Source organism: Papio anubis, chromosome 4, assembly GCF_008728515.1.
Source record: "Papio anubis isolate 15944 chromosome 4, Panubis1.0, whole genome shotgun sequence".
NCBI lineage: Eukaryota > Metazoa > Chordata > Mammalia > Primates > Cercopithecidae > Papio > Papio anubis.
In genome coordinates this window covers 148,178,568-148,281,889 of record NC_044979.1, presented here as the reverse complement: position 1 = coordinate 148,281,889, position 103,322 = coordinate 148,178,568, and the positions used below count along the sequence as shown (strand labels likewise).

Below are 103,322 nucleotides of genomic sequence, written 5' to 3'. Positions count from 1 at the left end.
GGCAGGGCGGGGTCCACGCCCACGGACTGTAACCCGGACAGGGGCAGGGCGGGGTCCACACCCGCGGAATCTAACCTGGACACGGGCAGGGTGGGGTCCACACCCGCGGAATCTAACCTGGACACGGGCAGGGTGGGGTCCACACCCGCGGAATCTAACCTGGACCCGGGCAGGACAGGGTCCACACCTGCAGACTCTAACCTGGACCTGGGCAGGGCGGGGTCCACACCGCAGAGTCTGTCTAATCTGCAGGGGACAAGGGTGGGGTCTCCCACAGAGCCAGCCTGAGGGGTGGGCGCAGCGTTCTGACCACAGGGCAGGCCGGGCACAGTTCCCAGACCTGGTTTCTGTGCTCACAGCCAAGCGCTGGGTTCCGGGGCTCGTTGCCCTCTGCCTCGTGCTGGCAGGACCCGGGAGGCCTAGGAGTGCTGGGAACTGAGACAAGGTGATCACCAGTTAAAAGTCGTGCTGCCGGCCGGGCGCGGTGGCTCACGCCTATAATCCCAGCACTTTGGGAGGCCGAGACGGGCGGATCACGAGGTCAGGAGATCGAGACCATCCTGGCTCACACTGTGAAACCCCGTCTCTACTAAAAATACAAAAAAAAAAAAATTAGCCGCGCGCGGTGGCGGGCGCCTGTAGTCCCAGCTACACCGGAGGCTGAGGCAGGAGAATGGCGTGAACCCGGGGGGGGGGCGGAGCTTGCAGTGAGTGGAGATTGAGTCGCTGCACTCCAGCCTGGGTGACAGAGCGAGACTCCGTCTCAAAAAAATTAAAAAAAAAAAATAATAATAATAATAAAAGTCGTGCTGCCTTTTATTTTTTATTTTTTATTTTTTTATTTTTATTTTTGTATTTTTTAGTAGAGACGGGGTTTCACTGTGTTAGCCAGGATGGTCTCGATCTCCTGACCTCGTGATCCACCCGTCTCGGCCTCCCAAAGTGCTGGGATTACAGGCGTGAGCCACCCCGCCCGGCCCATGCTGCCTTTTATTAACACCATGTGTCACCCTTCTATACAGTATCAGTAAGAATACACTCCCCTAAAAAAACCTTTTGTTGCTCTAAATCTTAGCTGAACAGTTGCTGCAATTGCTGGTGAGTTTTAATACAGCTTCCGATGAGCACATTTAATTATCCTTTACGAACCTGCTCTAAGTGAAAGTAAATTCAGATAATGTCCAGTGAGGCAGTGGGATCCCATCACACACGGACTCAGCAGCACACACTGCTTCAATATTTAGGAATCGTTGGCGCTTGCTTTGGTACAATCCATGTCTTCAGCCCCTGTGGGACTTCAGATTTCTGTGTTTAAGCATTAAATTCAAAATAAACCTGACCAGGTGCGGTGGCTCAAGCCTGTAATCCCAGCACTTTGGGAGGCCGAGACGGGCGTACCACGAGGTCAGGAGATCGAGACCATCCTGGCTAACACGGTGAAACCCCGTCTCTACTAAAAATACAAAAAACTAGCCCGGCGAGGTGGCGGGCACCTGTAGTCCCAGCTACTCGGGAGGCTGAGGCAGGAGAATGGTGTGAACCCGGGAGGCGGAGCTTGCAGTGAGCCGAGATCCGGCCACTGCACTCCAGCCTGGGCAACAGAGCAAGACTCTGTATCAAAAAAAAAATTTTTTTTTAATAAATAAATAAACCTTATTAACGTGCAGTGATTGTAAATACAAAGAAACAGAACTCGAGGTGCTTCAATTATTATTATTATTATTTTTTCAGAATAGAGTCTCGCTGTCACTCAGGCTGGAGTGCAGTGACGCAATCTCAGCTCACTGCAAGCTCCGCCTCCCGGGTTCAAGCAATTCTCTGCCTCAGCCTCCCGAGTAGCAGGGATTATAGGCACTCACCACCATGCCCGGCTAATTTTTTCATATTTTTAGTGCAGACGGGGTTTCACCATCTTGGCCAGGCTGGTCTTGAACTCCTAACTGTAGAATGAGACCACCACTTCTCCTGCTGTCTTTCCTGGCTTTTCCCCGTCTCCCCTTTTCCCTAGTTTATAAGACAGGAGAAGGGGGAGAAAGCAAAAAGTTGGAAAGAAACAGAAGTAAGATAAATAGCTAGACGACCTTGGTACCACCACCTGGCCCTGGTGGTTAAAATAATAATGATAATATTAACCCCTGACCAAAACTACTAGTGTTATCTGTAAATTCCAGACATTGTATGAGAAAGCACTGTAAAACTTCTTGTTCTGTTAGCTGATGCCTGTAGCCCCCCGTCACGTTTTCCACGCTTGCTTGATTTATCACGACCCTTTTACATGGATCCCTTAAAGTTGTAAGCCTTTAAAAATGCCACGTATTTCTTCTTCAGGGAGCTCGGCTCTTAAGACGCGAGTCTGCTGACGCTCCCTGCCGAATAAAAAACCTCTTCCTTCTTTAATCCAGTGTCTGAGGAGTTTTGTCTGCGGCTCGTCCTGCTACATAACCTCATGATCCACTAGCCTCAGCCTCCCAAAGTGCTGGGATTACAGGTGTGAGCCACCACACCTGGCTCAATTATGTTACTCTTACATGACCATTTATAACATTTTTACTTGCATTTAAGCTTCAGAACAATGAACAGAGAACATGCAAGCCGCAAAATGTGATTGTTTTTGTTTGCTAAGTGTAGATTTTAATCATGAAACATTTTGAGGAATTTGAATAATATCTTTAACAGTGAAGGAATGACTCTTAAAATTGTTGATTCCTTAAAAACTAAAGAGTAGATTAGGAAAATAATAAGATATTATTTCATGATTCTTTCTAAAATAAATTTGAGACTGGGCATCATGGCTCATGTGTGTAATCCAGCACTTTGGGAGGCTGAGGCAGGCCTCAGGATCACTTGAGGTCAGAAGTTCGAGACCAGCCTGGCCAACATGGCAAGATCCCGTCGCTACTAAAAATATAAAAATTAGCTGGGTGGCCGGGCACGGTGGCTCAAGCCTGTAATCCCAGCACTTTGGGAGGCCGAGATGGGCAGATCACGAGGTCAGGAGATCGAGACCATCCTGGCTAACACGGTGAAACCCCGTCTCTACTAAAAAATACAAAAAAAAAAACTAGCTGGGCGTGGTGGTGGGCGCCTGTAGTCCCAGCTACTCCGGAGGCTGAGGCAGGAGACTGGCGTAAACCCGGGAGGCGGGGCTTGTAGCGAGCTGAGATCCGGCCACTGCACTCCAGCCTGGGCGACAGAGCGAGACTCCGTCTCAAAAAAAAAAAAAAAGACTTTTAGGCCTTCAGTATTTGAAGGAGAAAAGTGGGCTGGAGGGAAACAGGGAGGGTGTGGTCACATTGTTGAATCCACAAGTTTCAGGAGAAAAGGAGCAGGTAGGGGAAGAGTCAGTGCTCCAGAAACCCGCTCTTCACAGAAGAGACGGTGAAGCCTGTGGTCCCAGCTACTCGGGAGGCTGAGGCAGGAGACTGGCGTAAACCCGGGAGGCGGAGCTTGTAGCGAGCTGAGATCCGGCCACTGCACTCCAGCCTGGGCGGCAGAGCGAGACTCCGTCTCAAACAAAAAAAAAAAAAGGAGGAAAGTATTTCAGATGATCCACTCTGGATGCCAAGCGTGACAGTGAACGACCTGGACAGACGAGGGCTTCCCATCTGAAGACCGGTGAGAATGCAGCCAGAACAGGGCAGCGTGCTTCCTCCGCCTGCTTGCAGCCCGGGAAACCTTCTAGCCCAGATTCTTTCCCTCCCCAGGCAGGGCTGGGAGCACGGCCCCACGTTCACCACCCGTGGATCCCGCCTCTCCAGGCATGCGCCCACGTAATAGCCACTTTGTGCCCGTCCAGACTGAAAGACTTGCCCTCACTGACAGGTGCGCCAGGCTGGCAGCCTCTGAATGTTTATTTACATTATTTGATGGCCGGGCGCAGTGGCTCACACCTGGAATCCTAGCACTTTGGGAGGCCGAGGTGGGCGGATTGCCTGAGCTCAGGGGTTCGAGACCAGCCTGGGCAACACGATGAAGCTCCGTCTCTACTAAAATACAACAAATTAGCCGGACATGGCGGTGTGCACCTGTAGTCACAGCTACCTGGGAGGCTGAGGCAGGAGAATCGCTTGAACCCGGAAGGTGGAGGTTGCAGTGAGCAGAGATCACGCCACTGCACTCCAGCCTGGGCGACAGAGCGAGACTTGGTCTCAAAAATAAATGAATAAATAAATAAATAAATAAATAAAAGAATGAAACAAAGGGGGCGCATGCGGTGGTTCATGCCTGTAGTCACAGCGCTTTGGGAGGCCGAAGCAGATGGATCTCCTGAGGTCAGGAGTTAGAGACCAGGCCCCATCTCTACTAAAAATACAAAATTAGCCGGGTGTGGTAGTGCATGCCTGTAATCCCAGCTACTCAGGAGGCTGAGGCAGAATTGCCTGAACCCGGGAGGTGGAGGTTGCGGTGAGCCGAGATCACACCATTGCACTCCAGCCTGGGCAACAAGAGCGAAACTCCATCTCAAAAAAAAACAAGAAAAACCCCAAAAATCAAAAAAAATTAGCTGGTCATGGTGGTGTGCACCCATAATCCCAGCTACTTGGGAGGCTGAGGCAGAAGAATTGCTTGAACCCAGGAGGCGGAGGTTTCATCGAGCTGAGATGGTGCCACTGCACTCCAACCTGGGTGACAGAGCAAGACTCCATCTCCAAAAAAAATTAAATAAATAAATAAATAATTTGTTAATAGCTCATTTCATTCCTCCAGGGAAAAGATGTCTTCCAACAAGAAGACAGGCACTAACAGACCAAATCGGGACCTGGAAGAAAGCAGGAGTGGATAGAGCATAGGCCCCGCTGAGGTCCGGCTCCTTGAAGGAGGTGGATGTCCAGCTCCCAGGGGCCTCTGCTCCTGACCATGCCAAGACTGTCATTTACAGCAGGGGTTCCCAACCCCCGGGTCACAGAACATGGCCTGTTAGGAACCAGGCCACACAGCCAGAGGTGAGCGATGGGCCAGCCAGTAAAGCTTCATCTGTATTAACAGCCGCTCCCATCGCTGACGTTACCACCTGACCTCCACCTTGTCAGCAGCAACGGCATTCGATTCTCACAGGAGCCTGAACCCTACTGTGAACTGTGCAGTCAAAGGATTAGGTTTCACCCTCCTTATGAAAATCTAATGCCTGATGATCTGTCACTGTCTCCCATCACCCCCAGATGGGACTGTCTAGTTGCAGGAAAACAAGCTCAGGCTTCCACTGATTCTAAATTTTCAAAGTTGTAGAATTATTTTATTACTGACCAGGTGCAGTGGCTCTCACCTGTAATCCCAGCATTTAGTAGAGATGGGGTTTGGCCATGTTGTTCAGGCTGGTCTCGAACTCCCAACCTCAAGTGATCCTCCCACCTTGGCCTCCCAAAGTGCTGGCGTTACAAGCGTGGGCCACCACAGCTGACCATATATATATATATATATATTTTTTTTTTTTTTTAATTTTTTTTTTTTGAGACAGTCTGGTGCTCTGTTTCCCAGGCTGGAGTGCAGTGGCACGATCTCGGCTCACTGCAAGCTCCGCCTCCCAGGTTCATGCCATTCTCCTGCCTCAGCCTCCCAAGTAGCTGGGACTACAGGTGCCCACCACCACGCCCAGCTAATTTTTTGTATTTTTAGTAGAGACGGTGTTTCACTGTGTTAGCCAGGTTGGTCTCGATCTCCTGACCTCGTGATCCACCCGCCTCAGCCTCCCAAAGTCCTGGGATTACAGGCGTGAGCCGCCACACCCAGCCTGACCATATATTTTAAACTCTTTATTGAAATAACTTTAGAGCTGGGTACAGTGGCTCACGCCTGTAATCCCAGCACTTTGGGAGGCTGAGGCGGGCGGATCATGAGGTCAGGAGATCGAGACCATCCTGGCCAACATGGTGAAATCCCGTCTCTATTAAAATACAAAAAATTAGCCAGGCATGGTGGTATGTGCCTGTAGTCCCAGCTACTTGGCAGGCTGAGGCAGGGGTATCGCTTGAACCCAGGAGGTGGAGATTGCAGTAAGCCGAGATTGCACCACTGCAATCCAGCCTGGTGACATAGCAAGACTGCGTCTCCAAAAAAAAAAAAAAAAAAAAGGAAGAAGAGAAAGAAGAAGGAAGGAAGGAAGGAAGGAAGGAAGAAAGGAAGGAAGGAAAGAAAACTTCAGACTTTTTAACAGAAAAATTGCAAAAATAGTGGAGTTCCCATATACACACTTTGCTCAGGTTCTCCTGGTGTTAACACTTTACACAACTGTGGGACAAATATGAAAAGCAGGCATTGGGTGGGCATGGTGGCATGTGCCTGTAATCCCAGCACTTTGCGGGGCTGAGGCAGGAGGCTCACTTGAGGCCAGGAATTTCTTTTTTTTTTTGAGACGGAGTCTCGCTCTGTCACCCAGGCTGGAGTGCACTGGCGTGATCTCGGCTCACTGCAAGCTCCGCCTCCTGGGTTCACGCCATTCTCCTACCTCAGCCTCCTGAGTAGCTGGGACTGCAGGTGCCCGCCACCTCGCCTGGCTAATTTTTTTTTTTTTTTAGTAGAGACGGGGTTTCACTGTGTTAGCCAGGATGGTCTCGATCTCCTGACCTCGTGATCCGCCCACCTCAGCCTCCCAAAGTGCTGGGATTACAGGCACTAGCCACCGCGCTCGGCAAGGCCAGGAACTTCAAGACCAGTCTGGGTAACACAGCAAGACTCTGTCTCTACAGAAAGTTAAAAAATGAGCTGGGCGTGGTGGTGCACACCTGTAGTGTTAGCTATTCAGGGGGCCAAGGTGGGAGGATCACTTAAGCCCAGAAGTTCGAGAGTTCGAGGCTGCAGTGGGTGGCAGAATGAGACTCTGCCTCAATAATAATAATAATTTACAGTACTTAAACCTCTGTCTCTTGTCCCACAAACTTTGGATGGTATCTCTTTGCCCTGTTCCCCGGAAGATGAGGGTCCCGTCCTTTCCTCTTTCTCTCCCTCCCACCCACCTCCCAACTCATAACAGCTGGACAGTTGCAGTTACATAGCCAAGGTTACTATTTATAGTTAGAACAGATGGAAAATATTCACCTTTTTCATGGTTTACATGTAGATTGATGCCAAAGGCTAAAAATAAATCCACAGTATTTTCTGATTATGGCTATATATATATATTTTGAGACAGAGTCTGGCTCTGTCGTCCAGGCTGGAGTGCAGTGGCGCCATCTCAGCTCACTGCAACATCCGCCTCCTGGGTTCAAGCGATTCACCTGCCTCAGCCTCCTGAGTAGCTGGGATTACAGGCATGAGCCACCACGCCCGGGTAATTTTGGATTTTTGGTAGAGACAGGCTTTCACCATGTTGGCCAGGCTGGTCTCGAACTCCTGACCTCAGGTGATCTGCCCGCCTCGGCCTCCCAAAGTACTGGGATTACAGGCATGAGCTGCTGTGCCCGGCCATTCTCCACTATTTCTGAATCTCCTTGCTTTCTCTGGAAGGGATCATTTCATCTCCTGGTCTCTGGTCCTTCTCTTCTGGGCTGCTGGTTTTCCTGGTGTCTCCCAGTTACGAATGGAGACCTTGCTTCATCTTCCAGGTAGCTCAGCTTCCTCTCTGGCCTCTCTCAGAAACAGAGAGGTTGACGGGAAGCCTCGTGTCCAAGGGGAGGGTTTCCAGGTGTCCAGCCTTGTGGGGTGTGGAAAGGGAAGAGGCACTGGGAACCCTGCCAGATGCCAGACCGAGGAAGGAGTGACTTGGGAAGCCTGGCCCTGCCCTCTCTAAAGCCCTCCCGAGCAGTTGCTCTGCGGATCTGGCTCCTTAACCGGGGAGGCTGGCCAGCCACCAGTTGCCCTGTGGCCTCAGTATAGAGGATCACGGCTTCCAGCCAGGAGCTTTGTTTAATCTCCACGGTGCCAGCCCCACCCCCAGACCTGCCACGCTCAGCCTCAGAGGCCACCTCCACTCAGGCCAGGTGCCTATTCTTGGCTGGTGCTTCCGCCTGGCTCCTTCACCCACCCCACACTCTACTGCTTCCCCATTCCCTGAATTCCCTCCCCCACCCTCCCCACCCACCAGTCAGTGCCTTGGGTGGGGAAGGGAGACGCTGCCTGGGCCCAGCTCTTCTTCTGCTGAGATCTCAACTTCTGTCTGTGGACAGGGGAGACCTCCACGCGTGCTGTTAGGTAGAAAAAGCAGACTACAGGCCGGGCGAAGTGGCTCACACCTATAATCCCAACACTGGGGGAGGCTAAGGTGGGAGGATCGCTTGAGCCTAGGACTTTGAAACCAGCCTGGGCAACATATTGAGACCCTGTCTAAGACCAGCCTGGCCGACGTGGTGAAACCCCATCTCTACTAAAAATACAAAAATTAGCCAGGCGTGGTGGCAAGTGCCTGTAGTCCCAGCTACTCGGGAGGCTGAGGCAGGAGAATCACTTGAGCCTGGGATGTGGAGGTTGCAGTGAACCGAGATCATGCCATTGCACTCCAGCCTGGGTGACAGAACAAGACTCTGTCTCAAAAGAAAGAAAGAAAAAGAAACAGAGAGGAGAGGGGAGGGAAGGGGCAGGGAAGGGAGAGGAGGAAGGGAGAGAGAGAGGAAGGAAGGAAGGAAGGAAGGAAGGAAGGAAGGAATCTACAGCATCCACTTTTATGAAAATACATATATATGTTCATGGGAAAGTGACACAACAAACAGAAATGTTGACAGAAGTCACCTCTGGCTGATAGAATTCAAGTGATCTGTGTTTGTTTTCAACTTTTTAAATACTTCTGTGTGTTTTCTAAAACCCTTTTTGTTTCCTATCAGGAGCCAAAACATAAGCATTGCTGTTATGAATGTGGCAGTTTGCATCGTGGCTGAAGTGTTGGGCTGTGGAATCCTCGGATCTGGATTGTTTGTTTGTGACATCGTTTCCTTCTATCACCCCAGGCTGGAGGGCAGTGGTGCGGTCACGGTTCACTGCAGCCTTAAACTTGTGGGTTCGAGTGACCCTTTCATCTCAGCCTCCCGAATAGCTGAGACGACAGGTGCGTGCCATGATGCCTGGCTAATTTTTTCACTTTTTAGTAGAGATGGGGGTCTCACCATGTCGCCCAGGCTGGTCTCGAACTCCTGGGCTCAAGCGATCCTCCCACCTCGGCCTCCCAAAAATACAAAAAATACAAAAAATTAGCCAGGCATGGTGGTGGGTGCCTGTAATCCCAGCTACTCGGGAGGCCGAGGCAGGAGACTGAGCTTGAAGCTGGGAGGCAGAGGTTGCAGTGAGCCGAGATTGCACCATTGTACTCCAGCTTGGGCGACAAGAGTGAAACTCTATCAAAAAAAAAAAAAAAAAGAAAGAAAGGAAAGAAAAGAAAGAAAAGAAGAGAAGAGAAGAAAAGAAAAGAAAGAAGACAAGAAAGAAAAGGAGGAGGAAGGAGGGAGGTGAGAGAAGAAGAAGAAGAAGAAGATAAAGAAGAGAGGGAAGGGGAGGGAGGCATGGAGAGGGGAGGGAGAGGAGAGGCGAGGCGAGAAGAGAGAAGAGGGGAGGGAGGGAGGAGGGGAGGAGGAGGGAGGGAGGAAGGGAAGGGAAGGGAAGGAAGGGAAGGGAAGGGAAGGGAAGGGAAAAAAGAGAAAAACAGAGTTGGGACACTCAGAGTCAGCGGGGCTCCTGGCCGCCGCACACCTCTGCCCTGCCCAGGGTTTGTTTTCCAGAAGGCGTTGCCTCCACTCAGGACCTTTCTGGAGAACCCAAGTCATAAAAACGTCCCAACCCTTGACCCAGCAGTTCCACTTCCAGCGATTTATTCTAAGGAAACCCCAAGACCAGAGGGCAAAGGTGAGCTCAGGGATGTTTCTCGGAGCATGATTAACGGTGAGCTGGACGGGGCTGAGCGTGTTCGTTCTGGGGAGAGCTGTCTCCAGCCACAGCGAAAGGCAGCAAGGCCAATTTACTCAGACAAATGAAAAAGCCAGCTCACAAAAAGTCCTGCACTCCATTTGTCTAGGGAGGCGGCGGCGCGTTTCAGCGTCTCATCAATCCAGCACTTTGGGAGGCCAAGGCGGCGGATCACGAGGTCAGGAGATCGAGACCATCCTGGTTAACACAGTGAAACCCTGTCTCTACTAAAATACAAAATAAATTAGCTACGGGTGGCGGCACCTGTAGTCCCAGCTACTTGGGAAGCTGAGGCAGGAGAACATGCGGAACCCGGGAGGCAGAGCTGCAGCGAGCTGGAGATCGCACCATTGCACTCCAGCCTGGTCTACAGAGCGAGACTCTGTCCCAAAATTAAAAAAGTGTTATTAGGCCAGATGCAGTGATTCACACCTGTAATCCCAGCATTTTGGGCAGATCACTTGAGGCCAGGAGTTTGAGACCAGCCTGGTCAACATGGAAAAAACCCCAGCTCTACCAAAAATACATTTAAAAAGTAGCCAGGTGTGGTGGTGCATGCCTGTTATCCCAGCTCCTCCGGCGGCTGAGGCACAAGAATTGCTTGAACCCTAAAGGCAAAGGTTGCTGTGAGCCAAGATCATGCCACTGCACTCCAGCCTGGGCGACAGAGTGAGACTCTGTGATAGGGTTTGCCTGTGTCCCCACCCAAATCTCATCTTGAATTGTAGCTCCCATAATCACCATGTGTTGTGGGAGGGACCCAGTGGGAGGGAATCGAATCATGGGAGTGGGATATTCCTATGATGTTCTCGTGGTAGTGAGTAAGTCTCACGAGATCTTTTTCATCCGGCGTCTGATGAGACAGAGTCTCGCTCTGTTGCCCAGGCTGGAGTGCAGTGGCACGATCTCGGCTCACTGCAAGCTCTGCCTCCCAGGTTCAGGCCATTCTCCTGCCTCAGCCTCCCGAGTAGCTGGGACTACAGGCATCTGCTACCACGCCCAGCTAATTTTTGTATTTTTAGTAGAGACGGGGTTTCACCATGTTGGCCAGGATGGTCTCAATCTACTGACCTAGTGATCTGCCCACCTCAGCCTCCCAAAGTGCTGGGATTACAGGCATGAGCCCCCGCACCCGGCTGAGATCTGATGGTTTTATAAAGGGTAGTTCCCTGCCCACACTCCCTTGCTGCCGCCATGGAAGACGCCCCTTTGCACCTCCTTCACCTTCCACCATCATTGTGAGGCCTCCCCAGCCATGTGGAACTCTGAGTCCATTAAACTTCTTTTCATTATAAATTACCCAGTCTTGGGTATGTCTTTATTAGCAGTGTGAGCTCAGACTAATACAATCTGTCTCAAAAAGAGAAAATAAAATTCTATTTCGTTTTAGTTTTTTTCCCTTGACACTGACGGTTGTCGTCGTCGTTGTTTTCAGCAACACATATGTATTGCTCGTCAAATGGAAAAAGAATAAAACGTAAAACCAGTTGCCAGGATGACAGCTGCTTCTCTCTTTAGCAAAGCTCTGCTCCAAATGCCCAGCAGTGTTGCCCTGGGACCCAGCTCTCCTGGGTCCCTTTCCTGGGTCCTGGGCTCTGTCACTCACTCTCCTCCCTCCAGCCTCATCCTGGGCAGGTTCCCGGCAGCACATTCCCAGGCGGGTCAGAGGGGCCTTCCAGGCTCCCCTCCCAGAGATGCTTCTCTCATCAAGACACAGGTGCAGTTTGCCACCCTCTCCCTTCTGGCCCCTGGAGTCACTATTTTCAAATCTGCCATTTTCCCTCTGAACAGGGTACATACAGCCTCAAACAGGTGGATTTTACAACCAAGTGGGAGGATTTTGCCCACAGGAAGACCTCGGAGGCGGCTGCCATCCAGATGGCTCGGGCAGCCCAGCTGACCTGCTGCAGAGGCCTTCCTGGAAGGTCTCGGGCATGGGGGTGTCCACACTGGATCCTGGACAGGAGTGAGCCTCCGTCTCGGAGAGACGCACTGAGTGGGAGCCACACGTGTACCCTGGAGGAAGGCCCTCTGTGTTACTCAGTTCTCGCGTCGCTGTAAGGGAAGACCTGAGGCTGGGTAACGTATAAAGAAAAGAGGTTTGCAATATGGTTTGGCTCCGTGTCCCCACCCAAATCTCATCTCAATTGTAATCCTCATGTGTTGAGGGCGGGACCTGGTGGGAGGTGATTAGATTGTGGAGGTGGTTTCCTCCATGCTATTCTCCTGATAATGACTGAGTTCTCATGAGATGTGATGGGTTTTTTTGTTTGTTTGTTTGTTTGTTTGTTTTTTAGACAGAGTCTGGCTCTGTCGCCCAGGCTGGTGTGCAGTGGCACAATCTCTGCTCACTGCAACCTCTGCCTCCTGGGTTCAAGTGATTCTCCTGCCTCAGCCTCCTGATTAGCTGGGATTATAGGTGCCCTCCACATCTGGCTAATTTTTGTATTTTTAGCAGAGACGGGGTTTCATCATGTTGGCCAGGCTGGTCTGAAACTCCTGACCTCGGGTGATCCACCCGCCTCAGCCTCCCAGAATGCTGGGATTACAGGCATGAACCACCGCAACCAGCCAAGATCTGATGGTTTCAAGCCAGGCATGGCGGCTCAAGTCTGTAATCCCAGCACTCTGGCAGGCCGAGGCGGGTGGTCACCTGAGGTCAGGAGTTTCAGACCAGCTTGGCCAGCACGATGAAACCCCATCTCTGCTACTAAAAATACAAAAATTAGTTGGGCGTGGTGGGGGGCACCTGTAATTCCAGCTGCGCAGGAGGCTGAGGCAGGAGAATCATTTGAACCTGGGAGGCGGAGGTTGCAGTGAGCCGAGATTGTGCCATTTCATTCTAGCCTGGGCAACAAGAGCGAAACTCCATCTCAAAAACAAACAAACAAAAACAAAACAAAACAAAAAGATCTGATGGTTTCATAAGTCAAGCTCCTCCTTCACGCACTTCTCTCTCTCACCTGCCGCCATGTAAGACGTGCCTGCTTCCCATTCCCTCGTGACTGTAAGCTTCCTGAGGCCTCCCCAGCCATGTGGAACTGTGTGAGTAGATTAAACCTCTTTTCTCTGTAAACGACCCAGTCTTGGATAGTATCTGTATAGCAGTGTGAAAACAGGCTAATACAGTTTATGTGGTCCACGGTTCTACAGGCCGTACAGGAAGCAGGGCAGCAGCATCTGCTTCTAGCAAGGCCTCAGGCTGCTTCCACTCATGGCAGAGGTGAAGGGACAGGTGCATCACGTGATGACAACAGGAGCAAGAGAGGTGGTGGGGAGGTCCCAGATCCTTCATGAACTCACTTATCACCAAGGGGATGACGCTGGGCAATTCGTGAGGGATCCGCCCCCATGATCCAACACCTCCCAGCAGGCCTGGGGATCACATTTCAACCTGAGATCTGTAGGGCATAAACATGCAAACCTCATCCACCTCTCTCCTGGGTCCCCCAGGTGTGGCCATGGCAGGGCAGTTCCAGCACTGCCAGATATGATGATTTTTCAAGAGAAGCTGAAAGTCCAGATTTTAAAAATATATTTTTTAAGTCCTTTTTTTTTTTTTTTTTTTTTTTTTTTGAGACGGAGTCTCACTCTGTCGCCCAGGCTGGAGTGCAGTGGCCGGATCTCAGCTCACTGCAAGCTCCGCCTCCCGGGTTTACGCCATTCTCCTTTCTCAGCCTCCCGAGTAGCTGGGACTACAGGCGCCCGCCACCTTGCCCGGCTAGTTTTTTGTATTTTTTAGTAGAGACGGGGTTTCACCGTGTTAGCCAGGATGGTCTCGATCTCCTCACCTCGTGATCCGCCCGTCTCGGCCTCCCAAAGTGCTGGGATTACAGGCTTGAGCCACCGCGCCCGGCCTAAGTCCTTTAATTTTTAAATATTGGCAACTCATTTATTTTTGTTTGTTTGTTTTGTTTTGCTTTTTTTGAGCTGGAGTCTTGCTCTGTCACCCAGGCCAGAGTGCGGTGGAGTGATCTCAGCTCACTGCAGCCTCCACCTCCCTGGTTCATGCCATTCTCCTGCCTCAACCTCCCAAGTAGCTCTGGGACTACAGGTACCACCACCACGCCCAGCTAATTTTCCTTTTTTTTTTTTTTTTTGAGACAGAGGAGTCTCTCACTATTGCCCAGGCTGGAGTGCAGTGGTGCGATCTCGGCTCACTGCAACCTCTGGCTCCCAGGTTCAAGCAATTCTCCAGCCTCAGTCTCTCAAGTAGGTAGTATTACAGGCAGGTACCACCGCCCTGCTAATTTCATTTTTCTTTTTTTGTCCCCAGGCTGGAGTCCAGTGGCAAGATCTCAGCTCACTGCAACCTCTGCCTCCTGGGTTCAAGTGATTCTCTTGCCTCAGTCTCCTGTGTAACTGGGAATACAGCTGCGTGCCACCACACCTGGCTAATTTTTGTATTTTTGGTAGAGACGGGGTTTCACCATGTTGGCCAGGCTGGTCTCCAACGCCTGACTTCAAGTGATTCTCCCACCTTGGCCACCCAAAGTGCTGGGATTACAGGCATGAGCCACCGAGCCAGGGCCCGGGAATTTCAATTGAAAAACCACAGTTATAGGCTGGGTGCAGTGGCTCACGCCTGTAATCCCAGCACTTTGGGAGGCCGAGGTGGGCGGATCACGATGTCGGGAGATTGAGACCATCCTGGCAAACACGGTGAAACCCCGTCTCTACTAAAAATACAAAAAACTTAGCTGGGCGTGGTGGTGGGCGCCTGTAGTCCCAGCTACTCAGGAGGCTGAGGCAGAATGGCGGGAACCCGGGACGCAGAGGTTGCAGTGAGCCGAGATCGTGCCACTGTACTCCAGCCTGGGCGACAGGGCGAGGCTCTGTCTAAAAAAACAAAACAAAACAAAGACACCTGGGAGGCAGAGGCTGCAGCGAGCCGGGATGGCACCACTGCACTCCACCCTCGGTGACAGAGCCAAACCCTGTCAAAAGAAATGGGAAGGGAGGGGAGGGGAGGGGAGGGGAGGGGAGGGGAGGGGAGGGGGAAGGAAGGAAGAAAGAAAAGAAAAGAAAAAGGAAATCACGCCTGTAACCCCAGCACTTTGGGAGGCTGAGGCAGGTAAATCACCTGACGTCAGGAATTCGAGACCAGCCTGACCAACATGGAGAAACCCTGTCTCTGTGAAAAATACAAAAGTAGCTGGGTGTGTGGCGCACGCCTGTAGTCCCAGCTACTCAGGAGGCTGAGGCAGGAGAATCGCTTGAAGCTGGGAGGTAGAGGTTGTGGTGAGCTGAGATCCCACCATTGCACTCCAGCCTGGGCGACAGAGCAAAACCCCACCTCAAAAAAAAAAATTGAGATGTCATGAGATCCCCAAGAAGAGATGGAGCATGGGGCAGTCAGACATCTGCATCTGGAGTTGAGGGGCCCGAGACGTGAATTCAGGCACCGCAGCCATGGGGCTGGCTGGACGTGACGAGTGTGTAGACAGCAATAAGACTGACCAGGGCTTGAGCCTGAACCAGTGTCTAGGAGGTCAGATATAAGGAAGAAACCTGAAGGTCAGAAGGAGACTCAGGATGGTGGAGGAAGAGGGAAGGAGGAGGACAGGAGGGAAGGGACGGGGATGGGAGAATGGAGGGAAGGGATGGTGGATGGAAGGGACAGGGACAGGAGGGAAGGAGGATGGATGGAAGGAAGGAGGATGGTGGAGGAAGGGGGAGGGGAGGGCATGGGGATGGGGGCAGGTCAGATGGACGGCGGAGGACAGGGACAGGAGGGCAGGGGTCAGGACGGCGGAGGATGGTGGACGGAAGGACATGGAGGACTGGAATGGAGGAATGGAGGAAGGGAGGGTGGAATGGAGGACGGGGACGGAGGAATGGAGGGACGGGAGGGAATGGAATGGATCTGTGGAGGGAATGGAAGGGACGGGAGGATGGATCTGTGGACAGGGAATGGACGAATGGATGGAATGGATGGTGGATGGATAATGGGCCGTGAGGAGGACAGTGATGGGGTGCAGGGCTGGGTAGGACGGTGTGAGGACAGTGGGGGGCAGGGGAGTGCAGGGCTGGGTAGGACGGTGTGAGGACAGTGGGGGACAGGGGGGTGCAGGGCTGGGGAGGACGGTGTGAGGACGGTGGGGGACGGGAGGGTGCAGGGCTGGGGAGGACGGTGTGGGGAGGACGGTGGGGGACGGGAGTGAGCAGGGCCAGGGAGGATGATAGGGGACAGGAGGGTGCAGCCTGGCCACAGAGCCATCGCTGGGGAAGGCTGAGAACCCACCTAGGCTTCAGTGAGTCACAGCGACAGCGGCCTTGGTGGGAGTGATTTTGGCAGTGCGGTAAGGATGGGCTCTGGAGAGAACAGGAGGAGGCAGTAGAGGGAGGGAGGACAGACAGCTCTTTCAAGACAAACAAGGACATTTGGGAGGCACTTTGTTTTATTGTTTTGTTTTAGGATGCCTGCTCTTTTACTTAGCTAATCCCTGGGGGCAGGTCATCTCTTGGCAGGTCTGTTAAACAGTAGCAGGATGCATAGCAGCCCCCAGATTTGTTCACCTCAGAATGAAATGTTACTTGGAATAAGGGTCTTTGCAGATATAATGAAGGTAAAGATCTAGAGATGAGACCATCCTGGCTTAGGGTGGGCCCTGGATCCAATACATATCCTTATAAAAGGAGGTGGCTGGGTGCAGTGGCTCACGCCTGTAATCCCAGCACTTTGGGAGGCCGAGGCAGGCGGATCACATGGTCAGGAGATCGAGACCATCCTGGCCAACATGGTGAAACCTGTCTCTACTAAAATACAAAAAATTAGCCGGGCATGGTGGTGTGCACCTGTAATCCCAGCTACTCGGGAAGCTGAGGCAGGGGAATTAATCGAACCTGGGAGGCAGAGGTTGCAGTGAGCCGAGATCACACCACTGCACTCCAGCCTGGTGACACAGCAAGACTCTGTTTCAAAAAAAAAGGAGAAGGCCAGGTGAGGTGGCTCACACCTGTCATCCCAGCACTTTGGGAGGCCAAAGTGGGAGGACGGCTTGAGCCCAGGAGTTTGAGACCAGACTGGGTAACATGGCAAGACCCTCTCTCTACAAAAAGTTAAAAAAATAAAATTAGCTGGGCATTGTGGTGGGTGCCTGTAGTCCCAGCTACTCGAGAGGCTGAGGCAAGAGAATCACTTGAGGCCAGGAGTTTGAGGCTTCCATGAGCCGTGATTGTGCCACTGCATTCCAGCCTGGGTGACAGAGCAAGGCTCTCTCTCAAAAATAAGCAAATACATACATATATACATAAGTAAATAAAACGCTCTTTAGGGCCCAGCATGCATATCTGCAGTCTGTACTGAGTTCAAACCCTCTGTCAATACTGGGAGCGTCTGTGCATGGATTTTGGATTCTGTGTATTGGGAAATCTGGCTGAAATCTGTTGCAGCTCTCTGGCAAGTTCCTTTCACCACTCCCCACAGACTCACGCCCTGAAACCACACCACGGGGCCGCCCTCACTCACCGCAGGGGACAACCACCCACCAAAAACCATTTCCTCTGCGGATGCTTCCGGCCCAAAGGAGGAACCAGAAGCGGGCAGGATGGGGAAGCAGCCGGCAGAGAAGCCAAATTGCTTCCTTAAGAGAAAGGGATTTATGGGAGGTGGAGGTTGCAGTGACCTGAGATCGCGCCATTGCACTCCAGCCTGGGCGACAAGAGTGAAACTCTGTCTCAAAAAAAAAAAAAAAAAAAAAAACACAGAGAGAGAGAGAGAGAGAGAGAGAGTGAAAGGGATTTCCTGAGCCTCCCGGAGGTCGGCTGGGTAATTTTCCTTCGTCCGACCCTCTCCCTGGCCCTTGTGCAGCCACCCTCATCCAGATCCAGATGGCACGAAGCCTCTGGACTCGGGTTTCTGACTCGTCTCCCAGGAGCCGGTTTCTGTTTACCGCTGAAAGGCACAGCCTGCTGCCAAATTTGAGGTGTGAGCTCACCGAGAAAGCAGCACTGCGCTCCCCCGGGAGCTTCCCAAAACGGGCCGTTGCTGCCCTCGGTTCTGCAGCAGAGATGGTGGCCATGAAGACAATGAGCCCGCCTCCGGGGTCACTGCGTCCGGTCTCACTCCAGCCAGGCTGCCGGCCCGGCCCCTGCCTCCGTTTCCCTTGCTTTGAAATATCAATGGCTGCGCCACCTGCTCCATCCTGCTCTGCAGCGCTGGGAAGAGCCTTAGGGACTGAAGTCCAGCCTGCTGCCCAACTTCTGAAATGAGGACGGTTGGCCAGGCCGAAGAAAACAGAGCCAAGCTGTGTTTCGGGAGACACAGAAGCCTCCAGATTCTCCTACCTGCTTGTTCTTGTTCCTCCCTTAACCCACTCTGAGGACCGGGGCCTTACGGGGTGGGGAGCCGTACTGGTCCCAGGGTGGGCAGGGTGGAGGCCAGCCTTTTTGGGGACACGATCCTAGTATTAGAATGTCCATCTTTTCTAGTGACAGACCCAGGCGGTAAACAGATGTGCCTGTTTAAAAAGGAGATCTAATGCAGGGTTTTAGCAGCAATGTAAGGGCCATCAGTAGTCAGGTGTGGTAGCAGGTACTGGGGGACGCTGAGGCACACGATTGCTTCAGACCAAGAGTTCAAGACCGGCCTGGGGAACATAGTGAGACCTGGCCCTACAAAAAAAAATTTTTTGAGACGGAGTTCGCTTGTCACTTCAGGGCTGGAGTGCAGTGGCCGGATCTCAGCTCACTGCAAGCTCCACCTCCTGGGTTTACGCCATTCTCCTGCCTCAGCCTCCCGAGAAGCTGGGACTACAGGCGCTCGCCTTCACCTCACCTCGGGTTAAGTTTTTGTATTTTTTGTAGAGACGGGTTTCACTGTCAGCCAGGATGGTCTCGATCTCCTGACCTCGCGGATCCTGCTTCTGTCTCGGGCCTCCCAAAGTGCTGGGATTACAGGTTTGCCACCGCCGCCCAAAAAAAAAAAAAAAAAATTTTTAAATTAGCCAGACACGTGGTGTGTGCCCAGTCCTGTAGCTACTCAGGTGGCGTGAGTGAGGCTTTGAACATGGATGTCGCAGGCTGGTGAGCTATGATCATACCCACTCCAGCCTGGATGACAGAGCAAGACCCTGTCTCTAAACAACAACAACAAAAAGCAAAAACAAAAGGAAAAACAGGAGTTTGAGACCAGCCTGGCCAACGTGGTGAAACTCCGTTTAGGTTAGGGAAGCGCAGGGTTTCACGCCATCTCAGCATCTGGGAGGTTTGCGCGGTGAGCACGAGTCAGAGATCGCAGACCGCCCTGGCTTAACACGGTGAAATTCCTTGTTCTACTAAAACACGTGGCCATTGCTGGGCGTATGGCACTGCAGTCCCAGTTGAAGCGAGGTAGAGAATGGCGTGAATCCCCAGGAGAAAGCGGAATCTCAGTGAGCTGATCGACATTGGCACTCTCCAGGCCTGGGTGACAGAGCCGAGACTCCATCTCAAAAAAAAATCCCATCTCTACTAAAAATACAAAATTATCCAGATGGGTCCTACTACTCTGGAGGCTAAGGCACAAGAATCACTTGAACGCTGAGCGAGGCTGCAGTGAGCCGAGATTGCGCCATTGCACTCCAGCCTGACAAGAGCAAAACTCCATCTCAAAACTAAAATGAATAAATAAATAAATAAAGGCTTTATTGGTCGGGCGTGGTTCATGCCTGTTATGCCAGCACTTTAGGGTGCTACAGTGAGAGGATCACGGAGGTCAGGAGCGTCTCAAGACCAGCCTGACAAATACAGTGACACCCCATGTCTACAAAACACAAAAAGGCGGGCGCATGTGGTGGCTCACGCCTGTAATCCCAGTGACTTTGGGAGGCCGAGGCCGCTAATCACGATCAGGAGTTCAAGATCGCCTGGCCAACATGGTGAAAACCCCGCTTCTACTAAAACACATGAAATTAGCAGGGCGCGGTGGCATTCCTATAATCCCAGCTACTGGGGAGACTGAGGCAGGAGAATCGGGCTTGAACCCAGGAGGCGGAGGTTGCAATGAGCCCAGATCATGCCACTGCACTCCAGCCCAATCAACGTGAGACTTCGGCCTCAAAAAAAAAAAGCCACGCGCTGACTCAGGGTTCCAGCCACGGAGTCTGAGGTGGGAGGATCACCTGAGCCGGGAGGCGTTGAGGTCAAGCAGCTTAGCTATGACTGTGCCACTGCAGTCCAGCCTTGGTAACGGGAGTGAGACCCTGTCTCAAAAACAAGAGTGGCCGGGCGGCCTGCCTGTAATCCCAGCACTTTGGGAGCCCCAGACAGGTGGATCAGCCCAGGTCAGGAGATCAGCGGGACTATCCTGGCTAACACGGTGAAACCCCGCCTCTACCAAAAAAATACACAAAAAATCCAGCTGGGCGCGGTGTGGTGGGCGCCTGTAGTCCCAACTACTTGGGAGGCTGAGGCAGGAGAATGGCGTGAACCCGGAGGCGGAGCCGTAAGTGAGCTGGAGATCCGGCCACTGCACTCCAGCCTGGGAGGCAGAGCAGACCCCGGCCCTCAAAAAAAAAAAAAAAGAGTAAAAGGTGAACATGATTGTAAATTATACTTCGTTCTAAAAATGCACACAACAAATCAGTATTTGCAAGACGCGGTGCAGTCCCCAGCACGGAGAAGAGAACCTGCGAATTCCACGACAGAAGAGCTGCATTTCCATCAGCCAGGGCCCTGCGGGTGACCACGCCTGCAGACCCCACTCATTCCCCAGAAGGGCGCCCGGGGAGCAGGGGCCAAGGGAGGAGTCCGGCCTGGGAGCGCCTGCGCACGCCTGGAGCTGCGGCGAATTGGGGTGGGGGCGGTGGCCAGCACGGGGAGACGTTCGGGAGGCCAAGGAGGCACTTGCCGAGGTGAGCCCCGTGGGAAGCGGGGGCTGCCTCCCAGAGCCGCAGGGGCCCCTCCCCAAAACCCCTCCCCCAGATCCAAACACCTTTCCGAAGATGCAGACCCCTCCCCAACGTAGACCCCGTATCTGAGACGCGGACCCCTCCGCCGACGCAGACCCCTCCGCCAGTGCGGGCCCCTCCCCCAGGTGCGGACCCCTCCCCCAGTGCGGGCCTCTCCCCCAGGTGCGGGCCCCTCCCCCAGATGCAAACCCCCGACCAGGTGCAGACCCTTCCCCGAAATGCGGAGCCCTCCTCCGGGTGCAGACCCCTCCCTCAGGAGCAGCCTCTCCCCTGCATGCAGGCCCCCTCCTCCAGGTGCAGCCCCCCTACCGGGACGCGGCCCCGCCCCTCCCGTCTCACCCCGTGACGCATCCAGGCCCCTCCCCATCCCTCCCTCTCCTTCTCCCCTTCCCCCGCCTGGAGTCCCCCTCCCTCCTCCGCCCGCGGCCCGTAGCCCCCTCGTCACTGGCCAGAACGCTTCAGGTGGCGCGCTCGGGATTGGTGGAGGCCTGCGTTGCTCCCGCCCTCGGCCCGGGGCGCGGCCCGCGATTGGCTGGGGCGGGCAGAGCGTCTTCTCCGGCCTGGGCGGCGCAGACGAGGCCTGAGGCGGCGGCGCGAGGCAGGTGAGCTCCGGGCGGGCCGGGCCGAGGGGACCCTGGGGTGGGTGCCGGACTGCGGAGAAGCGGGGCGGGGGCCGGGAGGACGCGGGGTCGCGGCCTGGGCGCCCTCTGCGCGGGCTGTGCTAGGGCCTCCTGGGCCTACGGCTGCGGCCCCCGCCCGTCCCGCGCCTCGCAGCTACCCCAGCCCGCGCAGGTGAAGACGCCCAGGGACCCTGGGGGTCGTGGCGCGGGGGTCCTGCTCCTCCCCGGGGTGTCGCCGGCCGGGCCAGGGCGCGGGGTCGGGGGCGGAGCGGGGAGAGGCGCGGGAGGCCGCGGCGGGTAGCCCGGGCTGGGCGTGGAGGAGCGTCCTCCCCGCGTTCTCAGGCCTCGGCCGGGGCTGCCCGCGTGGACCCCGCTGCGGGGTCCCAGCCCCTGGAAGTAGCGGCCGGGCCGTGGGTGGGGTGGTGGGAAGGCGGTTTTATTTAAGAGGTGGGGTCTCGACCTCCTGAGCGCGAGCCATCCTCCCGCCTCCGCCTCCCGAAGCGGTGGGATCACAGGCGTGAGCCACCGCGCCCGGCTGATACTCGTATTTTTTGTAGGGTTGGGGGGGTCCCTCTGTGCTGCCCAGGTCGGACTCTTAGGCTCAAGCGATCCTCTCGCCCCCACCTGCCTGGAGGCGCGCGCGCGGTCTCCGCGCCCTGTTGCGCCTGCAAAGTGCCCGGAACGGTGTCTGGCGCAAAATAAGCAGCGGCGGGGAACACCTTGCCACTGTCACCGTCACGGGGGGGATTTCTCCCGGCCGCCCAGGGCTCCCCGGGGCAGAGGGGCGCTGAGGTCCCACGTCTCTGCTCTCGCTTTGCAGCTTGTGGTTGCTGCGCCTGGCTCTGATTCCAGGTGGGAAGCTGCTCATAATCGTGTCTTCTAAGCTTCGGTAATAGTATTGCCCGTGGAGTGCTTGCGGCTCTAATTGCTAATGCTTTGTATGAAGGCTTTTGTGTGCAATCCGTTTTTACTCCCTACATCTCCACTGTGTAGAAACATCGTGGGTTTTGGTTTGTTCTCATCTGTTGTTGGACACTTGATAGTTTTTTGAACCCTTTAGTTTTCTCAAATTATTTCTCTAACAGTTTCCTCTTGTTTACCTTTTTTTTTTTTTTTTTTTTTCCCCTGAGTGTTTTGGAAATACTGCTGTTTGGGCTGGAAGGCTTGGGCTGGCTATAATTTTCTTATCTTTCTTCCATTTTCTATTCTACTTTCTAGATTTCCTCTTTTTCTTCCAATGTATCTAGCATTTTAGTTTGGCCATCGTATTTTAAATTTCCCAGGGCTTTTTTTTTTCTCCTTTAAAATTTGTGATATGTTCTTCATAAATGCAGTATCTTCTCATTCACCTGCTTTTTTTTCCGATTGTGCTAAAATACATGTAACATAAAACAACATTACTACCTAGTTACATAACTTTTTCATCATCCCAGATGGAAACCCTATACGTGTTAAGCAGCCACTGCCCATTCTTCCGTCTTCCCAGGCCCTGGTAATGGCTAATCTGCTTTCTGTCTCTATGAATTGGCCTGTTCTGGAGACTTCATGTAAATGGAATTATACAGTATGCAGCCCCTTGTGTCTGGCCTCTTTCACTTAAGATAATGTCTTCAGAGTTCATGCATGTTGTAGACTGTATCAGTATTCCATTCCATTTTATGACTGAATAATTGTGCATTGTATAGATATACCACATTATGTTTATGCATTAGTCTGTTGATGCTCGCCTGGGCTGTTTCCACCTGTTGGCTCTTGTGAGTAATGCAGCTATTATGAACATTTGTGTATGAGTTTTTATTTGAGCACCTGTTTTCAATTCTTTGGTTATATACCAAGGAATGGAGTTGCCAGGTCATATGGCAAGTCTGTGTTTAGCTTTTTGAGGAAGTGCCAAACGATTTTTCGCAGTGGCTGCACCATTTTACATTTCCATCAGCAACATATGAGAGTTCACTTTCTGCACATCCTCCCAACACTTAGTTTCCAAAAAGGATGACCATGCTAGTGGGTCTGAAGTGGCTTCTGATTTGGCTGTGATTTGCATGTCCCTGATGACCAGTGAAGTTGAGAATTGTTTCATGTCCATGTTGGCCATTGTATATTTTTGGAGAAATTCTCATTGAGGTCCTTCCCCGCCTACCCACCCAACCCCCCGCCTTTTTTGTTTTTGAGGCGGAGTCTCGCTGTCACCCAGGCTGGAGTGCAGTGGCGCGATCTCGGCTCGCTGCAAGCTCCGCCTCACGGGTTCACGCCATTCTCCCACCTCAGCCTACGGAGTAGCTGGGACTACAGGCACCCGCCACCACACCTGGCTAATTTTTTTGGTATTTTTTTTAGTAGAGACGGGGTTTCACCATGTTAGCCAGGATGGTCTCGATTTCCTGACCCCGTGATCCGCCCGCCTCAGCTTCCCAAAATGCTGGGATTACAGGCATGAGCCACGGCGCCCAGCTTTTTTTTTTTCCCCAGGCTGGAGTGCAGTGGCGCAAACTCAGCTCACTGCAACTTCTGCTTCCCGGATTCAAGCGATTCTCCTGCCTCAGCCTCCCGAGTAGCTGGGATTACAGGTGCCTGCCATCACACCCGGCTAATTTTGTATTTTTAGTAGAGATGGGGTTTCCCCATGTTGGTCAGGTTGGTCTCAAACTCCCAACCTCAGGTGATCCACCTGCGTCGGCCTCCCAAAATGCTGGAATCACAGGCATGAGCCACCCTGCCTGGCCTCTTTCTCCTTTTTTAAATTGGGTTGCCTTTCTTTTTTTTCCTCTATTTTTTTTTTGAGTTGTCAGAATTCTTTATTCTGTATACTAGACCCTTATCAGATACATGATTAGTAAATACTTTCTCCCAGTCTTTGGATTGTTTCTTCACTCTCTTGTTAGTGTCCTTTGATGCACAAATTGATGAACTCTAATTTTTCTGTTTTTTCTTCTGTTGCACATACTTTTGATGTCATACCTAAGAACTCTGAAAAATCAAAGTCAGGAGGATTTGTCCTGTGTTTTAAGGGTTGATCATTGTAGCTCTTGTATTTAGGTTTTTGACCCATTTTGAGTTCGTTCTTGTGTGCGGTGTGTGGTAGGGTCTAACTTCGTTCTTTTGCATGTGGATATTCAATTGTTCAAGCATCATTTGTTGACAGGACTGCTTTTTCCCTATTGAGTGGTCTTGGTGCCCTTGTCAAAATCAATTGACTATAGATGTGTGGGTCTATTTTTGGACCCTGTTCTGCAGGTCTGTATGTTTTTATGCCAATGCCACACTTTTTTTTTTTTTTTTTTTTTTTTGAGATGGAGTCTTGCCCTGTTGCCTAGGCTGGAGTGCAGTGGCGTGATTTCGGCTCACTGTAGCCTCCACCTTCTGAGTTCAAATGTGTCTCCCGCCTCAGCCTCCCGAGTAGCTGGAATTACAGGTGCACGCCACCACGCCCAGCTAATTTTTGTATTTTTAGTAGAGACGGGGTTTCACCGTGTTGGCCAGGCTGGCCTCGAACTCCTGACCTCATGATCCCCCCACCTTGGCCTCCCAATGCCACACTATTTTGTAGTAAGTTTTGAAGCTAGGAAGTTGGGGTCCTCCAACTTTGCTTTTGTTCTGGAAGATTTTTCACTATTTGGGACCCTTTGCAGTTCCATATAAAGATTGATTTTTCCACATTTGCAAAAAAGACCATTGGGGTTTTGATAGAGACAGTATTGAATCTGTACATCACCGTGGGAATACTGCCATCCTAACAGTATTAAGTCTTTCCATCCATGAACATGGAATGTCTTCCCATTTATGTAGGTTGTCTTTAATTCTTTCTACAATGTTTGTGATTTTCAGTGTACAAGTGGTGCACTTCCTTGGTTAAATTTATTCCTAAGTTTTTAACACTTTTTGATGCTATCGTAAAATGAATTGTTTTCCCAGTTTGACTTTCAGATTGTTTATTGCTAGTGTGTACAAATGCAACTGACTTTTGTATTGATCTTGTATCCTGAAACTTTGCTGAGTTTGCTTATTAGTTCTGACAGCAGTTTTTTGGTTGATTCATTAGGATTTTCTAGATATGAGATCATGTCATCTGAGAATAAAGGTAGTTTTACATCTTCCTTTCCAATTAGTATGCCGCCCCCACCCCTGCTTTTCTTTTTTTTTTTTTTTTTTTTTTTTTGAGAGGGAGTCTCGCACTGTCGCCCAGGCTGGAGTGCAGTGGCCGGATCTCAGCTCACTGCAAGCTCCGCCTCCCGGGTTTTGTGGCATTCTCCTGCCTCAGCCTCCCTATAGCTGGGACTACAGGCGCCCGCTACCTCGCCCGGCTATTTTTTTGTATTTTTTAGTAGAGACGGAGTTTCACTGTGTTAGCCAGGATGGTCTCGATCTCCTGACCTCGTGATCCGCCCGTCTCGGCCTCCCAAAGTGCTGGGATTACAGGCTTGAGCCACCGCGCCCGGCCCTGCTTTTCTTAACGAATTGCTCTGGGGAGAACTTCCAGTATGGTGTTGAGGAGCAGTGGTGAAAGTGGCCACCCTTGTCTTGTTGCTCATCTTAGGGGGAAAATTTGAATACGGCATTCACTGAGTTTTTCACAGATGCCCTTTATTGTGTGAGGGGCAAGTTCCCTTCCATTCCTGGCTTGTTGAGTGTTTTTGTTATGGAAAGGTGTTGGAGTTTGTGAGGTGCTTTTTTGTACCAATTGAGATGATCACATGGCTTTGCCTAATTGATTCTTTTTTTTTTTTTTTTTTTTTTTTTTTTTTTTTGAGACGGAGTCTCGCTCTGTCACCCAGGCTGGAGTGCAGTGGCCAGATCTCAGCTCACTGCAAGCGCCGCCTCCCGGGTTTACGCCATTCTCCTGCCTCAGCCTCCTGAGTAGCTGGGACTACAGGCGCCTGCCACCTCGCCCGGCTAAGTTTTTGTATTTTTAGTAGAGACGGGGTTTCACTGGGTTAGCCAGAATGGTCTCGATCTCCTGACCTCATGATCCGCCCGTCTCGGCCTCCCAAAGTGCTGGGATTACAGGCTTGAGCCACCGCGCCCGGCCAACCCTAATTGATTCTTGAACAGATTGTGAGTATTCAGTTTCTCCTGTATTTTGGTTCCATCTTATACCCTCACTTCCAATTGTAACCTAGTGCCACTATTTTTGGAGGCTTTTGGGGGTTCCGTGATCGTGTTCTCTACTGCATGCTTATGACTCAACTTTTTCTGGCCTAAGACAGTTTTTATTCATCTATCTAGCTCCCCAGAATGTATTACTATTTTCTTTTCTCCCTTTCTTTTTGTTCTTAATGAAATATGCCCTTAAAAAATAGCCCTTTCTCAAAGGGCTCCTTAGTAGCTGGAGTAGCTGGAACTACAGGTGCATGCCACCACGCCCAGCTAATGTTTGTATTTTTAGTAGAGACGAGGTTTTACCATGTTGGTCAGGCTGGTCTCGATGTCTTGACCTCATGATCTGCCCACCTCAGCCTCCCAAAGTGCTGGGATTACAGGCATGAGCCACCGCACCCGACCTAGTGACCTGTTTTCAAAGAATGCTGATGTTTAATGGGGTGTGTTGTCAGCTCATCACCGTTGTTTCCTGGTCCTGAATTTATGATGATCGAATGGTCTCTTAAACAGTCTGCTTTATGGTGTCTCCAGATTCTGATAATCCAATTCAAATCTGCTTACAGTAAATGCCAGGTAGTGTTTTTTGTAGGAGAAGCTGTGATGGGATGAAACCATCCTTCAGCGTTCAACCCTTGCCGTTACCGCAGCGTTTCAGGGTGAGGTGAGAGTCCCGGAATTGCCTCTCCTGGAGGCAGTTGGATTGCGTGTCCTAAAGCCCACGGGTGATTCAGGTTAAGCGGTCCTGAACACAGCGGGAAAGGGAGTTCCCACATGTGGGTTTGCCAGGCAGACTGGAAACAGGACTGTCTGGGTGGTAGGCGCGGTGTTGTTGGCCTCACCTTTCCCTTTGTGTATTTGGTGGGGTGGTTGTGCTTGGGTTGCCTGCTGGAGGGTTGCAGTGTTCCGTTGATTGAAAGCCTGCCCTCGTTTTCTTCTTCCCCTTGCTTCCTAAATGTGGAGCTCGTTGCTATTTTGGACTCTGCTCACCCACTCGATTTATAGACAGAGGAGACCAGCCTGGCTCACCCACTCGATTTATAGATACAGGAGACCAGCCTGCTGCGTCCTATTTGAAGCAGTTTGCTTCCACTGGGATGAAATAAACTAGGAAGTGTCAGGTGAAAAATACAGAACATGATGTTGCTTCTTACAATACACTGTTTATATACTTGTATATTGTAATTGTTTCTACTTTATTTTTTTTATTTTTTTTTTTTTGTGAGACGGAGTCTCGCTCTGTCGCCCAGGCTGGAGTGCAGTGGCCGGATCTCAGCTCACTGCAAGCTCCGCCTCCCGGGTTCACGCCATTCTCCGGCCTCAGCCTCCCAAGTAGCTGGGACTACAGGCGCCCGCCACCTCGCCCGGCTAGTTTTTTTTTTTTTTTTTGTATTTCTTAATAGAGACGGGGTTTCACCGTGTTAGCCAGGATGGTCTCGATCTCCTGACCTCGTGATCCGCCCATCTCGGCCTCCCAAAGTGCTGGGATTACAGGCTTGAGCCACCGCGCCCGGCCGTGTTTCTACTTTATTAAGCATCTCGTGTAATTTATAGTTTAAATTGTGTCTGTAATTAAGCATACTTGTTGTGTTGGTACTTGGGTTTTCATTTAGTTGCCTAGGGGCATACAGCGAGTGGCTGTAGGTTGTGAGTTTTAGTTTAGGCGGCAATATCTGTGACAGACACTTTTCGACGTTTGTGCAGAATTAAACTGTAGGCCTCAGACAAGCAGTGTGGATGCCATCACATCTGGGTGCCGGGTTCCCTGGGTCCCAGCGGTGGAGGGGAGACGCCCCTGGGGCATGTGTAGGTTGAACACAGAGCAGCCCTTTGGTCGCTTTGTTCTTAGTTATTCTGTTTATTTTGATTTTTAATATTATTGGAAGATGTGAGCTGTATCTGCAGTATGAAAAACAGATGACTTTATTACGTCTTTACTTGCTACAAACTGAAACGTATTCATCTCGAGCCTAGTACCTGGTGCTGGGAAGGACAGAGCGCTAGAAGGGTGATCTGGACGTGGTGTGGATGTGTATTCCAGCACATGTAAGACCCTGAGACTGCTGTTCCCAATTACCGTTGGGAATGGAGCAGCTGACACACCTGTTCGGGTTAGACGAGGAAGCATATGAAGGCCTGAACGTGCTGGGAGGAAGAATGAGAGGCCCAAGCACAGCACACACGGCCCTGTGGTCACCCGTGAATTCCCACACGCACACGGCCCTGTGGCCGCTCGTGAATTCCCACACAGCCCCGTGGCCGCCCACGAATTCCCACACACGGCCTTGTGGCTACGCACGAATTCCGACACGCACACGGCCTTATGGCCACCCGTGAATTCCCACACAGCCCTGTGGCCGCCTGTGAATTCCCACATGCACACGGCCCTGTGGCCGCTCGCGAATTCTCACACAGCCCTGTGGTCGCCCACGAATTCCCACACACGGCCTTGTGGCCATGCATGAATTCCGACACACACACGGCCTTGTGGCCACCCGTGAACTCCCACACGCACACGGCCCTGTGACCATGCACGAATTCCTGCAAGCACATGGCCCCGTGGCCGCACACGAATTCACACACGCACACGACCCTCTGGCCACGCATGCATTCCCACACGCACACAGCCCTCTGGCCACGCATGTATTCCCGCACGCACACGGCCCTGTGGCCACGCACGAATTCCTGCACACACACGGCCTGTGGCCACATACATATTCTCGCACACACATGGCCCCGTGGCCACGCACGAATTCCCGCACACACACGGCCTGTGGCCACACACATATTCTCGCGCACACATGGCCCCGTGGCCATGCACGAATTCCCGCACGCACCTGGCCCTCTGGCCATGCATGTATTCCCGCACGCACACGGCCCCATGGCCACGCATGAATTCCCACACATGGCCCCGTGGCCACACACGAATTCCTGCACACACACGGCCCGTGGCCACCAGCAAATTCCTGCACACACACGGCCCTCTGGCCACGCACGAATTCCCACATGCAGCCCTGTGACCACGTATGAATTCCTGTACAGGATTTTTCCGGAGCGTAGTCAGGTAAAGAGTAGAGAGTGGTGGAGACGGGAGGATTGTCAGCTTAGTGGCCAAGTGAGCAGGGTGCGTGGTGTGGCGAGCGCTCCCTTCCCTTCCAGGCACTTGCAGCGTTCACTTGTTCTGCAAGCAGGAGTTAGAGCTGAAGGTGAAGGAGGCGCAATTCCTGCCCTCACAGAGTTCAGGGGCCACTTGGAGAGAAGGACTCAGTAAGAAATAATCATTACCATTTGTGTTAGTGCTGATCACCAGTGAGCGCTGGAATTGGCAGGAACTGGGGTAGGATGAGGCCCATGGGGGCTTCCTGCTGGTGGTATCTCTGCTGAATGTTAAGTGTGAGAAGAAGTTAGCTAGGCAGAGTTTGGGGTATAACTAGACCAAGGAGATGTGGAAGGGGGTGAGAAAATAGGAGGGCACCTCCAACAGGAGGACACTCATTGCAAGGAAAGAGTGGAGGAGCGTCACGTAAATGGGTGGGGAGGAGAGGGCTCCCTGCAGCCATGGTGGATCCTAAGGCACGGATGGGAAGTGAGGAGGGAGAAGTAGCAGCACTTGCACCAGGGCTGTGTGTGCAGGCAGCCACGGGAGGAGTCCGTCTGAACAAGATAGGCAGATTTCTCTGTAGATGGATCATTCAGGTGGTTTTCTTAAGGATCAGTTTGAAAGGCAAGACTGGAGCCAGGGAGACAGTCAGGGCGTTTGCAGGGAGCCAGCCAGAGGTGGCATGTCAGGGCGGGAATGGAGAGGGAGGGGGCATGGGGCACGCGCCCAGGAGAGGGAGGAGCAGGCGTGGGGCATGATTTGGACCTGTGAACCTGCCTGACGTGTGGGCTGTCCAGGCGGAAACGCCCAACAGGAAATAAAACGATGCTTGTGTACAAACGGCATTTACAGATGGGTTACATGAATTATTAATGGCTTGCAGTGTAAAAGTCAAAACAGTAAGAGTAGGAGAGTCCACTGCAGACCATTCTTGTGTTCTTGGCTTAGGGAAAGTCTTTCTAAGAAGCAGGATGTGAGTCAGGGAAGGGAAAGACCAGACATGGTGTGGCCAAAGTCACCTGGTTGAAGTTAAGGACGGGAGTATCCCTGGCGTGTGTAGCAGATTCATATCCTTATGTATATGTGGTCCTGTAAAACAGAAAAGGACAGATCTCCTCACGGGATGAGAAATACACCTGGCTGAGAAACATGAGAAGATGTTTCAAGTCCCTGATAATTAAGGAAATGCACATGAAAGCTGTGTGAACCTCCGGGTCCAGACCCAGCACTGGCTTTGTAGGAGGAGGATGCTGAGTGTGGCTTCAGCACGTCATTGCTTGAGGGCCACTGGCTGAGATGAGTTCTTCCAGGAGACTTTTCGTTGGCGGTCCTGATTGTACTGGTTATAAGGAAATTTTGTGCACTCTAGGTTTGAAGCAAATACAATGAAACTATTTAATAGTTCTGTCTTCCTAGACCTTTGCAGTAATATGTATAAACTAAATAATTTGGCCTTGGGCTTTTGCTGAAACACTGTGATGACCACCTTTTTGTAAGAGGAAATGGGGTTTTTATTGAAAAGATCCAGTGCCCTTATCATACGGAGATGTACGCACGTGATAATCGGTCTTCTGGAAGAAGTCATTTTCTTTGACACTCAGAACTGTTTTCTTGATGTACAGGCTAAATGGGCTTGTGTATCTTTTCCTGTTGTTTCATCATTTCCAAAACAAGTGAAGAAACATTGAGTCTTGACTAGGAACTATGTCAATACGGCTTTGCTGCTGGCAGGGTGTGCTGGGAGGCAGCCTGGAGCAGGCGGGTGCGTCCGCTGGCTGGGTGCTCCGGCGGTGCTCCAAGGAGCAGGTTCTGTTTCTAGCCCCTTTGAATGTGTCCACACTACCGCTAAGGCAGTGGGAGACCTTGAATTGGACCCCAGAGGACTGGCTGCCTGTCCTGCCTCACAAATGAAGATGAAATTTGTTTCTTTTTGAAAGTAATATTTATTATGGTAATTATTATTATTATTATTATTATTATTTTTTGAGACGGAGTCTCGCTCTGTTGCCCAGGGTGGAGTACAGTGGCGCGATCTCGTCTTACTGCCAGCTCCGCCTCCTGGGTTCACGCCATTCTCCTGCCTCAGCCTCCCGAGTAGCTGGGACTACAGGCGCCACCACCACGCCCGGCTAGTTTTTTGTGTTTTTAGTAGAGATGGGGTTATTCATTGTGTTAGCCAGGATGGTCTCAATCTGACCTCGTGATCCACAAGTTTTAAGTAATTATTTACAGTGGACTTAAGAAACAAACCGGGCTGGGCATGGTAGCTCACGCCTGTAATCCCAGCACTTTGGGAGGCTGAGGAAAATTGCTTGAGGCCAGGAGTTCAAGACCAGCCTGGACAACTCTCTAAAAAAATAAAAAGATTAACCGGGTGCCATGGCGTGCCCCTGTGGTCCCAGCACTGTGGGAAGCTGAAGCAAGAGGACCACTGAGCCCAGGAGATGGAGGCTGCAATGAGCTGTGATCTCGCCCCTCGCACTCTAGCCTGGGTGACAGAATGAGACCCTGTGTCTTAAAATACATATATAAGAAAGAACGAACAAAGAAACGAACAGCCTGATGTCAGGCTGGCTGCCGTTTGACAACCCTGGCCTGGGATGCTTAAGGATCAGCGAGGGCGAGGATTGAGCCAGTGTGTGTGCCTGTGTGCTCATCATGCCCCCCTCAGTGTCTCTCGGGAAGGTCCCTGAGGGAAGGATCTGGTGAAAGAAACATCGCCGCCCAGCTGGGTGGAGCAGGTGTCCACAGCTAGCAGGCCCTGCTGAGGCTGGGGGCTGCAGCTCCGGGTGTCCCTGTGGACGTGGGGCTTGTGGCAAATGGCACTCTGGGGGGGAGGGGCCTGTGTGTCCCCCCCAGGATCAGTGACAGACTGACAGAGTTTTGCAAGTTTGAGTCGTACGTGTGACTTGTTTCAGGAGGTAGGCTGCCGTTTTAAACCGGGGCTTGCAGGATCCGTGTGGGCAGGTTCCCCACCTGCAATGTTTCTGATGGGAACGCTGTGTCTCACTAGGCTCCCTCTCAGTGTCAGTCCATGTCGTCAGTGAGCAACGCTGGGGCACAGGAAATGCAGCCTACAGCATTGTGCTAATGTCTGTTAACGGTGTCTCTGCAGCAGATCCCGTTGTTTATGTCTCCTAGAAAATATCAACTCAGTGTTGACAGTTGCTGTTCCTAGGCTGAAGGGAAGTGCTGCCCGCAGGCATTAAAGTTTGCCCTTCCAAGTTTTCTTTAGAGCTGATAGCATTTCTTAAGAAAAGATGGTGTGTTGATTTTATTTCAGAACTCTCAGGGTTTGTTTTTTGTTTTTGTTTTTGAGATGGAGTCTTACTCTGTCACCCAGGCTTGAGTGCAGTGGCGGATCTCAGCACAGTCCCCTCTGTGCACACCTGTGCTGAGCCGGCCAGCCTGAGAACCCACACCCAGGGCTTTCTGATGCCCAGCTCCTATCTCAGCGTCCTGCACAAAGCTGGGTACCAGTTAGTCTGTCTCCTTCCACCAGGCCAGGGGACACACACTCGTGTGGCAACTCTCACAAGCAACTTCCGCCTCCCAGGTTCAAGCGATTCTCATGCCTCAGCCTTCCAAGTAGCTGGGACTATGGATACATGCCACCACGCCTGGCTAATTTTTGTAGTTTTGCTAGAGACGGGCCATATTGGCCAGGCTGGTCTCCAATTCCTAACCTCAAGTGATCAGCCTGCCCGCCTTGGCCTCCCAGAGTGCTGGAATTATAGGCGTGAGCCACTATGCCTGGCCAGACCCATTTAGTTTTGTTCCGTTTTCAGCTTTACATGAAGATTTTTTAACCACGTTCTCTGAATTATTACTAGATTAGTGCAGACTTTCTGAATAGTAGACTCTAAATGATAGGGAGAGTAGGACTAAAATCTAAAATCCATTTTTTACCGAAGCATTCAAGAAAGAAAAACTGAGCTGTATATTTTCATGTCTACCATATAATATAATTTATATACTGTAAAAGGTAAATGGTATTAAAAGAGAAACCGGCCGGGCACGGTGGCTCAAGCCTGTAATCCTAGCACTTTGGGAGGCCGAGACGGGCGGATCACGAGGTCAGGAGATCGAGACCATCCTGGCTAACACGGTGAAACCCCGTCTCTACTAAAAAATACAAAAAACTAGCCGGGCGAGGTGGCTGGCGCCTGTAGTCCCAGCTACTCGGGAGGCTGAGGCAGGAGAATGGCGTAAACCCGGGAGGCGGAGCTTGCAGTGAGCTGAGATCCGGCCACTGCACTCCAGTCTGGGCGACAGAGTGAGACTCCGTCTCAAAAAAAAAAAAAAAAAAAAAGAGAAACCTAGTATAACTTAAGAATCTCACCTAGTTTTTTTTTTTTTGAGTTGGAGTCTCACTTTGTCGCCCAGGCTGGAATGCACTGAAATCTTGGCTCACTGCAACCTGCGCCTCCTGGGTTCAAGTGATTCTCGTGCCTCAGCCTCCCGAGTAGCTGGGATTACAAGCATGTACCACCACACCCGGCTGATTTTTGCATTTTTAGTAGAGGAGGGGTTTCACCATGTTGACCCCGCTGGCCTTGAACTCCTGACTTCAGGTGATCTGCCTGCCTCTGCCTCCCAAAGTGCTGGGATTACAGGCCTGAGCCACTGTGCCCGACTGGATGTATATATTTGTAAAGAAACCAAAGCCATAGGTTTGAAACCAAAGTTTGCAATCTAAACAGATTCTCTCTACTTTTCCTCTGTTTGTGAACTTGTAAGCTCTCTTGGCCACCAGCAAGCACAAGATAAAAGGGAGAGACTTCGTCTGGGTGACAGGCACTCCTGGCCGCCATCTCCTAAGGTGTGGGCCTTTCTGGTGTCGATGGCTCTCCACCCATCCATCTTGCAGAAGCCATCTCATAGGAGGACCAGCAGGGATCTTCCCACAGTCCCCTCGGTGCACACTGTGCTGAGCCGGCCAGCCTGAGAACCCACACCCAGGGCTTTCTGACACCCAGCTCCTATCTCAGCGTCCTGCACAAAGCTGGGTACCAGTTAGTCTGTCTCTTTCCACCAGGCCAGGGGACACACACTTGTGCAGAACACATCTCTCACAAGGCCATGCCAGGCGTGACACTCAGGGCAGGGCAGCCAGGGAGACACAGATGCTGGCAGGAGTGTTACGCCTGAAGACAGCACCTCTATGCAGAATGTCAACTTCAGATTCTTTCCAGGTTTTTCTGATGCCATTGAAAACATCCTGCGTCCATTTTTCACTTACTGTGTGGTTACAGATCAGATTATAAACACAAAACACATCTCCCTTGAGTCTCTCAGACAGGCGACCAAGGCAGCCTCCTCTTCGCATAGGAAGGCTCTCGTGTTACATTTCGGTTTTAATTAGCAGGGATGTAATGGAGACTGGGAACAGTATTGTGAAAACGCGGAGTACTCTTTGGCGGTCAGTAGAACTGGTCTCAGAACCATGCTTTTGCCTGCAGGTGTGCCGGCCAGCTCTGCAAGGGCTGGGGGCTCCCGCCTGCTGGCTGAGTCCCAGCTGTGGGGCTCATCGGTGAACCTCTGCCTTTCATTTAGGGCAGGGTGAACAAATCTTTCGTTTCAGGAATTGCACACCCAGAAGAAAAGTAACTGTTCTTTTTTAAAGTTTAAAACATCGGTCCTATCGCTTTACTCCTCAAAATAACCGCAGCTGATGCCTGAGTGCTTGTCACCTGTCAGGCATTGCCTGAGGTGCGCAGTTTCATTTAATCCTTTTTTGACTTCATTTTAGTTTATCCTATAATTTAATACTTGGTGTCGTAAAGGACTAAGGATGAAGTTTAAAATCTTCCTGATCCATGTTGTGGTCTGTTAAGGGGGAAGGAGGAAGGAGGGGGTGAATGAGACTGCAGGGCGGGGAGGGGAGTTGGAGAACTCTGGGAGCCTCTCACCTGGCAGCAGGCCTGTGGCGCATGTGGGAGAGCGCGGAGCACCTGCCTTGGGGACACCGGGGCACATTGTCACAGCCTCTGCTGCCGCTGCCTCGCGAGGTTCTGCTTGGCATGAGCCTGGCCTTCGGCGCTTGTCAGGGTGGGGTTATTTTCTCAGCTGAGAGGTAACGGCCAGGACACTTCCCTCGATCCTGGACAGGTGTCATTAGGCCAGGACTGCATCGGGGGGGTAAGGTGCCCTGTTTCCTCATTTCAACGTGTTAGGAAATAGAGAAAGTGATAGATTCCGCGCGTTTTATACACAGATGCATTTCACCGGGGAGCGTAAACTTAGAATTCACGTGATTATAAAAGTGAAATCAGAGTGATGAAGATAGATTAAGGGTCTGTAATCGCAGACTCTCCACATCTGCACTTCCCTCAGCACCTGCTGAACCTGGAGTGTGACCTCTTTTCCCTACCATGCCCGTCTTCCTTGCTTTCCTTTTCTCTGGCCTGGCTGTCCTAATGGACTTACTGCTACATTAGCCCAACATCTGAGCAGGAGTGGGCATCCATAGCATTACTCAGTTAGCCCCGTGTCCCCCCACCCAGGGCAGGAGCAGGAGCGGGCGTCCTTAGAAACACTGAGTTAGCCCCGTGTCCCCCAGGGTGGGAGCGGGAGTGGGCATTCGCCGAGCCCAGCCTTGGGTTGTTGCTTGGCAGTGCAGGCAGAGCCCATTGTTGCATTGCTGCTGGGTGGGGCTGGGTGCTGCAGAGGCTGCCGGACCAGACCTGTGCACCTCAGGAGCCCAGGCATGGTGTGTAGGGGGAGCGTAGCCTACATTGGATCCAGACCAAGGCCCTGCTCCTGTGCCGGGCTCCTCTGCACGTGGATTGAATCTAGATTTAGGTGTTGGTTAAAGTAGGTAGACAAGTGGGAGAGAGAGAGTTAAACAGATATTAACTATTACGTGGATTAAGTGATCACAGTTAGTTGTATTTGCAAAAAGCTGTTGAAGCATAAGTTCATAGAATGCCAAACAAGTGTGAATTGTACTTGCTGAGCCTGTGTTCTGGGTCGGGTACTGGGCTGGGTGTCCCTGGAAAGAACTGAAGAATTTTGAAACGTGTTTTGAAATGCAGAAGTTTCGTCATGCTTGTCCATACTTATAGGTATAGTACAATTTTTACATGTAAACAGTGGTCTTTATTTCTGTGGTACTTTATTTCAAATAAAGTAGTATGAATTAAAGTACTTTTGGCTTGGTATATGGAGCTCAGTCATTTGTACAAAAGTATGTTTTGTCCAGGATGTTCTTTTAGTTATATCTTCCTCAGATATTTCAACAGCCAACTAGGACTCACGTTGCTACTATGAAGACTTCTTAAAAAGGCAGGGCGTGTGCATGTGAATATTTTTAGCCAGAGGAAGGTGTGAGTCATTCCAAAGAAATCTAGAGGACAGCCTGAGAAACAATACACTCACCGCTTTCTAACCTAAAAAATAACCCGTTTTTTGGTGAGGAAAAAAGGTAAATAGTGCCTTAAACTTTTTTATTACTCACCCTGCAGTTTCTTTTCTGATCCCGAGATGCTTGTGAGAGCTTCAGCCATCTAGGAACGTGTATGCTGCTGCTTGACCACGGAGTAGCAGGTAGTTCTATTTTAGTTAATAAAATAAAAGCTGATTTCAAAAGACTGAGAACATTTTGACACAGAGGATTTAGAAACATCTTGAAGAGCGCTCTGAGTTTCTCTGTGTTTCTTGGAAGGTGCCCCCGTTTTCATGAGTCAGTCACTTCAGGGCTCCCCAGGTCTTTTTCTCAGGCTATATTAGGGGACTAGATAAGCCAGCAGTGTTCCTGGGCTTGTGACTATGGAAACACTTGTCTCCTCTGTTTAGAAAACACTGCCGCTGGCTATGTTGCCTGGGAGTTTTGATGGTGACCTGAGTTGAGTTGCATGTAGGCGGCTCAGGTTGACTAAGACAGGACTGCCCTGGATTTCCCGCTCGTTAAACACTCTGCATTTCTTTCCCGCCCTCTGCAGTATGGTTTGAAGTGGTGAACATGGATTTTTCTCGGCTTCACATGTACAGTCCTCCCCAGTGTGTGCCGGAGAACACGGGCTACACGTATGCGCTCAGGTGAGTGTGCACCTGCACGTGGGGGCCTGGCCTTGCGATGCCCACTCGCTGCCGCGGTGGCGTGGACCTTAGCAGGAACTCGATAGTACTGCTGACTGCATGCTATATTTTGAAGGTGAAAAAAAATGGTAAACTGTATCTTACGGCTTTAGGGTGGTTTTGAAAGCTGCGTTTCCGAATCTGTTTATCCTGGTGACTGGGTGGTTAGTCATCACACATGGCGTGCTGGCTTCAACCCCACCCAGGCGGTGGTGATCCGGAGAAGTCTCTGTGGTGATGGCTGGGGTTTGTGATGTGTATCAGTGGCTTGGTATTTTTGAGTTAACAGAAGTAACCTGGAAAATTATTTCCCATTTGAAAGGAAGCATCATAGAACAGTGTTGAAGCTCAAGGTTTCAAGAACACAACTTTTGTCTAAGGCTGAGTTTTCTGCTTTTATTCATATTCTGATCCACTCAAACCGAGAGACGTTTGAGTCTGAAGAGGTGCTGGCCCTGCCCCTTGTGTTTTCAGTTTACCAGGTAGAAAGGGTGACTGAAACGAAGCTTGCGTTTGATGAAATTACGGGTTAGCGCCAAGGGAAAATATACAACGAAACAGGCCAGGATTTGATCAGCAGGTCGAAAAACTTGTGTACCCAAGCAGATGTTTAAGGCACCAGGAAAATGCTTGTGTAATTTTTTCAGAGGCTTGTCTTTTTTTTTTTTTGGAGACAGAGTCTCACCCTGTCACCCAGGCTGGAGTGCAGTGGTGCAATCTTGGCTCACTGCAACATCCACCTCCTGGATTCAAGCAGTTCTCCTGCCTCAGCCTCTGGAGTAGCTGGGATTACAGACATGTGGCCACCATGCCCGGCTAATTTTTCTGTTGTTAGTAGAAATGGGGTTTCACCATGTTGGCCAGGCTGATCTCAAACTCCTGACCTCAGGTGATCTGCCCGCCTCAGCCTCCCAAAGTGCTGGGATTACAGGCATGAACCACCACGCCCGGTCTCAGTGGCTTATCTTCTAAAGAGTGAAAATGTAATTGAAACTGTAAGAAAATTAGAAAATATTTTAAGAAAAATACTTCTTACCAGCATTAGTCAGATCTCACATTTGATGATTGAGTTTTTAATTCACAATTCTAGGTCACATCACACTTCCATAGCAACACACTCTGTTTTGTAAAAGTCCTGTGTTGGTTAGAACAGAACGGGTAGGCCAGCTCAGGGAGACTGCTCCTTCCTTCAGACCGTGCAGCATGAAACAGTGATTTATGGTCATTTATTGTTGCTTTTCTGACCTATTTTAAATAGAGTTTTAAAAATGTCTGTGTGTGTTTCTCTACCTTGGGAGAGCAACACTTAACTTCATTGAAATTCACAGCCTTCCTTCAGTGAGACCTGTGGGCAGACCTCTGTGGCAGCTGGAGTGGGAAATGCAGGGGGAAGGTGGGCAGGGGCTGGCAGGAGTGGTGTAGGCTGGGCTGGGAATTTAGATTCTTGGTGGGCAGGGGCTGGCCGGATGGTGTAGGCTGGGCTGGGAATTTGGACTCTTGGTGGGCAGGGGCTGGCCGGAGTGGTGTAGGCTGGGCTGGGAATTTGGACTCCCGGGCACTGGGAACCCCTGAAAGGTTTTAAAGGGGGGGATGCTCTCTGAGGTTGCTGCAGGATAGAGGTCGGGTGCTGTCCAGGAGATGGCCAGAGTGCTTTGGGGAGGCCCAGCTCTGGATCAGGACCAGAGGGAAGGACCAGCCGCCTTGCATGAGTCGAGGCCTGTGGCGCACAGCCGGAAACTGGAGGCGGGGGCCTCAGGGCTGGTCTGGACATCAGTGCCTGGGTCCACCTGGTCCTGGGCTGGCCTCCGCAACTCTTGCCACCTCAGCTGACCAGCCTTACACTGGGTCCTTATGCTCTTCTCTTTTTCCTTTCCTTAGGCTCCTCGTAGCCCTGGCCTCTTCTCTGAAAGTTCTCCTTGTCTTTCAGCCCTCCCTGCATAGTCGGAAGGTGGAGCGGCTGTTCCTGATGGCTTTCTGTCTCCGTCACTACCCTCATCTTGATTCTTAGCAATTTCAGTAAACACTGAAAAGATCTTCCAGCATCCTGGCTACTCACTTTCTTTAAATTTTTTTCTCTTTTGGGGGCCAGGCACAGTGGCTCACGCCTGTAATCCCAGCACTTTGGGAGGTCGAGGTGGGTGGATCACTTGAGGTCAAGAGTTTGAGACCAGCCTGACCAACGTGGTGAAACTCCGTGTCTACTAAAAATACAAAAATTAGCTGGGTGTGGTGGCGCATGCCTATAATCCCAGCTACTCGGGAGGCTGAGGCAGGAGAATCGCTTGAACCTGGGAGGTGGGGGTTGCAGCGAGTCGAGATTGCACCACTGCACTTCAGCCTGGGAGATGGTGTGGGACTCCGTCTCAAAAAAATAAATAAAATAATTTTTTTTTCTCTTTTGGAAAATGACAATATGCACGTTGAGAGAACAGTGACAAGCCTATTTGCCGGCGACTGGCTTCGACAGTGATGCATACGGGTTTTCCGCCCCCACCCAGCACTTTGGAGCCTCTGTGACCAGTGCTTCAGCTCACGGGTTTCCAGCCCGCCGTCCTGCTGCACCAGTGGCCTGGCACTCTCCCTGCTGGGACAGGGTGGGCCCGAACACTTCCTCCCACGTTCCCCTGGAACTTCACTGGATTATTTAAAGCCAGTCTCTGAAAGATAATGGTATATTTGGCCGGGCATAGTGGCTGATGCCTGTAATCCCAGCACTTTGGGAGGCTGAGGCGGGCGGATCATGAGGTCAGGAGATGAGACCATCCTGGCTAACATGGTTAAACCCCCTCTCTACTAAAAATACAAAAAATTAGCCGGGCGTGGTGGCGGCGCCTTTAGTCCCAGCTACTAGCGAGGCTGAGGCAGGAGAATGGCGTGAACCTGGGAGGTGGAGCTTGCAGTGAGCCAAGATCGTGCTACTGCTCTCCAGCCCGGGCGACAGAGCGAGACTCCATCTCAAAAAAAAAAAAAAAAAAAAAAAGATAATGATATATTTAAAATAACCCAAATACCACTGTCATCCCAGTCATTTAAAGGGGTTCTTAATGTATTTAGTCAGTGTTCCAATATCCCAGATCCTTGAATTTTCTCTTTCACAATTAACTTTTTTAAAATTAGCCTAAACAGGATCCTCATGTTACATTGGGTGATTTCCCTCTTAAGTCTCAATCTGTAATTCTTGTCAACTGGTAGTTAAGTCTGGAAGTGCGGTCATTTTTTGGTTTATTTCTTTATTGGCGTGACTCTGTGACAGATGGTGTTACGGGATGTAGCTCCCTGTCACCATCTTGAGTCTGTGCTGTCTGGTGTGTCTCCTCTGATAGCGCTGAGGCTGATTGATGATGGCAGCTGAACCCAGCCGCAGTAAAATCCAGCCATTGGCGATGGTGGCCTTGAACTTCAGGGTCAGCAGAGGATGCTTCCCAGAGCCCTCGGACCTGACGTGCTGCTGCCCACGCTCAGATCCAGGGGCGCTGGAGACATGAGGGTCCCACCATCCAGCCGCTCACGGGGGTATTGGTTGTGGAAGCCAGAAGAAGAGAGTTTCCAGAAGGGGGGACTTGCCAGCAGGGGCAGATGCTGCTGTAGGTCAGGAAGATGGGGTGACTCATCCATGGAGGTCGGGGGGCCTGGCGGAAGCTGCTTCAGAGCCTCCACCAGGCAAGGAACGAGCGGAGACTGGCCAGGGCTACAACCAGTCGGCTGCTGGGGGAGGTGCAGAGGCCTGGCTCTAAGTGGAAATTGTTTGTTTTTTACCATGGGGTGAGCCAAGCGTGTGTCTAGATGCTGGTGGTCAGGAGCCAGTAGAGAGAAGCTGAAGATGTAGGAGAACGAGGAAGGGTCTCCTACAGAGAGAGGAGGGCAGGAGAAACTCCATCCAGAGCAAGCAGGCTTGGCTCGGGATTCCTCTTCCATCGCAGCAGGCAGGAAGGGTGCGTCAGGGTAGAACATGAGTGAACGTATGAGTACATTCATAGGAAGAGTTTGATTATGTGGAATTGGCTCATGGAGGCTGGCAAGGCCCAAGATCTTCAGGTTGAGTTGGCAAGTGGAGACTCAGAGCAGCCGATGGTGTAAGTTCCAGGCCAAGTCCAGAGGCCCGAGACCCAGGAGAACCACAGTATGGTTTCAGTTTGAAGGTGGGCAGGCTCAAGACCCTGGAAGAGCTGATGTTCCATTTTGAGTCTGAAGGCAGGAAGCAGCTGGTGTTCTAGCTCCAGGCTGTCCGGCAGGAGGAGCTCCTTCTTACTAAAGCCTTCCTGTTCTGTCCAGGCCTTCAGCTGATTGGAGGGCAGTCTGCTTTCCCAGTGTTTTGATTTTGATTGGAATGTTACTGTCCTCCAGAAACACCCTCACAGATACACTCAGAATAATGTTGGAGCAAATATCTGAGCGCCCAAGGCCCAGTTAAGTTGACACATACAGTTAACCCCTGCAGAGGGAAAGGATGGGCGGGGTCGAGGAGGAGGCAGTTTTCTGATGGCATCTGGCTTTTCTGGGAAGAAAAATGTAGGGCCTTCCCAACAGAGACCGAGAGGTGGAGGGAAGAGATGGTGACGTCAGACATGGGGCTATGGAGGGGGTCTGAGAAGGCCACTGAGGGCTGGGCACACATGGCCCCCAACACATGGATGGCCTGAGGACCTGGGGACCGCAGATCACGACGCACTCGCACCTGCAACATGGGGGAACTTGAGAGAAAGCATTCGGGCCCACCCAGTCCCGGCAGGGAGAGTGCCAGGCCACTGGGGCGGCAGGACAGCAGACTGAGGAACCCTTGTGAGCTGAGGCCCCGCTCATAGAGGCTCTGAAGAGCGGGGGCGGGCAGGGGTCCGCGGCCGGAAGAGCGGGGGCGGGCAGGGGTCCGCGGCCGGAAGTGCTGGGGCGGGCAGGGGTCCGCGGCCGGAAGAGCGAGGGCGGGCAGCAGTCCGCGATTTGAGTTGGTGTCAGGGCACAGCCATCACGCTCCGTGAGCAGCGGTCTGAAGCTCAGAAGTCTCAGACACCTGGACTGTGCACCTTTCGGTCTGGCACACCTGAGCTGAGTTAACCTTGTGTGCCTTTGTTGGGCAGGTGCTGTGGGTCCAGCACCTGCCCAACAAAGTACAAAGTACATCTAAATAACACATTTTTGAAAGAACAGTGCATAACTAATGAGAGAAAGACATTAAAACTTGATGTTCTTACAGGTGAGATCTCCAAGTTATCTTCAGGGTTTTCGTCAGTCCTGTCTCCTTGTTCTGTCACTTAATTCTCTCTAATCCTAGACTGGACACCTCCATTTGAAATTTTGTGTTCCCCCAAACATTGTAGAAAAGGTAATAAAGTGCTGTAATACTGTAGCCTACTGGGCTGCGTTGTGTCCTGGGATGGTGCTGGGCCAGCATCCGTGTCCTCCTGTCTCCCCTGGATGCTGGTGTCCTCCTGCAGGGCCCTGGGCACACCTGTCTGTAGGAACCATGATATGGATGGCGGCTGGGTTGACAGCCTAGGCTGGTGAGCAGAGGTGGCTTGTGACATTCCTGAACTGCACCTGAGCTGTGATGCTGATGGAATCGTGGGTGCTGGGACTGGAAGGGACACTGAGCTCACCTGATGCCATGGATGAGGAAGGCTGGAAGGGACCCTGAGCTTATCTGATGCTGTGGTTGAATGGCTGAGACTCAGGAGCTTTCCTCACTTGGGTGCCTGCTTTCTGGTGGGACTTGAAATTTTAGTCTTTGAACTCAAAGCCGTGGAATTCCCGGTCCCTCCCGCCCTCCTTCCTTTCCCCTCGTCTCTTCCCTCCCTGACTTTTAAGCATGGCTTCCTTACCTTGATGAGGAGTCTGGTGCGGTACAGCTCAGTCTGACTGGCTGTGGTAGCCAGCGTGAAGATCCTCTCATGCTTTTACACGTCTGTGTGTGGATGGGTACGTGGTGGTATTTTGTCGTTTATTCTAACATAGATAGGATGGTGCTAGGGTTTTTTTGTCGACCAGTGTACCTGGAAGTCTTTCTGTGACCGTGTGCAGGTCTCCCTGTGTTCTCATGGCCCTGCAGCATTGTGTAGTTGGAATGTGCCCTGGTTTGCCTGCCCGTTCCCCTGTGGGTGGCGTCCCCGTGCCTGTTCCCCTGCGGGCAGCGTCCCCGTGCCTGTTCCCCTGTGGGTGGCATCCCCGTGCCCGTTCCCCTGCGGGCGGCGTCCCCGTGCCCGTTCCCCTGTGGGTGGCATCCCCGTGCCCGTTCCCCTGCGGGCAGCGTCCCCATGCCCGTTCCTCCGTGGGTGGCGTCCCCATGTCTTGCTGCTGTGACAGCACTGCCGTGAGGGTCCTTCCACACGGCTTCCTCACCAGCGCCCTTTCTACCCAAACCAGCAAGTGTTCCCAGTTTGTGTTGGAAAGCAGGGATCTCATCTCGACTTCAAACCCAGTAATTAGATCAAGAGGCTGAGTGTGGTGGTGGGAGGGTAGAAGTCAAAGAGGTTAACGGATGAATTGAAAGTTGTAATTGTCTTGGTCCATATCTACATGACAAGTTCTGATTGAAATCAGATTTTTTTTTAAACTAGCATCACAATTGTGTAAAATATTCTGCTAGAAACAAACCCTGCTTGAGATGATACTGAAATTCTGTCTAGCTTCATACCCATCATCAGTGTTCAGCATAGCTTAGTGCAGTCTCTCTCTCGTCCCCACCTCAGCCTCTGAATTAAAGAACCTCTTCTTAAATTGTGTGTGGCAACTCGAAGCAGTTCGTATTAACTTACTGTTGGTCATGAACATATAACAAGGTCTTGCTCTGCTACCCAGGCTGGAGTGCAGTGGCACAGTCATAGCTCACTGCAGCCTCAAACTCCCAGGCTCACGCAATCCTCCTGCCTAGGCCTCCCAAAGTGCTGGGATTGCAGGCGTGAACCCCGTGCCTGGCTCATCTTTTTATTTAATTACATTAATTGAATAATTATATGGAAGGTATTGGAAGTGCCTTTCTTTTGGTCACAGGCTCAAAGCAGTTTTAAATTTGTCTCAAGCCTTTAGATAAATTCTAAATTTAGAAGGGGAGCATTGACGACTCGGTCACTTGGCCTCCTCTCCTGCGTGGATTCATTTTATATGCACTGGTGTATTGGATTAAATCTTATGTCTGCGTAGTGTTGACTGGGAAACACACACTGATGTGTTTATAGCGAGGACGTAGGTAGGGGCTCAGGGCTCTAGCATATGCCCTCAAGCAGTTCTTAGGGTGAGTTGTAGACGCTAGGTCCCAGCATCTGGGAATGTGCTGACCTACGTCTGATGTGAAGGGAGAGTGGCTGGGGCAGATGTCAGGAGCCGATGCTGGCTGACCTCTGCCACCATATGTTTGCATTAGAGTGAGGTTGTCACCCAGTAATAGTTGCTCTTGAAAATCCACAATACATTGCACTCTCAGTTTATGATTTGTTCATTTTGTTTCAGAATGGGGGCTATAAGCACTGCTTTATCTCTGATTAGTTTTTTTCCTTCTAGTTCCAGTTATTCTTCAGATGCCCTGGATTTTGAGACCGAGCACAAATTGGACCCCGTATTTGATTCTCCACGGATGTCCCGCCGTAGTTTGCGCCTGGCCACGACAGCATGTACCCTGGGGGATGGTGAGGCTGTGGGTGCTGACGGCGGTGCCGGCAGTGCTGTCTCCCTCAAGAACCGAGCGGCCAAGTGAGCATCGCCCTCTTGCTGTCTGTCTGATCTCTAACACCAGTTAAAACTGAGCTTCCATACTTTTTGGTCTGTAAAGCCACACCCTGTTTCTTGAGCGTAAGGATATGTGTGTGCACGCGTGTACAGACACACAAACCCGCCATATAAAGTGGCAGTATTGCTGTAAATAAAGACTGAAAGGAACTCTGGAATCTACATGGGTTGTTTAGTATTGATGTTCTGCCGTTCGTGTTTCAGGTTCTCTTCGCTGGTGCACTCCACGTGCAGTGCCAGCCCTTAGGTCTGGAAGCTCGTGGTCCTGTGGTGGGAGTTGAGCCACAGCTGTCCTACCACATGTTTAGGGAGGAAGGAATCTTACAGATTACACATGGTGTTGTGGACGATCTCCATGTCCAGTTCATTCTTTTTTTTTTTTTTTCCTTTTTCTTTTTTCTTTTTTTTTTTTGAGATGGAGTCTCTCTCTCGCCCAGGCTAGAGTACAGTGGTGCAGTCTTGGCTCACTGCAAGCTCTGCCTCCCGGGTTCACGCCATTCTCTTGCCTCAGCCTCCCGAGTAGCTGGGACTACAGGCACCCACCACCATGCCTGGCTAATTTTTATTTTTTATTTTTTATTTTTAGTAGAGACGGGGTTTTACTTTGTTAGCCGCCAGGATGGTCTCAATCTCCTGACCTTGTGATCCGCCCACCTTGGCCTCCCAAAGTGCTGGGATTACAGGCATGAGCCACCGTGCCCTGCCCTTTTTTTTTTTTTTTTTTTTTTAGGCGACCGAGTTTCGCTCTTGTTCCCCAGGCTGGAGTGCAATGGTGCTATCTCGGCTCACCACAACCTCCGCCTCCCCGGTTCAAGTGATTCTCCCACCTCAGCCTCCCGAGTAGCTAGGATTACAGGCGTCCGCCACCACGCCCAGCTAATTTTGTATTTTTAGTAGAGACAGGGTTTCTCCATGTTGGTCCGGCTGGTCTTAAACTCCGGACCTCAGGTGATCTGCCTGCCCTGGCCTCCCAAAGTGCTGGGATGACAGGTGTGAGCCACCACGCCCGGCCTGTGACCACCTATTCTTGCTGTACTTAGTACAATTCCATCTTTACCAGCAACTTAGAAATCGCTTTTAGAAAAGGGGAGGATTACATTTATAAATCACAGTTTTTTTATTTTCCGGCCTTTTTTATTTTTAGTTTATTTTAGCTTTTAACCACTTTGGGGTCATGGTGCCCAAAATAACCTGGAAACTATTTTGTGTTTACAATTTTAGAGGGAGTTCTTGGATCCCAGCTTAAAAATTCCTTTTTTATATTAACAATTGATTCATTACAGCGGAAAAGTCGTAAGAAAAGGGCTTGCCTTAAAATGTTGTGTTTATCTCCAGATGAAGAGTTTGTGTTGGTCAAATGTAATCATTTTGTATTTTCTAGAAAAGATCTATAAACTTGCTGTCTTTTTTCTTCTTAGAACAACGAAACAGCGCAGAAGCACAAACAAATCAGCTTTTAGTATCAACCACGTGTCAAGGCAGGTCACGTCCTTTGGTGTCAGCCACAGCGGCACTGACAGCCTGCAGGATGCTGTGACTCGACAGCCTCCTGTACTGGATGAGTCTTGGATTCGTGAACAGACCACAGTGGACCACTTCTGGGGTGAGTCCCTGGGAGATGCAGATCGCCCCACCTACGGTTGGGATGTCTCTCAGATTATGCTGGGGAGAGGGAGGCTATGGCCAGGTTGTTGGTTTGCAGGGATTATGCTGGGGAGAGGGCGGCTGTGGCCACATTGTCAGTTTGCACGGATTATGCTGGGGAGAGGGAGGCTGCGGCCAGGTTGTCGGTTTGCTGCATGACTGGTTGGGAGGAGCATCAGTTAGGTTTCAGGCTTGTCCTCAAATTTGATCAGGACGCTCCTTGGAAGCTGCTTCCATGTGCACCTTGTCAGGTTGTCATTGGGTTATGCTAACGTATAGTGACTAGTTGTAATGGGGAGATTAAGCAGCAGGTAGTAATCTTAAAACTCTGTTTTTATAAATGCATTACTTTTGTAGAATGTTTGAACAAAGTCCAAAAACGTACCAGTGTGTTTCCAAGAAAGCTCTAAGCAATGAAGCAGCCAGGGTTAGAGAGTTGTTAGAGAATGCTGCAGGGTGAGGCACTGGCACTCAGACTTGGCTGACGTGGGGTCTGGGCAGTGGGAGCCACAGCCTGGCTGGGGAGAGCATGGGGTCCCAAGGCTGTGCAAGGAGAGGGAAGCGTGGTAAGGGATGCCCAGCTGCTCATCTTCGTTCAGTTTATGTTCTGGTTGGCCCGTTTGAGACAATTAGAAGATCCAGATTAGTTCCAGAGATCGTGTGTGCTAATTTTGAGAAGACTTGATATTCGTGTTTGTTCTGTTTTGCTCAACTAGTGAGAGTGGTTACCAGGCAATGGAGAGGCATCTGCTGCTGAGGCTTGTGCCTCACTGAGCGGGCTGTGAGAAGATGGGCATTCCCCTCCTTCCCTCATGTTCTGCTTCCCTCCTTAGGCCAGGTGCTGTGTGTGCTGCCGTCTCTCTGTATTTTCTCCAAAGACAAGTTTTCACCTTCAGTCAGAAGATGGTATCTGCATCTATCTGGAGGCATTTTAGGAAATGAACTGTGACCAGTGCCATAATGCTGATTTATTAACCATTGTAACCTTTACATTTTTAAAATGGGTTTTGTTCTTATTTGATAAGTTGAGCTCAAAAGCAAAAATGTGTGTTTTTTTTTGTTTTTTTGTTTTTTTAGGTCTTGACGATGATGGTGATCTTAAAGGTAATTATTTTCGTCCTTTTACTTTCATACACTTTTCAAAATAGAAGTTTTAGTTAAGTATCTGCAGACTGTGATAAACAGGTTCCATCTACCATCTACTGTTTGAAAACTTTAGGTGGAAATAAAGCTGCCATTCAGGGAAATGGGGACTTGGGAGCCGCCGCTGCCACCGCGCACAACGGCTTCTCCTGCAGCAACTGCAGCATGCTCTCCGAGCGCAAGGACGTGCTCACGGCGCACCCCGCGGCCCCCGGGCCCGTGTCGAGAGTTTATTCTAGGGACAGGAATCAAAAACGTAAGTCTCAGTCCTTTAAAACTCAAAAAAAGATGTGTTGTCCAAATTTAGTATTTCCTTTCTATAAGCCTCAGTGTCTGCAGTATTTGTCTTAGAGACTTAAAATTATCCTTTGAAAGTGTAAGAAGTACACCCCAAATCAGCGTCATCCTGCCTGTCCTCTTTCAGCTTACATTTTATGTGGTTAGTAATTGTGTACCTAAAAGTATTTGAAATTCTATAAATTTGGACTTGACGTGAGCAAAAGAAAGTTTCTATGTAAATGAAACTATTAAAACTACAGTCACTTTCAGATGCACACCCTGATATTTATAAAGCAGCATGGATGTTCACGCGTGCTGAAGGAATGGCTTTGGGACGTTGCTCTGGTCGGTTCTGTGAAGTGTTTATGCCAGTGTTCCTGTCAGGAAACCATTGCCCATGGTTGGTGCCCCGTGCTTATGGTGATGGAGGGGCCTTCGGAGAACATCTGGGTCTGGGAAGGACACGTGGCTCTGGTTTGTTCTGTGACAGCAGCAGTCATTGCAGGGAACCCCCTGACATGGACAACCTCTGTCCATGGGCTTCCCTCAGTGGCGACTGGAAAAGAGTGTGGGCGTCCCTGCGGGGGCCCCCTCCCAGGTCTGCAGGAGAGACAGAGCCACAGGCCCCTTTCTGGCTTCCAGACAGGCCTGCGATGCCCTGAGGGGCTGGGAGTCTGTGCCCTTCATTATTACCTGGCCTGGGATCTCTCTCACCTGTGGCAGGAAGAGGCTGGGACCCTCGGCCGGGCCGGGTGCTGCCTCATTCTCAAGCCCTTGGCACCTTGTCCTTTGAAGCCCTCATTCTGCTGTGCTTGGAGGTGCTGGAAGCCTCAGGAGTGCAGGGCCGGGTCTGTCTTATCCACTCCAAGCCCAGCTATGCCCAGGACGTGGGACGTTCGTCCAGTATTATTCAAATGACCGGACATAATGAAGGATGGCAACAGGATGAAGGCTTCCGCTCTAAGAGTTCTAGCATCTTGTTTTTACCAACTTGTCTTCGTGGCCCTCACTTGTGGTTGTGTCTGCTGTGGTGTTATGGACACTGCTAGTGTTAATGCCGCACAGTAAGAAAGTGTGAAAGGGGCCGAGAAAGGTGGCGGGAGCAGGGCGGCACATGGGTTTCCCTCACGGCATTGTGCACGGTGCCCGCTTGGGTTCCTCCATGTGGACCAGCACCACTGAGCACCCACTCTGCGCCAGGCACTGTTCGTGGTGGTCACGGCAGCCCCCTTTTTACCGAAAAGCAAACTGGGGCTCAGCCAGCTCAGGAGGCTCGCAGGCAGGTGGGGGAGCCTGGAGCTGAGCCCAGGTGTCTGACCCAGGTGTTCCCCCTTAACTGCCTGCCTCCATGAGCACTTGGCACCCCACGGCCTGTGCGGTGCTGCACGTGAGCCCTCGCATAGCTTACGCAACACGCACAAGGATTCCCTGTATTCAGGGTTTATTGAGGCTGTGTTTTGAAGCATGCCATTGATAGGCTGAACATAACATTTTTCTTTTTTTTTTTTTTTTTTGAGATGGAGTCTTGCTCTGCCGCCCAGGCTGGAGTGCAGTGGCCAGATCTCAGCTCACTGCAAGCTCCACCTCCCGGGTTTACGCCATTCTCCTGCCTCAGCCTCCTGAGTAGCTGGGACTACAGGCGCCCGCCACTTCGCCCGGCTAGTTTTTTGTATTTTTTAGTAGAGACAGGGTTTCACCAGATTAGCCAGGATGGTCTCGATCTCCTGACCTTGTGATCCGCCCGTCTCGGCCTCCCAAAGTGCTGGGATTACAGGCTTGAGCCACCGTGCCCGGCCAACATTTTTCTTAGAATAAAAGCACATTCCATACACTCTACTATGGCAGAATAAGGAGGTTCACAGATAATTGAGAGAAGCTACCAAACTCTGCTGTTTTCCGAAGGCCTCCCTAGGCGTGTTGTAGTAAATGTGTGTTTATGACTGACAGAATTTTGGCGATCAGGGCCCAAGCTTAGCTGTGCAGTTGAGTGTGTCTTTAGATGGAAAAGGCGTTGGTGTGGTGTGGATTGTGGCTTCCCGAAACTCATGGTACCTGCCCGCAGACGTCGGTCTCATGGCGCTTCCCCACAGATGTTGGTCTTGGGTGTTTTGGGGGAGAAAACAAGCCCCATCCTTCCCGCAGGGGTTCTGGGCTTCACACCTGCCTCGCCCTCTCAGATGAAGGCCAGGACTTGTGCGGCCCACATTAGTGTTCACCCTGTATTACAGTAAAATATGTTTATCAAAGAACATTGGAAAATCAGGCACAAAGAAGAAAATAAAAATCACCTACAAGCTGCCACACCAGAAAAAAAGCACACTTCCAGAAATTTCCTCTCTACGTACTTACAGTCAGATTGCGTGAATTGGTTGCATAATCATATTTACTTAAAATAAATATGGCTTTCCTCAAGTATAAATTTTCTCTCCACATTTTCTTTATTTTTGTTTTCATGTATGTATTGTAATTCTCTTTCTAAAGTCTTCAGTAGTACAGATAAAGTAAGTCCTTTCCCCCCACCCAATCTGTCTCCTCCTGGGGGAACCACAGCTAATGATAATAGTTGAATGGGAATTCTTACGCTTTTTAAAATGCGGTAAAATTCAGATAACATGAAATTAGCCATTAAAATGTACGGGTTAGGAGTAGTCAGCCTCCTGTTGCATGACTGTCCTGGGATTCTCTTATGCACCTGCAGAACCGTGCAGTTTTGGCTTTGTTTTTCCTTAAATGCCATCATGGTGTATGCACAGTTTAGCCTTTCTTTACATTTTATATGTTAATTGATGCTTGTATGGTTTTTTTTTTTTTTTTTTTTTTTGAGACAGAGTCTTGCTCTGTTGCCCAGGCTGGAGTACAGTGATGTGATCTCAGCTCACTGCAGCCTCCACCTCCCGGTTTCAATCAGTTCCCCTGCCTCAGCCTCCCGAGTAACTGGGACTACAGGCACATTCCACCACGCCTGGCTAATTTTTGTATTTTTAGTAGAGTTGGGGTTTCACCATGTTGGCCAGGCTGGTCTTGAACTCCTGACCTCGTGATTCACCCGCCTTGGCCTCCCAAAGTGCTGGGATTACAGGCGTGAGCCACCATGCCCCACCCAACACACATTGTATCTTCTGAAGTGAGAGGTGGCACATGCCTGCAGTCCCAGCTACTTGGGAGGCTGAGGCAGGAGGATCGCTTGAGCCCAGGAGGTCGAGGCTACAGTGAGCTGAGATCGTACCCCAGCACTTCAGCCTGGGCAAGAGTGAGACCTGTCTCAAATCAATAAATTAAAAAATAGGCTGGATACTGTGGCTTATGCCTGTAATCCCAGATCTTTGGGAGGCAAAGGTGGGAGGATCACATGAGGCCTGGAGTTTGGGACCAGCTTGGGCTGTAACATAGCAAGATCCTATCTCTAAAAAAGCAGAAACAAATTAGCTGGGCATGATGGCATGTGCCTGTACTCCCAGCTACTCAGGAGGCTGAGGCAGGAGGATCACTTAGGCCCGGAGTTCAAGGCTGCAATGGGCTATGATCATCCCACTGCTAGGCGACAGAGAAAGACCCTGTCTCTAAAAAAAAAAATTAAGAATAAAAATAATAAATAGCAAAGGAGGTGATTATGGAGGTGATTCTGGTGCTCCGGTGTCCCATCCTTAAGCTGGCGGGTCAGAGGCCATGAAGCAAATGGCTGTTTGGCAGTATCTGAATGTGGTAGTATATGTATAAACAGCATTGGAGTGAAGTGGCTGCGGCTCGGGGACTCTGTAGATGATTGCTAGTGCGGCAGCAGAGCTGGCGGCCTTCCCCAGGGGTTACCCTGCAGCCCCCTCTCCGGGGTCCCCCGGGGGTTACCCCGCAGCCCCTCTCCAGAGTCCCCTGTCCACCACCAGCTGGGCTGTTCCCCAAGTGATTATCTTTGGTGTCCATTCTAAAAGTGCCTGAAATGAGTAATTTGGCTACTTGACTTATCAGGAAGTAGATGTTGGCTTTATGGGAAGAAATAACGCATGTTCATGGTTTTTTAATAGGCGGTGCGTCTTTCTACGTGAATAGGATTTTGTGGCTGGCCAGATACACTGCGTCATCTTTTTCATCATTTTTAGTTCAACTTTTTCAAGTGGTTTTAATGAAGCTCAATTATGAATCAGAAAATTACAAATTGAAAATTTATGAATCAAAAGATTGTGAATCCGAAAGCTTTAAGTCAAAAAGCCATGAATCAAAAGGTATTTAAATATTTTTTCCCTCCTTCTTCCACCAATCGCTTTCGCGGTGGAGAAAGCACTGTGCTTTTCCTCGCCGGGCGCCTCCCTCACTGCCTCCTCCTGCAGTCTTGGTGCTGGCCCTCTCCTGGCTTCCCCCTCTGGATCTTGCATCTCTGGGAGCTTGTGGAACTTTTCCTTTGTTCTGTGTGTAGTTCGGTTCTCTCAGAGCTGATCAGTGTTGAAACATCTTTAAGGTTATTTCTTAAATGAAAAGTTAATGTGCTCAACTTTTGATTTTTATTACCTTTTTAAAGCAAAAACTTTACCTGAGTGGTATTTAGAACCTATTTTTTGAGAATTTTTTTTTTTTTGAGACGGAGTTTCACTCTTGTTGCCCAGGCTGGAATGCAATGGCGCGATCTCAGCTCACTGCAACCTCCGCCTCCTGGGTTCAAGCGATTCTCCTGCCTCAGTCTCCCGAGTAGCTGGGACTACAGGCGCCCGCCACCACTCCCGGCTAATTTTTTGTGTTTTTAGTAGAGATGGGTTTCACCATATTAACCAAGATGGTCTTGAACTCCTGACCTTGTGATCCGCCCACCTCAGCCTCCCACGTGCTGGGATTATAGGCGTGAGCTGCTGCGCCCGGCCCAGAACGATTTTAAGCTGATGTTTGTATTGTTTGGACTGCGCGCGGGATTCAGCCAGGGGGTGGGGGGTCTTTCCCGTCTCTTCTCGTGGCCCGGGCCCTGTCACCGGCGTGGTAGGAGCCATCTGCTGCGTGAGCTCTGTGGAAGTGGCTAGCCTAGCACATTCTCTGATCATGGTGACTTCATCAGGGTGCGAGGAGCACTCGAGCTCGGCGTTGTGAGTTCTCTAAGCCTCTTTTGCGTGTGTTGCAGCTCATGCCAGTTACTGTGGGAGAATGAATGTGAGAGAGGTTCTCAGAGAGGATGGCCACCTCAGTGTAAATGGGGAAGTGCTATGTAAGTATGGCTTCGTTTTCCTGTGAGCGTCGGTCGTGGAGTTGGCCCCACACGCCGTCACGTTGGGCACTAGCAGAGAATGAGCGGCCCGTGTGACATGGTGGTCCTCACTGATGACGACGGGCTGGTGGAGCTGCTGCTTAAGCCCCCATCACAGAAGCTCATAGCCACCAGATTGCATTTGCTTTGATTGTTAACTGTCTTGTGTGTAATTGAGTTTCCTAGTTTTTCAGACTGCCGTTACCATGCACAGCTGAGATGGACAGAGTTTGCTTGTGAATCCGCCACATTCACTGCTTGTCACCCACAGGCGACGACTGTAAGGGCAAGAGGCACCTCGACGCGTACACAGCTGTCCACTTGCAGTCGCCACGGCCGCCCAGGCGGGCCGGGACCCTCCGGCACATCTGGGCGTGTGCAGGTTGTCTCTCGCCCCGTCTCCATCTCATCCTGCCCCGTCACCACGCTATTTGCGCCTTGTGTGGTTTGTGCTTGGAATTCAAGTGCTTTAAAGTCTTGCTGTAAAAACTGACAAGAATAGTATTAACTTTGGTTTAAAACAGGGTGAATCTCTCTCGAAAAGATTCCTTGTGAATTGATTTTTTGGAGATGGAGTCTCAGTCTGTCGCCCAGGCTGGAGTGCAGTGGTGCAGTCTCGGCTCACTGCAGCCTCCGCCTCCTGAGTTCAGACAATTCTGCCACAGCCTCCTGAGTGAAGGATTCTTTTTGTGTTTTTAGTAGAGACAGGATTTCGTTATGTTGGTCAGTCTGGTCTTGAACTCCTGACCTCAGGTGATCGACCTGCCTCGGCCTCCCAAAGTTCTGGGATTACAGGTGTGAACCACCGCACCTGGCCTCCTTGTACATTTATTTAGGATGAGTTAAACATTTGAAAAGGAATGTATTTGCGGTGAGATTGAAAGTTGAGAAAAGGTGAGTCCCTGCTCACCCCGCTGTGTGGGAACTGGAACTGGGGCTCGCCACGGCTGCACCTCTGCCCTGTGCCGCTTTAGTGGTAGCTGTCTGTGCCCCAAAGCTTACATGAGCACATTACTTGTTTCCAGTCTATGCTCAAAACTTTCTTGGCAGAGAGACACCCTTTTTTTGGCATCTTAAAAAAAAAGTTTCAAAAATAATTGTCTCATCTGCTAATTAATAAACGTAAAGCAATTGATTTTTCTGTTAAATTCTCATAAGCCATACTTCTTTGCATGCCAACCATGTTGTAATTACATAGTTGCAGGAATTAACATACAGATGTTAAGTCAGTGTGAGGAGAGAACCACCCACCATGAGATCTGGAACAAAACTTACTTTGGGAGGCCGAGGCGGGTGGATCACTTGAGGCCGGGAGTTCAAGACCAGCCTGGCCAACATAGCAAAACCCTGTCTCTTAAAAAAAAAAAAAAAAAACTGGAACAAAACGGATTTCATGAGCAGTTTCCTGCTTTTTGTAATGTGAGGTTTGATACTAAGTTGATTGTGGTGCATTCCATCATCCGGTAGTGCCGTGTTACCCTTCTGAAACACTTTTTCACTGGAAAATATTAGCCTTTAGAATAATGTGAATTTTGGTCTTTGAGTAATTATTTTCTCACCTAGAGCATATGAACTGCAGGGGTCTATGGAATTTCAATCTGCTTTAAAATATGGTACTATCTTTCCAATATAAACTGTGCTGGCACCAATGGCCAATATTTATAGGGTGGCTTCCAACCGCTGCCCCCGGGGTTTCGTAGGGGATATCTGCATTTTACATCTGAAGTATCTGCAGGCAGAAGTGAGTGAAAACTATTAAATATAGAACTGAGCTTTTCCTATGGTAATGTCAGTGTGGTATTGCCAACACTTACAAGAGTTACTTGGTTTTCGTATTTTTTGAGGAGACTCGACCCACCGACGTGGGCTCTGGTGAAGTGTGTGGTGTGGGCGTCCCCGCGGTGCCGTCAGTGCGGAGGCTGGTCTCTGGCGTCTGTCTGCGGCCTTACACGTCTTCTCTGCGCAGGTTACTTCTTGCTGCAGACTCTGCGCAGGATCGGAGCTGCAGGCCAGGCTGTGTCTAGGACGGCGTGGTCGGCCCTGTGGCTGGCCGTGGTTGCTCCAGGTGGCTATTTTGGGTTTCTGTGTTGCGTTCTCTCCAGAGCTTCTGGCAGCTAAGCACCTGCACTCGATGATTTACCTAACCAAGTAAAAATCTCATGTAGGCTCTCATGCTTTGACCCTTGGCGTAACGTGTCTCGTTCCTCATGATGTAGCAGTGTTAACTGACTCTACTTGCTGCATGAGCGCCCTTGGTTTCTCTGGGGTTGGGTCTGGGGTGAGTCCGGCTGCTTGAGTGCCCGATGCAGGGCACAGAATGCATGGATCTGGGGCTTGCTCTCCTGCATCCTGTCCTGCGTGTTCATCAGCGTGATACGTTACTGCCTCGCCTCCTGCATCCTGTCCTGCGTGTTCATCACGTTACTGCCTCGCCTCTCCTGCATGCTGTCCTATGTATTCATCAGCATGGCACATTACTGCCTCGCGTGGCAACTAGCATCATGGAACTTCTTCACCTCCAGCTTCATCTTCATGTGCTTCTTGCTTGGCCTTCACAGAAACAGTCCATTTAGGAGCTTGGTTTTCCTGAGAACATTTCCTTAGAACGTTTGGTGTTTTCTCTTGTAGGAAAGGCAGCCTCCGGAGTGTTCTGGTGGCTGGGGATTGGATGGTACCAGTTTGTTACTTTGATTTCTTGGCTGAATGTGTTTCTTCTTACCAGGTAAGGAAATGGATATCATGTCAGCTTGGTGCTTTAAAGAACCAATTTTGTGCCATTCACAGGCTCTCATTTGATTTGTTATTTTATAAGGATTTCGCTTATGTTCACATAGTGTTTGTATATTTTACAAAAGTGCCTTTATATTCTTATTTTTCAAACCAACCTGTGAGATAAGAAAGGCAGATATCATTAAGGAAAACAAGTGTGCAGAGGTGAGGCAGCTGGAAGGGCCTGGGCAGGGTGGGGACCCAGGTCCAGGCTCCTCCCCTGCTGCAGTGCCCAGTGGCGCCAGTCACCTCGGGAGACTGGTGACCTGAAGGGGCAGAGACTCAGGGCAGCTCAGGCCGTCCCCACAGCACCAGAGAGTTGGTACCATAGGTCTCGAGGACGCCGTTGTACACTAAGGTTCTCCTGTAGGCGTCACAAGCCTTGTAGATAAAACCGTAACTGCTTTTCTAACACTGGGGGATGGATTTTGCACAAAATTATCTAGAGAGGGAAAGCAGATTGGTGAATGCTGACTTTCATTTTTTCCAAATCAAAGGTTTTCATTTTTACCCCCAGGTGCCTTCGAAACATCTGCAAGCTTTTAGTCTTGCTCGTCCCACTCCTCCTTTTACTCGGTAAGTCAATCCAGGGGCTAAGCAATACACATACATGTAACTTAGTGGAAAAAAAAGAGCGTGTAAGTCCATGTTTTGAGAAACGTGGTGTACCTGTGTGCGTGTGGTGGTTATTCTCTTTTAGCAGGTCTCTCCTTACGGGGCCAGGGCAATTTCTTTTCGTTCCTGCCTGTGTTGAACTGGGCAAGCACTCATAGAACACAGCGGGTGGATGACCCCCAGGATGTATTTAAACCCGCGACTTCTCGCCTGAACCAGCCTCTGCAGGTAAGAGGGTAGAAGGGCCTGTCAGTTGGCACCGCACATGTGAGGTCTTCAGGGACGCGTCCACACTGCTGTAAGCCAGGCACTGCAGTCAGGTGCCCTGTTGTAGGAAATATTTTTAAATGTCAGATAAGCAAGTCTTTTTTTTTTTTTTTTTTTTGAGACGGAGTCTCGCTCTGTCGCCCAGGCTGGAGTGCAGTGGCCGGATCTCAGCTCACTGCAAGCTCCGCCTCCCGGGTTCACGCCATTCTCCGGTCTCAGACTCTCCTAGTACCTCGTGACTACAGGCGCCCGTCTCGGCCTCCCAAAGTGCTGGGATTACAGGCTTGAGCCACCGCGCCCGGCCGATAAGCAAGTCTTTGGAGCTCCTTAAGTGTTCTAAGAGTTCAAATGCACATTTAAAGTACTCTCATGATTCAGTTAGTTTTAATGTAAAAAACATTATAGTATTCATTACTGTGCAAAGTACGGAAAGTATAGAGAAGCAAATGAGAACCACCCATAGTCAGGCACGTAAGGATCGAACCTGATACTCCAGGTTTCTGTGGATTCCTCCATTTGTGTGCTGTGCACCCCAGAGCTGGCGTCTTGCTGTAGGACACTGTTTGGAGGTTTTGACTGACTCTGCTCATGGTGACTTGATTACCTGGTTTCATTCCTCTCTTACCATTTCAGGGTGACAACGAGGCTTTTCCATGGCATTGGATGAGTGGCATGGAGCAGCAGGTGACCTCCCTGTCTGGACAGTGCCACCACCATGGCGAGAATCTCCGAGAGCTGACCACTTTGCTTCAGAAGCTGCAGGCTCGGGTGGACCAGATGGACAATGGCGCTGCCGGGCCATCAACATCGGTCAGAGATGCTGTGGGACAGCCCCTGAAGGAGGTGAGTGCTGCCGGGCTACCGGGCTCCACAGTGACACCAGCGCGCTTCTGGGTGCCGTGTTCTCTCTCTTTGGGCGACAGAGGGGATGGGAGAGGTGTCGTTGTGACAAGGGGTTGCACTTTCTGTTCTTAGTTGTTGAGAGCAGTGTGCCAGGGAAGGAGTGGGTTTCCCATCGTCTGCTGATGACCAGGAGGTGTGGCTTCCATAGCACGCGTGGAAGTGGTGGGCAGGAGATGTGTGATAACCCCAAGCGGGAAGTCTGGCGGTCGTGGAGAACCGTGGCCTTTACTGTCCTGTTCTCCAGATTGCCCTCTTGGTGACAGGTCATGGCGCTCTGTCCCTGCAGACGGGACGGCCACTGAGTGTCCCTGTAGACAGGACAACCACTGAGATGGACACATACTGTCTCACGTGGGCCCCAGACGCACTTCGCCTCGGAGGCAGCCTGAGATGCTCCCGCCCACTGCAGGGATTGCGTGGGGGGGCCCAGGAACCTCTGCTTCAGAGGATGCCCTCTCTTGTAAAGAAAATAGTCGACAGCTTTTCAGAACAGTTTAGTGAAAACTAAATTGTATGTGGCCTGAGCTCATTTTAGTACAGATTGAGCCCATTCTTAAGCTGTCTTCCAGCACGTGCCTGTCTGGGTGTGATCATGGCAGTGATTGGAACGCAGAGCAGGGCTTCCCTCAGAAGCGGTGCACGCAGTGTTAAACGCTCAGCCACCTGGCAGCGGGCAGAGCCTGGTACCTGCTTCCCGGAGCCTCTAGCTCATGTTTGCATCTGCACTGCCTAGTGGAGGACACCACTACTAGCATATGGTTGTTACATTTTTGTCAGTCAACACCACATTGAACTTTAAATGGCAGGTTCTCACTTGCATGGCCCCATTTCAGGTGCCCAGTAGCCACGAGTGACTGGTGCTGCCATGCTGGACAGCACAGCTGCAGCACGGCCCACCGTGGCCCGAGGTGGGCATCAGGCCCTCACGGGGTTTGCTGTGTCAGTGCACTGGGCTCAGGCCTGTGGTCCCAGCTACTCAGTAGGCCGAGGTGGGAGGGTCATCTGAGCCCAGGAGGTGGAGGTTGCAATGAACCACAGAGGGGACCCGTGGTTCAGGCTGGAGTGCAGCCGCAAAATAAATAAATATATAAATAAAGATCTCTGGAGTTAGGGATGAAGATGAGGATGTTGTTATTAAGCGGATTATTCCTTTAGGGTCTGTGCCACATTGCAACCGCAGATTCTCTGATTGTCGACATTCTGTGTAGAAACGCCTTGGCCTAACTTGCCAGGTTTTTGTTGCTTAGCTTTCTCCATCATTTGTTCACCCCTTTTCTTTCCTAAGACTGACTTTATGGCTTTTCACCAAGAACATGAAGTGCGCATCTCACACTTGGAAGATATTCTGGGAAAACTGAGAGAAAAATCTGAGGTATTTATTTTTCACCTTATGCTTTTTTAAAATAAAAAGAAAATCAACTATGGCTCATATTTTAAAGCCCCTGGGTCATTTCATGTTCCTCTTTTTAGGCTATTTGCTGTTGTTTTGTGTAAAGTGGAAAGAAACACTTGTTCTCTGTCTGGTGTGGCAGCGGCTCTGGGACTCTAACATTTAATCGGGCGTGTAACTCACTCATCCCTGTGTCTCGGCACAGAGTAGGGCTGCACATGCCAGGAGGTGGCTCTGCCAATTCCAGGCGGCCTCTGGGTTCCCATCCAGCTTTTTCCGGCTCCAGGGTGCTTCCTCGCTGCCACACACCCCCTTGCAGTGTCTTTAGAGGGGAGATAAAGGACCTGAACCTTTTGACAGACAGCACTAGCTTTGGGTGGGAAGGCTGGGACCATTAGTTGCTGAGAATGCCAGGGAAGGGGCCGGGCCTCTGCGCTGCCCTCAGCCCTTGGGAGTTAGGGTGGGGCTCAGGTTCCGGCTCTTTGTGTCTCTGGTGCTTGACACAGAGCCTGGCGTGTCACATGTGCATGTGTGTATTGAACTACATTGAGAAACGTGGTGAGCCTAAGGGTTGTCTTTAGCACACCCTTTTGGGAATCTTGGGACCCGCTCATGGATTATGGAACCTGTGAGATCAGGCGGGTTTACCTGGGAGGGAGAGGAGGGCTGAGAGGAGCAGGCAGAGGGGAGAATGTACCCGCCTGCGAGGGTCTGCGGGGCGCCGCCTCCTGTGTCCACTCGTGAAGGTCTGCGGGGTGCCGCCTCCTGTGTCCGCTCGCGAGGGTCTGCAGGGTGCCGCCTCCTATGTCCGCCTGCCCTGGGCCAGGCTGTGGAGACCTCCGTGGAGTGAGACTTGGGGCTGACGCCGGCGCTCAGCATGGTGCTGCTGTCAGGTCGCGTGGATGGCACAGGCCAGCATGGCTCAGCTTCATGTGTGCCTCTGCCGTGTCCCTGTCCTTCACGTTTAGAACACACTCTGGAGGTGTGACAGGGAGCTGACTCCCAGCCTGGGTGCTGGTTACGGGAGCTGCATGTTCTGAGCCCGCCAGGCCGTCCCCGTGTGATTTGTGCTCCTTTCTGCACACACTTGATGAAGGTTACTTTCAAATGTACAATGAACACTTCCTGCCTGCCACCCACAGGCGGATCTGGACTTTGAATTAAAGGGGGTGTTTCAGAGAAATCAATGGAGTTTTAAGTATATGGATTTATGAAAAGTTAATATATAACTTAAGTATTTCAGTAGATTATTTCTTGTATTTTTTAGGCCATCCAGAAGGAACTAGAACAGACCAAGCAAAAAACAGTCAGGTAGGAGGATTTGGAAAACACTCACTTTTGTCGTGTGTGTGTGTGTGTGTGTGTGTGTGTGTGTGTTATGTGGAGTGGCAGCAGAGTGATGAACGAGGGGACACGGGGCCGGCCTCCACCGTGGGTCACCTGAAGGCCCTGAGGTTTGTGCTGACAGACACTCCTGCTGGGCTGCGTGAGGACAAACGGGTCCTGAGGGACTTGCCACATCCCCTTCTGTGTGGCATGGACCTCCGTGTCAAAGGTGCTGCCCTTGCCCCTGCTGTAACTTCGTCTCCTGTGTGCTTGCAGGGCCACCCTCAGGGAGTAGGTCGAGGCCCATCTTGCAGCCCATGCCATAGTGGGTGTCATGGTGGGCTCTGCGCCGGGCCTGCGCTGGCACCGTTGGCATCTAGGTGGGTGGGGTTACAGCTCAGCCTCATCCCTGCTGTTGCTCCTGGAGGGCAGCCCCTGGTGGGCAGGACACCTGCTTCCAGAACCACCCGATTTGTGCTGGGCATGTCACGGTGGGCCTCTCTGCGTGGCTGTTGGCCCTGCTGCCCTTGGAATTCATGGCACATCCGGGTCCCTCTGCGCTTCCTGGGGATGCTGGCGTTTTGCTCCTCGAGGACTCCAGGCGGCTTTCTTCCACACAACTACTGATTTACCTGAAGCCTGCTTAAGTGGAGTGCCTCCCTCTCACAGGTGTTCCCAACACAGCAGCTTTGTCTGTCTTCCTTAGTTTTATACACACAGCTCATACCCCCACAGCCCTCCCCGCTTCTAGATTGGGCAGCCTTGGCTTGGTTGTGGTTTCCCAAGGTCCCCGCGTCTGCACTCAGGAGGGTCCGTCCTCCCCTGTGCCCCATGTTCCTCCTCTGTGAGGACAGGTGTGAGAGCTGAAGCAGTTTTCTCTTCTTCCAAAGCTTTTATTTCAATAAAAAGTTGCTTTAATACGGTAATATGTCAGTCCTAAAGTGTTGATCCGGGAATGAGCTTTTTGAGATATGAATTGTTAGTATCTCATTAAGTATGTGTACCTATAAAGGCCTCAAGTGATCCGTCTGCTTCTGCCTCCCAAAGCGCTGGGCTTATAGGCATGAGCAACCGTGCCCAGTCCAGAAGTAAAGTTTTTAGATGCTTAAATCGTTTTCAGAGAGAGCTCTCACTCGCCACTGAGAAACACCGCTAGCAGCATTTTTGTAGGTAGCCTCCTTGTGCAGTGTGGATATTTGTATGTTACAGACATAAATTGATGCAGAAGAAGACCTCTCTGGGATTTTTATTGGAAACTGGCATTCAGTTTCCATGTTAGTGTGGCACAGGTTGACATCTGTACAGTTAGGACACCCAGGAGTGGGATCGGGTCCCCTCAGCCTGTGTGTAGTGCGGGAAGTGTGTAGGCTGGGAGGCTTGTGTGTGACCCATTCTCACTGTTGGATTCCAGTGCGGTTGGTGAGCAGCTCCTGCCCACGGTCGAGCACCTCCAGCTGGAGCTGGATCAGCTAAAGTCAGAGCTGTCCAGCTGGCGACACATGAAGACTGGCTGTGAGACAGTGGATGCTCTACAAGAAAGAGTGAGCTGCTTGCGTGTTTACTTTTTGTTTTATAATAGAGTAAAAGAAAACCTGATGACTTAGGTTTATTAGTTGTTTAAATTTTTTTTTTTTTTTTTTTTTTTTGAGACCGAGTCTTGCTGTGGCGTGCGGGCTAGACTGCAGTGGCACGATCTTGGCTCACTGCAGACCACCTCCACCTCTTGGGTTCAAACTCTTCTCCCACCTTAGCCTCCCGAGTAGCTGGGACTAGTGGCACGTGCCACTATGCCCAGCTAATTTTTGTGTTTTCAGTAGAGACGGGGTTTCACCACGATGGTCAGGCTGGTCTCAAGATTCCTGACTCCAAGTGATCTATTTGCTTCGGCCTCCCAAAGTGCTGGGATTACAGGCCTTAGCCACCCACCACGCCTGGCCTAAGTTGTTTAATTTCAACTTCCTTTAAAAACTTTTTTGACTATATGTGAACTTTTTAAATATTTCAAAATAACTAATTCAGCGCTCTGTAGATTTTCCCGTTCCCGCACCACCGCCTGTCAGCACCCACCGTGCATCTTTCCAGTCTCCTTGGTGTGCGTGCAGCCCAGGGCCAGCGCTGACTTGTGGCTGGGTTGTTGCTGTGTACCTTTCATTAAATAGACCCACCTTGAACCTGCTACTTGCTCTGTTTCATGTTAAAACATATCATAGACATTGCTTCAAGTCCATCATCCTTAGGCAGAGGAGAAAATCTAGACATTTAGAGCTGCTTAAGAATGAAAACACAATCATTTGGCAAAAGTCGTCAAAGTCAGACAGTAGATTGGTAAAGGTATTTGCAATATGTGTGGTAAAATTATCTCTGATGGGCAGAGAGCCCCTAGAATTGGTAGGAAGAGAAGCAGTGGCGACAGAGAAAGCGTGCAATAGGCTGGGCGCGGTGGCTCACACCTGTAATTCCAGCACTCTGGGAGGCCTAGGCAGGCGGATCACCTGAGGTCAGGAGTTCGAGACCAGCCTGGCCAACTTGGTGAAACCCTCTACTAAAAATACAAAATTAGCCGGGTGTGGTGGCGCGGGTCTGTAATCCCAGCTACTCGGGAGGCCGAGGCAGGAGAATCGCTTGAACCTGGGAGGCGGAGGTTGCAGTGAGCCGAGATCACGCCATTGCACTCCAGCCTGGGCGAGAGTGAGACTCTGTCTCAAAAAAAAAAAAGAAAAAAAAGAAAAAGCCAATGTGCCATCAGGGAGCTGAGTCCTGCTGATGGGACTTGCAGACTACAGCAGGCTCTCATCTGTAGTCTACAGGCCCACGAGGACACCGGCTGCTGTCAGCACTGGCCAAGGCGGCGGGCTTTCCCCTGGCCAGGAGGACTGTCACCAACCATGGCCTCGGGGGGAAAATCTTAGGATATTCACCAGTGCACTCTTTGAAACGCACAACCATGCCCTTGGGAGTCATCCTACAGAAATAAAGGCACCAGTACAGAGGCCACACAGGCAGGAGGGTTAGCGCTGCGAAGTTAGTGTGGGGAGAAGTGAGGGTAGAAAGCAGCCACGTGCCACTGTTAGCGGGTGTGGGCTAGAGAAAGGTGTGTCCACACGTGGAGCGTGGGAGGGTGGCTGTGATGAACGGCCGTGCCATAGGCTTTGCCATGTCCTTCACGGTCTATTGTTATAAAGCAAGAAGAAAAAGGTATTTACATATGTGTTTGTGTGCGTAGAAATAACACGGGGCGTATTTAGCATACATGAAGCTATAATTTAGGTTCGTTTATATGACTGTTTTCTTACCAGACCAAGTTTGTTGATGGCAGGGCCTCTCCAGTGCACCTGTGTGCCTAGCTGCAGGGTGCCCGGCGGGTGCTTGCTGGATGGACACGCACCTCCGGATGGTGTGGATATGCCCCATCGCATCTTGCAGCTCCTAGGATGCAGGTCGTCCTCATCCCACGAGCTCGCCTATTTCTGTTCTTTTTAACGTGTTCCTGCATTATTGGAGGGGTTCTTAAATTTAATACGAAGGAAAACACTGTCACAATGACATTCTAGATTTCGAGAGGATATATAATACTTCTGAGATATCTAAGATAATGGACCCAAAGAATGGAAATGATTTAGTTAAAATAGTAAATTTGTGTCTCTCTACTGTTTTACTAGGTGGATGTGCAAGTCAGAGAAACGGTGAAACTCCTGTTTTCCGAAGATCAGCAAGGCGGCTCTCTGGAACAGCTGCTACAGAGGTTCTCGTCGCAGTGTGTGAGCAGAGGCGACTTGCACACGATGCTGCGAGACCTGGAGCTGCAGATCCTGAGGAACGTCACCCACCACATTTCCGTGACCAAGCGGCTCCCAGCCTCGGAAGTCGTGGTGTCTGCTGTGAGCGAGGCGGGGGCGTCTGGAATAACAGAGGCGGTGAGTCGGCGGCAAGAAATGCTTACAGTCCATTCTCTGCTGAGACTGAAGACCTCGCTGTGAGGCGTGGATGTTGATGTGTTGTTTTAAGAGTGGTCTGGCTGGGGTATGCTTAGCTGACATAAGTGAGATGGGATGTGCCTGGGCAATGCCGTGTATGGAGGGGCACCTGTGCGGTGAGCTTCAGCTCTTGCTGTCGATGTCATTACTGAGCTGCCTCTTGGGAGTTCTTTATACTTTGTGAATCTTTTTGTCCGAAAGAGCCCATCTGCCTGTGTGGTGGCCACACCTTCTGAAGTTCCATGAAAATGTTTCCGTGTATTAGTCTGTTCTCATGCTGCTAATAAAGACATACCCAGGACTGGGCAATTTAGAAAGGATGAGTGACAGTTCCACATGGCTGGGAAAGCCTCACAATCATGGGGGAAGGTGAACAAGGAGCAAAGTCATGTCCCTACCACAGCGTGCAGGAATTACGGGAGCATGCAATTCAAGGCCACTGACTTGGTTCCCCCATCTAGATCCCCTGACACACAATGTGGAGAATTGCATGGGAGCTGCAATTCAAGGCCATGACTTGGTTCCTCCCACCCATTCCCTACCACAGCGTGAGAATTAGGGGAGCTGCAATTCAAGGCCATGACTTGGTTCCCCCCACCCAGTCCCCACCACAGTATGGGAATTAGGGGAGCTGCAATTCAAGGCCATGACTCGGTTCCTCCCACCCAGTCCCTACCACAGCGTGGGAATTACGGGAGCTGCAATTCAAGGCCATGACTTGGTTCCCCCATCTAGTCCCCACCACAATGTGGGAATTATGGGAGCTGCAATTCAAGGCCATGACTCGGTTCCTCCCACCCAGTCCCCACCACAGCATGGGAATTAGGGGAGCTGCAATTCAAGGTGAGACTTGGTCAGGGACACAGCCAAACCATGTCACTCAGTAATACCTAAATTCCCAGAATTTCCTGTGTTCCAGGCTTGAAGTCTCATCTTTCCTTTATTCGTGTTTTATGGCGTCTGGGGGATTTTTCTGGTTCAAAGATTGATGGCGGCCATGACTGAACCCTGGGGGAAGAGACCTCATGCCGTCCCATCTCCATCCTATGGCCTTGGCAGTTAGGTACAGGACTGGAGTGTGGAGTTACTTCTCTCATGCCTAGGATCCCCTACATAGGTTCCATTGAGAAAATGCTCTAGTGTAAGTGTCTGGTCCTCATCTATGGCACTAAAACCCAAGTCTCTCCTCTCCTGTTCTGGTGTTCGGTGGTCTGTCCTCGTGTCTGTCCAGCAAGCACGTGCCATCGTGAACAACGCCTTGAAGCTGTATTCCCAAGATAAGACTGGGATGGTGGACTTTGCTCTGGAATCTGGTGGTGAGTAAACAGACGTTCGGATTACTAAGTGAGATGGTCACCTGTTAGCAGGGGTGTGCACTGGAGAGGCTGTTGCTGCCCCATGTCCAGCAGTAAAGACTCCTAACGTTTACACATCTGAGAAAAGGCATGTGATTCTGGGCATGTCCCTGGTGTTCTTTCTTGCTGGCCAGTTGTGTTTGGGGGGCACAGGTTCTCCCCTGGAAGGGCTGGGGGTGCATGCTTGTGGCTAAGTCAAGGTTCACAGCACAGAAAGTTTGGTCGACTTCACTCTCTCCTGTGCTGTGATCGGGGATTGTTCAGTACCTTCAGGAGAGACTCAGCAGTGACCACACAGCTCTCCCCGAGGGTGTCCATTCAGCAGCAAGACAGACCGGGAGCAGGAGCAGGCTAAGCAAATGGAATGATGGGGGCAGTGTTTCAGGACCTCAGAGAAATACAAAGGCCGCTGTGGTCAGGGTCTGGGAAACCCTGCAGGGGCACAAGCCTAGGCCAGACCTCTTGGGGCAGATGCATTTGAAAATCAGAATCGCAGCTGAGGAAAGTCTTGGGGTCCACACAGCCCCTCCATGGGGAGTGGGGCAGCACACCTGGATCAGACACGAGCATTTCCGAAAGAACCATGAGAGGAGAGCTAGACCTGCTTCACGTCTGCTCAGGGAAGGTTTGCACCACACGTGTTATGGAAATCGAAATCTTGGTTTTCTGAAGGTTTGTGGTTTTTTTTTTTTTTTTTTTTTTTTGAGACAGAGTCTTGCTCTGTTGCCCAGGCTGGAGTGCAGTGGCGCGATCTCGGCTCACTCCCAAGCTCTGCCTCCCGGGTTCACGCCATTCTCCTGCCTCAGCCTCCCGAGTAGCTGGGACTACAGGCGCCTGCCACCATGCCCTGCTATTTTTTTGTATTTTTAGTAGAGACAGGGTTTCACCATGTTAGCCAGGATGGTCTCAATCTCCTGAGCTTGTGATCTGCACGCCTCGGCCTCCCAAAGTGCTGGGATTACAGGCATGAGCCACCACGCCCAGCCTTTCTGAAGTTTTTAAATGTAGGATTTGCAAATGTGGGCTGGGAGACTCACATTATCACTCAGAAGATGCTGAGTTCAGTACACGTTAGTGCGTGGAGGGACTGGAGAGTCTGCAGAGCAGGAGGGATTTCTAAAACCCACGATGGTGTAGGGCTGGGTAGGGACTCTGCCGCGTGGTTGTGCAGGAACCTGATCTCATTAATACGGGAGCAGCTGGGTTTGAGTTCAGTCATTTGCCACCCCGTGGGTTCTTCCTGTGGTGGCTGCAGACTGAAGTCATAGTAACAATGGCCAGATTCTTCCAAATGGTAGATGTCAACAAGGCTACTGGCTTGATCAGTGTGTGTGTGTGTTTAAAGTGACCTTTTTAGAATATTAAGTGCTTTTAGTTATATATTTTGAAATTCAGTGATTTAGGAAGAAATTATTTTCCATTAAGAGGCATCAATTGACATGAACCATACAGTTTGAGCCGAGATGTCATTTATTCTTAAAACCCTAGTTAATCCTTACAGGTTTCTGTGTACCTCAGAACACTGGTAATCTTGAGAAGGCTGCACTGAAGGTTCTGATACTGAAGAAAACATTGATTGGCACTTTGTGAGTTAGACGGAGAACAGGATTTTTTTTTTTTTTTTTTTTTTTTTTTTTGAGACGGAGTCTTGCTCTGTCACCCAGGCTGGAGTGCAGTGGCCGGATCTCAGCTCACTGCAAGCTCCGCCTCCCGGGTTCACGCCATTCTCCTGCCTCAGCCTCCCGAGTAGCTGGGACTACAGGCGCCTGCGACCTCGCCCGGCTAAGTTTTTTGTATTTTTAGTAGAGACGAGGTTTCACTGTGTTAGCCAGGATGGTCTCGATCTCCTGACCTCGTGATCCGCCCGTCTCGGCCTCCCAAAGTGCTGGGATTACAGGCTTGAGCCACCGCGCCCGGCCGGAGAACAGGATTTTTAAAAAGATAATTCAGTGGTTTGGAAATTCGGGTCTCAATCAGCTACATTAAAATCCCCTGGTTTTCCTGGTTAAAGCATCAGTTTCTGGCCGGGCACGGTGGCTCACACCTGGAATCCCAGCACTTTGGGAGGCCAAGGCGGCCGTGGATCACGAGATCAGAAGATCGAGACCATCCTGGCCAACACGGTGAAACCCCATCTCTACTAAAAATAAAAAAAACTAGCCGGGCGTGGCGGCGCCTGTAGTCCTAGCTACTCGGGAGGCTGAGGCAGGAGAATGGCATGAACCTGGGAGGCGGAGCTTGCAGTGAGCTGAGATCATGTCACTGCACTCCAGCCTGGGGACAGAGTGAGAAAAAAACAAAAACCATCAGTTTCTGCCTCTCCGGCCCGTGGTTCACCAGCGCCAGGGCCCCTGGAGTGCCGCCCTTCTGAGCTTGCCCTTGCTGCCTGGTGTTGCGTGCTGCCTTCAGTGCCAGCTTGGTTTTTGTTTCTTGGCGGTTTTTTGTCCTGCTATGACAACAACATTCTGCTTGCCCTATTTCCTATTGAGGGCCAAGCTGGACTTGTTTTTTATGCTTCCTCTTATTATTGAGATGTAATTCACACAAAAATTCACCATTTTAAAATGTACAGCTCCGTGGTTATTAGCATATTCACAGTGCAGCCATCACCACTGCCTCACCCCAAAATCTTTCTGACCCCCGCTAGGAAACCCTGTACCTGCCAGCAGTCATCCTCACGGTCCCAGCCTTTTCACTGTGATTGGTAATTACTGTGACGGAAGGTCTGCTCTTCAGGACCTGAAAGCTCACCTGCCAGGTGACACCAGGCTCAGTTGTGTGCTTTATTCTTCATTGAGAAAAACCAAGGAAAGTTCATTCAGAGTAGCTATCTCTCTAGCAGCAGTGGGGGAAGGCCAGTATTGTAAGAATTTCCCAATTTCAGTAAGTAAAAATTCTGTATCCTAAAGCAGTTGTAAACTCTTAACACTCAATTTGAGAAAGGACAATTAAGAAAAGGACTGGTCTAAAAGTAGGAGGTTCTTTCTATATGTAAAAACTTGAGAAGTTTAAAAACACTTTTTTTAACCCTAAAATATTTATTAGCTGGTATTAGATAACATCCTTTGTCATTTTCAAACTTATGTATTTTAATGGGTTCTTAACTAATTACCTATTTTTTAGTTTTTGTGGGTACATAGGTGCATATATTTATGGGGTGTGTAAGATGTTCTGATACAGGCCTGCAATGTGAAGTAAGCACATCATGGAAAACGGGGCACCCATTCCCTCCAGCATTTATCCTTTGAGTTACAAACAATTCAGTTATACTCTAAGTTATTTTAAAATGCACAGTTAGGCCGGTGCAGGGGCTCACTGCACTTCGGGAGGCCGAGGCAGGCGGATCACCTGAGGTCGGGAGTTTGAGACCACCCTGACCAACATGGAGAAACCCCGTCTCTACCAAAAAGATACAAAAAAATTATCTGGGTGTGGTGGGCGCCTGTAATCCCAGCTACTCGGGAGGCTGAGGCAGGAGAATCGCTTGAACCCAGGAGGCAGAGGTTGCAGTGAGCCAAGATCGTACCATTGCACTCTAGCCTGGACAACAAGTGAAACTTCATCTCAAAAAAAAAAAAAAAAGCACAATTAAGTTATTCACTGTAGTCACCCTGTTCTGCTATCATACAGTAGGTCTTATGCATTCATTTTTCTTAGAGACAAAGAGTCTCTGTTGCCCAGGCTGGAGTGCAGTGGTGCAGTCTCGGCTCACCACAACCTCTGCCTCCCAACTTCAAGCGATTCTCCTGCCTCGGCCTCCTGAGTAGCTGGGACTACAGGGGCACAGCACCACGTCTGGCTAATTTTTGTATTTTTAGTAGAGATGGGATTTGTCCCTGTTGGTCAGGCTGGTCTGGAACTCCTGACCTCAGGTGATCTGCCCGCCTTGGCCTCCCAAAGTGCTGGGATTACAGGCGTGAGCCACTGCACTCTGCCTCATTCTCTTTCTTTTTTTTTTCTTTTTTTTTTTTTTTTTTTTTTTTGGACCCATTAACCATTCCCACTTTCCCCAAGCCCCAACTCCCCTTCCCAGTCCCTGGTACCACCCTTCTACTGTCTCTGTCCATGAGTTCAATGGTTTTGGTTTTTAGATCCCACAAATAAGTAAGAACATGGGATGTTTGTCTTTCTATGCCTGGCTTATTTCACTTAACATAAAGACCTCTGGTATCCATCCATGTTGCAAATGACAAGCCTTTTTTTTTTTTTTTTTTTGAGGTGTAGTCTTGCTCTGTCACCCAGGCTGGAGTCAGTGACGTGATTTTGGCTCATTCCCAGTTCAAGCAATTCTCCTGCCTCAGCCTCCCAAGTAACTGGGATTACAGGCGCCCGTCACCACACCTGGCTAATTTGTGTATTTTTAGTAGAGATGGGGTTTCGCCATGTTGGCCAGGCTGGTCTGGAAGTCCTGACCTCAGGTGATCCGTCTGCCTCATCCTCCCAAAGTGCTGGGATTACAGGCGTGAGCCACTGCGCCTGGCCTGCTCTCATTGATTTTTATGGCTGAGTAGTACTCCATTGTGTTTATGCAACCCATTCATCTGTTAGTGGACATTTAGGTTGCTTCCAGATGTTAGTCATGGTAAACAAGTAGTGCTGCACCAAAGATAGAAGTGTGGATCTCCCTACGATAGACGGCCCTCCTTTCTGTTGGGTATGTACCCCGGAGTGGCATTGCTTGGTCATATGGTAGCTCTGTTGTGGGTTTTCTGAGGGACCTCCGAACCGCTCTCCATGGTGGTTGTACTAGTCTCCATTCCCAGCAACAGTGCATGAGGATTCCTTTCTCTGCGTCCTCACCAGCATTTGTTACTGCCTGTCTCTAGGATAGAAGCCATTTTAACGGCGGGGAGAGGAAATCTCATTGCAGCTTTTACTTGCATTTCTCTATCAGTGATGTTGAGCACTTTTCTTGAAAACATTCTGAGTAAATCCTTAAGAGGTGCAATACTATTGCTTCCAAAATGGTGGAACTGGGCCCTGAGACTGATCTGAACTTTGCTTTAAGGTGGCAGCATCCTGAGTACTCGCTGTTCTGAAACGTACGAAACCAAAACGGCCCTGATGAGTCTGTTTGGGATCCCGCTGTGGTACTTCTCGCAGTCCCCACGCGTGGTCATCCAGGTGAGTGGCTGCCGGTGGCCGGAGCTGCTCTTCAGCATGGGCTCTGTTAGTGTTCACAGGTCGTACGTCCCCAGCCTGGCAGAACTTCGTGAGATGAACATGTCTGTGGAACTGGTACCGCAAGCAGCAGCAGTGTTCCCACACCAAGGAGTCCCCGTGTAGCCTCCACGCTACACGTCTGTTGGCTTGGGTTTAGCGTCGCAAAGATGGGACCATGTGGCACATGCTGGTCCCGTCGGCCTTCCTCCCTCCCTCTTTTGGGTGGTCCAGCCATGGTGGTGTGAGTGGCAACTGTTCCTGCTCGGGGCTGTGGGTCTTCCGTCACGAGAGTGTCAGCTGTGCTTTCTCGGGTGTTCAGAGAGAATAGGTGGGGAGGCCCTTGCTGTCTGGCCTCAGTGTAGGCCTTTACCCCCCGTCTCCCAGGCCTTCACCCCCCGTCTCCTGGACGTTCTGCTGTCGTCCTTGTTGTGTACTGCTTTTCTGTGGCTTCGTTTAATACTTTATACTATTGACTGTACAAGTTTAAAGCACTAAAGGATGGAGAATTTAAACAGATAGATCTATTTTGCCTCAGTACTCAAATCCTGCCTAATATTCATGACATGTTTTGAAGAAAAGTCCAGTAATTCCTTGTATGTGGAACAATGCCAAGACAGCTTTCACTTGGAAAACACAAGTCCAGCCTGAAAGGATTCATGACATGCCCGTGACCTGAAGTTGAAGGTCCTGCGGGACTGTCGTCGTCATGATCTCGTCCCCAGGCCACCCTGGTGGAAGTGTCAGGTCAGCGGGACTGTTTGGCTTTCTGTGGCCATCAGCAGCACACAGACTCACCAGCACTTTGCTCCCGAAGGCGCAGCCGGGAGCCCTCCTCACTGCAGGCAGATGCAGCCTCTGCTGCAGTGAAGCCACACAGCCCTGCGCTTGGCATGCAGCTGGTTTTTCCGTGCCAGCTCGCAAGCGCCACCGGCACAGTCTGTGTCACCCGGCAGGGCCGACAGGTTTCCTGCACGGGGTTGCCACGGTGTTCCTGCATGGCGGTTCTTCTGCTCCTGGCCGTAACCTCCTTCTCAGCAGGCTTGGTGATCCTGACCCTCCCAGAGGAGCTCACTGGCCCGCAGCGTCGTCAGCGTGATGCCGGTGGGGATCTGGGGGTGAGAGTGCAGCGTGGCTTCAGTGTCTCAGAGACTGAGGGAGAGGGTGGAGCTCAGCCCTCCCTGGCACAGTTCTCTCTCAGCAGGAACTGCACGTCCCTGGAGGGGCAGACTTCATGTAAACCGCCGTCACTGTGATGGGACTGGACCGCGAAGCTCTCGGCTCCTGGGAAGTAAAGAGAACGTTTACAGAACATAGGGACAGCAGATGGAAGGGACCACAGTGGAGCCTCACCAGAGGGTCGCTCCAGACCTTTGGGCGAGGGCGTGGCCCTGCTCACTGCACGTCGGGGAAGTTGCTGTGGTGCCACACCGAGGAATGTGCCAGCATGCTGGGAAAGCCTGTGCACAGCAGGGTGACTCACCAGGCGTTTGGCTGCAGCACTCCCAAGAGGGGAACCAGGGAACCTCAGTGTCCCTCCAGCACCCTGAGCTGGCAAGGGCTAGGCTCTGCGCTGGCAAAGGGAGAGCAGTTCAAGGCTCAGCTCCATCTTAAAAGCGCAGCAGAAGGGTGGCTTGGGGGCTGAGGGGCAGTAAATGCACAGCTGGCATAGAGGAGAAGCCGGCGGGTATGTGCCCGTTGTTCACCGTCTCGTCTAAACATGAACTAACGTGTGTGTCATTCTCACACACCGAAGGCAGGCTGCCTGCACGGCGGCCTCCTCCATTGCACACAGCAGCATGACTGCCTGGACACAGCGTCTGCAGCTTCTCAGCCAGTCCCTGTGTGTGCCTGGGGACGTCGCGCTGTGAGGCGTGCTCTCGGTCGCATCTGCATCCTGCAGTTCTGTCCCTGCACCTGGAGGTGGAGGTGCGACTGCAGGCCAGAGGCAGTTGTGTGCACAGTGGGCTGACCTCGCCAAGCTGCGCTTCTGGGGCTGCACGCCGCACCGTGGCAGGCGGTGAGAATGTGCATCTCCCCAGGGCGTCAGCGGCAGACTGTTAGACCCTTGATTTGATGTTGGTCGGATAGGGGGCAGTGGTGGTTCCCTGTGATGTTGTCCCTTCTTGCTGTGCAGGGTGGAGGGCATCTTCCCACGACCAAGGACCACTGACGTTCACCTTTTCTTTGAAGTATGTTGTATGTCTCACCCATTTTTCTTTAAGGTTCTGGTCATTTTAACTTTTATACAACATACAGGCTGGAGATAATGGCCCTTTGAGGAGTGAATTACAAATTTTTTCCCAGCTTATCTTCGGATTTTGCTCATGGCAGTTTCTACCATGTAAAAATTATTTTTAGCTCAGTATAATCAGCCTTTCCTCTTACTGCTTCTAAGTGGGTAAGAGCATGCTCACACTCTGAGTCCTCATGTTTTTCCTTTCCTCAGCCTGACATTTACCCCGGTAATTGCTGGGCATTTAAAGGCTCCCAGGGGTACCTGGTGGTGAGGCTCTCCATGATGATCCACCCAGCTGCCTTCACTCTGGAGCACATTCCTAAGACGCTGTCGCCAACAGGCAACATCAGCAGCGCCCCCAAGGACTTCGCTGTCTATGTGAGTGCACGTGGCCGCCTCTCCTCCTCCCACACCTTCCTGGGAGTTCCCACAGATGAAAGCAAGTGACGTGAGCGCACTGGGGACGGCTGCCTCCAGCCGCCCTCTCTCAGCAGATTCAGTGTTGAGGGGAACGTTCTAGTGTTTTTCCAGGGAGGGTAACTTAGAAATGGCATATTACCTGATGTCCACTTTACATACAGTACTACACTGACCAAGGCAGACACGCCTAAGGATTTTGCTCTTCGCCGCCTTTGCCAGGTTGCCTGTGACAGGTGTTCGTGCAACTGGGTGACATGGGAGCAGCTAAATGACAAGAGGACTGCCATGATCCCAGCCCCAGAAAAACCCACCATTAATACTGTGATACTTTCTGGTTTCTTCCGCATGCCTTTTAAAGAATACAGTTGAGTCTGTAATCCCAACACTTTGGGAGGCCAAGATAGGCGGATCACCTGAAGTCAGGAGTTCGAGACCAGCCTAGCCAACATGGTAAAACCCGGTCTCTACTAAAATATACCCAAAAAAAAAAAAAAAAAAGCCAGGCATGGTGGTGCACGCCTGTAATCCCAGATACTTGGGAGGCTGAGGCAGAAGAATCACTTGATCTAGGAGGCGGAGGTTGCTTTGAGCTGAGATCGTACCACTGCACTCCAGCCTGGGCAACAGAGTGAGACCCTGTCTTAAAAAAAAAAAAAAAAAATTACAGTTCAGACAGTAGTGTTTATGAACCTTTAAAATTTTCATAAAACATTTCATAAAAGTATTTCTGCCCTTAAAAAAAAATTGGCCAGGCGTGGTGGCTCACGCCTATAATCCCAGCACTTTGAGAGGCCGAGGCAGGTGGATCACCTAAAGTTGGGAGTTTGAGACCACCTTGGTCATCATGGTGAAACCCATCTCTATTAAAAATACAAAAATTAGCCGGGCATGGTGCGTGCCTGTCATCCCAGCTACTCAGGAGTCCGAGGCATGAAAGTCACTTGAACTTGGGAGGCAGAGGCTGCAGTGAGCCAAGATTGAGCCACTACACTCCAGCCTGGGCAACAGAGCGAGACTGTGTCGCAAAAGGAAAAAAAAAAAAAAGGAAATTGTATTACGAGCGTTTTTCTGTGGCAGTTAGACTTTATGGCCATCCTCAAGTAGCGTCAATCCTCCGTGTTTATCTGGCCGGTTCTCCTCTCACTGAGTATTTCTTTCCCTTTTCTGCTTCCCTGTGTAACTGCCGCTCCTTTACACCTTCACTAATCCCCATGGACAAGACACTCACAAGTGGCGTCACGGTTTCAGAGGCCAGCAGCATGTTTTACGGCCAAGTCAGTGCACTGTGTTACTAGCGTTTTCTTTTTCTTTTTCTTTTTTTTGAGACGGACTTTCGTCTTGTTGCCCAGGCTGAAATGCAGTGGCGTGATAACTCACCACAACCTCTGCCTCCTGGGTTCAAGCGATTCTCCTGCCTCAGCCTCCCGAGTAGCTGGGACTACAGGCCACGCCACCACGCCTGGCTATTTGTATTTTTTTTTTTTTTTTTTGAGACAGAGTCTCACTCTGTTGCCCAGGCTGGAGTGCAGTGGCGCAATCTCAGCTCACTGCAAGCTCCGCCTCCCGGGTTCACGCCATTCTCCTGCCTCAGCCTCCCGAGTAGCTGGGACTACAGGTGCCCACCACCTCGCCCGGCTAATTTTTTTGTATTTTTAGTAGAGACGGGGTTTCACCGTGTTAGCCAGGACGGTCTCGATCTCCTGACCTCATGATCCGCTCGTCTCAGCCTCCCAAAGTGCTGGGATTACAGGCGTGAGCCACCGCGCCCAGCCCTGTATTTTTATTTCACTGGTGATTATCAGAGGCAGTAATTACTCACTCGCTGGAATTTCTTTAGATCTAGGGAGCTGGAACTCCCTAGAAAGTCCTTTCCCATTTCAAAACAGATATGCAAATAGTCCCCTGTATCTTCTGCTAGTTTTCTGACTCTGGTAAAATACAACATAAAGCTTACCATTTTAATAAGTGCACAGTCCAGTGACGTTAAGTCCAGTCACACTGTCGTGCTGCCATCACCACTATTATCTCCAGAGCTGCTCCATCTTCTAGTCTGAATCTCTATCCCCACTGAGCCCTGACTCCCCACACCCCAGCTTGGCCCAGCACCCCCTTCTGCCTGCTCTCCTGCTGGAGTCGGTCTTCTGTGGCCCCTCCTCCCACTAGTGAGGCCTCGTCTCCCCAGGCTCAGAGGGTGCTCCAGAGCTTCCACTGTGCAGAGGGCAGCAGCTGAGCATGGTCTGTGCATCGGGCGGGGTCACTTCTCTGACATACATGAGTGTGTCCTGTTTTGGCCACAGTTTTCCTAATGTGTATAATGGGGGGAATCGTGCTGACCTCAGGACGTGTCATGGGTTATGTGAAGCCCTCAACAAAACACACCCCTTCCTTCCAGGGAAGGCCTCATGACTGTGCCGTGGAGGAGTGACTTTCTCTAACTAAGTGGAGGGAAACGGTCCTGTTTGCTCAGTGTTAGCTGTGGAAGGGAACAGTTCTCTCTGCTCAGTGTTAGTTTTCCATTAGTTCATGATTGTATGGTCTCGATTTCAGGGATTAGAAAATGAGTATCAGGAAGAAGGGCAGCTTCTGGGACAGTTCACGTATGATCAGGACGGGGAGTCGCTCCAGATGTTCCAGGCCCTGGTAAGAACCGGGACTTGCACTGCCCTGGGGTCTCTTGAGTCCCACAGCCTCTCGTGACAGCAGGGCCCAGCCGGCATCAACAGACTGGAAAGCAGCGTGAGGACCAGCCTTTGAAAAACGTTAACCTGCGTTTCCTGGCTCTGCATTAATGAGCCTTTCTGTGGCTAATAGAGTTCTCAGTTTTACCCGTGCTTCATGCCCCGTGATACATTACTTACAAGGATCATATTAAAGAGTTAACTTCCGGCTGGGCATGGTGGTTCACGCCTGTAATCCCAGTACTGTGGGAGGCTGGGGCGAGTAGATCACGAGGTCAGGAGTTCGAGATCAGCCTGACTGACCAACATGGTGAAACCCCATCTCTACTAAAAATACAAAAATTAGCTGGGCGTGGTGGCACGTGCCTGTAATCCCAGCTACTCAGGAGGCTGAGGTAGGAGAATCGTTTGAACCTGGGAGGCAGAGGTTGGCTGAGATCGCGCCATTGCACTCCAGCCTGGGTGACAGGGCAAGACTCTGTCTCAACAACAACAACAAAAGGTTAATTTCCAATTTAGCTGCTTCCTGTCAGACGTCATATTTGGGGAAGTGATTGGGCTTGGGGTTATAAATACGAAATACATGTTTTGTTTTGTTTTTTCCTCCTTGATTTCAGAAAACACCCGACGACAGAGTTTTCCAAATAGTGGAACTTCGGATTTTTTCTAACTGGGGCCATCCTGAGTACACCTGTCTGTATCGGTTCAGAGTTCATGGCGAACCTGTCAAGTGAAGACACTACTCATTATTTTTGTACATTTTTGTATATACTGGGACAGCCTGAAACACTGGAATCCTTCGTGGACGAGGGCATATACACTGATGGGACAGTGCCACTCCTTCAATAAACGTGGCTGCTGGCCAGGGACTAGAGCGTGTGACGGGCGCCCTGGCGCCACCTGTTGGGTGCTCACTGACTGCATGTGCAGAGGGGTCAGCAGCAGGGGAAGCGTGTTGAACACGTGTCTCAGACGCTCCTTGTTTTTAATGGGAAGTTCTTTGTATTTGCATTTCCTTGACAACAGGAGCAAAGCAGAGGAAGCTGAGAGTCTGGCGTGTTCTTGACGCTTTGGTCTTGAGCCTTGCACTGGCTCTTCTAAAGGACTTTTGGAGGGCAGATAATTTCATCTGTTAAATCCAACACACATTTCTTTCAGGGAAAAACAATGTCACCAAATTTTCAGAGTTCTAAACTCCTTTCCTTCAAGCTGGGATTTTCCTTTATTCAGCACCAGTACGTACTAAGTCTCCACATGGGGAAATGACTAAAATGGGTTTTTCTGCTTTGTTTGCTCTACTTCTGAGAAAGGTTTCCAGTCTGGACTCGCTGTACTAATATCCGTGGTGGAATATGGGAGCGTTTCATTCTCCTTGTAGGCTGAAGTCAGTGTGACTTGAAGGAGGCTGGTTTGGATCTAAGCAAACACCCAGATGGGGTTCTTTGGTCTCAGCAAGGCTTTTCCTGTTGGGATTCACAGTAAACAGAAACCCAGAAATCTCACCTTGGGTGTTTTCAGGGGTCGTTTTGAGTTTTGCTGAATAGGGAGCACGAGATACCCTGAGCCTTCCTCTCTTCACTGGTGGTGATCAGAGGAGCTGTCTGGTGTGTCAGGGTCGTGAAGCCGTTACATTTCAGGATGATCCTCTTTCCTTCAGCAGCACTTCTTACTGGCTCTGGCTGGAATCTGCCTTTTATCACAGCTGTCACCATTCTCACGTGATTCTCGTGAGACTCTCTGGTTATAATTACTATTTAATACTTAGACTGTTTTACTGAGCAGACTTTATAATAATGAGATATCTGCAAGGCACTTAAAGTGTTACAGATGTTTTACCTTAAGAATTATTTAAGTTGTGTTGGGTTAAGACAGTTTTCGGTGTACCGTAAATGTTGTGTTTTCAGAAAAAGACAAAACGATGGTGCTGACTGGTTTTCTGTATATTGCACAACAGTCCTCAAATCCACGAAACTATTCATACATCAAGCAGCATTTTTTTCACTCTCCTTAGAATTGGAACTATGCAGTTAAAGCGGATAAAATGTACAGATGTTTCATATATTACAGGTTACATATATAAATCAAAATTTCCTATATAAAACTGATTTGGGGTGGAAATATTTTGAATATTTATTTTTAAAGATGCAAGATAGGACTTTGTGCAATGTATTTTTGTAAATGCTTTTCAAAATATGTCTTTGGTAGTGCTGCTGCTGCTGCCACCAAATTGTTAAGATGCTATTAAGAGGTTTAAATAAAGAGTTTTAATTTTTAAAAGTTCATGGGATATAAACAGTATTTCTTTTCTCAGTTTATCTGTCTCTGCCCCCGGGATGTGGGGAGGGACTGGGTTTGCTGGCTGTTGTTGGCAAGGTCTGTGGCACAGCCTTTGAATGGTAACCTGTCCTCCAAGGCCTTGAGGCCTCAGGTGTGCTGGGCATCTCTTTCTGTAGGGCACCATTTCCACTTGGAAAACGGACTGAATTACAAGTTGCTTGATGGGCAGAACGTTAGGAGATGTGATGCTTTCCTCAGGACAATCGCTGCTTCTGTAGCTGAAGGCAGGTGCTGACACCAGGTCACAGGTGATAGCACACACACCACACTGTTTCGCACCTGGCTTTTCCCCAGTTACCAAGTGTGTCCCGTAAGAACCTTTTTTTTTTTTTTTAACAGCTGTTTTTGTCCATTGTATGCACAGCTGGATCATGGTGATTCAAGCAGGGCCCAGCTTAAAGGCTTGTTTCCTCTTTTTTTATTGTAAACAGTGCTAACCTATAAGGTCGGAAATCTAACGGAGTCTTCAGACCAAACCGCTTTCAAACCCCAATGCTTACAGCCAAGCTATTTCCAAACCCGCATGGCTAGGGCTGGGCCCCGGGTCCCGTTTCTAACTTTCTGCCTGGGGTTGGACCCCGTTTCCGCCGCCTGACGGGGCTGGAAGCTCTAGGCCGACCCAGTTCCCCCTTCGAGCAGGGCCCGACCCCTGGGGAGTGACTGTCCGTCAACCCAGGCACAGCCGCAGGTCCCCAGCCACGGCCAGGGAAGGACCACAGGTGGCCTTTCGAAGAGGAGGAAGGCAGCTCAGCTATCCTAAAAGGTTTTTTTGTTTGGAGACACAGTCTGGCTCTGTTACCCAGGCTGGAGGGCAGTGGTGCCATCTTGGCTCACTGCAACCTCTACCTCCTGGGTTCAAGCAATTCTGCCTCAGCCTCCCAAGTAGGTGGAATTACAGGCATGCGCCACCACACCCAGCTCATTTTTGTATTTTTAGTAGAGACGTGGTTTCGCCACGTTGGCCAGGCTCGTCTGGAACCCCTGACCTCAGCTGATCTGCACCTCAGCCTTCCAAAGTACTGGGATTACAGGCGTGAGCCGCCGCGCTCGGCCCTATAAACGTATTTTTAATTTAAACATTTTACACGTAGAGCTCAATGGCTGCTGTTAACACCAAGCGCGTGGGCAGCGCCCCACCCCAGGACGCTCCCTGCTCAAGGTCAGCCGCCGCCGCAGCCTCGGGCTCCCCGCCGCGCCGCACCAGGCAGTTCCACCCCACCGGCCATTGTGGCGCGAGCCAGTCCCGGCCCCGGGTCACGTGCCGCTCCCCGCCCCGCCCCGGGCCACGTGTTGCCTGCGGCCCCGCCCCTGGGTCACGTGTTGCCTGCAGCCCCCGCCCCAGGTCACGCGCCGCCAGCCGGCGCGCCCGCCCCCGACTGCGCGCGACTCCTCGCGGCCACCGTAGAAGGGCGTCGGGCGGCCGCCGGGACGGAAGCCGGGAGGCGCTGCCGACCGCGCCTGCGACAGCGTCAGCCCTGCGCGGAGCGCCGGCCCGATGGCGGCGGCGGCGGCGGCGATGGCCGAGCAGGAGAACTCCCGGAACGGCGGCCGCAACCGCGGTGGCGTCCAGCGTGTGGAGGGCAAGCTGCGCGCCAGCGTCGAGAAGGGCGACTACTACGAGGCGCACCAGATGTACCGGACCCTGTTCTTCAGGTACCCGCGCCCGGCCCTCGCCGCGGCCCGGCGCCCGCCCCCGCCGCCTCCCATTGGCCGCGGCGCCTCGCCCCGCGCCCCCATTGGCCCGCGCCGGTGCCTGTCGCGGGGGCGAGTGAGCCAGGGGCCGTGGGTCGCCCGGCGGAGGGTCTGAGCCGCGCCTCCCGGGTTTGGCCCTGCCTGGCCCGGCGCCCCGGCCCCTCGGCCTCCGACTCCCGCCTCGGGTTCCCTCCCCTCCGCCGCGTTCCTCCCTGGCCTTCCCCTGCCCCTGGCCTCCACCTGTTCCCTCCTCCGCCCCCCTACGCCCCTCAGCCTTCCTCTGTCTCCTCGGCCGCCCCCATACTCGCCCTTCGGTCTCTCTCTTCGGCCGCCCCCCCAAGCTTGGTTTCCCTCTCTCTCCCTGGCCTCCCCCTTCTTCTGTCTCTCTCTCCCCGGCCTCACCCCGCCCCTCGTCTCTCTCTCCTCGGCCTCTCCCTGCCCCCCCCCGCCCCCCCCCCGGCCTCCCCCTGGCCCCACTCCTTTCTCTCCTCGGCCTCCCTCTGCCCCCCGCCTTTTTCCCTGGCATCCCCCGGCCCCCCCTTCTCTCTCTTCCTTCTGCCCCCAACCCCGGCTCGCTCTCTCCCCAGCCTCGTCCTTTTCGGCTTCCCTCTCCTAGCCTCCACCGCCCCTGGACCTCCCCCACCTCTCCCGTGGCCTCCCCCACTCCGCTTCCTTCCCCCAGGCTTTCACCTGCTCCCCACCCCATACCTCCCTGTCCCAGACCTCCGTGCCCGGCCTCCCCCTCCGTGTTCTCTGGCTCCACCGCCCCTCTCCCATCTCCCTCCATCTCTCCCTTGGTCTCCACCTGTTCCCCTCCCCTTGGCCTTCCCAGGCCTTCACCTCTTCCTCCCCCCCTTTCTCAGGCCTCCCTGCCCGGCCTCCCCGTCCCCTTCCTCTGCCTCCACCTGTCTGGGCCTCCCCTTGCCTTCCCAACCTCTCCCCTGGCCTCCACCTGTTCCGCATTCCCCCACCTCCCTGCCTCCCTCCTCCTGGCCTTCAGGTTCTCCAGCCGGGCCCTACACCGAGCTCCACAGGAAGTCGCTGGCGTTCCTCTCACCGAGGGTCCAGGCTGAGGGTGAAACTGCTTCTTTGTTGACGCCGCCTGGCCTGCCGAACCGAGTCAGCCGCCTCTGGACCTAGGCGCGGTGACACCTGTGCGGCCCGGTGCAGCCTGGAGGGCGAGTGCGGGCAGAGCCGGCTGTGCTGGGTTAACTGCACGCCCCTCGGGACTGTGACCACTTGGAAGTTCCAGGCTGCTTCGGGCTTGGTTGATCTCTTCAGGACTGCTCTGTTAAATATTTCTGCTGTCATATAGTTACTGCAAAAATGTTTCAGTTGTTCTGTGTGTGGCATCCTGTAAATTACGCATATCAGGTTATCTCTTAGGCTCAGGTCAGGGAACAGTTTGGCCGGTTACTGGAGGGATTGGGTCTGTTTTAAAGATAATTTCAGTCATTTCCGTGGGGTACCTTTTACTTCTAAACTGCCACAGGACAGTGGATGTTTTGATATTGTATTTAAGGGCAGTCTGGCTTTCATACAGTTTAGGCCTGGTTTTATTTGGTTTGGTATTCAGGGGTTTTTTGCTTTTAATAAACTTTTTTTTTTTTTTTTTTTGAGACGGAGTCTCGCTCTGTTCTCTCTCCCAGGCTGGAGTGCAGTGGTGCGATCTCGGCTCACTGCATCCTCCACCTCCTGAGTTCAAGCTATTCTCCTGCCTCAGCCTCCCGAGTAGGTGGAATTACAGGCGCGCGCCACCATGCCCAGCTAATTTTTGTATTTTTAGTAGAGACGGGATTTCACCATGTTGGCCAGGCAGAAACTCCTGACCTCGTGATCCGCCCGCCTCGGCCTCCCAAAGTGCTGGGATTACAGGCATGAGCCACCGCGCCCGGCCAGTAGACTTTGCTTGTTAGAGCAGTTTTTAGTTTGCAGCAAAATGGAGTGCAGTGTGTCCTGAATCCCCCCTTGGACAGCCTCCCGCCCCACGGACACCCCTCCAGAGTGGAGTCCTTCAGGGACCCATCTCCCACATCGGAGTTTGCGCTTAGTGTGCGTGGGGATGAGAAACCGCGTCAGAGCGTCACACAGCACAGCTCCATACCCTGAACATTCTCCGCTGGGCCTAGGTTTTAAATCCTTTCTCTCCATAGCAAGTCCACTTGTTGTCTGGAGAAGTCTAGAGGTGCCACTTTGGTTGTAGTTTGCTAGCTTATGTTTGAATTAAACACGGTCTGTGGTGCCTGGCCTGTGCCTGCGCCGGGCTGGCTGGAATGCAGCCTGGATAGGCGATTGGTCCGCACTCAGTGGGGCTGGGTGCTGGTGAGCCCAAGCGAAAGTGGGCTTACCAACCCCGGCCAGGGAGTAGATGTCATATCGTTGCTTACTCATTTATGCCAGGAAATGAGAAAACAGGAGTGTTTTTGTCAGTAGTTGTCAATCTTAGCTGACCCGAACGGGCTGGGATGAGACCCTGGCCTCTGTTTGAAGAGTGTTCACGTTGTTTGTACAGCCCGGGCTGAGGACAGTGGACGTGAGTCCCTGACTGTAGGCTTATGAGGAGACATCTTACATGACCTGAAGGACAGCCTTGTTTCCAGAATTTTCTATGAACTTCGACATACTATAAATGCACACCAGGCAGGCTACATTGCATCTTATAGTTGTATTGTAGATGCTTCTCTTTTTTGAAAACTGAGCTGTTTAATTGGTTTAGAAAGAGATTCACTTTCCTCCTTAGAAGAAACTACTAATTTTATCTCTGGCAGAAACAAGTCTTTGATGCATGACGCTTATAGCGGTACGTTTTAATGCTGGTTGAATTTGTCACTGAACGTGTAGCAGCTCCCAGATGGCACGGGTTGTGATAGTGCCTTCAACCTGATTGTTCTTCAGGGATCAAGGCGAAGGTGTCAGTAGTTACTAAACCGTAGAATGCGAGCCTTCCAGTGGGTAGAGGGGCCATAGAGCTGTGTGATGGGGAACTTTTATGTCGTTCAGTATTCACCCTGATGCCTGTCATGCCTAGAGATTTGTATATAAATATTTGCTGAATTTGCCAGGCAGTGGTGGCTCACGCCTGTAATCCCAACACACTGGGAGGCCGAGGCCGGTGGATCATCTGAGGTCAGGAGTTCAAGACCAGCCTGGCCAACGTGGAGAAACCCTGTCTTTACTAAAAATACAGAATTAGCTGGGTGTGGTGGTGCCCGCCTGTAATCCCAGCTACTCGGGAGGCTGAGGCAGGAGAATCGCTTGAACCCGTGAGGCGGAGGTTGCGATTAGCTGAGATCGTGCCACTGCACACCAGCCTGGGTGACGAGAGAAATTCCGTCTCGATAAATAAATAAATATTTGCCCAATGATTAACCAGCAAAAGTGGATCTCCCCCAAAATAAACACAGTGTTCCTTGTTTTGAGCCACTTCTACGGTGACCGGGGATTTGTCAGTTTTGGTTTTCAGTGATGAGTGCCTGGTCGAGGGAGTATTTTCACAGTGAAACCAGGGAGGTGATGAGTGTTCTGTGCCCTTAAGCCCTCTAGACTGGGAAGCCTTCTGGCCACATGTGACGTTGTGGGGTCACCTGGCAGGGGCATGGTGCGGCTTAGCTCAGAAAGCCTGGACTTTAGGGTCACACGCCACCTCTTACGGGGCCCGGGACACGTTACTGAACCTCTCAAACCTTGGCTTGGAGCCTTTCAAGCCAGGAATGAAGACTGAGTCAGCAGCGGCAGCTGTCACCTCACTGTCACCCGCTGAGACAGCGTCCTTTTCTTTCCAGGGTAGAATTCCGTGTGGATTCCCAGCTCTGCTTCAGAGCACTCCATGGGTGGGTCGCTTCCAGAGAAGTCACATTCCCCAAGTTACGGTCTTTGTTTTTTGAGACAAGAGTCTCGCTCTGTTGCTCAGGTTGGAGAACAGTGGCGCGATCTCAGCTCACTGCAGCCTCTGCCTCTCAGGTTCAGGCAATGCTTGTGCCTCAGCCTCATGAGCAGCTGGGACTACAGGCGCCCGCCACCACGCCTGGCCAATTTTTGTATTTTTTGTAGAGATGGAGTTTCACCATGTTGGCCAGGCTGGTCTTGAACTCCTGACGTCAGGTGATCCGCCCGCCTCAGCTTCCCAAAGTGCTGAGATTATAGGTGGGAGCCATAGCACCCAGCCATTTTTTAAAATGCTTTTCTGCCCATAAATATATATAATTGCACGTTTACATTTAAATATTTATGAAAAACGTGTAATTTGGTGAGGTCTGACATGAGTGAACTATGACCAGTCAAGACATGGAATATGTCACGGCTCTGTGGGGCTCTGCAACCAGGCCTCCTCGCCCCCACTCCCACCCCTCCGCACCCCTGGCACCCATGCATCTGCGGGCTGCACTTAGGTGTGGTGGCGTTTCCTGGACTTTTATGTACGTGGAATCACAGTGTGCGCTTTCTGTCTAACCGCTTGAATTCACGCACCACGGTGACTGGGAGACTCCTCCGGGAGAGTCCGCAGTTCCTTTCATTGCTGAATGGTGTTCCCTGTGTGTCTCCAGCAGAATCGTTTATCTCTTCAGCTGTCAGGTGAATCTGCCAAAAGACAGTGTTCGTTGACGTATTTTTAAATATTCTAATGTTTATTTAAGCCTCGGGTTTGTGTGCAGGCTTTGTTGATTTATTTTTAAATATTCTAGTGTTTATTTTAGCCTCAGGTCTGTGTGCAGGCTTGTTATATAGGTAAACTCGTGACTGGGGTTTGTGGTACAGATTATTTCAGCACCGGGTACCAAGCGTGGGTACCTGACAGTTTTGTTAAAATGATTTTTGAATTTCTTCCTCTTCCCTCAGGCAGGCCCCGGTGTGTGTTGGCCCCTTTCTGTCCCTGTGTTCTCATCATTCAGGTTTCACTTCGAAGTGAGAACATGTAGTATCCGGGATTCTGTTCCTGTGTTAGTTTGTGAAGGATAATGGCCTCCGGCTCCTTCCAAGTTCCTGTAAAGGGCATGATCTCGTTCGTTTTTATGGCTGCATAGTACTCTGCGGTGTATATGGACCACATTCTCTTTATCCATCTGCTACTCACAGGCCCCCAGCTTGATTCCACGTCTGTGCTGTTGTGAGTGGTGCTGCAGTGAGCATTTGAGTGCGTACGTCTTTATGGCAGAACCATTTAGAGTTCTCGGGGTATATATGCAGTAGTGGGATTGCCGAGTCGAATGGTTAGTTCTGTTTTTAGTTCTTTGAAGAATTGCCATACTGCTTTCCAGGATGATTCAGCTAATTTACACTCCCACCAGCAGGGTACAAGGGTTCCCAAGAGATACCTTTTTTTTTTTTTTTGGAGACAGAGTCTCGCACTGTCACCCAGGCTGGAGTGCAGTGTCACGATCTCGGCTCACTGCAAGCTCCGCCTCCCGGGTTCACGCCGTTCTCCTGCCTCAGCCTCCCGAGTAGCTGGGACTACAGGTGCCCGCCACCACGCCCAGCTAATTTTTTGTATTTTTCGTAGAGACGGGGTTTCATTGTGTTAGCTTGATGGTCTCGATCTCCTGACCTCGTGATCCGCCTGCCTCGGCCCCCTAAAGTGCTGGGATTACAGGTGTGAGCCACTGCACCCATCCAAGAGATGCTGTTTTAACTCACAGCCACAGCAGTTTAAGGTGAAGGAGAGGAAGGAATTGGGAACCCAGCAGGTTTGGTATCCCTGGGTGTGCGCCCCACAGAAGTCGTGCAGCAGCTCCTGGTTCGCCTGGTTGTGCTAGAGAGAAACCGACCTGGTTCACCTGGTTATGCTAGAGAGAAGCCGACCTTGCCCCATAGATGGCACTGGTTATGGTCATCACCTGATTTCTCCACACTTTTCCCTGCTGGGTTGAGGAGTCGGCATCCAAGCCGAACGGATTATTAGTGCTCTTCGGAGCCACCATCTAGGCCTTGAGGGGCCTCAGCCTTGGCTGCAGTATTTGTAGATTCACTTTTAGAAACTTGATGTGGCTGAGACCGCAGCCTGGGAGGCAGTGACCTGCAGCAGCCGCCCACACAGTGGTGGGTCCGGCTCCTCCTGCCACATGGTTGCTCTTGCAATGTGTTTGCCTGACTTTTTTTATTGCGGCCTCTGAGCTTCTTTTGTTTCTTCAGTCATCTAAAGAGATTTTTTAAAGGAAAATGGTCCAGTGTGTGCGGTGCACGCCGTAGCCCAGGGCCCAAGAGGAGCGTCGTGTGAAGGAGCTGTGCTTGGCAGCTCAGGTCCCTTCTCAGAGTGAGCCCTGGCAGAGCGGAGCGGCCTCACACTCCCTGCAGGAGCCCCGCATCAGGGCGCGGGTGGCTTCGGCTCGCGGCAGTCGGTGCAGGGGTCCTTGTGAGGTCTGTCTGGCTGCCTGTGCCCGGCACCTGCGTGTGTCTTGAGTATTTCCTCTTCATCCTCCATGTGTCCCTGGTGGCTGAATGCGCGAGCCAGCTTCCCTCTGCCGAGAGCGAAGGGCGGGATTCGCCCCAGGAGCTTGGTCTTCCTTCATTTGACACCAACAGTTTCTGCCACTAGTTCTCATGCTTGCATTTCTGTGTTCTACTTTTTTTTGGTGTTGTTGAGACGGAGTCTTGCTCTGTCGCCCAGGCTGGAGTGCAGTGGCCGGATCTCAGCTCACTGCAAGCTCCGCCTCCCGGGTTCACGCCATTCTCCTGCCTCAGCCTCCCAAGTAGCTGGGACTACAGGCACCCGCCACCTCGCCCGGCTAGTTTTTGTATTTTTTTAGTAGAGACGGGGTTTCACCGTGTTAGCCAGGATGGTCTCGATCTCCTGACCTCGTGATCCGCCCGTCTCGGCCTCCCAAAGTGCTGGGATTACAGGCTTGAGCCACCGCGCCCGGCCCTGTGTTCTACTTTTTAACGTGTTTGTAAGAGAAGAGCAAAGTCAGCTAGATTGTTTGTCCAGACACTTTGCTCTGTGGATACAGATTCTTTGACCGGCAGAGAGCACCATTGCTCTCTGGCTCTCAGCGCCTCTGTCAGCAGGCAGAAGCCGTTTCCCTGTCTGGAAGGCATGTCTGGGTGTCCACACAGCACGGCCAACAGTGCGCAGCGTGCAGAGCCAGGCCGGGAGAAGGCCCAGCCTTGCCCAGCTGCCCCCTACTCTCCCTGGCCTCGGGCCTGAGAGGGTACCTGTCCCGGCTTGGTCACCCAGAAGCCAGAATCCTTCACAGCTTCCGGAATTCTCCAGTGCAAGAGGAAGCCATCCATGTTCAGAGCTGCTTTAGACGGTTTGCCCGTCACCGGCATTCCTGGACCTGGAAACGGGCACCCCCAGCCAGGCCGGGGACCACTGTGTGCCCAGAATTCTCCTCCCGTTCTTTTTCCCCTCGCCTGGCTCACAGCTGCCCTGGGAAGAAGGGAGCCGGCCGCAAGGCGCAGTCCAACCCGGGCCGGAGGCCGAGACCATCGGCAGTGCCCCCCACAGCAGGCTTCTCGTGCAGGAATATGGGTCACTGCCTTCCAAGGAGTCCTTTTTCTTCTTCTGGTTTTTAAGCTGCCACCACTTGCTTTACCTCCGATAGAAGCATCCAGAATGCTGTAGTATCGGCATAAGCAGAAGCCGGGGTGGTGCTTGCTCAGGGTCAGTGCATCGGTTCTGCCCATGGCCCTGCCGGCGGCAGTGTGAGGCCGAGTGTGTCTGGAAGCTTGTTTTCCCAGAGTGCCCTGTGCCAGGCGGCTCCCGGCCTCCTCTGAGTCAGTCACGGCCCTGCAGGGCTGGAGCCAGGATGGCCGGTCACAGAGTCAATGGTCCTGTCGAGGCTCCTGCTGTGGTGTTGGGGTGGGTCTCCCTCCAGAACCTTCACTGTGCAGGGAGCGCAGCAAAACCTGAGGCCTGTCGGAGGCCTGCGGGCTGACGGGGGGCGGGGCACTTTCTTTCTTGGGTACAGGCTTTTCCCTCCTGGTGCCCTGCCTCTGTGCAGCCCGACGGGTGGGAAGGCATGTGTGCCAGGCTAACGAGATGCCCTAGTCATGGCGAGGCTGTCTGTGTTTGGGATCCCCGGCTGTGGTGCCTTCTGAAGAGGAACCCTTTTCCTGTGGTTAACTGAGCAGCCAGCCCTTCGCGTTCTCAGCTGGCCGTCCCATCCTGGCAACACCAAGCTCACATTCCAGCCCTCACCGGCATTGCTGTGTCTGTTTACCACCTGCACTGCAATTGTTTTTTGTTTGTTTGGGGGGGATGGCGCCTCGCTCTGTCATCCAGGCTGCAGTGCAGTGGTGCAGTCGTGGCTCACTGCAGCCTCGGCTACCCAGGCTCAAGCAGTCCTCCCACCTCAGCCTCCTGAGTAGCTGGGGCCACAGGTGCACGCCACCATGCCCAGCTGATTTTTGTGTTTTTCGTAGAGACAGGATCTCACTATGTTGCCCAGGCCAGGCTCAAACTCATGGGCTCAAGCGATCCTCCCACCTCAGCCTCCCAAAGGGCTGACATTACAGGTGTGAGCCCCCGAGTCCGGTCTGCACTGCCGTTTACTTAATATTTTTCTTTAACTAGTTTTATTTTTAAACAAGGCTTTGTCCAAGGACATTTGGCTTACAGACACAGAGCTGATTAACTGGTTATGTGTTTTTTGATAAGGCAGTTAAGAAAAATGTGTAGCTGGTGAAATAGCATGTGCTGGGCCCCACCACTGGGCCTGGGAGGTGCAGCGCGTCCCAGCAGAGGCCGCCTCCTGCCTGCCACGCCTGCTGTTCTCACAGGCAGGGGCTCTGCTGCTTAGAGCAGTGTGGCCATCTCGGCTTCTCTCCTCATCGTCTGTCGCACACTGGTCCCCACCACGCCTCTTGCCGCCCCTGCCTCTGTCCCTGTGTAGCTCGAGGAGCTCCAGCTTTCCCCGGCGACGGTGCTCTGGGAGTGGGGACATGATGCAACCGTGCACCCCAGACCCTTCCCTGTCCTGGGGGGAGGAGTGCGGCACGCAGAGGAGCAGAGGGCAGGGACACTGGCCCCGTGGGGGAAGAAGGTGCTGCTGTCACAGCCATTACTGTCCTTGGTGGGACCCCAGCCTGGAGTCCGCCATCCTTCGGCCCCTGCCTGTGCCCACTGAGCTCTCAGGTGGCCACGTGCACATCCCCTGCTCCTTCCCTGTCCACCTGCCTCACCCACTGGCCTTTCTGGTCCCAGCTGCTGAAACCAGTGAGCTGCTCCAGGGTGAGGCTGCTTTCTGGCTCCTGGCGTATTTGGACACAGATGGGCCCTTAGTAAGTGTCCAGTGGCGCCCCACGCTGCCCTCATGGTCAGCATGACGCCCAGGGCAGACCCTCTTCACACAGCACCTGGGCCTCGGGAGCTGCTGCCCTGTTCTTGGTGAAAAGCATCTGTGCGTAAGGGGAGCACCGCTTTTAGGATGCCACCCGTTCCTGGGCACCTTGTTTTTAGCTTCTGACCTGAAGATGAGCGGAGTGTGGTGGCGAGAGCGTGTGGGTGCGGCTCACGGTCTCCTCTCTGTGGCAGGTACATGTCCCAGAGCAAGCACGCGGAGGCCCGGGAGCTCATGTACTCGGGAGCCCTGCTGTTCTTCAGCCATGGCCAGGTACGCCGTCTTGTTCCTCCTGCGTCCCTTCCTGCTCCCGGCAGACAAGTTGAGGTGGGAGTGACATGGGAGGGGCCTAACAGGCATACCTTGGGCTGCCCTGGGCCTTGGCCACTGGGGCTGTGGGTGGCGGAGGGGCCCAGAGTCCCTGGCTCGGCTGCTCCCCTCTCAGGGCTGAGACGCTGCACTGCGTTTGTGCACAGTGGGGCTGAGTGGGCATTTTGGTATAAACGGCCCTGTCCATTTTCATTTGATTCTTGGCCAGGAGATCTGTTTTTTGGCGGCATTGCCAAGGGACGTGGTGCTCAGAATAGACTCCTCAGCACTGGCCGCGCTCTGGCTTCTGCTGGAAACCCAGCCTTGTCTTTTCTGTCCTGAGCAGGTCAGAGCTTTGTTCTTGATTTTTGTGTGTTTCTCTCTTTTGTAGCAAAACAGCGCAGCAGACTTGTCCATGCTTGTCCTGGAGTCCCTGGAGAAGGCAGAAGTGGAGGTGGCTGACGAGCTGCTGGGTGAGCATCCGGCCCTGCACCCCGGGACCCTGTGACGGTGGCCCCGGTGCACCCCTCCCCGGGCCTGTGCGCCGTGTTTGGTGTCTGCGTTTGGGGGTCCGCCGTGTTTGGTGTCTGCGTTTGGGAGTCTGCCGTGTTTGGTGTCTGCGTTTGGGGGTCTGCCGTGTTTGGTGTCTGCGTTTGGGGGTCTTGTGCTCTGGGGTTCACCCTGCTGCAGAGGCAGTTCTCAACCGGTCCCGATGAGCCAGGCCCCCTGGCTGGCCCTGGCCCGAGCACACTGCAGGCTGAGCAGCACCTGCTGTGACTCGTCGGCAGGGTATGATCGGGGCCCTGGCCTCTCCCCTGCTCTGATGGACAGTGGCCTCCCCGCCAGCTGGTAAGGTGGGCGCTGGTTCAGGGTGGGGCACCATTTTGTCCAGGGATTTGACTTGTCGGCATGTCCTGTCGGGTGAGCGTGAGGTCAGCAAAGCCCTTCTGTGGGCGGCCTGGCTGCGAGTCCCACTCCTAGTCCCTGCTGCTCTGGGAGATGCCCCCGAGCCAGAGCCAGGTACCCAGAGCGGCCACAGGTGTTCCTGGACTCCAGACTCCCCACGGCACCTTCCCCAGCCCTTGCCTCGGCCCTTGTCTGTCCTTCCTCACTGTGCTCTGGGGCCCGTGGTGCTGGCACCGCGGTGGGCAGGTCAGCAGGGTGGCCCATGGCTCACTCAGGGACACCCACCAGCTTCCTCTCCCTGTTAAGTAGTTGTGGATTGAAATCCACTTCCGTAAGGTGTGTGGTATAGAGAACCGGAGTTGCTGTGCATTTCTCTGATGAGGGTCTGTGCTCTTTGCAGAAAATCTGGCTAAAGTGTTCAGTCTGATGGACCACGTAGCCTTTGTGAAGGGCAGTAGTCAGTCTGGAGGCTCAGGGAGGCTGGGCCACCCCAGCCACACCATGCTGGCCCTCACCTGGAAGGTAGGTCAGGGCCAGAGGCAGGCGTGGTGAGCCTCTGCTCTCTGCCCCACAGTAGCCACCAGCCATTCCAGTCCATCAGGGTGTGGCCCTGGGGCTTGTTGGGTTCACCCTGTGGTCTGTGTGCAGGTCCATGGAGGCCGTGCACTGCTGCCCAAGCCCCGATCAGATCCTGCCCGGCTTCCCAGAACAGAGGGGCAAGCCGCCCTCCAGAGCTGCTGGTGGATGTTCCCAGCCCTGGAGGCATACGCACTGCCTCCACAGGCCTACCGTGCTGCTGCTCCTTTCTGGAACGTTCTTTCCAGCGCTGGACCGATGCCATGCCTGTGACTTTCTCTTCCCCACTACCAGCCTCTTTCTTCTGATGCTGCAGAAAGCCTTCTGAAATTAATCACCCCTTTGATGAAAGCCTCAGCCAGTTACTCACCCTGTGGTGGGGCTGATGAAGCCTATGCCCTCACCTGTGGTGGGGCCACAGTAAACTTCCTCTGTCTGGGGTGCCTCACCTGGCTGGTGGGGAGCTGATGGAGCAGCAGGATTTTACTCACGCCCCTGGTGAGAGCTGAGTAGATGACCCTCTCATGTGGGTTACTCACCCCCTGTGAGGCAGAGCCCTGAGCCTCTGTCTTGGTTACTCACCCTGTGGTGGGGTCTGGCTGGCTGTGTTCTGCAGCTCTGAGGCGGGAGTGGTGCTGGGTGAATGTTGAGTGACTTGACAGGGGTGCTGTGGGGGTTGATATACAGAATTTCAGCAGGAAATGGGGTGCGTGGCCCCAGTACGTGAGACCTGCTGTGGAGGTGGTCCCAGTGCATGCCTGGGCTTGACGGGTGAGGGGCAGCTCCGCATTGGAAGCTCTAGGAACTTGGATCTCGGCTGAAGGCCTTTGCTCCAGAGACCAGGGCTCTGAGCTTGAACAGCTCCTAGACACAGCTGTGCTCCACCCGGCGCGGTGGCAGCTGCACGAGGGCCCGTGTGCTCTGCACACGTCAGCAGCCCCGAAATGCACGCCCGTCCGACCTTGTCCCTGGTCATGCAGGTTCCGCCTGGGCTGTGACAGGAGGTTCAGCACCCTCAGGCACCTGGCAGGCCCTCCTGACCTTCTCCCCAAGCGACAGGAATGGGAAGGTTGCAGATCCGAATAGAATTAGGAGGCTCTTCTCAGAGGAGCCTGGCAGAACCTGGCCCTGGATGTGTGCCGAGTGGCAGGGCACCCACAGGGAGATGAGCCAGTGCCCACCTCTCACCTCAGTTTCCCCGTGGTCGCCTCCTTCCTCAGAAGGGGCTGGCCCAGGCTGGTGCCTCCTTGGTCCCTGGAGCATACCTGCTGCCACTTTCCCTGGCCTCTGGCTACAGCAGGCCTCCTGTACTCCACCTGTCCCCGAGCCAGCACGCCTCCACACAGAACACAGCCGCAGATGACCCTCCTCTGCCCTGCATAGCGAGCTGCCGCCTGTGTGGGTCCCACTGCCAGGTTGGGGAGTCAGGAGCTGCCCCCACACCCTGCCTGGGAGCTGTCGCCCGTCTTTTGGATGAGTCAGGAACACCTACGTCAACACTGGGTGGCCGCCCTTGCCACACCTGCGCACAGGCCCTGTGGGGAGAGCCAGGCAGTGGGTGGCGTGGGACAGGTGATGCCCAGTGCCCAGGAGACCTGCATGGCAGTTCCTAAGACAGGCACAAACGATCATGAGGGACGTACGTGTCTATCTCCCCACCCACCATGGGGTTAGGTCGAGGCAGTCCAGGGAGCGCGTGGGAGGGCTGTGTTCGGTGCATCTGCAGAGATTCTCTGAAGAGGGACCCTGGCTGCCTCCCACTGGGGTAGGCGCGGGCCCAGGTTCCCGACAGCATGACAGTGCTGTGAGACTTCGATGGACCTCACCCGGGGAGCCCAGGCCTTCTCCATGCCAAGGTGGCCACGCACGGCCTCTGCTGTCCTAAGCACAGGCCCCATACAGGACCTGAGGCTGGGGCTCCACGATACTTGGGCTATGTGCTTCCCTCCTGGGGATGAAATCACACCCATAGGTAAAGGTTTGGGAGTGTAGGGAGACAACAGGAGACAAAGCAAGGTGACAAGGACTCTGGCAGCCACAGAGGCAGCAGGAGGGCCCTGGAGGCTCCTGTTGGGCAACGCAGTCGGGAAAGGGCCCACTAGGTGGGAGAGGCAGGCGCCTGGTGAGTGCTGAGATCTGCACCACGGGAAGGGCTGGGCTCCCAAGGCATGCACGGGGACTGGGAGCGGAGTGAGTGTGAGCGGGTGTTAGGACAGGGCCTGGGAGTGGAGTGAGTGTGGAGGGTGTTAGGACGGGGCCTGGGAGCGGAGTGTGAGCAGGTGTTAGGATGGGAGCCTGGGGCCGGGTGTGGTGGTGTTAAAGGCAGGAGGCCTGGGAGCAGAGTGAGGGTGTGGCCCGGGTGTTGGGGCCGGGCCTGGGAGCAAGAGTGAGTGTGGCGGGTGTTGGGGCTGAGACCTGGGAGGCGGAGTGAGTGTGGTGTTGGGAGGCGGGGGCCTGGGGCGGGAGTCAGTGTGGCGGAGTGGGGCGGGGAGCCTAGGGCCCGAGTCCAGTGTGGCAGGTGTTAGGGCGGGAGCCTGGGGCTTGAGTGAGTGTGGTGTTAGGGGGCGGGGCCTGGGGAGTGGAGTCAGTGTGAAGCGGGTGGGGCAGGGCCTGGGGAGGGTGGGGTGTGGCCGGGTGTTAGGGCAGGGGCCTGGGAGGAGTGAGTGTGGCCGGGTGTTAGGGGCCGGGGCCTGGGGAGGCCCGGGTGAGTGTGGCGGGTGTTGGGGCCGGGGCCTGGGAGGCGGAGTCAGTGTGGCGGGTGTTGGGGCAGACCTGGGGCCCCGGAGTGTGGAGTGTTATGCCGGTTGTTCCCCAGAGACCACCAGAGTCAGGGAGTCAAAGCCAGCGGCAGGATCTTTACTACAAGGATTGAACCTGGTCTCCTTTACACAGTATACAAGAGGGCCCCGAACAATGCGGCGTTTACTTTTATAGCCGAAGTTGCAGGGGAACAAAGAAATTCTTTTGGCTCCAGCTTTCAGTGTATGAGCAGCTGTCTCTTTGCTCCCGGAGACTTTCCAGGTGGTGTTTGTACTGGGCTCAGGGAGTTTTGAGCCGGGGGCTGAAAAGGAAATGTGCCAGCTCCTTTCATGAGCAGGTGTTAGGGCCGGGGGTCTGGGGCCCGGAGTGAGTGTGGCGGAGGTGTTAGGACAGGGCCTGGGAGTGGAGTGAGTGTGAGGTGTTAGGGGCGGGGGCCTGCAGGGCGGAGTGTGAGCAGGTGTTAGGATGGGGCCTGGGAGCGGAGTGTGAGCGGGTGTTAGGATGGGGCCTAGGAAACAGAAGTAGTATGGCAGGTGTGGGGCAGGGCCTAGGGCTGAGTGAAGTGTGGCGGAGTGGGAGGCAGGGCCACAGAGGCGGAGTGAAGAGTGTGAGCAGGTGGGACAGGGCCTGAGGTGGGTGAGTGTGGCGGGTGTGGGGCGGGGCCTGGGAGGGAGTGTGGAGCAGGAGTGTTAGGATGGGGCCCTGGGAGGGCGGAGTGGCGGAGTGGGATGGGGCCTGGGAGCAGAGTGAGGTGTGGCGGGTGTTGGGGCCGGGGCCTGGGGAGGTGAAGTGGCGGGTGGGACAGGGCACAGGAGTGGGGTGAGGGTGTGGCCGGGTGGGGCGGGGCCTGGGGTGGGTGGTGGGGCAGGTGGTGGGATGGGGCCCTAGGGCAGGTAGCGGCCAGGTGTTAGGGCCGAGGCTGGGAGCAGAGTGAGTGGCAGGTGAGGCGGGAGCCTGAGGCTGAGTGTGAGGCAGGAGTGTTAGGATGGGGCCTGAGGGTGGTGGCCGAGGTGTTAGGATGGGGCCTAGGAGCAGAGTGGTGTGGCGGAGTGGGGCGGGGCCACAGGGCGGAGTGAGGGAGTGTGGCGAGTGAGGACAGGGGCCACAGGAGTGGAGTGAGTGTGGCCGGGTGTTAGGGCGGGGCCACAAGGGTGGAGTGTGAGCAGGTGGGGATGGGGGCCTGGGGAGGCTGAGGTGGTGGCTGAGGTGGGGCCGGGAGCCTGGGGCAGGGGTGAGTGTGGTGGCCGGGTTGGGGACGGGGCCTGGGAGCGGAGTCAGTGTGAGCGGGTGTTAGGACGGGGCCTGGGAGCAGAGTGTGCCTTTGAGATATCAAGGGTTGATCGTTGGGTCAGTGTGGTGAGCACATCAGGCTGGTTTTGACTGTTGATTACATGCTAGATGCACTGGCCTAGGCCTTGATTACATTGCTCCCTATAAGTTGCTTCTGGTAGGTGGGGAGGGTCACATGTTAACACTCTGTAACTGATCATTACAACGCACGTTAATGTGATTGGATTAAGCAGCTCTGAGAGCTTGGAGGATGAAGGTGTTGCATGGCTGAGTGACTGTTCCCTGGTGATCTGTTTATTTGGGGCTGTGTGTGAGGTTTGGGCCGGCTCTGAGTCCCTATCGGGTACCTCTGCCTGTGGGCTCTGGCTGGGCTCTTCTCCAGGGCGGGCAGGTGGACTACAATTAACATAGAGTATCTTTCTACTTTTCCTGTTCTATATTATATTCATGAAATGCATTCAAATTTTTCTGTGTTTCCTTTGCAGAACAAAACTATTGTGAGTCGCGGTATCATTTTCTGCACTCGGCGGATGGGGAGGGCTGTGCCAACATGCTGGTGGAATACTCCACGTCCCGCGGCTTCCGCAGCGAGGTGGACATGTTCGTGGCCCAGGCCGTGCTACAGTAGGTGTTTGTGGCTCTTTGGGTCTTGGCTTCCATCGCTGCCTTGGCCGGGCGGCCTTAGAGCAGGTCCCCTTGTCCCCTGCCCGAGCCATGCTGCAGGATAAACTGAGTTCACTCTGGGCAGAATCCACAGCGCACTTGTCAGCCAGAGTCACCCATGATCATTCATAAATTTAACCAGTTTCAAGAAGTATCTTAGAAACTCCCCCTTTCCCTACGGGCACTGGAGCGCCCTCCACACTGCGCCTCTTGCCCGCTGCCGGGAGGCCCCGCGGCCTCTGCTCTCCTCAGGCCTGCCTCGGCCTCTGCCTTCCCGCAGTATCTGGAAAAGCGGAAATGCACACCCAGGTCATAGAATGGTGAGCATCTACCCCGCGGCATCCTGCAGTCCGAGCTCCAGGCGCTCCTGCTCCAGGCGCTGGCCTCCGCTTCCTTTCTCATGAAAGCATTATTTGTGTCCATCAGTTTCTTCCCACAGAACAATGTGGATTTCAAGGCGGGCGTTGGGGAGTTAACGTGGGATCTGGGGACCGACACCCTCTGACCTTGGTGGTGTGCACTGAAGAGCTCTGCCAGGAGCTGGCGTCCGTGACTTAGATGAAAAGCTGGGTCAAACCTGGAGCTCCCTGGCTCTGTGCCGCACTGCGTACACATTTTCTCTGGGCTGACAGTGGCTCTGCCCCTGGGACACTGAGCCCTCCCCGTGGGCCCTCCTTGAACAGGAGCCAGGGTCTGTGTGGCACCCGCCAGCTGCTGTGCCGTGACTGAGTGTTCTGGTGCGGGCAGCCTGAGGAGAGGAGAGCTTGCTCAGTGCATCGCATAGTTGAGTCTCAGGCTGGGGCCCAGCTCCAGAGCCTGGTGACCTTCCCAAGCTTCGTTCTCTTCACCTGTGAATTTCAGGCTTCCCCGGTATGCCCTGCACGTGAGGGGAGACACGCGTGAAGCACTGGGTTCCTCCGTGCCGGGGGCCGCGGGACCCGTGGGCTCACGAGCTTGGGAAGGATGTGTCAGAGGCTGGCGCCTGTGCGGCCAGAAGCCATGTTCTCCAGCCCTTCCACCACCAGCATGTTCTCATTTCCAGGTTTCTCTGTTTAAAAAACAAAAGTAGCGCGTCGGTGGTCTTCACGACATACACCCAGAAGCACCCGTCCATCGAGGACGGGCCTCCGTTTGTGGAGCCGCTGCTCAACTTCATCTGGTTCCTGCTGCTGGCTGTGGACGGGTGCGTCTTGGTGTCTTGGGGGTGGGGTGTGAATGTGTGTGTTGTGTGTAGACGTGGCATGGGTAGCTGTGTGGGTGTGCGTGCAAGTGTAGCCATGGTGGGGGTAGCTGTGTGGGTATATGTATAGGGTATGAGTGTTGGGTGTAGACGTGGTATGGGTGTGTGTGCAGGGCTGTTGGGTGTAGACATGGTAGTGTGGGTAGCTGTGTGGGTGTATGTGCTGTAGTGTGGGTGTGTGCAGGTGAGTGTTGGGTGTAGACTTGTGGGTGCAGGGGTGGGTGAGTGTAGACGTGATGGTGTGGGGGGTTGTGTGCAGGTGAGTTGGGTGTCGATATGGTGTGGGTAGCTGTGGGGGTGTGTGCAGGTGCTGGGTGTCCATGTGGTGTGGGTGTGTGTAGATGTGTGCAGGTGTGTTGTAGGTGTAAAGGGGGGAGTGTGTGCAGGTATGGGGTGTCTGGTGTGGGTAGTTGTGTTGGGGTACGTGCAAGTATGTGTGTTGGGTGTAGACATGGTGAGGGTGGGTGTGTGGTGTGTAGGTGTGTTTGTAGACGTGTGGGTAGCTGCGTGGAGGCGTGCAGGTGTATTGGGTATAGACGTGGCAATATGGGTTGCTGTACGTTGTGCAGGTATTGAGTGTAGACATGGCATGGGTAGCTATCTGGGTGTAGGTGTGGGTGTGGCAGTATGCACAGGTGAGTGCTGGGTGTAGGCAGTGTGCGCAGATGTGTTGGGTGTGTAGGCGTGTGTGCAGGTGAGTGCTGGGTGTAGGCACAGTGGTGTGTGCAGTGTGTGTTCGGTGCAGGCGCGGTGGTGTGTGCAGGTGAGTGGTGAGTGCAGGTATGTGTTCAGTGCAGTCGCGGTGGTGTGTGCAGGTGAGTGTTGGGAGTAGGTGCGGTGGTGTGTGCAGGTGAGTGGTGTTTACAGGTGTTTGGTGCAGGCATGGTGGTGTGTGCAGTTGTGTCAGGTGAGTTGGGTGTAGGCGCTGTGGTGTGCAGGTGAGTGGTGTGTAGGTGCGGTGGTGTGTGCAGGTGAGTCGTGGGTACAGGTGTTCGGTGCAGGCATGGTATGTGCAGTTGTGTGCAGAGGTGAGTTGGGTGTAGCGGTGGTGTGTGCAGGTGTGCAGTGTAGGCATGGTGGTGTGCAGGTGAGTGGTGGGCGTAGGTGCGGTGGTGTGTGCAGGTGAGTGGTGGGCGTAGGTGCGGTGGGGTGTGTAGGTGAGTGTGCACAAATGAATGTTGGGTGCAGGTGCATGTTTGGTATAGGCGTGGTATGTGCAGGTTGTGTGTGCGGTGGTGTGTGCAGGTTAGTTGTGTGTATCCACGGTGCAGGTGAGTGTTGAGTGTAGGTGTGTGTGCAGGTGAGTGGTGTGCGTAGGTGAGTGGTGTAGGTGTGACGTGTGCAGGTGAGTGATGTGCAGGTGAGTTGTGTGTAGGCACGGTGGTGTGTGCAGGTGTGTTGGGCCTAGGTGCAGTGGTGTGCACAGGTCAGTGCTGGGTGTAGGTGTGGTGGTGTATGGGTTATGGGTGTGTGTGCAGGTGAGTGTTGGGTATAGGCACGGTGGTGTGTGTGGGTCAACTGGGCGTAAGTGCGGTGGTGTGCTTGGTGTACGAGTGTGACGCGGTGTGCAAGTGTGTGTTGGGTATAGGTACGGTGGTCAGGTGAGTGGTGTAGGCAGGTGTGTGTAGGCGCAGTGGTCTGGGCAGGTGAGTGGTGTGTGCAGGTGAGTGCTGGGTGTAGGCTGGTGGTGTGTGGAGGTGAGTGGCATAGGCGTGGTGTATGCAGGTGAGTGGTGTGTGCGAGTGAGTGTTGGGTGTAGGTGTGTATGCAGGGTGTATGTTGGGTGTAGGTGCAGTGGTGTATATAGGCGTGGTGGTGTGTGCAGGTGACGTGTGTAGGACGCGGTGGTGTGTGCAGGTGTGTTGGGCATAGGTGCAGTGGTGTGTGCAGATGGGTGTAGGTGTGTGCAGGTGAGTGGTGTGTGCAGGTGAGTGGTGTAGGTGTGACGGATGTGCAGGTGTTGGGTTTAGGCATGGTAGTGTGTGCGGGTGTTGGGCCTAGGTGTGGTGGTGTGTACAGGTAAGTGTTGGGTGTAGGCTCAGTGTGTACAGGTGAGTGTTGGGTGTAGGCGTGGTGTGTGCGGGTGTGTTGGGTGTAGGTACGGTGGTGTGCAGGTGTGGGGTGTAGGCGCGGTGGTGTGTGCGGGTGGGTGTTTGGGCTGGTGGTGGTGCGTGCAGGTGAGTGATGTAGGTGAGTGGTGTGTGCTGGTGAGTGCCAGGTGTAGGCATGGTGGTGTGTGCAGGTGAGTGTGGTCCTGTTCTCACCTAGCACATCCCTGTGTCTCTGTGTCCCAGTGGGAAGCTAACGGTGTTCACTGTGCTATGTGAGCAGTACCAGCCATCCCTCCGGCGTGACCCGATGTACAACGAGGTGAGAGCTCAGGGCTGGGGAGGGAGGAGGGGACCCCAGGGCCTGGGTCTGCCGGCTCCTGAGCCTGCTGCCTCTGCCTTGCAGTACCTCGACCGCATAGGACAGCTGTTTTTTGGCGTCCCGCCCAAGCAGACGTCTTCCTACGGAGGCCTGCTCGGTAAGCTGGGGCGCCCTTGCCACGTCCACTGCAGCCCTGGGTCGGTGTGGGGTCGTCATCTGCCCAGGCAGGGCCAGTGCGGTCCTTCATGTAGAAGTGATTTTCTGCTCTTTCAAATGTTTCTCAACTTTTTTTTGTTAGTAGGAAATTATATTTTAGAGAATTCTAGCACGGTGCCTCCCAGCCCCGTCTCCACTCCAGAGCTCCCCATCCCCGAGGTTTCTCCCACTTCCTGGCAGGGGTCACGTCGCGTGGCCGGCTGTGTGCTCACCTGTTTATCTGTGCGCCATGCCAGGTGGCCTCTGTGAGCCTGGTGTGCCCGGACATTGCCGGCCATTACGCTGGGACAGGCAGTGCTGATGTGGCTGTGGGGTCACGGCAGGGCAGGTGTCTGTGGGTGGTGTCCCATGCCACCGCGGGAGAGGCCCCTCACTGAGGCACCTGCCTTCCCAGTGTCATCTCTTTGGGTTTAGTGGGAGGTGTGAGGCGGTGACCTCTCCCCACAGCTGTCTGCCCTGGTGCAGCTGCATCGCGTGGCAGGCCCCGTCCTCCCAGGGTACCCACACACACTGGCCCTCACTGTGCCCCACGGCACAGGCTCCTCCACCCAACACCCGTCAGGAGCGCCCTGACACTTCTGCATGGCTGTCCTGTTGAAACCGCAGCCTGGGCTCCTGTTCCACAGAAGCGCTGTCGGGCATGTCCTGCGATTGGGGTGATATCGTGGATAAGAGAGGGTGACACCGCCACGGCCATGTCTTTGTATTCGGAGAACACGGTGTAACATCTCACTTGTTCGTTTCAGGAGACGTTTTGGACTTTGGTTTTGTATGTAGAGTAGTTGTTGATTGGGTAAAAATCGGATGACAGTGACTGCAGTTGGCCCCTGTGGGAGCAGCCGTTGAAGCTTTGGTGCATCCAGTTGATTCGGGTGTCACCACAGGGTGCGGCGCACGTGTGCTCCACGGTAGCGCTTCCCTTTGTTGAAAAGTATCTTTCTGGCCGGGCGCGGTGGCTCTCGCCTGTGATCCCAGCACTTTGGGAGGCCGAGGTGGGCGGATCATCTGAGGTCGGGAGTTCGAGACCAGCCTGACCAACATGGAGAAACCCCATCTCTACTGGAAATACAAAATTAGTCGATCGTGGTGGCGCATGCCTGTAATTCCAGCTACTAGGGAGACTGAGGCAGGAGAGTCACTTAAACCTGGGAGGCGGAGGTTGCAGTGAGCCGAAATCACGCCATTGCACTCCAGCCTGGGTAACAAGAGCGAACTCTGTCTCAAAAATTATTTCCGTGAGGTTGTGTTGGCTCTGTAGGGCCCTCCGTGGAGGGTGGTTCTGTAGGCCCCCATGCCTGCTCCCTGGTGCTGTTGGTGGACGTGGAGCGCGGCTCTGTAGAGCCCCCGTGGCTGCTCCGTGGTTTCAGTATCTCTTTATGGCCATCGGCTCCCTGTGCTCCAGAGGGTCCTGTCCTGGGGTTCCTGGGTCGCAGACAGTAGCGTTGTGAGGCTTTTGCTGGTTGCGTGGGACACTGGGACACCTCACGAGACGTCTGTGGGAAGGAGGGGTTTGGGGGCTTGTGGGAGGCTGCCCAGGCCTGACTGCCACAGTGTCTTCCTTTCCAGGGAACCTTCTGAGCAGCCTCATGGGCTCCTCAGAGCAGGAGGAGGGAGAGGAGAGCCCCAGCGACGGCAGCCCGATCGAGCTGGACTGAAGCGGCCGGGCCACGTGGAGACACCACGGTCGACGACGGCTCGAGGGACGTTTCAGAGGCGAGTCCTGGGTGGCTCCTCGCCTGGGGGCTCCCGGCCCTGAGGCTGGCGGTGGCCGCGTGCCGGCACGTGTCTGTTACTGTGCGGCGGCTTAGGGTGGCGCGGCTGCGGGTTGCTGTGCTGCTGGGGCCCGGGAGCGGGGCCTCGCCCCTGCTGGCCGCCGCGTCCCCCAAGATTGACCACAATAAAGCACAGGCCTTGCCGCGGCGTCACCCTCTCCCACTCCTTTGTTCTGGGTCCTTTCGGGAGGGCTGATGGGCAGCACAGGAGGCCCATCCTCAGCGGGGACTGGGCACATCATGCTCCTTGCCTGGCATCCAGCATAGCTGCGGTCACCAAAGCAGGCACTGGCCCTCGGACATGAGCGCCCAGCCGGGCCCATGTGGTCTGCAGATGCGAGCGGCTGTTTTTGAGCACGGGGCCACTCTGCGGTCACGGTGAACTGGTCCCCGTCGCAGACGGAGCGCACGTGCCCGCGCCATGTTCTCAGGCTCAGTGGAGGGACGCGTTCGGCAGGACGGTGCCCACGGGTACTTGCAGCTGTGTCCCATGTGGCATCCCGGAGCTGCGCCCTGCCGGTCTCCGTCAGCGCCACGCTGCTGTGCTGGAAATGCCGCTTTAAAAAGGGATACCACGGGACTCTGCCCATCTCTTTCATAATGCAATATTTATTTGTATTGGGTGATTGATTTTTTTGACCTGACATTTTAGGTTTTAACCAAATAACCGGTCCAGGAGTGAGCAGCTCCGTTCTCTGTCACAGATGCTATTCCAGATGTTACCAGAACAATGACAAAAGGGGAGACGCTCTATTTTTTCACAGTTAAAGGACAGTTGTAGATTGATACACAGTTGTGCATGGGAAGGGGAAACGCACAGCTTTATTTCCTGTAAAGTGGAATTTAAGGAAGGCTTGTGTGAACCGTTGCGCATAAATAAACCCTTTCTACCGGGCTGTGCGACGCTGGTCCTTTCTCGGGCGCCCACCCGTGGGTGTGGGGGCCTCTGCTCTCAGGGCTGTGCCTGGGAGCCCCCAGAGGAGGCGTGCCCTGTGGCCAGACTGCCCGTGCGTGGACGGAGCAGAGGGCTATCGGGAAGTCTCACATTCACTCGGCTGTGATTTTAGAAGTAAAGTTGTGTAATTTCATTGAAATTCATAAAAACCAAATCCACCAGGTCTGGGTGTCGCAGCCTCAAAGAGCAAAGCCCTTGGGCTGCCGGGGAGGCAGCCGTGCAGAGAGCCCGTACCCTGCCCTAGGTGCTGACAGGGCA

The 103,322-nt window shown here is 52.6% G+C and overlaps 2 protein-coding genes across 26 annotated transcripts; both read left to right on the top strand.

Moving 5' to 3' along the window:
* Window positions 1–21,078: 21,078 nt before the first annotated feature.
* SUN1 (Sad1 and UNC84 domain containing 1) lies at window positions 21,079–78,983 on the top strand. Of its 25 annotated transcripts, none has more exons than XM_009202456.3 (24): window positions 21,266–21,316; window positions 36,995–37,076; window positions 37,472–37,568; window positions 45,096–45,284; window positions 46,739–46,923; window positions 48,042–48,068; window positions 48,184–48,363; window positions 52,406–52,603; window positions 53,485–53,568; window positions 53,879–53,989; window positions 55,574–55,672; window positions 56,236–56,329; window positions 56,894–56,952; window positions 57,077–57,219; window positions 57,892–58,101; window positions 59,447–59,533; window positions 60,819–60,862; window positions 62,289–62,418; window positions 64,537–64,791; window positions 66,083–66,167; window positions 71,215–71,330; window positions 73,816–73,983; window positions 76,573–76,665; window positions 77,321–78,983. In XM_009202456.3, the coding sequence occupies exons 2-24, from the start codon at window positions 37,049–37,051 to the stop codon at window positions 77,435–77,437; spliced, it is 2,799 nt and encodes a 932-aa protein (XP_009200720.2). In that variant the 5' UTR covers window positions 21,266–21,316; window positions 36,995–37,048; the 3' UTR covers window positions 77,438–78,983. The 25 variants fall into 25 exon arrangements, with proteins under 25 accessions (XP_031521509.1, XP_009200722.2, XP_031521513.1 ...); XM_009202457.4 differs by lacking the exon at window positions 21,266–21,316 and adding an exon at window positions 36,217–36,595 and having other exon boundaries at window positions 57,080–57,219; XM_009202455.4 differs by lacking the exon at window positions 21,266–21,316 and adding an exon at window positions 36,217–36,595.
* Window positions 78,984–80,443: 1,460 nt separating this feature from the next.
* On the top strand, window positions 80,444–103,005 carry GET4 (guided entry of tail-anchored proteins factor 4). The gene is made up of 9 exons (XM_031665647.1): window positions 80,444–80,693; window positions 90,202–90,280; window positions 90,708–90,789; window positions 91,623–91,748; window positions 96,334–96,472; window positions 97,554–97,694; window positions 100,046–100,121; window positions 100,206–100,278; window positions 101,904–103,005. The coding sequence occupies exons 1-9, from the start codon at window positions 80,536–80,538 to the stop codon at window positions 101,990–101,992; spliced, it is 963 nt and encodes a 320-aa protein (XP_031521507.1). The 5' UTR covers window positions 80,444–80,535; the 3' UTR covers window positions 101,993–103,005.
* The last annotated feature ends 317 nt before the right edge of the window (window positions 103,006–103,322 follow it).

Coding starts and splice junctions, on each gene's coding strand:
- GET4 (XM_031665647.1), top strand. CDS start 80,536: ATGGCGGCGGCGGCGGCGGCGATGGCCGAGCAGGAGAACTCCCGGAAC. Junction 90,281..90,707: donor TGTTCTTCAGCCATGGCCAG/GTACGCCGTCTT, acceptor TCTCTTTTGTAG/CAAAACAGCGCAGCAGACTT. Junction 100,279..101,903: donor TTCCTACGGAGGCCTGCTCG/GTAAGCTGGGGC, acceptor CTTCCTTTCCAG/GGAACCTTCTGAGCAGCCTC.
- SUN1 (XM_009202456.3), top strand. CDS start 37,049: ATGCTGCTGCTTGACCACGGAGTAGCAG. Junction 53,569..53,878: donor TGTAAATGGGGAAGTGCTAT/GTAAGTATGGCT, acceptor TGTCACCCACAG/GCGACGACTGTAAGGGCAAG. Junction 58,102..59,446: donor TGGGACAGCCCCTGAAGGAG/GTGAGTGCTGCC, acceptor TTCTTTCCTAAG/ACTGACTTTATGGCTTTTCA.